At 40.1% G+C, this 116,562-nt stretch overlaps 3 protein-coding genes across 5 annotated transcripts; all 3 read right to left on the bottom strand.

Moving 5' to 3' along the window:
• Positions 1-3,576: 3,576 nt before the first annotated feature.
• Positions 3,577-39,616, bottom strand: RUFY2 (RUN and FYVE domain containing 2). The gene is made up of 18 exons (XM_070944835.1): positions 39,517-39,616; positions 37,132-37,305; positions 34,651-34,768; positions 32,550-32,651; positions 28,978-29,101; positions 28,122-28,183; positions 25,289-25,354; positions 23,397-23,466; positions 21,919-22,020; positions 19,880-19,996; positions 18,443-18,610; positions 16,661-16,758; positions 10,850-10,969; positions 8,766-8,895; positions 7,287-7,381; positions 5,245-5,293; positions 4,552-4,629; positions 3,577-3,760 (listed from the first exon to the last, which is right to left on the bottom strand). The coding sequence occupies exons 1-18, from the start codon at positions 39,614-39,616 to the stop codon at positions 3,617-3,619; spliced, it is 1,917 nt and encodes a 638-aa protein (XP_070800936.1). The 3' UTR covers positions 3,577-3,616.
• Positions 39,617-44,331: 4,715 nt separating this feature from the next.
• On the bottom strand, positions 44,332-72,147 carry DNA2 (DNA replication helicase/nuclease 2). Its single transcript, XM_070944834.1, has 21 exons — positions 72,053-72,147; positions 70,682-70,852; positions 69,457-69,640; positions 68,160-68,302; positions 66,917-67,039; positions 65,836-66,049; positions 65,157-65,274; positions 63,588-63,750; positions 63,216-63,401; positions 62,822-63,052; positions 62,302-62,418; positions 62,099-62,208; positions 58,622-58,731; positions 54,488-54,712; positions 52,408-52,601; positions 52,233-52,322; positions 51,953-52,142; positions 50,636-50,725; positions 47,953-48,135; positions 46,601-46,747; positions 44,332-44,388 (listed from the first exon to the last, which is right to left on the bottom strand). The coding sequence occupies exons 1-21, from the start codon at positions 72,145-72,147 to the stop codon at positions 44,332-44,334; spliced, it is 3,141 nt and encodes a 1,046-aa protein (XP_070800935.1).
• A 7,067-nt stretch (positions 72,148-79,214) lies between these two features.
• On the bottom strand, positions 79,215-98,671 carry SLC25A16 (solute carrier family 25 member 16). Of its 3 annotated transcripts, none has more exons than XM_070945632.1 (9): positions 98,542-98,671; positions 95,468-95,560; positions 93,721-93,854; positions 92,345-92,408; positions 89,267-89,388; positions 86,003-86,069; positions 83,903-84,065; positions 82,062-82,130; positions 79,215-79,477 (listed from the first exon to the last, which is right to left on the bottom strand). In XM_070945632.1, exons 1-9 carry the CDS (start codon positions 98,633-98,635, stop codon positions 79,321-79,323), a joined length of 963 nt encoding a protein of 320 aa, XP_070801733.1. In that variant the 5' UTR covers positions 98,636-98,671; the 3' UTR covers positions 79,215-79,320. The 3 variants fall into 3 exon arrangements, with proteins under 3 accessions (XP_070801733.1, XP_070801734.1, XP_070801735.1); XM_070945634.1 differs by having other exon boundaries at positions 79,427-79,477; positions 82,066-82,130; XM_070945633.1 differs by lacking the exon at positions 95,468-95,560.
• Positions 98,672-116,562: the final 17,891 nt, after the last annotated feature.

The following is a 116,562-nucleotide window of genomic DNA, read 5'->3' as shown; positions in this document are numbered from 1 at the left end:
GATTTCTTATGTAGCATTAGCATGACTCATAACAAAACCTACAAGTCCCTTAATGAGATTACTTTTTGTAAACATTAGTGCTATACACCTTTTGGTCACATGGGACCAATATAGCTGTGATAAATGTTTCGCAAATTTACTGGGAAGATTTTTTTTATTTATTTAATGGAAATATGTGGGTATCAACTGCTATTACACAAGCAGTTAACATAACAACAAAGTGAATGATTTGAGCACCAGAACAAGCTGAAAATTGTTGAATATTTTTTCCAATGTTTACAAACACTTGTATTTTAAATTAATCAAATTTTATTTATGGTCATTGACCAAAATTTCATGTAAAATGCCAAACATCAAACGCATAATAAAGTAAAATGCTAAAAGACAAAAACTTTCTGACATGGAACAGTATCAGAATTATTAGATATAATTATATAGTTACCCATTTCACCAATTGTGACTGAACACTACTTTCTTTTGAGATTTCTAAGAATTTAGTAGCTGATAACCGTAGTATAATACATTCCACGATACAATTGGAATAAATTACAAGAAAGGGTGATATTAATTCAGAGCATCATGTATGCCACAATAGTATGTGTGATGGTGAGTGAATGACACCCTCCAAGCAATTCTTTAAGGGAAGAAAAGGTTGCTAGGCCTCCTTTCCAGAAACCTTGATGATGACGGCATTAAGCCTAGAAAGTCTAAAACAACTACCTGTAAAGGACAGTTGAGAATGTGGTATAAATAACATTCTTTTCTAAAGGCTAAGCTTAAACACTAGTAAGAAATTATGTTCCCCTCTGTAAGTCTAGACCCAGAATGCATGTCTTTTTGATGTCTTTTAAGGACTCTTGGAATCTTTAAGGATTTCCAGATATTGGATTGAGAAGCTGTAGTAGTCAACCTTGAAGCTGTGCTTTTTAAAAACAATTTTTAAAAAACCTTTCAAAATATTACAAAATATGCAGTCAATTTAAAATCTTGGTGTATTTCCACCACAGAAATTTACAGCTTGTTCTTAGACAATGTTTGTACATAAGAAATGGATAATGAAATGGAATTTGATGAAGATTCTAAGCTCATATTTCTTCAAAGGCTGGATGGTTTTGATCAAATGTATCACCTGAAATTGAAGAGGAGCTGATTTTACAGCCAATAAAATTACTCATTTGGAATCAGTTCCCCAAATATTTCAGAGCCTGTCTGCAATTATTAAGTATATATTTGTCTTTTCTCAGAATTGTACCTTTCTTGCAAACCCATGTAAGAACATACTTAAAGAACAGTTAGTGACAAGTGTCATGTCCAAAGCATTATTTGGGAATTGAATCACTTCACAGCCCTGCTGATTAAGCAATAAAGTTCAACCATCCCACAGCTGATGGGGGGGAGAGGGAGAATAATAAACGATCATGTGTTAAAGTTAATAACTCATGAGCTAGTAATTATTAGAACATTTATTTTAAAAATCAGTTGTATGGTAGTTAAGGCTTACTTTGACATTTTGATACAAGAATTTCAGAATTATCAAGTTGGAAACGACCTTTCTCCCTTAAGAGTCGTCCTCACTGAATGCTTCAGTAAAGTAGAATTTCTCAGCTTCAGCAGCTAGGATGTGTGGCCTTCAACTCCCAGAATTCCCCAGCCAGTACTAAGAATCCAGTCTCTCATAACTGAGAATTCATCAATTCATGTGGTTGCCTGGTTCTATCCCAACAGCTTTTTATAGACAGGGAGTTCCCCAGTAATTTCTTGTACTATCTCAAACCTATAAAAAGTTATCTATGTTTTAGATAGTATCCCTTGAATACTGAAAACTAATTAAAATTACAGAACAGCACATCACTGCACCAAATTTTATTGACCTCAGTAGTTATATTTGCCTTTCATGGATCCTGTACTGATCTTATATTGCAACTCCATATTTTTTAATACATCTGGAAGGCACCCAGTTGTGAAAGAGGAATCAAAAAGGGGTGGTTGGTTTAGATCAATCCAATGGAAAAACGCATTGTAGCTTTTCAATAGGCAAGGCTTTCACGTTAAAAACTGTTCTCAACATCTATTAGAAACAACCCACCGTTACAACAAGACTACCATTTTTTAAAATTACACCCTCCATTTTTCAAGTAAAATTGTTAATTACATAACAGTGGTTTTCCAAAAAGTTGATTTAAACAAAGAATCTTTTCTTCACTTTCCTACAAGACAAATAAAAGCAACCCTATCTTGGCCTGTTCTGTTAACAATTCATTTGGCAATTGGCTATTTTGTAATTTATATTCCTTATAGATCATTTTGAATAACTTTACATTAAAAAGAAGTGCAAATAGAGTGTGCGTTAAGTATAAAAGCTCTATCTATACAAAAAATCCAGCTAGGCTTGTCTCTAAAATGAGTTTTTGGAGACAATTTTTAAGATACATTCTTTTCGCAAGTCTACCCCAACCAATCTTATACAATAGATGGAGAACTCATCTAAAGTTGCTACTCTGCCAATCTTTTTATGTGGCATTGCTTGTCTGACAACCATGGTGTAGGAAAGAGACATCTCTCAAGTGTGCCTACTACTCTTCCTTGATATTATTTTGCAACTATTGTAAATGCTGCATGTTAACCAGTTTTGTTTTTTTTTTAATTTGATTTATATGCCACCCTTCTCCGGAGACTCAGGGCGGCTTACAATGCGTTAAGCAACAGTTGGGGAAGTTAACCATGGATTTTGATTCCAGAGGTTTAACACGATAAGAGACCCTTCTCTCCCTAACCTTTCTCATCTGAATCTCCGAATGGAAATCATTCAGCCCTAAGCAGTCTGTTCTAGATCAGGGATCTCCAACCTTGGCAACTTTAAGACTTGTAGACTTCAACTCCCAGAATTCCTCAAGCAGCTTTGCTGGCTGAAGAATTCTGGGAGTTGAAGTCTACAAGTCTTAAAATTGCCAAGATTGGAGACCCCTTGTTCTAGATGGATCCTCAACATGAATTTCCCCATGAGAAGCATATCCTTCCATCTTGCTAAACTAGATCCTCTAACTCCTACCTACTACATTCACTATAAAGCTGCATAAACCGTTGCCCAGAAGCTGGAATCAGAGGCCAACTTGTGTACAAACACCGGAAAAAGTAACCGAGTTCTGCCACCTGAACAAATATATATTTGTTTATAATTTGCCTAATTCAACTTTGCCCACACGTAAGCAACAATGCTTTTTCAGTGGAAGTGTCAGGGAGGACACCAAACTATACAAATAGTGCAGTAGATGTAAACGTTATCCAGCTCCAATTTCAGCTTCTCGGCTTCCCCTGTTCTCAGCATAAAGCTTTCATTACAAGGTCAGTCCTGCACCACATACTAGAATAGCCCTCTGACAACAGAAAACAACAGAAACAGAACTGCAAAGCAGATGCATTTCAATCATTGCCTCAGCACAACTGTACAAAACAAGACTTTGATTCTGGTATTGCAAGAACAATGGCACAAAGACGTAGTTTCCATTATTTTGACATTAAGGGCATTAAGCCGGAATTGCAGTAATATATATATAAGCAGCCAACACGACAGCACTCATCCTCCTAGCGAGAATGTTTTATAACTTCTGCAGAAGACTTAGGGCATATTGGAGGAACATCTTTGTATGAGTAGTGCATGACAGGAGTCACAGACGCGAACCGGCTTTGGTGAAGATGGCAAAGGCAACTCGTTGTCAGAGCAGGCATTGCAGAAAATTTCCCCACAGTTTCTACAATGATGCTAAATAAAATAAAAAAGATTTTTATGCCAATATAATTTGTCTACTAAGCAATAAGTAACCAATGATAACTTCGGTCTACCAGCCTAGATACCTATTTTTGTGAGTTAAAAATAAATGTTCTCTACCAAACCTTAAAAGATATTTTATTTGGAAAATCATTACAGGAATTATCCCAATTTATTGACTGCTACGTACAGAACTGGTAAAATAGCTACCCTAAAATTTCTACAGCATATTTTCAGAGAAAACTGAGCCAGCCAAATGGCTGATAAAAATGTCCAAGCGCAGGGGTGTCAAACTTGATTTCATTGAGGGCAGCATCAGGGTTGTGTTTGGCCTCGGGGGGCCAGGGGGGGCGTGGCTAGCTCAACATCACTCGTGTCGGGGCACTTGTGGTGGCCCAATGCTCTGCCAGCAAAAACGGGCTCCCAAGCTCCGTGTTTGGCTGCGACGGCTTCCTGCAACCCTCTGCCAGCAAAAATGGAGCCCAGGAGGGCCATGGGCGGCCCTCCCTAGCTCCATTTTTGCTGGCAGAGGCACCACAGGCCAGTCCTTTGCTGTTTCTAGGACAGCCCCTCAGGCCAGATTTAAGCACCCTGCGGGCCAGATCTGGCCCCGGGCTTTGAGTTTGACACCCTTGATCTAGTGAGTGAAAATATGTTTTTATTCATAGCAACTGATAAAATTTACTGCACGTAATGAGCAGTACATCTTCTGGCACTTGATACATTGCCAGGTTTTAATCATTTTTAATTAATAAAAGACAAGACGACTTTTAATATAAACTCACCTTCCTCTTGGAAAGAGAAAATTCTTTTTCACATAATTTGCAGTGAGTAGCTTCTTTGTCCTTCAACCAGACCAGGCCCTAGTGAGGAGAAAAGACGCTGTCTGAACCGAACCACTCAGGTGCAAAACTATTGTTTTGTTACACGCCATTCAGGATTTACCAAAGGGCAACATTTGCAGAGTAAGCCTTTCCTAAGCAGATCAGAAATCTTTCAGTAGAAATTGTATTCTTTAAAACCAGAGTTTAAGTTCAGAGAAAGGGAATGGACTTCACTGCAAAAGTTATGTGTGAATTTGTTGATCCTCATCTGAAATATACTGAAATAGCATTTTAAAAAAATAAAGCTAGGAACAGAATAAAGATATACCAAAACATTTAAAAATTGAAATAGGTGTTCCCATCTTAACTGAAAGTTAAGATATTCTTTTAGAAAAATTGAAACACCAGTGTAAGCCTCCCGATGCTTCTGGAGTAGCACAGGAACATTTCTGGTAACATCAGACCAACATATCTCAAATTGAAAATATTTTGTACACGCTGGAATAGAACCCAAATGCACAATGACAATAGTCATATAACAATTTATGCTCCAATTTACAAAGGAACCTGTAAGTTTAAGGCAGAAAAGCTAATACTTTAAATTAATGAAAGAACCAACTCGGGTTATTGGTTACCACCCCAAATATTACTAACCTGAAGTGTTTTGTTTGCTTCTTTTATGTCTTCTATTTTAAGCTTTGATCTAAAGAGAAGACATGATTTAGAAATTACGGGCAATAAAAGTAAGGGGCACATACATCAGTACTTTTAGAGATTCTAGTCTGGAATCAAAAGGTGCAGAAGCTCACCCCTTTTCCTACTCAATGTGTACCTGCGGATAATAAATTCACTAAAACCTTTGCCATTTCTGGAATTAACTTAAGTTGTGTATTACTATGGAGGTTATCAGGCCCTATGAGTTCCACCCTGATCCCAATTTGCAAGCTAAATTAGCGTGAACTGCACGCTTTATAAGGAGAAGATGAACAGGTATTATTGATAAGACACTTTGGAATAATTTCTCCCAAATAGCCCAGAAAGAGACTTTTTCATAACTAGCCAAAATCATCTCTTTAAGAAGGCCTTCCTTATTTCTGGATAGGTGTCCTCACTGTGAGACTCCTATTTATTTGTACGGTTCTGTTTATATTAAACTACCTCATGTCCACCAGAGGCGGCCTTCAAATATTGAAAATAAAAGGGTAATTTATATACCCCAAAATTTAAACTCTTGGAGGTTTACAATACTCATGGCAATGGGAATGCTGCTGGGAAGAAGGGTGACGCTAATGTTTGAAGAGACAAAGATTCTGAGCCTGTGGATGGTATCAAAGAGAAAAGCTACGACGAGGACACTTCCTATTAACAAACTGGAAACATCATTCTTAGCAACTCGGGAATACAGTGCAAGAAACTGGCTGCACTGAGCAACAACTGCTGTTTTAGACATAAAGTTGGATGCTGCCACGCTGACAATCCAAAGGAAAAATGACTATATTTAAACAATAACATTTCCTAACTAGAAAACTGGCTATGTGAAAATGGTGACTAAAAAAAATTGACTCTTCTGATCAATAAAAAAAAGCTCAGAATATTTCGGGGGGGAACGACAAACATGCTTTTCTTTTCTTGGGAAATCTAACAAAAGAGATTCTGGATTTTGTAAGTGATGTATTTCTCTTGAGACCATAACACCTAATATAGTTACCACACATAATTGTTCACTTTTATCCGATGTCAATTACAAGGTACCCTGAAACCCAGAATTCCTTTAAGTGACCTAATTGATTGGTAGTTTGATTTGAAGTGAAATAAAGAACCTGGCTTTGCTTTCAGAATTTGTATATTTGTATTATTCCTATAATATTTGATAAATTTATTTCTTTATCCGTTTTGTTATTTAAATAAGTACTTGTTCGTTTTTTGTGATGACAAACTGCTGGAAGTTCTGGTCACTTTAAATATTTAAATTGTAATTTAGGATTCAGACACACGAAAGAATTCAAAATGAAAGCTCAGTAACATCAAGATATGAAATAAAAGTATCTCATTGTCTGTTTTAGAGCCCAATCTTAACTGTGGGACCATTCAGAAGTCAATCCCACTTAGCCTAGATATCTTGCAAGTAGAAAAAAAAGCTAAGCGAAGATGGTTTGGTTGTTTTCAAAGTAATTTTTCTTTCGAGCATCTTATTTTTACTGTTTCTTTATAATATGTATCAATAAACTAATTCATTTCAGTTCTGAAATTCTGAGGCTGAATTCTTTATTACTTGAATACCACACACTAGTATTCTTCTTAGGGTTAGATGGGCTGTAAAGGCCATTAAAGGCTTATCTTGAATAAAATTCATAGAAGGACCAATAATACCTGGAAAACATACTTCCTTCTCCCACACAAGTAGGTGTATATGTGGCATCTACTGCCCATGGAAGCTTCTGAAGATCTGGATACCTAGCAAGTTGACTTGGCTGTTAATTTTCACAACAGTCTGAATACATGTCATGTGCCAATGGAGCAGGAGTGGGCAACTATGCTGGCTCAGGAATCTGGGAATCCACAGGTCATAAAGTTGCCCACTCCTGCAAAAGAATATGAAATGCTTAAATTATAAATGATTCCTAATTAGTCCATTCCACATTGGGATACCTGGATAATTATGCCTCTTCCCTTTAAAAGAAAAAAAGGAAAATTACTCGCTCAGTTTGCCGGCTAATTCTTGGAGAGCTTCTTCTTGATCATGACAAAGATTTCTCAACTGCTTGTTTTTTCCCTGTAACTTTACGAATTCCTTAAATAGAAACAAACATAATTAATTGATACACAAAGTACAACAATAATTGACATTGAGAAATGTACATCAGGCATTTCTTTGGTTCAAATAGGCGCTCAACGAAAACTGGATTATCACATATTGATACCCACAAACTATTATTCAGAGGCAAGTGAAGGAATAAGGATTCATTTTATGTCAGAACAGGATAGATCATGTTTTTCAACCTTAACAAGTTTAAGATGTGTGGACTTCAACTCCCAGAATTCCTCAGCCAGCATGCTGACTGCAAAATTCTGGGAACGGAAGTTCACACATCTTAAATTTGCCAAGGTTGAAAAGCATTCGGATAGAGGAAAACAGGAAAAGCATCTGAACTGAGGCACAATTGTTTCTAAGGAGTGATGTGAAACAATATATCTTCAGCCAGCACCCTGAGACTTCAAATCCAGGAAAAAAGCAAGTGATTTCTCTTCATTCCAAGACAGAATGATTCTGACTTATCAAATGCTTGGATGGATGGACGGACGGACGGATGGGTGGATGCAGGGGTGAAATGCTACCGGTTCACTGGAACCGTTAGTAAAAAAATTCTTAAAAAAGTAAAAAAAAAAAAAAAAAAGTTCCGACAATCAGCTGTGCGACAATCAGCTGTGCCATGCGATTTATATTGACTAGAAAGCGGGGAATACTGCTTTCTAGCGAATCTAAATTGCACAGCACAACTGTTCCTCCCCCCCTCACTGTTCTACTTTGCCGAGTCAGAAAGGCTTCTTAGCGCCTGTGATGTGCATGTGAGCACATTTGTTTTTAATGGCCCCCTGCATGATGCCAATATATGAAAATTAAGAATCCCACATTAATTCTGTAAAATATCTAAAAGTAAAAGGAAATGCTAGTAAGCACTGATTGTTAATGTGAAGGTTGATAGGCTTAGAAAAGTATACTATGTCTGAATATTCCCATTTGATGAAACCGATTTCATTTCCACCTCTGGGTGAAACAAAGGCCCTGACTTCTAAACAAAGTTTATCAGCTCGCCTTACAAATGGCCATTTAGTGAATATTAGGCATTTTTAATATATTTCGGAGCTACTGATCAGGATCAGGATTCCCTCTTTTCCCCCACCCCCACCCATGTATAAGTGGTTGAAAATAACATTTTTGCTTGCCCCCACAAAGACCCAGTTTTCCACATTTTCCAGTCTGCAGCCTCTATCAAGGGAAGCTTCAGGCAAAAAAATTCTGCCAGCTCTCACCCTGGAAGTCTCCCACAGCCCACCTGCTTGTGGCCCTTTACCCAGATCCCCTCACAACCACCTCATGAAGCGTGCGAAGGCCCTTTCTGGTCTACCCTGTCCCTGTACTGTTTTTAATCAAGATTCATGTTTTGAGAAATTACTTTTTTAAGCGTAATGATTTGCTGAGTCTCTGTTTGTAGAAAACAAGTGGTTTCTTTTTCCTTTTTAAGGTCCTCTTCCATGGTTTGTCTCCATTCTCTTTCTATTTTCAAATCTGTCTCCAACTGACACCTAAAAATATAGAATATTTTAAAAATTCATTCAAGCTGGAAGAATGTTTTCAAAGCATTAGCTTCATTTTAATTAATGTAATCTTTTAATTAGTTCCAGAAACCACATGATAAATATTTAATCTCCTTTAAATCATAGCATTAATCTAATTATAGGTACTTGATATGCTCAATAGACCTCAGTCTGGTTGAGACGTGACAGCCCTCTCCCAATACTTCTCAGGCTATCCCAGGGAAGAAGCTGTGGATTTAGTCTCTGTAAGGCCCAAAAGTACGACAGGAACCAGGAGTGGGAGTTTTATAGAGCAAGACCCAAACTTGAAATAAGAAGGACTTTCTTGGCCATGACAGTTATGAAACGGTGGAACACCCTGATTCCTGGAATCATAGTGCTCCATCCCCAGAGGTTTTCAAACCAACACTAGGCAACAATTTGCCTGGGATGGTCCGAAATCCTTGTTCTGAGGAGAGGTTGAACTAGAAGATCCCCAAAAATCCTTTCTGACTTCACCATTTAATCATTCTATGACTATTCAACTCAAGATACATTATCAATGTACTATAGGAGAGCCAGTCTGATGTAGTAATGAAGGTGCTGGCCTAGAAACCAGCAGATAGTGAATTCTAGTCCCCTTTAAGCATGAAAGCCAGCCAAGTGACTTTGGGCCACTCTCTCTCCCCCTCAGCCTAACTCACTTCACAGGTTATTGATTAGGAAAATTAGGAAAATTAATAAAGGAGGGACAAAAATGAATAAATAATTCACTTAGAAATCATGGTGTTTCTTGGGGAATTTGTTTGAGAAAGAAAAGTGTTAAAAGGCAATGGTTGAAATACATGTATGGATATATTTATTTATTTATTAGAGTGGTGCCTCACCTTTATTTTGTTTAATTCAAGACAAGAGGGTATAATTTTTGTCAAGAGTATGAATATTGATGGACTGAAATAGATCAGTCAATTTATTTTATTTTTATTTATTTTATTTTATTTCCAATTTATATACCGCCCTTCTCCCTGAGGACTCAGGGCAGTGTACAGCCAGAATTAAGAACATGAAATACAAATATTAAAAAACAATTAAAATATATATAAATATGGCCCAAAAATTAAAAATCACAAACCAATTAAAACATTTAAAAATTTGTTCTTAAGCCAGCCCGGCTTGCTGGAAAAAATGGGTTTTAAGGGCACGACAGAAGGCACTGAGGTCTTGGATTCTCCTTATTCTCCCAGTTGCCTCCTGGGGGCAACTGAGTCAATGGGGACTGAATGGAGACATGGTAACAAGGTCAGCCAATGAAGGCTGTTTGGAAACAGAAACTTAAGCTAGAAGTCTGGGTGTGGCTTAGGCAACTGAGTCTGTGCAGAAGCTTAACTGCCCTGTATAGAGGAGGCTCTCTTTGTATTAAGCTCTGTGTTCAGCTCTGAAGTGAAACAAGCCTGGGCTTGTCTGCTCTGCTGAAATGAAACTAACTGTTCTCTCCTGCCTTGTGTTTTGCTTGTAACTGCTACTACGTTGAAGAAGAATCTATATTGGTATTGTACATTTATCTTCATGTTTTATTATGTATATAAAGAAGTTAATGAATCCTGCTGCATCAGTTTGCCTGTGTGTGCTTTCTGGATTTGATTTCTGCAACAAAATCTTACAATCTTTCCAACAACAGCCCTGAGAGGTGGGCTGGGTGAGAGAGGCCAACCTAGAAACATTCTAAGAGATGATTAGAACTCACCATCTCCTGTTCCTAATCCTGCGCCTTAATAATTTCCATGAAATAATATATTAAAAGTCTACACAAATTTCTGCAAAGAAAAATACTGCGTACCCAGGACAAGGTATTGTTCTAAATGGGTAATATAGTAAAAGTATACACTGACATTATATAAATATTAAAATGTTTATAATAAAATATTAAAAGTACTCTAGTTTCCCCAAAATCAATGTTACTTACACTTGGTTTTCCTTTTGGGCAATTTCTTTCTGAAGACTTTCAGATTTATTCATATAATCTTGTTTAACTTTCTTGTCCTCACTGTCTGCTTCCATGTGAGCCTTCTCTGCTTGCTGCAATCTGGTGTAATTCAAATCAACTTTGGGTAAAACTGAAGCTAGAATTTGGATGTAAAGGATGAAGACAAATAAAAGGAAAAAAATGGGGAAATAGAACATTTCTAAATGAAAACAAAGTTTGGGGATAAACTCACTAACTCAAATGAGAGACCCAGACAATGCCTACAAATTCAAATTAAGCATCTCACTATCACCACAAAACATCCATAAATTTCTCCATTTTTTTTTTATTTGGGATCCATGATAAACAGGCGCCATCATGGCAGAATGATACATATTTTAGGTTTCATACATACAGAGTGCTGAGCATTTAAGCTCTTACGGATATGATTTCTTTTTTGAAAAGGAAAAACCAAACTTCAAATAGCCCAGCCAACTGGCTTCACAAAAGAAAAAAAGGGCACAGGGACGTCCTCAAAGGCAATGAAAAGAACCATAATGGTGGCCCTGTCTATATGGTTGCAGCCACCATCTTGACTTTTTTTGACTTTCATCTACTGATTGCAGAACTCTGCATGGTTTAATTTAGGACCCAAATAGTGTATTTGAGACCCAACACAATACGTGCCAAGGAAAGTCGCTGGCTGTCTAATACAGTATTTCTCAACCTTGGCAAGATAAAGATGAGTGGACTTCAATTCCCAGAATTCCTCAGCCACAATTCCTTGCAGGGGAATTCTGGGAGTTGAAGTCCACACATCTTCAAGATGAGAAACACTGGCCTAATGCGGCTTGTCTGGCATCAGTTCTGTGGTCATTAACACTGGTCTAATGTAATATCTATGGTATTATGTAAATAGTTGGATTCCCACCCAGGGTTGAGAACAGAGAAGAAAACAGATATATACTGCCTGGCAGAGCAATCCACCTAGACTTTTCCTGTCACTTCTCTTCTGATCTCATATACAAGTTGCTCCAAAATTTCTTTCTAAGGAAAAGGGAAGCGGATGATCTCCCCATCTTCCCATGGATCATCTACATTCCAAGGATAATCAAAGTGTCAAGTGACTCTGTGCACTGAGCTTTTTTAGGCATGACCAGGGGTTGGCTGCTGGGGGTTCACAGGGGTTCGGGAGAACCGCTAGCTAAGATTCTGTGCAGTTTGGAGAACCCCCAAATCCCACTCCTGGCTGGCCCCGCCCACCCCATCCTGCCCCTCCCAGGAGTCCCCACGCGGCCTGTTTTGGATGCAGATAAATGCGGAGGCTCGGGGAGGGCGAATAACGGGCCTACCGGAAGTTCGGGAAGGCCGGAAACGAGTTCGTTTCTGGCCTCCAGAGGGACTCCGGAGTCTGGGGAGGCTGTTTTCGCCCTCCTGGAGGCTCGAGGAAAGTCTCTGGAGCCCGGGGAGGGCATAACACCTTCCCGCCATGGTGCAGGAGGCCAACTAGGCCATGCCCACCATGGCCACGCCCACACAGCAACCATGCAGAGAACCCCTTGCTAAAATTTTTGAAGCCCACCGCATGGCATGGCACTAGCCTCACTTTGGGGGGGGGGGGAATCTTGCTTTTGAAAACACTGCCTATGCCTAGAGAAGTTTGTAGAAACCATCCAGTAAACCTTTAGTAAAGAAGGTTGAAAGGGGATTTATCTTGAGCTCTAATGCAAGGGTGTCTGTTAGAAGGGGTGGGGGTGGAGTTAGTTAAAATATCCAAATGCCAGCAGCCACTTGTGCCATCAATGTCCCCCCCCCAAACCATGCATTCTGTGTAAAAAGGGGGCAGGGCTTCTGTTGCATGGCTGTGGCTGCCATCTTGACTTTTCTGACCCATCCACCCCAACACTCCTGCTCTATTGCTAATATGTTCCTAAAGCTCCATCTGTAAAGATGATTCCCCCTCAGCTTTAAAGGCAGAGGCGTGGGAGAAAGCCCCTTTCCAAAAAAACTAATTGTAAAAGCCTTTCTACCCAGGCAGACATCCAAGCACAAATGAATAATTTCCATTCCATGATTGAATGCTATCAACTATAAATAAAAAGTATTTCCATAGTCCCCCTTTCTTTTGTACCACAAAGGAGATGCACACATACATTCCACTGAAAGAGGTTTTTATGCTTCACCAATGTCCACCAGTTAATTTTCATTACACTACTTCTTCGGTTCAAAGCATGGTGGATTTCCAATTTAATTCCTCGTTTTAAAGCAAAATATAATTCTCCCAGCACAATTGTGGGGCACATCTACACATCTTAAAAACAACATTGTGCAAAGATTAATATATTCAAAGATCATCCGGAAGACCATGTTTAATTCTTGTCCTTATCAAAACACCAAGAAAAGATCTATGTAAACAGAGGATAAATTACAATCTGTAAGATCTTTTCTGAACCTTTTTCCCCCCTACCAGCTTCACTGTCATAAAAATAGTGCTAGCTGAATTTGAAGTCAGTCTCTGTTTATCATTTGCTAGATAATAACACTGTGATTTTGAAAAGATCAATTCCAACGAGAAAATGCTAAATTAAGATTTCTATGGTCACTTCCTTTCAGAAAAACAAAGCAGGAAATCGGTGTCAGAAACATGGTCTGATGAGAATACTACACTGACATCCGAAGTAAACCAAATACATGGACAATAGACTCAAATCCAGGCGTCATAACTCAAAGCTCATTTTCCTTGTGTAAAGCACTGCTGACTGTTTGCTCCATTATGAATTGCTTTGCAAGAACCGTGGCTTCAAAATGATATATCTTTAACCAGCTTGTACTGGGGCTGCCCTTCACGACTGGAGCATTTCACCAAAGTCATAGCAATAGTCCTAGTCTGCGTTAACAATTCTTTGTCACTTCAGATGTGAAATGGATAAAAATCAAAGGCAAAGGCAATAAAAACATCCAAAAATGTGGGATAAAGGAGAAAAGAAAAAGAAAGAGGAAAAACGATGTCAATAAAAGAATACTCCTGCTTACTAACGTTTTAATACATAATCATGTTTTTGTTCAATAGACTGGATTGAAAAAGAAAACAACGATGAGACTATGGATGTGTACATTTTTAAGCAATTAGAAAATCAACCGTTTTTTAACATACTTCTAGGATTGTGATTTGACAACTGCACTAGTGTGCAAATTCACAGGCCAGGAATTGAGGAAAAAAAGGAATAAGCGTTTTTGTGTATCCTGTTCTAGACCTCCTCCCCAGGGGTGAAATCCAGCAGGTTCTGACAGGTTCTGGAGAACCGGTAGCAGAAATTTAGAGTAGTTTGGAGAACCAGTAGCGGAAATTTTGTGTAGTTTGGAGAACCGGCAAATATCACCTCTGGCTGGTCCCATAGTGGGGTGGGAATGGAGATTTTGCAATACCCTTCCCCTGGAGTGGGGTGGAAATGGAGATTTTGCAGTATCCTTCCCCTGCCACGCCCACCAAGCCAGGCCCATAGAACCGGTAGTAAAAAATTTTGAATTTCACCACTGCTCCTCACTTTGCTTCTCCCAGGAATATGAATGGCTAAGCAAACTGGAAAGCTCACTCTGATATGTTTAGCATTACACTTAAATCAGAACACGAGTGTCCTCAAGGATGTGTTGTAATCAAAGCCCTATTCCTTTTTCTGTGCAAGACAGTGAAAAAGATGTAGGGCAGAGGTGTACAACCTTGGCAACTTTGTGGATTTCAACTCCATGGCTGGCTGGGGAATTCAGGGAGTTGGACACCCCTCGTGTAAGGTTATTGATCAAGGCTGATAATTTTTTTGAAACCCAAGCCTGCAGACACCTCCAACCAGGATAAATGATTTATTTCACCATAAGTCTCAATTTGCTCTTGGCTTCTTAAGGAAGAAATAAGATGGGCTTAGATTTAAGGCTGAATCAACCATGGCTAGAAACATCGTGAGTTCTCTACTAGAAATTTCTGCTAACAAGTGAAACCAAGTCAGAAATAAAGAGTAACACTCCCTCAGAATACTGCCATGGTAAGTAAAGGTAAAGATAAAGGTTCCCCTCACATATATGTGCTAGTTGTTCTCGACTCTAGGGGGCGGTGCTCATCTCTGTTTCAAAGCCGAAAAGCCAGCGCTGTCCAAAGACGTCTCCGTGGTCATGTGGTCGGCATGACTCAACGCCAAAGGCACACAGAACGCTGTTACCTTCCCACCAAAGGTGGACCCTATTTTTCTACTTGCATTTTTTACGTGCTTTCGAACTGCTAGGTTGGCAGAAGCTGGGACAAGTAACGGGAGCTCACCCCATTACGCGGCACTAGGGATTCGAACCATGGTACCAATTCTCTAACTTTAATATCTACAGCCTCAACTCTAGGGTTATTTTACAAGCACTTAAGCTCTTATGTACATCTTGCCTTATATTTAATCTCTTTTCATGGAACTAATATCAACAAAAATATAACCTGCTTCTGAAATGACTCCATTTTACATGCAACCTGCTGCATAGATGAGGAAACCAGTTAACCAAAAAAAAAAAAAGTCTTTGAAAATTTGAATTCTATAGCCATCAGCCAATCACAAAATATAGCAGGTCATGTGCAAGCTGAGCCTCCCAGGATTTTCTGACGGCCTGATAGCTGCTGGTATCGGAAGGCTGTGCAGGCCACATCTAGCCAAAAAAAGAAAAGAAAAAAAAAGGGGGGGGGACAGAGCCCCTGGATTGGACTGAAAACATTCCCTGTGGCTTTGCTACCTTTTAACTCATCCTTCAATGCATCATCAGGCTACAATTGCATTTAAAAGGAGATCTAAGTCTTATCCTCTACTGCCTCAGAGTTTGCTGCTCCCAGCACAGTATATATTTAGGTCAAAGGGAGCTTGGAAGAATTGCTAACAATATGGTAAAGTCAAAAGGGAGGAACGCTTTGGAAGAGCTAACTGTAATCTGCCTAATGGGCTATAATGAGCCTTGGTGGCGCAGTGGTTAGAGTGCAGTACCGCAGGCCACTTCTGCTGACTACCGGCTGCCTGCAATTTGGCAGTTCAAATCTCACTAGGCTCAAGGTTGACTCAGCCTTCCATCCTTCTGAGGTGGGTAAAATGAGGACCCAGATTGTTGAAGGCGATAGGCTGACTCTGTAAACTGCTTAGAGAGGGATGTAAAGCACTATAAAGCAGTATATAAATCTAAGTGCTATTGCTATAATGTGATTTAGAGCAGAAAGGAAGAGTGGATTCCTGCAACTCGGGGAGGCGTCTTCTGTGTTTCACAGAAGTATGTGAAAGCAGATCAGTTTGAATTATGGCTGTTCTTGCATGAATATGTATTTAAAGTTAAGAGCAAGTTAAATGTGAAAAATTATGTCCTATTCCTTTTGGCTCAATATGCAGGTAACTGGGTTTAAAATCTGCCAAATTAACATGTAGTGCTAAGCCAAGGTCTGTGCCATGTTACTTAACATAAGTTGGATCAAACCCAGTTTCTACTTTCCTTCCATCACCACCATCAGTTAGCCAGACAAACTTTTGAAGTGTTTATTTTGATTTTTTTTTTTTGCAGATGCTCAGCTCGTCAATGCATATGAAATAGAGATCGTGGTTTTTAAAACAAGATCTTAAGCCATGGATTATGAATCTGGGCATTAAACTGAGCATGAAAAATAAGTGGTGATTATATAAAAAATACAATTAAAATTTGCCAAGGTTTGTACCTGAGAGGAAGATATAAGCCCAGGGCTTCTCTTGCACTAACATGGGCAAGAGAAAATGAGTAAGAAAAAAACTTTAAAAACTCATGTTGTACCTTTGTTCCAGATGCTTCATAGTTGCGGTAATCTCACTAGTTTTATCCTCCAGGCGACCAATTATTTCATTCTTTTCTTTCATGGCTTCATCTGAAAACTATTATTAGAGATTATTCTATTACAATATGGTAATTGTCATGCAGTATAGCTTTTCTTTCTTCTGCTGCTCTCTTCTCTTGGAACCAACTCTGAATGCTGAAATCTCTGTTGAAAGTAGCAGTAGTATCCAGTGGTGGGATTCAAATAATTTAACAACCGATTCTCTGCCCTAATGACTGGGGTGGTGGGCGTGGCCAGGGGGTGTAACAGGCAGCACTTGGCCTCCTGCACCCCCCTGGGGGCAAAAACGGGCTGTGGGGGGCTGCGCTGCACCCCCCCCCTCCAGCATGCCCTGTTTTGGGCCTAGTAGGCCTCCCTGCAGCCTTTGGGAGCAAAAACGGGCCACGGGGGGGCACACACCCCCGCATCCTGTTTTGGGCCTAGTAGGCCTCCCTGCACTTACCTGGGAGCCAAAACGGGGTGCGTAGGGACTCCTGGAAGGGGTGGGGTGGGGTCAGATATCAATTTAACAACCAGTTCGCCCAAAGCGGCTGAATCCCACCACTGGTAGTGACCCTATAGGCCACGCAGGGGAAAAAAACAACTCCTGCATTTATCAGGACAACTTCAGTCCTGCAAAACTACTGCATGTTTTTCAGTTCCAAAAACACTTCATATACTCAATTGACTTGGAAGGACAAAGAAGAGGGGGAAATGGAGCTGATGTCAGAATCATATCTGTATCTGATTAGATGGCAATAATAAAAAATTAACCTTCAAGATGGGCATTGTTTTATCAATGTGTATGAATAGGGAGGCCAGCGACCAGTGCTTTTTATTTTCCTTTAGTCTTTCTTGAAGGGAGAGTACAGGGAGTCCTAGTTTAACTAACATATTAAGCAATCTATGGAGATTCTCAGTCATCCAGGTTATGGTTGTCCCAAAGGTGCTTTTTTCAAGAGGCAACTGGACTTTCTGATTTTTCTTTGAAGACGTTTCGCTTCTCATCCAAGATTTACAGCTGAAGAAGCTTCTTGGGATGAGAAGCAAGACCAGAGGTGGTATCCAGCTGATTCAGACCGGTTTGCTCGAACCGGTAGCAGAAATCACGGGTGGGCCTGCCCCCCCGCCTTAGTTCCAAGTCATGCTATTTAGGCACGTTTTTGAGGCCGGGCACATGCGCGGAAGACACACGTGGCAGCAAAGCGCATGTGCGGAAGGCCAGGCGCGTGCGTGGATGGGGCACATGCGCTCACATTTGCGAACTGGTAGGGAAAGTAAGTGAATACCACCCCTGAGCGAGACGTTTTTAAAGAAAAACCAGAAAATCCAGTTTGCCTCTTGAAAAAGCATCTTTAGGATATTTGGAATTGGCAACTCCGTTCTAAGCCATGTTGTTGTTAAGTGAACCATCACGTGCCATAAAGGACTTATGATCTCACTATAATCGCACCTGTTTGGCGGACGTATGAAGCAAACTGGTTGTTATAACCGGTGAACCCCACCACTGGATCATTCACATATTTATTGATGGCTGATACTAAACAAGCATGGCTTAGCGTATCATAAAACCATTCCATGACTCTGCCTAAATGGCATTGTCACCCCAGATAGATGCTTTAGGATAACAGCCAACAGTTAACCCTGAAATCCTAGGGGAGGAAATCAAACCCCCAAACACCACCAGACACCACTACATTACACTTATATATTTTGGTTTCAAAATATAAATAATGAACTACCTGCAGTTTTTGATACATTTCTGTATTTATCACTTTGACTTCCTCCAGCTGTTGCCGCAGATTCATAAGAGTGTCTTGCTTCTCATGTATATCTTTCTCCAATAACTTCATTGCAAGTTCTATCTCATGCTTCATACCAACCTGGACCATCAATTCATTCTCTATATCCTACAAAAGGTAAAAACAAACAAGCCTACATCTTCCCAAAATCTTGTGTTTAATTTTAGATTGAACAGTTCTAGCAAAACAGCATGACTGATGATTGACAACTGCACGCAACTACCTAAGTATCGGTCGTTCTTGCAATACAGCTGTAATTGAACCTACCCATTGCAGTCATATGTCATAACAGTCGTAAAATGGGTCAGTCATGTCACCAGAATAATTTTACAACCTTTCTTGCAATAGTTTGTCATGCCCCCGTCAGAGTCTGAATCTGAGACAGAAGATGAACAACTGAGAGAGAGCGGGAAAGTGGCTCCGTTGGCTGTGGAGGAAACTGGGGAAGGGCAAAGTCAGGCTGGGCAGAGCAGGGGAGAGGTAAAACAAGGGAGAGTGGGTTCAGATGAAGACCAAGGCCCACACCCTCCTCATCCTAGGGTGTGCAGAGAAGAAGATAGAAGAGAACAATGGGGGTTGTGTGGCTTATGAGGAAGGAGAGGGCCCAGATTCCCTTCACAAGGCACACCTGGGGATGGAGTTTAAAGGAGAGGCAGGTGGGAGGGGCATTTGTCAGGAACAAACACTGAATTCATCTAGTGTTGAGAGTTGTGGCCTGCATTCCTGGCATTCCTCCTGACTGTTTGAATTAGTGCCATGCTTCTGTGTGCTTAACTTGTCTTGCTGGAATTATTCTTTACTTCTGGGACTCATTATCTCGCCTTGCTGGAGTTATTAATTGCAGTCATTCTGCTTACAGCGTTTGGACTGGGGTATCTGCAGCCAGAAGCTGCTGCAGGTTTGTGGCAGAGTTTTTCTCCAGGCCAGAGAGTAAACGGGACGTTGGGGGCAAAGTTGGTGCCAATAAAGGGACTCATACCAGTTCTCTGGCTGTGTTGCCTTCGTGCCACGCCCCGGGTCATCACACAGTTGTTAAGCAAATAGCCATGGTCATTAAGTCGTGAAGTGAACCAGTGATTTGCTATGGGCACAGTTTTGCTGAAAACTGGAAGTGATAGTTTTTGGCAAACGTGTCATAAAATACAGTCACATTACCGCAGGATACTGCAAACAGCTATATATGCAACTGTGTTGCCAAGCCTCCAAAGTTCAGTCATGTGACCATGGAGGAGGTTCAACTGTCAGAACTTTAAATCTTAGTCATAAGTCCCCTTTTTAGGTCAGTAGTAACTCTGAACGGTCACCAAGGACTACCTCTATGTAACTCCAAGGAATATGTAGAACCAACCACTCACAATTTATATAACACCCACTCACTTGTCTTAACTGTGATTCTTCTCGAAGCTGCCTATGTGCTTCATTGTACATTTCATCCAGGCTCTGTCGGGAATGTTTATATGTCTGAAGTTCTGCTTCGGCATCTACTTTATTCATCTACAAAAAAATAAGGAAAATTATTGTACTTAAAAACTTTGGTATTCAGCAAGAGACCTCTTCCTAGAGCAGGTATGTCCAACCTTGACAACTTAAGATTTGTGGACTTCAGTTACCACAATTCCCTAGCCAGCCATGCTGACTGAGGATTCTAGGAGCTGAAATCAGGGGTAGGTTGTAAATTTTTTTTACTACCGGTTCTGTGGGTGTGGCTTATTTTGTGGGCATGGTTTGGTGGGGGATAATGTGACCAACTTTTTTTTTTTACTTTTAAAAGCATTTTTTCTACAACCTTAAGAGGTTGCAGAAAGAAATGCTTTTAGAAGCCTCTGACGATCCCAGCTGAGCCGCGTGATCATCAGAGGCTTTTTTTTTTAACTTTTAAAAGCATTTTTTCGGCCGAAGAGATTGTAGAAAAAATGCTTTTAAAAGTAAAAAAAAAAAAAAAAGCCTCTGATGAGGTGGGCAGGGTAAGCAAGCGGCGACCGGGCCGGGGACCAGTTCGGGGGCATGGCCAACCAATGTTATTACCGGTTCTCCGAACTACTACAAATTTTCACTACCGGTTTTTGGGAACTGGTGTGAACCGGAAGCAACCCACCACTGGTTGAAATCCACAAGTCTTAAAGTTGCCAAAGATACACACTCTAGGTAGCAAGAACACCTCCTGCATTTTCTTCGTGTTTGTGATGAGCTGGGGACAATGAAAGGGTATTATGTGGAACTATGCATGTGTCAAAAATGATTTAAATCATATATAAACTACCCATTTTAAAAGTATTGTAATATGTATAAATATTATTGAAAAGGCTGAAAAAGGCTCCTTCTATAGTTTGGAATCTGCCGTATTTGTTACTGCTCATAAAATGTTCCTTATGGCAATACTGTTATGAAAACTTCATCTTCGATAAGCCAGTGAAGAACACAAGGTGAAAGTTTTAAGTTTTTTTAAAACGGGGGTTGGCAACAGATTCTCCTTTCAAAACCCCAGCCGTAACTTGAGGTATGAAAAATTTAGCCAGGCCTCATTAATTCAGTGTGTAGTATGCTTATGAATCTGGAGCATCATGCTTCCATATCTCCTATGCACCAGTGGAATAGATGAGAGCAAAATTTGGACCCGTTCTTTGTTGCAGAGAAGTCTGCAAAAATTTAAGAGGTAAAAATGTGTGTCTCGAGCCTTGCAGCACTATAACCCTTTACCAAATGTAGGGCAAAAGTTTCCACCCTGTTTACTTCATTGATGTCATGACATGATAGTTGTTCCTCAATTGCCCCTTTTAATTCTTTTACTGACTCCACTTATACATCTTTGAAATGGCCACAGACTGTCCTTCCTTTGGCCTGCTGTTCTGTTCTTGGAATGGCCCATTTGTTAATTGACCCACTAAAATACCAAGTGATATTCCCACTTCACTGTCTTTTGCCTCAGTTGCATGTCAGTTTTACTTGCCTGTCCTACTTCGTAAGGTCTATTTTTATCCCATTTTTCAGCTGCTTCACCATTTTTCAGTTCTTTTCTTCAAACTCAAACCATCCTGCTGACTTCTGCAGTTTTAAAAAGCTCCCTCTGAATATTTTGTGGGTGGTTACTTTGTCTTTCTAGACATTTTTCTACCCTGCCTACAAAATCTTTCTAATTTTACAGGTTTAATGTTAGTTCAGATTTAAAAAATGTTCCCCTATTTCCTAACTATCTTGACAAGGGGATGTAAATATATTTTGCAATGAGTTTAGCATGAATTAAATGCCCCTTCGTGGCATGGTATATTTACAAGTGACCTTCCAAAAATATCTCCCTGAAGCTGTTAGCTAGATTCTTGAAGTACATAAACTGATTAAATATTACATTTTTATAGAAAATTACATTAAAAATGGCAAATTGTGACATACAAATCATGAATTATTTTAAAATATCATACCTCCAGATGATGTTGTGTTTTCATTAAAATGAGTGTGTTTTCACTTCTTAAGTGATGGTTTTCTTCTTGTAGTTTAATGATGTTGTTTTTAGCTATCGCCAACTAAAAGAAAGATAAAATGCAAAAATTTGAAAAATCCAAAAGTTTTCAAACACCAAAAAAAAAAACCCAAGTCCAGACCCAAAATGCTGCATGAAAACATCACAGTCTCCTAATCACATCACTGGACTACTTCAGCCTACTTATCCAGGGCTTATTCATTCAACCTATTCATTCAACTATTGCCAACAAACAAGGACTCACGGCAGTTGACAGGAAGCAGAAATCCAAAATTTGCAACTGAAGAGATTAATCTCAATTAAAACCCAACATTAACAATAGCTAAGGAATGTTTCATTTGCAGAGCGCCATGACTTTGGGCACTCGTAAAAGGCCGTGTACCAGGCAGAGATGCGGTATCATTTAAAAGAGCTTGCCAAAAGGATTCCTGTAGTAAGCTATTTCCACAATTGCAAAGGAATTTACACACACACACACACAAATCACAGTTATACCAGTGGTAGGTTTCCCCCGGTTCGGACCGGTTCGCAAGAACCGGTAGTAAAGCCAGCAGGAGGCTCTGCCACTGACCCGGACGTCATCAGGAGGCTTCTGTGCATGCGCAGAAGTGTGCAAGTGGCCCTGTTGCAAACTATTAGTAAAGGTAAGCAGAACCCACCCCTGAGTTATACCCCACTGCAGTTCAGGGGTGGGTTCTACTTACCTTTATTACCGATTCGCAATGGGGCTGCATGCGCATGCACAGAAGCTTCTGCACGTGCACAGAAGCCTCCTGATGACGTTCGGGTCAGTGGGCGGAGCCTCCTGACGGTTTTACTACCGGTTCTTGCGAACCGGTCTGAACCGGGGGCAACCCACCACTGCTGCAGTTGTACACAGACTCTCAGCAGCTAGAGAGAATGTTCTCTCAAGCTGCTGAGAGACTGTTCTATGAGTTGATGGATCTGGACTCTCCTTCCATAATTTAGGTCCACTTCCAGGTTGTCCATGAGGCTGTCCAGCTCTTCCATAATTTAGGTCCAACACTTCCAGGTTATCCATGGGGTCAAAAAGATCAAGACAACTCTGGCAGGGCTTCAGTGGCATGGTCATGGCCATCTTGACATTTTGGGCACCATTGCAGATGCTCCTACTTACTGTATATGGCAAAAAAAGTATGTTTGTACAGATGGACCAGGATTTCATGGCTAACTGCAGCTGGGCAAAAAGGAGAACATCAAAGCAACTAGGCCACCATCCTCATGCTGCTCAGATGTTCTGTAACACGCAAGGCATCTCTTGGCCAAGGGAAACATCTTGGCTGAAACAAACCAAAACAAATCCCAAACTAAAATAAAATAAAAACCCCAAACGGAAGTAAAGACTGCTAATTTCAACATATTAATGAAATTAAAGTATATATTGCTGAAAGACAATACCTCTTCGATTAATTTAGTGTTTGACTTCTCTAGTGAATCAACGCGTGTGTGGAGGCTGCCGACTGTACTACTGAAAAGGATAAAAAAAAATAATCTTCAGAATTATTTCTACAATTATGCAGTAGTACAAACTGATTTACAAAACCTCCTAGCAGCAACTCGGTACCCAGAAACAAATGCATCCTGATACCTGATACCACTCCTCAAAATATACAAAGTGTTTTCTATCAGATTTTTTTTAGACTTCTATCTAGCCTATAGCCCTGATGTAGCCCAAAATCAAAAAGGTCTGATCCAGTCTAGCTTTTTGACATCACCCAAAGATGGCTAACTGCCGGTTTATGACAAGTTTAATGATCATTCAAAATAATGATGGCCTTGGAAAGTGTGTGTTATGCCTTATAAAGCACTTCCCACCATTATAAAACATTTGCCTGCCCATAGTCACATGAACTACATTTTGTGCATTTTGCAATCAACTTGCAATCAACTTACAACCAGTTTCAGCATTCAGAATCAGACTAGAGCTGGAGGGGATCTTGGAGGTCTTCTAGTCCAACCCCCTGCTCAAGCAGGAGACCCCATACCATTCTGGACAAGTGACTGTCCAGTCTCTTCTTAAAAACCTCCAGTGATGAAGAACCCACAACCTCTTGAGGGCAAGCTGTTCCACTAGTTACTTGTCCTCAATGTTAGGAAATTTCTCCTTAGTTCCAGGTTGCTTCTCTCCTTGATTAGTTTCCATCCATTGTTTCTTGTCCTTCCCTCTTGTGCTTTAGAAAATAAGCTGATTGCCTTCTCTTTGTGGCAACCTCTCAAATACTGTAGTACTGCTATTATGTCACCCCTAGTCCTTCTCTTCTCCTTTAGACTAACCAAACCCAAATCCTGCAACCTTCTTCATATGTTTTAGTTTCCAGGCCTTTAATCATTTTAGTTGCTCTTCTTTGCATTTTTTCCAAAGTCTCAACAACTTTTTTGTAACCAAAATTGGATGACCAAAATTGGATGCAGTATTCCAGGTGTGACCTAAGGCTTTAAAAAGCGGTACTAATACTTCACTTGATTTTGATTCTATCCATTTATACAACTGAGGATTGTATTACCATATTTTTCGGACTATAAGACGCACTTTTTTCTCTCTCAAAAGGGGACAAAAATGTCTGTGCGTCTTATAGACTGAATATTACCAAAGCCCCGCCCACCCACCAGCCATTTTTTGTCCTCTGCACACCCTGTTTCTGGGCCTTTTTTGGCCCATTTTCAAGGCTTTTTTTGGCCTGTTTTCTAGGCTTTTTTTGCCCATTTTCGGGGCTTTTTCGGCCCGTTTTCAAGGCTTTTTTCAGCCCAATATTGGACTTACAACTGAAATTGTCTCCCAACTGTGATCGTAAGTCAGGGACTAACTCTGATTGTTACATTTAATTTGTTCTCCTCTTATGATCTAGAGAAGACTAATTATTACTATTAGCCTTCTTGATGGGTTCTCGTAAAGAATGTGAGGGAAGGAGGGAGGGAGGGAGGGAGGAAGGAAGGAAGGAAGGAAGGGGGCAAGAGCAAATCACTTCTGAAAAAAATTGCCAAGAAAACTGCAGAGACTAGTCCAGGTAGTTGCCAGGAGACACACATACACACATTCCAGGAAAAAAAATGTGATCATGTGTGCAATGAACTTGAAAAAGGGGCAGGTTTTGATCTTGTGGTAGTAGTCACCATCTTGATTTTTAACCCGCTCCCCATCCATGGATTCAAAAATGCATTTCACAGCCCTTCCCAACATATCTTTTTCTATTCATTATTCAATAAATACTAGTAATTTCAATACTTGATAATTATCAAAGTAATTGTTTTTAAAATAGAAGGCACCGTTCCCTACCACAACTTATGCTTACTTCAATTGCCGGTTTAATTCTTCAACATAATTCTTCTGATCCAATATTGCAGCAACATGGTCGTTTCTAAAAAAAAAAAAAAAATTAGTTTTAGTTTTGAATATTTAATGTTTAGTGAGACATTTGATCTGAGATCTTGAGTGTTGAGAACTGTATGTGAAAAATTTCCATTTACTATTCCAGAAATATGTTGTCTTAATAAATGTTCTCCATAAATTAAAAAAAAACAATATCTGAATTCTTGACTTGGCTTGAAATCTAGAACCTTCTGTGTGATTAGCACTAGTATTAACTGGATAACCATCATCAACAGACTTAGAGTCTGTTAAAAAAAGGTTTCTTTTGATTTTTTTCAAAAAATTGGAAATTGAACATTGCTCTAAGACTGGGATGGGCAACTATGGTCCCTTTACGACCTGTGGACTTCAATTCCCAGAATTCCTGAGCCAGCATGTCTGCAGGTCATAAAGGGGCCATGGCTAGCTCAGGAACTCTCGATGTTGAAGTCCACAGACGATAAAGGGCCCATAGTTGCCCATCTCTCCTTTAAGGATTCACATATGACTTTGATTATCCATTTCCTCAAATTTGTATTCAATATTGATAGGTTGACTGTTCATACATCTGTTCTGCATTTCTGAATTAAACAATCCCCTTTCATTAAACAGGAGACTCTGTTGATTTTTTTCTTAGTTGTTCCATGATTTCTGCTTTGTGCCCTTGAAATCTGTGGCCTCAAAATGTACAACTTTTTTCACAGAGACTAAATGTTATTATTACTATTATTTTCCACACTTGGAGATTTACATAACAAGAGAATGTAGTAAAAGTAAACAAAGATAAAAATACACACACACACACACACACAGAAAACACTTATATGTACAATCAGTAAAATAAACAAGGGTAAATAAGAGTCATCTTCTAGATGGGGACATAAAGTTTTAATAAATCAATACCATATTTTTCAGACTATAAGACGCCCTAAGAAGAGAATGTTTTTGGCCTCCACATGCCCCATTTTCAGCCCTTTTCCAGCCTTTTTTGGCCCATTTTCAAGGCTTTTTTCTGCCCGTTTTTGAGGCTTTTTTCGGCCCATTTTCAAGGCTTTCTTTGGCCCGTTTTTGAGGCTTTTTTTGGCCCATTTTTCCCGAAAAAATGGGCTGAAAAAGGCTAAAAAACAGGCCAAAAAAGCCCCAAAAATAGCCTCGAAAATGACCCTGAAAAAGGCCTGAAAACAGGGCGTGTGGAGGACAAAAAATGGCTGGCGGATGGATGGGGCTTCAGTAATATTCGGTCTATAAGATGCACAGACATTTTTGCCCCCTTTTGGGAGACAAAAAAGTGCGCCTTATAGTCCGAAAAATACGGTAAATTGCTTCTGGACTTTGTGCTTGAGGTGGAAAAATGAAACTTTGACTTTGGGTTTTGCTGATTAGATAGGTTTGTATAGAAGTGACTAGTTTATATTGCTATTTAAAAACAAAATGTTCAGGCTATATGTTATTAATAGAAAGTCAATGCTTTTCTTTCTTTTCCCCTTTCCCCCCTTTGCCTTTTCCTTTTCCCTTTTCCCTTTCCCCCCCTTTATTTTCATTTTTCTATATACATATTTTATATTTTGATAAATACATTTTTAAAAAGTAAAATTTCGCCCTTCGCTAATTTGAAGAGAGTCAGTTCGAGCTCATGGTTATAGTGCTGGACAAGAAGTATGGAAAACTGAGTCCTACCCCAGCTTTAAGCACAAAGCCAGCTGACTGACTTTGGGCCAGTCCCTCTCTTTCAGCCCTAGGAAGGAGGCAATGGTAAACCACCTCAAAACATGCAAGGACTTGAAGGAATTAGAAAAACAAAGCCCACCCAACTTCCAGAAAGCCAGCCCTGAGGGGCCAGATTAACATCTCCATGGCTAGTTCTTGCACAGCATAATCCAGCAATTTCTGGCCTCAGCCCTGTCTCCCCTCCCCCCCCCCCCCCCGGTGAAATCAGGGTAACAAGAGCAATTCATGGATCTGGTTGGAGTAGGTGGTTATATAGGTATGCAATATGTGAGAAGCCTTAGAAGGCTTTGAAAGTTGGAATTAACCCTCATTAGGTACAACATGATATAAAATGGATCATGCGTAAAAATTCCCTTCTTCTGAATATTTCCCCTTATATTCCCCAGGAATATTTTCTGTGAGGGGAAGGAAACTTTTGATTTCCTTGCAGGATGGTGGGTTTTTCAACCATTTAGTTCAACATGATAAAAGTTCTACTAAAACTCACCTTTTTTATATATATATATATATTTATTGCTTACATATGAATATATTGAATACTGTGTAATTGTCCCGGCATTCCACTTACCATAAAACAAAAGTAAAAAACAGAATAACATATACTATTTTAAACAGTGCTACTGTTGATACACTGTTTCCCCCAAAATAAGACATCCCCTGATAATAAGCCCAATCGGGCTTTTGAGCGCATGGCAATAAGGCCAAGCGCTTATTTCAGGGTTCAAAAAAATATAAGACAGGGTCTTATTTTGGGGAAAACACGGTAGTTTCTGACATCATATTCTAGTATGTCAACTTATCTATCATTCTAATACTTACATTCCTATATTGATATTAACAATAATATCTCTTTCCATATCCATCTAACCTGATTCTTTCGCATTCCAATTTCTACCTCGTGTCTCTAACCATTGATAGAATCTATTCCATGCTGAATAGTATTCTGTATCTCCTTCATCTTTTATTTTTAGTATTAGTCTATCCATTTCCGCACCATCTAGTATCTTCCTTATTGTCTCATCCTCTGAAGGGGTGTTTTGGTTACTCACCTTTCTTTATCTTCAGTGTCATCTTCATTCTTTAGGTACATGGAGAAATCAATTACGCCAACCTTTAAAAAAAAAAATCCAATTTTGCAAAATGAAATAAAGGACCAGCTAAGGGATAAGCTTCATTCTCCTGGAATTCCAGATTTGGTATTGATAACATTAATGGATTGGATTATATTGACCAAGGCCATTTTGCAACAACCCATCTCCCCTGCATCTGCTCCCAGGGGTTAAAAACCTCCAGACCCAAATGTGTCTGCAGTGGACCGAACGCATAATGGATCAAGAGCAATGGGCAGGATCCACAAGTGAGCAAAGGTGTGTTAGTTTAATTATAAATATTCTATAGGTCAGGGGTCTCCAACCTTGACAACTTTAAGACTTGTAGACTTCAACTCTCAGAATTCCTCAGCCAGCACAAGTCTTAAAGTTGCCAAGGTTGGAGACCCTTGCTAATACAATACTGATATTTTTTCATTATTCAAATGTTTAAGCCATCTCATCGAGTTTACATATTAAGATCTAAATATAAACCAAAAAACAGATTTCATACACATTTTGAAGAAAGGACATAGAACAACTTTTTTTACAAGGGAAAAAAAATAGCCATCCTATACTTGAAAGATCTTCCAGTCAAAAACCTTTTTATTGTAAAATCTTCCAGTATTCTGCGGAAGCAGAATTACAAGGATCTGCTATATATATTCATAGTGCTTCAAAGAAAATAAATTGTTTGCATGGGAGAAAAACAGTTCCTAAACAGATTGACTGAAATGAATTGTTTGAATTATTTTATTCAAGATTTTCAGATTTGCTCGAAGCCTACATATTCTGTAATATTGTGGCATCTACTTACTTGTGAATCCAAATCTTCTCCTTTTATGCACAAGTTTGCATCAATGACATTTAACCCAACAAGCAATCCAACAATGACGGCACCTTCTTCTTCCATCATCACTGCATGGTATTCATAAAATTCCCTGTAAAAGCATTTTCATATAATTTAAAGGACATTGTCAATTACTGGTCAATTTCATAGCCGACCAATGTCAAAATGACTCAATGTGATAATTCATTCAAAAACAAGCAGGCTTCCTCATGAAAACAGGTGCCATTGTTATGGAATTTGTTTAAAAGTTTTAAATTACGGGCCAAATTTATTTAATTATTTTAAATTTATTTTTTAACTGTAACTTTATGTATAAATGTTTTTATTTTGGCTGTTCACCGCCCTGAGTCCGAAAGGAGAAGGGCGGTATAGAAGTTTGAATAATAAAATGAAATAATAAAATAAATTAAATTAAATAAAAGGATGCAAAGTAGCAAAATTGGGAGTTTAAAACCTGTCTAGGTCCATAGATTAAAATTAGCCCTATTGATTGTCGAAGGCCAAAACAAAGTACCGTATATTTCCTTTATGCCCCTTCTCTTCTACAAAAGCTTGTTGAGATGTAGCTAAATATTTCTTCGACTTTGATGGTATGACAGAATCCTTCACAATTTCTAAAAAAAAACCTGTACGGTCCACAGAGCTCTCATCTAACATCTTTCTTCTGCATTTTTCCCCCCTAATTCCAATGATACACAAATACATATCTCACGATTCTAACCATGTTGACTCTGTCACGGGGGTGAAAGGTAAAATTTGTTACTACCAGTTCTGTGGGCGTGGCTTGGGGGGGTAATGTGACTGGGTGGGCATGGCCAATTTTTTTTTTTTTTAACTTTTCAAAGCATTTTTTCTAATGCTTTAAAAAGTCTCTGCTGATCAGGCAACTCAGCTGGGATCATCAGAGACTTTTCAAAGCATTTCTTTTACCACCTCTTCGGTCAAGAGGTTGCAAAAAAAATGCTTTGAAAAGCCTCTGACGATCCCAGCTGAGCCACGCGATCATCAGAGGCTTTTTTTTTTTTTTACTTTTAAAAGCATTTTTTTTGTCGGAAGAGGTTGTAGAAAAAATGTTTTTAAAAGTAAAAAAAAAAAGCCTCTGATGATTGTGCGGCTCAGCTGGGCATTGGGGGGGGGCAGGGATTTTTGCTACCGGTTCTCCGAACCACCCGCCACCATTGCTACCGGATCAGGTGATCCGGTCTGAACCGGGAGCATTTCAACCCTGCTCTGTCACCAAAGATCAAACAAAGGCAGATCCCTTAAGCTGTATTCAATGTCATCACAAGTAGAAAAAGTAAACCTATTTATTTATTATTTATTTATTTATTTATTTATTTATTTATTTATTAATTAATTAGATTTCTATACCGCCCTACTCCCGAAGGACTCAGGGCGGTGCACAGCCAGACAATAAAAACACATACAATACAAAATTTAAAAAATAGAATAAAATCAAATTAAATAATTTTGGCCCCGACAAATTTAAAACCCCAAACTTTTAAAACCAATTTAAAATTGAATATATAAATACTAAAAGATATTTAAAATTTTAAAAATCTTTTATAAAAGAGGGGGAAAATTAGGCCAGGCCGGCCTGGTGAAATAGTAAGGTCTTTAAGGCGCGGCGGAAGGTGCGCAGATCCGGGATCCTCCGTATCTCTGGGGGGAGCTCGTTCCAGATAGTAGGTGCCCCCACAGAGAAGGCTCTCCCCCTGGGGGCCGCCAGTCGGCATTGTTTGGCTGACGGCACCCGGAGGAGCCCCTCTCTATGGGAGCGTGGGAGGCTATTGGTGGTAGTAGGCGGTCCCGCAAGTACCCGGGTCCTAAGCCATGGAGCGCTTTAAAGGTGGTAACCAAAACCTTGAAGCGCACCCGGAAGACCACCGGGAGCCAGTGCAGCTCGCGCAGGAGAGGTGTTACATGGGAACGCCATGTCGCTCCCATTACCACCCGCGCGGCCGCACTCTGCGCCAGTTGGAGCCTCCGGGTGCTCCTCAAGGGGAGCCCCATGTAGAGAGCGTTGCAATAGTCCAGGCGGGAGGTGACAAGGGCATGAGTGACCGTGCGTAAAGAGTCCCGATCCAGAAAGGGATGCAACTGGCGAATCAGGCGAACCTGATGAAAAATCCTCCCGGTCACGGCCGTCAAGTGCTCTTCTAAAGACGGCCGTGAATCCAGGAGGACGCCCAAGTTGCGAGCCCTCTCCGTGGGGGCCAATGATTCGCCCCCAATAGTCAGTGATGGCGTCAACTGACTATATCGGGACGTCGGAAACCACAGCCACTCAGTCTTGGATGGGTTGAGCCTGAGCCTGTTCCTCCCCATCCAGATCCGTACGGCCTCCAGGCACCGGGACATCACTTCAAGGGCATAATGGTTGCATGTCCCACTATGCAACCAATGGCAGGTGCTTGATCAGCTAGTATCGGTAGCACTTTAGGTACCGTATTTTTTGGACTATAAGATGCACCTAAATTTAGAAGAGAAAACAACAAAAACGTTTTTGGTCTCTACGCACCCTATTTTTGGCCCTTTTTTCTGCCCTTTTCCAGCTTTTTTTGACCCATTTTCAAGGCTTTTTTTGGCCCGTTTTCAAGGCTTTTTGGGCCCATTCTTGAGGCTTTTTTCCACCCGTTTTCAAGGCTTTTTCAAGGGCTTTTCCGGAAAAAATGGGCCCAAAAAAGCCTTGAGAAACGGGCTGAAAAAAGGCCCAAAAACAGGGCGTGAGGAGGCCCAAAACCGGCCAGCGGGTGGGTGGTGCTTCAGCAATATTTGATCTATAAGACACACAAACATTTTCACCCCCTTTTGGGAGATAAAAAAGTACATCTTATAGTCCGAAAAATATGGTAATAATATGTTGAGAAAGCAGCAAACAGCATCAAATATTGAATTTAATATTTGCACAAGGATGGAGAAGACTCTCTACGCATCAGGGGCTTTGTGCAAGGAGAGTAACATGAATAATATTCCTTGTCTAGAATTTTTTTAAAAAACAGAGAAAACTGCTTTTTTTAAAGAAAAAAAATGCCTAGTTCTGCAAGTATGAAATTAAATAGTGTGCAACTGCATTTTGTACACTTTATGCCCTAGGTATGCACCTTTTCCAACAGCTGGCAGCATGATGTAAATTTGCAGATTACATTAAACAGCAAAAAAGAAAGAATACATTATTGCCATTGTTGTGGTAAGTGCTGCCTGGGAACGTCACAGGCATTGCATTGTTGACTTCTGGTTTATACTACACTACTATCAAAACCTGAATAATCATTAGAACATCCCCTTTCATTTTTGTTCTACCAAAACTTTTTAAAATAAAGATGTCAGGTCAATTAATGAGAACATTTTATTGAAATTTATAATTCAGAAGTGAAACGCTAGAAGCTGCTACAAGCAATGTAATGTCAGCTGTTTTATTTAGCTAAGAAAATAAATATTTTTGCTAAGTTTGAATTACAATGCAACACGATCGATGTGCACAAGTCTGTTCACAATCAAAGCACTGATTTTTAATAAGAATCTGGATAAGGGCTCACCCGAGGAGATCTTTCCGAAGGATGAGACATCGGAGATAGTCAGCCATCTTTTTCTGCATAAGTGCCAAACGTAACCAAGCCCGAGCACGTCCTAAGGAAGTCCTGGTTTAAAAACAGGAACAGTTCAGAGACACATTATTAGGCAGAGCTGTCATTTGACTCATTTCTAACCCTGGTCAACAGGCCTTCCAATAAAGAGACAGGGATTAAGCCATTTTCCATCTTTATTTGGAACAGTGTTCTTAACCATTCTATATTCAACTTTAGCCAATTTATACCTTCAACAAAAAGTTGTTTTTATAAAAAGAACAACCTTCTGATTTAAACATTTACTTGACAAAACTCTTAAGACACAAAATAAATGCCCTCTTCTGTATTTGTCTTGGGCAAATACCATCCCATTTTGGTCTTTTCCGAGGAAGAAGGGATTAATGAATACCCTGAAGTTTCTGCAATGGGCAATTGGTGTAAGATCAAAGGCCGGGTCATTCCATCTAAGGGTGAATCATTGAGACTTGGAGGGGCACATCCAAAGGAGACTATACTCCATAGGACTCTATTCTACTGAAAGTGTCAACTCGCAAAGCATCCCTGGCCTGCTCTCAAGTTGCCATAGGCAAGGGGGATGAGAAACCCACAAAGCAGCACAGCAGCCATAAACAGAAGCACATTCCAGACATCTCTCTCTCAAGGCTGTCTCCCAGGGTTACCCACAGCAGCCAGAGGGGAGTAAGCTCTACAACCTGCGAAATTGCTCCGTTGGCTAATGTATTGATGACACACCCTGGCGGGGGGGAGGGAAACAGGGTCATGATTGGGACGTAAATTACGTGGGGTCAGAGTTGGCTTCACCTGGAATGTGCTGACATGAAGCTCCTAATAAATAACTGGATTTTTTTTGAAGCTTGGCTCGAGGCTTATGATTTAATTAGGGCATCCCTCGGAACCCTAACAGCAAGCTTCAAAAAGATTAAGTCTACTCTTGTAAGGCACTAAGAGTGTCTTGTATGACATGGGTACCCATAATAATTCTTTATTTCAGCTTCTGGTTTTAAAAATAGCACTTTTGAATCACATCACATTTAATATTCTAGTTATTTTATTAAAATCTTCCCCCAATTAATTTGTGATAAGAACAATTTTTCATGTGTTGTAGACCTACTTTGGTAACCAGATATTCCTGCCAGCTCCATATTTCACCCCATGGCTGAACCACTTCAAAGTCACTTTTTCTCAACACAATTTTAGCATAATCCATCACGAATGTGGTTCCATACATGATCAGGGCTGAGATCCACCACAAAAAGACAAGTAGACTTGCTGCCAGCATTGTCATTCTCTTGCAGCACTAATCAAAGATGGAGTTCACTGGTTTCCACTTCATCTTGCACCCCTCCTTCCCATTTACAACCTGTGAGATGACTATTTGGGGCAACTTGAGCGCTGATGGGATCTGCCATTTCAAGCACCTGTCTGGCTTGCCTCGGTGTTAGGGAGTGATGGATGATTGCTTCCCCATCAGGCAATGCCAGATGAAACATGCACCATAATCCCCCTTTAAAACAGGAATGATCCAGTGTCTGGCCTTAATATCAGAGTAGAATAGGGCTCGGGAATCAGAATAGCAAATTTTACACAACCCAACTTTTCTGCTGGGTCAGAGATTAATGGATTGTACTTTAACACAAATATTCCCACTGTCAGGTCTCCTTTTGAGTATTGGTAGTTGAAAAGGAATACAGCTCAATGGGAGAATAGACCTCTGGATGAATAAGATCCCAGCTTCAATTTTTGGCACTCTATGGTATTAATTGGAAAACCTTGCCTCAGAAACCTGAAAAACCTACTGCCAGTTTAGGCAATAAATGGGCAAATAATCTGAATCTGGTAGAATTTCTATCTCACCTTCTTTGCATCAGATAAAACCCCATGTCTCCCTTTCTTACAATTTTGAATAACAACATTATTTCACCTAAAGAATATTCTATAAGGTTAAGGAAAAATTACATACATTTTAACTGTGGAAAATGGATTCTTGCTCACTTCATTCTCATGATTTATGTACGGAAAGCAGAGAAAATATTTCAGTATAACAACTTACTTCAGACCAGGTAAATCTCTAACGCTAGCAGCAATCTCCTCAGCTTCTGGATACAATTTCTCTACAAGTTCCAGAGGGCCCCATATTGTTTTATTATAACTTAGAAAAGATTTCTTTACTAGAAGAGAAAAATAAACACATTTTGATTTTTTACACTCTATTTTACTTTCTTGGAACATTTAATATATTTGTTCCCTAGGCAGAGGGGTGGGTGCTGGGGATTCGCAGGAGTTCAGGAGAACCTCTAGCTAAGATTTTATGCTGTTTGGAGAACCCCCAAATCCTACTCCTGGCTGGCCTTGCCCACCCTGCCCCGCTCCTCCCAGGAAACCCCACGTGGCCCATTTTGGATGCAGGTAAGTGCAGAGCACGTGCAGAGGGAGGGCAAAAAACAGGCTTACCGGAAGTTCGGGAAGGGCCTCCGGAGCCTGGGGAGGGCAAAAACACCCCCCCGCCGTGGTGCAGAAGGCCGACTACATCCACCATGGCCACACCCACCCAGAAACCAAACGAAGAACCCCCTACTAAAATTTTTGAAGCCCACCCCTGCCTAGGCATCTGTGATACTTATTGGATAGACACATACAAATACAGGTGGCCCTCAACTGACTTCAAAATTTCTGTTGCTAAGCAAAACCCTTGTTAGGTAAGTTTTGCCCCATTTTTATGACCTTTCTTGCCTTATTAGTCGAGGTAATCACTGCAGCTTTTAAATTAGAAACACAGTGGTTAAGTGAATTTGGGTTTCCCATGGACTTTGCTTGTCAGAAGATCGCAAAAGCTGATCACATGATCCCAGGACACTGCAACCGTCGTAAATACATGCCAGGTGGCACATGTCTGAAGTTTGACAATGTGACCATGGGATTCTGCAATGGTCATTAAGTGTGAAAAACAGTCATAAGTCACTTTTTTCAGTGCCTTTGTAACTTCAGTCATTAAACAAATGATTGTAAATTGAGGACTACCTGTCTTGGGGATGCTTGTAAACATTAATACTTTCTATTTATAGAGCATCAACAAGTTTAATTTAGGGCCATGTCAGTGATTTTTTTTACAGCCACTGCAGCCAGCCATGAAATTTACAACTGTACCCAATAACAAATGAAGAAAAAGTAAGAAAAAGCAAAGATCACACTTCCAACAAATAATGGGAATTAGCTGGTCAAAACAAATGAACCAAATTCATAAGTCATTCAGAATCCAATGAAGTAAAACTGGCAATGAAGTAAAAATTGCTCTCTTGAATACTGATGAACTCAAAGGAGGAAGTCACAGCTTCCTTCTGAATTGATTTAGAAAATAAAGTTTGCACTAAGTCTGCAGGACAAATGAAAGTAAACATGGGTAGCATGCAGCAATCTGTATCAGTGATTCTTAACTTCAGTAACTCTTAAGATGTGTGGAATTCTGGGAGTTAAGTCCACACATCTTAAATTTGCTGAGATTGAGAAACATTGATATACTCTGTGATTTAAAACCTTGCCATATTTTTTGGAGTATAAGACGCTCCGGAGTATAAGACACAAATTCATTTTTGGGGAGGAAAACAAGAAAAAAAAAATCTGCCTCTGCCTACCAGTACCCATCAGTATTCATCTGGCTAGCGTCCTTGCAGCAAACAGCCTGGTAAGCTTCAGCACTTATTGCAGCCTGATTTAGCACGAACAGCTGATTGGCGGTTGGATTGCCAATCAGCTGTTCCAGGCTGCGGGGATTGCCAGAGCCCATTGCCGCCTCCGCGTGTCACGTTTTTGGCCTCCGCATGTCACGTTTTTGGCCATTGCCCCCTCCATTTTAGACCCATTCCAGGCTGCAGGGATCACCACAGCACATCACCGCCAATCGCTGCCATCCCCACTGCCATCCCTGCCGCCTGGAACCGGCTGAAAATGCGATGCGCAGAGGCCAAAAACAGGGCATGTGGAGGCCGAAACGCAATGTGCAGAGGCTGAAAACGCGATGCATGGAGGCAGTGATCGGCAGTGATCGGCAGCGATGTGCTGTGGCAATCCCCACAGCCTGGAAAGGCTCTAAAATGGGGCATGTGCAGGCTGAAAACGCGACGCACGGATGCTGAAAATCGCCGAAGGGTGGGAGCCGATGGGTGGACGGGGCTTCGGCAACATTCGGTATATAAGACACACTACAATTTTCACCCACTTTTAGGGGAGGGGAAGTGCGTCTTATACTCCGAAAAGTACGGTATTTCTCAATGCAAATAAAGTAGCGGTCAACCCTGGAGCCATTTTCCCCTGGCACCTCCAGGGCTGCCATAGCAGAGATGGGTCAAGCTGTGGGAACATGACATGCCTAATAAATCTATACTTTGAAGAATATGCCTCCCTTGGAGTTTTGATTCTGTTGGGTGTGTTACTTGGAACCCTGACAGTAGCCAGTCGAAGTTGGCCCTCTCAAATGGCCAAATATAGAACAAAAATGGGATGAAAAGACTCAATCACCCCAAAATACCATCTGTACCTTTCAGGCCGTGTTTGAGGCAGTGTTCCATGACAACAAAAAACTGCTGGAGAGGTGGATAATCAGAATCAAGAGTTCGCCCAAAGCTTAGAGCAGATTCAATGAGTCCCTTTATACTCAGTTTAGCCATGTTCAATAGATTTGTTCTTTCAATTGCCAGGGGGTCTTTCACAGCTTAAAAAGAGAGAGAGAGAGAATTGATTAAGGAACATATTTTATTGATTAAGGCACAACAGCTATGTCCAAATCTAAGAAAGTAAAAGGGGAAAAAACATCAAAGCAACAGAGGGCACTGTGCTAAGAAATATGGGGTATTTCCAGCAAAGCCAGCAGTAAGAAGTTGTATCAGCAATGTTGCAGTATTAGCTAAAACCCTATTCCAATTTAGTTCTGACAGCATTTTAACAATGACACATCATGTGACGCTTGTTATTTCCTAGAATAAATCCATTTCACAGTATGGAGAAGCATGGTTATTTTTTTTGTTTGTCTTTTTAGTCGGTTTATGAATTTTAAATGTTGACCTCTCAAAGAAGAGATTTACACTTAAATTGAGTGTTTTATGTTAAGGCTTTAAACTAAAATCAACCGGTTATAATAAAGTATTTACTTTGTGGTTCACAGCTAACCTAATAATTATATTTGTAATGAAGGAAATAGGGCATGTTTATCCACCTACTGAGTTCTTCCCAAGAACTGGGATAGGCAGATATTGTTTGATGGCACTGAAGATATCATCGCAGGATGTAAGCCTGTTCCAAGTGAAGCTGCCTTTCGCAATTGACTGATGGTGTGAATTTGTCAACAAGGATGATGTTTCGGTAATGCTCCAGATGTTTTGGGTTTCTTTTGCCACAGCCATTCTGCTTCTATCCGCAGATCTTTTCTATTTTATGATTTTTTTTTTCCCTCCGATTCATTCTTTTCTATTCTCCTGTCTCTGGATACTGAAACGTTCACTTTTTTCAGACTTTCTATTATTACCTGCTTGTTTACCATTTGCTGCTATCACCAATATGCTTATCATTGTTGTTGCTGAAAATAACCCAGAACAGGAAACTAGGATGGTGGGAATATTCTTTCCCATCCAGGCAGCATTCCTTGGTACCCAGCAGTCCACCAAGTGTGATTTTGGAAGCTCCCGAGGGAAGGATGATTCCTTTGCAACTGGCAATTAAATATGCTGTTTGGGGTTTAAGGCAGGGGTCTCCAACCTTGGCAACTTTATGCCTGGTGGATTTCAACTCCCAGAATTCCCCAGCCAGCTTTGCTCCAACATTGGCAACTTTAAGCCTGGTGGATTTCAACTCCCAGAATTCCCCAGCCAGCAAAACTGGCTGGGGAATTCTGGGAGTTGAAGTCCACCAGGCTTAAAGTTGCCAAGGTTGGAGACCCCTGGTTTAAGGGCCAATCACAACCACCTAAAAGCATAGCCAGCAATAAGCAAATCTCCATCAATTGACCCAATGCTCTCTCAACTCTGTTGGCTCTCACTTGCATCAGATCAGATCAGAATCATTTTCCCTTGGCAGGACACGCGTGCCTGATCTTAAAAACACGGGAGATTTGGGCTCCAGAATTTACGGTCGTGGGGACAAAAAAATAATAATTAAAAAAAAAACAGATCTCCTCCCACCCCCTCTTCAAACCAAAATCCTAACCGCCTTGTTTTTCACGGTGAGTTTTAAGCCGGTAGGAGGGGGCTTCTCATTCTCCTCCAAGGCGCACCGCTCTTTTGGGCAAAGCTTTGGCAACCACACCGCCCAAGCGGCAAAAAAGGCGACTTCTGGAGCTGCGTGGGAGCCGCCCTTCTCCCCAGTTCCCGGCGACGCCTCCGGCTGTGCAAAGCCAAAGGTGGACCGCGATCCATCCCTCTTAAATCCCTGCTTCTCCGGGGAGAACCCCCACGAGGAAAGTCAAGGCAGAAGGGAAGATCCTCTCCCCCCCCCCCCGCGCCCCGGCAGCGCCAGATCCTGCGCCACGCGCGCCCGGGGAGAACCCAACTCCATCCACCCGGCCTCTGGAAAAGCCGCGGGTCGGGATAAAAGGGCAGGGCGCGATGCCTGGACGTTCTCCGAGGACTGCGGGCTTCGACCCTTCTCCCACGCAACCACAGAGTCCCTCAGAGACCCGCGTGGCTGCGAGGAGCTGACGGTGCTGCAGAGCAAATCCGACCGGCTGTTGGCAACCCAGCAATCGCTGGAAAAGGCGGCCTCGGTTGCAGCCCCTCTCCAGCCATTTTGATGGTGGTGGTAGGGGAGGGGGGGGGCTTCAGCCAGCGGAGAAGAGCAGCAGCAGCAGCGCCTCGGGCATGCCGGTCGAGCCACAAGGCTCCCTCGGCCTCCTGTCTCCCAGCCCGGTTTTCCGCCCTTGCGCCTTACTTACCCATGGCCAGCGAGGAGGTGCAGCAGCTGCCCGAGCAGTTCAGCGCGGATCCAGCCTTGGCTGCTTTCACGGCCCTTTTCCAGCCCTCTTCATCGCCCATCTCCGCCTCCTCCTCCTCCTCCCGCTTCCCCCCCAGCCTGGCTGGCTGCGCCTCTCGCGGCCGGAGGACTGAGATGGCGCCGTGCCCAGGACCGACGGCGCTGGAGCCGGCGCGCGAAAAGTCGGGGTCCCGGCCGCACCCGGGTGTCGCTTTAAGGCAGGGCCACCCTCCGGTTTTGGAATATTAGGACAGGGACGGTAAGCACGCTGGTGCACTTATGCACGCCTCTTACAGACCTCTTGGGAATGGGGTGAGGTCACCAGTAGACAGTTTAAGGTTAAAGTTTTGGGGGTTTGAGGAAGAAACTACAGAGTCAGGTAGTGCATTTCCAGGCATTGACCACTCTGTTACTGAAGTCATATTTTCTGCAATTGAGTTTGGAGTGGTTTACCTTGAGTTTGTATCTATTGTTTCCTCGAGTATTGTTGTGGTTGAAGCTGAAGTAGTCCTTGACAGGAAGGGCATTGTGGCAGGTAATTTTATGTACCACGCTTAGGTCAGATTGAAGTCGGCGTAGTTCTAAGTTGTCTAAGTCCAAGATTTGAAGTCTGGTGGCATAAGGTATTTTATTGAGGTTGGAGGAATGGAGGACTCCTCTCGTAAAATATCTCTGGACTCTCTCGATTGTATTTATGTCCGATGTGCAGTGCGGGTTCCAGACAGATGAAGCTGTATTCAAGAATTGGTCTAGCAAATGTTTTGTATGCTCTAGTTCAGGGGGCCCCAACCTTTTGGACCTCAGGGACCACTAAATTCGTAATTTTAAATCCCGCGGACCACTAATATGATCTGCCTAATGACTGGGTGGGCATGGCTAGGTGGTCATGTGACTGGGTGGGCGTGGCCAACTCGATTTCACTCATCTCAAGGGGCTTCTTGCCAGCCTCTTCTCGCCCCTCCCCTCCCAGCCCCTCCTCACCCGGGTTCCTTAGGGCCCCAAGAGGAAGCAGTTGTTGGAGATAAGCAGCCACTACGAGAAAGAGTTGGCAAAACAGCTGGTTCAGTTCAAATTGGATCTGACCAAGAAGGAGGCTCCTGACCAGAAGCACCTCACTGAGGACTAGGAGCATAGGCTTTCCAAGTAGAGGGAAGACCTGTGGGAGTGCAAGGCCAGGCGCTAGCGCCTGGAGGCTTAGCGGGCTGAGATGGTCAGCCAGGTCCAGGCCATGATGCAGTCCCACTGGAACAAGGCCCTCCAGCTCTTCGCTACCAGCGGCGCTTCCCTCCAGCCTTTGCCCAAAGCCCTGCACCAGGAGGCCGAAGCAGACCCCAAGTCAGAATTTCTGCCCCCCTCCGACCCACACAAAAAGACCCAGAAGGGGGAGACTCTGCAGCAACACAAGCATTCATTGCACGTATCCGGCCCAAGGGCCTTAGTTTGAGAACTAAGTTTGATTTAGTGCAATATAAAAAAATGCAAATAATTGTTCTGCGGACTACCAAAATTTTCTCACGGGCCACCAGTGGTCCACGGACCACCAGTTGGTGACCGCTGTTCTAGTTTAGTTTAGTTTAGTTTAGTTTAGTTTAGTTTAGTTTAGTTTAGTTTATTCGATTTGTATACCGCCCTACTCCCGAAGGACTCAGTGCGGTGAACAGCCAAACAATAAAATACATAAATACAAAAAATTTAAAAAACCAGATAAAATCAAATTAAATCATTTTGGCCCGGTAGTTAGTACTACAACATTACCAGAGAAGAAGCTACGCAAGATTAGGTTAACAACTCTTAATGCCTTTTTGGCAATGTTGTTAGAATGGGCTCGGGCACTTAGATCTTTAGAAATGAGTACTCCAAGGTCCTTGACAGAGTGGAAGACGACAGGCAGAAACCAAGCCGCAACTGGTCCTTGTCCTTCTTGCTTTCTTTCAAGGATGCCAAACCAGTATTTTAAAAATAAGTTCCACACGAACCCAATGACACACTTTGTTTAGGAAAAATAAAATAAAATATGCCAAGCGTTTTTGCCAAGACCTTGTCAGGTACACATAGGTCTGTTGAAACCAGTTTGGTCTCTCCTGTATTAATCTCCTACAAAGATTACATGCCCTTTATTTCAGAAAGATTTTATTTTTCAAAAACTTGACTTCTGTCCTTTATTGGGTTTTTTTTTTTTTAATTGCCATACAGAGATGCCACCTTATTCCAATTCTCCTCAGTGGATTCTCAATGGAGTCTACCCACAAAAAGCAATAAAGGAAATGCTCAGGGAGGGGAAAGGGTGTTTGGAAATTGTTCTGGAGTGAAGAGAGTTTGGTTTTGTGAACTGCAACTGTACATGTAGGTACATTAATGTTCTATTGGTGCTTTTCTTATCAATGCAAACAAGACCCCCAAAATACCTGTCAGAATCTCTGCATGATCCCTGCCTACAAAGAACCAGTAACCTGTGCTAGTTCCTGTTTCTCTCTTACTCCAATAAAAATCTTCAGTTTTAGTGTGCTGGGGTGAGGGGGGACATCTTAGATTGAGCAGATGGGTTTTTTTATCTTTATCTTTTATTAGATTTGTATACCGCCCTTCTCCTTTCGGACTCAGGGCGGTGAACAGCCAAAATAAAACATTTGTACACAAAAGTTAAAATAATTTTTAAAAATAATTAAATGAAATTTGGCCCATAATTTAAAACATTTCAATTAAAATCAGTATCAAACGTTAAAACCAACATGGAATCAGGCCAGCCCGGCTAACTGAAAAAAGTAAGTTTTTAGGGCCCGACGAAAAGTCCAGAGATCTGGGATCACTCGTATCTCTGGGGGTAGATAGTTCCAGAGGGTAGGTGCCACCACAGAGAAGGCTCTCCCCCTGGGGGTCGCCAGCCGACATTGTCTGGCTGTCGGCACCCTGAGGAGGCCCTCTCTGTGGGACCGAACCGGCCGGTGGGAGGCAATTGGTGGCAGAAGGCGGTCCCGTAAGTACCCCGGCCCTAAGCCATGGAGCGCTTTAAAGGTGGTCACCAACACCTTGAAGTGCACCCGGAAGTCCACCGGTTTAAAAGGGAAAATAGATTTATATAGACTGAAGTAATAATAAAGTTATTAAATGAAATACAAAGATGGCAGAGAAACCAAACTACGATGGAAACAAAGAAAAGGAAGCTGGTCCTCATAAAAAGCCTGGAATCTCAGCAGGGTGGCGGGCATTTGAATCTCGCAGGGCCTCAACCTGGAGGGCAGGTATTGCTAAAGTGAAGAAGTCCTTCCAGGGTCCTGATATGAAACTTGTAGGGCGCCAACCCTGCAAGATCAAACCAGTTGGGCAGACACTATGGGAGACAGGTGATCCCTCAGATCCTATGGAAGGGCTTTATAGGTAGTGACCAGCGTCTTGAATCATATCTGGAAGCAAACTACAGTAGGAACCAGTGCAGTTCATGCCCATTATTGCTAAATTCTATCAGCTGAACCTTCTGGGTAGTCTTCAAGGGCAGCTCCACATAGAGTGCATTGCAGTAATCAAGCCATGAGGTGACCAAGGCATGAATTACTGTCTGCAGAGTCCCCCAGATCTAGGAAACTATGGTCCTGTCACTTTTGGTATTCAGCCTCCCCCACCAACTGGGATGCTGTCCCTGGAAGGACATCAAAGAGAGAATACAATACAGATATATTTATTAAAAAAAGGATTTAGAAATCACCCACCAAATAACTTGCCAGTCCAACAACTAGTATTTATCTGTTTCAGTCATTTCTTCAACCATTTTAGAGAGGCAAAAAAAAAAAAATGCATCTAGCTACAAAAAAGATTGTATGTTTTAATTCATTAGGAGTGGCTGTTTTTAACTATGTTTGGAAGGCTGCTACAGTTTAATGGCAGATGAGATTTATAATATAAGATATGCCAATAATGCAAATGTATATGTCTATATCATATTAATTTTATTACAGGTATTACAAAAACAGATGAGTATTTAAGAATGTTCCATATATGAGATAAAAAGTATTACAAAAATATACGTAGAAAAGAATTTGATTTTAGTGCAGTTTGAGGCTTAATACAACAATCAATCCAAAGGAAAGTTAAACGTATCATCCAAGAGGTAGCTTTAGTGTAGGATATATTTCCATACACATAAAATTGAATTCGTACACTGCTTCAATAAATGGCATTAGAAATGCAATGAGCTCAAGGTGCAGTTCTATTTCTTCAAAAAATTATGTTAACATTAGAAAAGAGCATTTCAAACATCCTTATTAAAATTGCATCATTGCTGTGCCAAATAAATATTTATCTTAAAATAAATGTTTAACATAGGGGGAAAAAACCATAGTTAAGTGGGGATCAGGCTTTGAAACAATGTCTAGAACGTTTCTTGAATAGTTATGGCATAGAGGAAAACGTACTATAAACAAATCAATTTTAACAGTAGAGGTTTTGGGTCAATTCATGCTTAACTAAAGTGAGAAGTTAAATTTGCATACTTTAAGATTTTTGTATAAAAAGCTAAAGCTACTCACACTTGTGGGCACAAAATCTTCATCAAAGGAATTCAAAATACTCAATTAGATAGATACTATTTTTCAATGTGGGAAAAATACAAATAGATAATACTGTGATAATCCTTTAAGATCTATTTTTAAAATGCCCAAATAGCTATTTAAGGCATCATTAGTGTGTAAAACAGCAAGCTGGAACAATCCAGTTTAGTACCTTCTGGCAGAATTCAGTGTATCAGCTTCATATTAGTGAAGATTTTCTCCTCAGTGTCTGTTTGTCATAAGAGTTTACAATGTAAAACGTGTTCATATGCTCCTAAAGGAATATTGAAAATGTAAGAAACAATTAAGGAAAACATGTTTTTAGTTCAAGTACTATGAAAATTGTGTCCGGTTTTAATGCTTAACCTATGTAATATTTAGGTATCTGGCTTACACCATTCTATTTTTTGAATCATTACATATACAGGTAATCCACACTAACTGACCATTCCTTCAGTGATCATTCAAAGTTATGGTGTCCCTGCAGTCATGTAACTGTGATTCAGGCACTTGGAAACCAGTGTGCATTTATGATAGTCACAGCAACCCATCATCATTATTTGCAGCCTTCACAACTGGCTTCTAACAAGCAAAATCAATAGGGAAGCAGGAAGTTGCAAGTCACAGCTACATGATGTCGCACTTAAGAACAGTGGATGATGCACTTAAAGAACACAGCCAGAAAGGACAAAGTGCAATCATAAGCCAGAGGCAGCCACATGTTTCAATTTACAACTATGTCACTTAGCCACAGAGGTGCCAGTCTCAACCGCGGTCAGTAAATGAGGACTACCTATAAAATGAAGCAGAACATGGAGCTAAAGAGGAAGCATCTTCTCAGAACTGTTAAATTCCCATTGAGTTTAAAATGTGTCATTAACTTAGAAAAAGACACATAAGGAACGTAATCTATTGCTGTCAATATGTTTAAGAGACTTAGTCCCATGGAAGAATGCCCTGGCCTGCATACTCCTGTTATCAGCAATTCCAGTGTTTCTATCTCTATTAAGGGTTCAACTTCTACCTAAATCCAGTTTCTATAACATTTAACACGGGGGTCCTGCAACCCCCAGGCTGCGGACTGGCATCGGTCCGCGGCCCACCAGGAACTGGGCCATGCAAGCAATGAAGCCCCATCCACGCACACATGGGATGCAGGCAGTGCGTAAAACCACATCACTGACCCCCTGGTCAGTGGAAAAATCGCCCTCCGTGGAATCAGTCTCCGGTGCCTTAAAAGGTTAAAAGACCCCTTAAAATGGGGTCTCAGATTTAACAGTGAACTTAAGCCTCTGGAAGAATGAGCAGACCATGCTAAATTGCCTCCATAGATGGAAAGATGGATTTCAGTGCAAATACAATCTTCCCGTATCAAAGTCTTCTCTTACGCATGAGTGAGGAGTGCTCCGCTTCCAAATGGGGTTTCCTCAACCAGGGTTAATGCTTCCTTCAAGCCACGAAAGCAAGGAAATGGTATTAGAAGTAGCCAGCAGTTTTTGCCCCAACTGCCATTCCCTGGAGGTAGTTGATGGGAAGAGTGGGGGAAGGTGGGATTAAGCATAGATTTGTGACAGTCAAAATTGGTGCTGCGTTGAAGACAGAAGCTGACATCGTTGGTAAGCCTGCCAGCTGTCCAACCTTTCATCCCATCTCTTACACTAAGTAATACTGGAAGCTCTCTAGTTAATGGGGCATTGTTGGTTCCTTCCACAGGCATTTTGCAAAAGGAAAGCAAGCCATTTCTGTACTAGGTGGATGACTTGGTCAGCAGTAATTCCCCAATAATAATTCCCTATTTGCTCACCAACTGCAGTAGTGTCCTAAGAATAGTGTGCTATAGGGCAGGTGATGAGATAACACCTTATTGCATACATTTGGACCAGGGGTGAAATTTACTTACCTTTCCCTACTGGTTCACAAATGTGAGCGTGCGTGCCTCACAGGGACGTGATGACGTCCAGGCGAGTGGGCGGAGCCTCCCACCGCCAGCGCTACCGGATCGCGCGATCCAGATGAATTTCACCACTGATTTGGAAACTGATTTGGTAGAACATTTTGTTTTTCTCAAGATCAAATTCTCACCACCATCTCCAGAGAGATGATTTAAAAAAAAAAAACATCCTTTTAGCTAATGTTTGTGTCAGGAGATAGCAGACAATATTCAAAACACTTTATCTACTCTGAGATAAAAAAATAAGGGATCAAGGGATAAAATTCCTATACTTTCCAAAAGCTGAGTTCCATTGTTTTTTTTTTAGCGAAATATTTTTAATTTTGCCTAATCAGAACACAATTCACTTCAAATGTTCTGAGAAAAAATTCCAAAAATCTGGTTTCATTTTCTTTAAATGAAAGTGATAAAGAAGCAACATTGTCCTTTCAGACTAGATTTAACAGTTGATTAACATTTTACATTTTTTCATCTTCATTTAGGAGGCCTGAAAAGTCTTCATCTAAGCAGCCCGGCCAAAAAGACAATATATGTAAATGAAAAAAAAAGGATATCATAGCTTCATTCTTCAGATGATGAAGTAATTTCTTTAGAGGAGGGTAGAGACAAAGGGATGGTACACAGCCCAGCATAACTAACTTATGTTTGGCTCTTGTAATGGCAACATTAAGACGTCTCCAGTCCTTCAGAAGTTCTCCAACCTATTATTTTTTAAAAAGGAAAGTACAAAGAATGCTCACAAGTTCTCCATTACTTTCAAATAGTAATCATTCCTTTGCATTGGTTACACATAGATCTCATTAATGATAATCATTAACTAACCCCAGAAGAATGGTGACCCTCTGCTTCATTTAAAATCAGTATGATTTCTTTCATATAATTTAAAACTGTCTTAAGCACAAATGGCACCCCACTCTTTTAATACATTAGAAATTGTAATCTTTATAGACCTGATCAAAGGTAAGCATTTTTTTTACATATTACCAACTTTTGGTACTAAAGATGATAAGCTTTGTGGGTGAAAAGAAATCAGGAAAATCAATCAATTTTAGTTGGATTGCTCTTGTTTAAAAATGTGGGCAGTTGTTGAAAAACTGTTAGAAAATATTTTGAAAATCATTTTAATTCAAAATAAATATATTCAAATCTGGTCACTTTCTATAATATATTAACCTTTTTTTCCTATTAATTATTGTTATTTGTACAAATGTTCTTCTGGGTAAAAATACCAAGAATGGATGTTTTAAATGATTGTATTCATCATTTTACCATATACATGTGTGCATAAAGAGAGTACATAATTCACTTCTTTTTTTCAGCTTGCTTTTGTTTTTTTTCTTCCTTAACTCTGTATTTTATTTTTTGATCTATCTTATTGTGCCTATTCTTATTAGTTTTATATCAAACTATTATTTATATCTGTTTTATCTCTAAGTTAGAGCACCACTGCAGACGAAAGTGGCATGCTGAATTTTTGGTAGCGGAAATGGGGATTTTGCAGTATCCTTCCCCTGGAGTGGGGTGGGAGTGGAGATTTTGCAGTATCCTTCCCCTGCCACGACCACCAAGCCATGCCTACCAAGCCACACACACAGAACCAGTAGTAAAAAAAATTGGATTTCACCACTGATATGGACTCTTCAAACAAAGAGAGGAAACCTGGGAACCTTAGCTACAAGAAAATATCCAAAATGAAAACCAGTCACTCATATTAAGATCCCATATTAGATTTCTTATAGAAAGAAAAAAAAAAGAATAATCTATACAAATTGCTAGTACATCTTTTCCCTTTATCCTACCGGTTAGCACATGAACCTTATGTTCATAACTTAAGTTAAATGTTGGACAATAAATCTAAAATACTTGGAACTATGAACAGGCATATGATTCTATAGTGTTTACTCACATTTCCATCCACATTGTTTCTTACAAAGGATACTATAATTACACTTTTGTCTCTCCCCTGGTATCTGTCCACAGTATTTACTTCTACATCAGTGAGGTACGAGCCTGCCATCAAATCTGAAATGATCTTCAATTGATGTCTATATGGAGATATGACTCCAATATCTGAAGCCTTACAACCAGCCTAAAAAAATAATCCCAGTGTTAAAACTATGGAATCCCAGATGGCTGTGACAGAATGCCTTCCAACACTCTTCCTTTCAGGAGATTTAGGAAAATAATGTATAGAAATGCCTTAAAAGAATCATATCCAATTTGCAGGGTGGATTTGATTTAAATCGAGTTGATTTAAATCACAATTTAAATCATGATTTAAATCACTAGTAAAAAGGCTTGATTTAAATCAACTCGATTTAAATCTTAATTTTTAAAGAGCAACTGTCATCTCTGCTACTCCTTTGACCCACTGTTGACTCACCGATAGTCCCAGTGTTGCAGAATATACAGCCTCATGCTACATAACTAAGCTCCATTTCATGCTGAATAAACTAAATTATTTATGTATCTTAAATAGAAAACTATCTTACGATAGATTTTTACCCCAATTTTTTTAATAAAATAAATTCGATAAAAATCAAAAAAATCCGATTTAAATCAAAAAAATCTGATTTTTTGATGTTTTTTTAAAAAAATCAGATTTTTATCCACCCTGCCAATTTGTGCTACCCACTGATGGTATAATAGGCTAAATGAACTTCTCCTTCGTCTCCTTTAATGCCCTCTTAATCCGATGTTAACTACTAATTACTTTTGATTTTAGTGCAACTTTATTCTTAGGTATAAAGGTCAGAAGATCAGTCCACCTTCTTCTCTTAAACTGGGGTGAGCAATCTGAGGTCCACAAGAAGAACCCACTTCCTTCTCTGATATTGCTCCCTTATTCCTTGCAACTGAAATTAAGGAAATCAAATGTGTTCTCTGGCTGCAAAAACTATGCCCACTCATCCTAATAACATTAATTATTGGCATATTTTTCTCCCGTACACATTTTAGCTTATTCATCACAGAAATGTATTTTTGTGGATAACTATCCCAAGATCTGGGTTATATAGGAACAGATATAAGTTCTTTGGCTATCATGTGGAATGTGTGTTTTGTATCTCAGATAAGAACACAACACCCTACCCTGCCATTCATGCACACTGACCTGCACAGCTTGGAAAAAAACAAGATTCTGCTGCTTTAAAGAATCCAATCATTAAATTAAATGCAACTCCTGAAGCAGCAGCACCTTGTCTTATTGTATTTTGCAAAATCGGAAGCTGTTCTTCCAAATCATTTTTGAACTCAGTGCAGTGCTTTCTGTTAAGAGCAAAATGCAGTGGAAGCTTTTGCATTTTGCGAACATTATATCCAGGGGGTGGGCTTCAAAAATTTTAGCAAGGGGTTCTCTGCCCGATTGCTGGGTGGGCATGGCCATGGTGGGTGTGGCCTAGTTGGCCTCCTGCACCACAGCGGAGGTGGGGTATTTTTGCCCTCCCCGGGCAGGGGTGAAATCCAGCAGGTTCTGGAGAACCGGTAGCTGAAATTTTGAGTAGTTTGGAGAACCAGGAAATACCACCTCTGGCTGGCTCCAGAGTGGGGTGGGAATGGAGCTTTTGCAATATCCTTCCCCCCAGGAGTGGGGTGGGAATGGAGATTTTCCAGTATCCTTCCCCTGCCACGCCCACCAAGCCACACCATGCCCACCAAGCACCACGCCCACAGAACTGGTAGCAAAAAAATTTGGATTTCATCACTGTTCCTGGGCTCTGGAGGCTTTCCTTGAGCCTCCAGGAAGGCAAAAATGGCCTCCCCAGGCTCCTGAGGCCCTCCGGAGGCTGGTAACAGCCCCGTTTCCAGCCTCCCCAAACTTCCGGTAGGCCCATTTTTCGCCCTCCCTGAGCCTCCGCACGTGCCCTGCACTTACCTTTATCCAAAACGGGTCGCGTGGGAACTCCTGGGAGGGGCGGGCAGAGCTAGCCAGGAGTTCGATTTGAGGGTTCTCCGAACTGCACAGAATCTTAGCTAGAGGTTCTTCCGAACCCTTGTGAACCCCCAGCAGCCCACTCTTAACTATACCCCCAGTTACTAGAATTACACCATACAGTGATTTCTGCTTTAATTCTGGACACATGTCAACATCGATGCATTATGCACGAAACCAGAGGTAAGCCCCTTTTCCCACCTGAAGGCTCCTAAAAGAAGAAGCATTTCAGGTGTTTTATCCACATCTACATATAAATCCTGCTGCCTGGCACCCCTACAAACTTCCCATTTTTAATAGGAAGAAAGAGGGAAAACAGATCTGCTTCCCCACAGGAAAAGAAGGGAAACTGCATTCTTCCTCACCCCAGAAAACAATAACGAATTGCCAGCTTTTTTCTGCAAATGAAATGAATTTTCAACAACTTGTGATTAGAGGAAATTCGAAGCTTGGTCTTCAAGTGTCATGAATTCCAAGGGACAAAACCAACCTGTGGGGCATGAATCACCAATCTCATCACACCCCAAAACATATTGAGGCCAGGCAATTTGAAGGACTGAACTAATAAGTGTAGACTACTAGTATACCTCTTTATTTATCAAGTATCTCAACATAAATGCACAAATAAAATCTCTAGTGTTAACTACAAGAGAAATACCTTCAAAAACATGGATGTGAGGAAGACCACCAGTCTGGCTTCAGTCATGTTACTTATACAACCTTTTTCTGTCTGTTCTGGGGCTTCAACCTGGATTAAAGACCAACATCGTACATCTGAATCCATAGCAATGCAAATCTCAAGCTGTTTATTAGTTTAGGAAGACTATTTTGAGCTATATCAAAAACTGCTGCAGGGTAGATTATATAATTATGCTGAAGGGGACAAATTTTACACTAATGCCAGTCTTATTGGAATTGAACTTTTTTTTTTTTTTTTAAATTTGATTTATATGCCGCCCTTCTCCGGAGAGTCAGGGCGGTTTACAGTGCGCTAAGCAATAGCCTTTATCCTTTTGTATATTTATACAAAGTCAGCTTATTGCCCCCACAACTGGGTCCTCAATTTACCTACCTTAGAAAGGATGGAAGGCTGAGTCAACCTTGAGCCTGGCGAGATTCGAACCTGCAGTAATTGCAGGCAGCTGGTCTTAATAACAGGGTGCTTTAGACCACTGTACTACCAAGGCTCTTTTGGACATTTTCCAAAGCAAATTGCTTTTAATTGAACCGTTTTCAAGGAAGAAAAAGAGAATAAATAATATTTAATTACTACATCAAGGGAAATGGAAAAGGAAAGAAAGACAGGATAGAGCAGTGATGGTTAACCTTTTTGATGCTGAGTGCCCAAAGCGAATGTACACATGCGTGCCCGAACTCCCAAAATGCAATGTGAGGGCCCCCCACGCATGCACCCCCTGCAGATATGCCCCAGCCCCCCCCCTTGCAAATACACCTCCCCCACGCCCCATTTTGGCTTCCAGGTTGGTGCAGGCTTTCCAGGCCCAAAAATGGGGCATGTTTTGGGCCTGAAAAGCCTCCTGCACCAACCTGCCCCCCAACATGTGCATATGTGTCCCCCGCATGCACACCCCACCCCCCGCATGCACAGCAGAGACCCGAAGACCAGCTGGCCAGCGGGAGGCACACACACATGCCATAGGTTCGCCATCACAGGTATAGAGAATAGAAGGAAGAGAACAAAAATAACTGATAAGACTGTTGGGATAAGGGAGAGATTTACACTGGATGAAACAGAGGCCATTTTTATTTTGCTCAAGAACGAAATACCACATAGTGTCAACCCCGAAGCTGACCTGATACATGGTCCCTGCCACTATTTTCCTGATGGAAGTTAAAGGCAATCGTCAGAGACCTCTTTACTATTAATTCTGAACCTTCAATTTCCTGAGAAACAGAACAAAACCCAACATCAAATTGCCTTGGGGAATGAGAAGAGAGGCCCAATAAAAATTACCTTCTCTGTGTTAAGGAAACAAACGGGATTATTTGGATCAAGTGTTTCTTTGAGCCATGTTTCTGAAGAAGACTCTTCCAGTTTTAGTTTTTTTAAGTTAGGCAAGTCAATGATAGCTCGGGACACCTTTTCAGAGCCACATTCCAATTTACCATCATACACCAGCTTGTTGCTCAATGACATAATTTTACTAAAGGGATTTAAAATGGAAAAAAAAAAAAAGAGTTAGATTTTACCTGTCTTGTGGTGAGGCAAAACAACCTGTTTCATGCTTACATACCTGTTCATTCGGTACTGGACAGTTAGACGCACAACAGCATTCTTATTTTGTTCCAGCCTTTTGAATAAACTTTCACTCATGCCAAGTTCTCTGCAATAAAAATTCAGCCAGTGACTTGCACGTAGCATGGCTAACAGTTTAAGTATGCATTCCTACAGCGTGTCACGCTGCCTACCTTGCTTCTGGATTTTGCACAAGTGGAGGCAACTGCTGATGGTCTCCCACCAGCACAAATCGAAGTGAATAGAAAAGGGGGCCAAGGCAGATGGGCTGGCTAATCTGAGAAGCCTCGTCCACTATGCAGAAGTCAAAACGTTTACGAGTGAAGATTGGATGGTTTATTCCCATGCATGTCGTTGCAATGACTGGCTGGAAAAAAAAAAAAAAAAAGAGAAAGTATGATGATGAAAAGCACCTCTTTTCAACCCTAAATCAGAAATGCATTCAAGTTCAAACAATACTAGACTGTGTTCCCTGTACAAGTTATTAAATGCCGTTTTCTTTTTTGGTTTTTTTTTTTTTAATTTGATTTATATGCCGCCCTTCTCCGGAGACTCAGGGCGGCTTACAAGGCGTTAAGCAATAGCCTTCATACTTTTGTATATTTATACAAAGTCAGCTTATTGCCCCCATAATCTGGGTCCTCAGTTTACCTACCTTAGAAAGGATGGAAGGCTGAGTCAACCTTGAGCCTGGTGAGATTTGAACTTGCAGTAATTGCAGACAGCAGATGTAAGTGGATGTTAATTAGTCTGCTGAGCCACCAGAGCTCTTAACTTAATGTCTCTCTGTTGTCAGAATTGCGATGGGGCCGAATATAATTTATTATACCAGCTGCCTATGGGGATTCTCAGTCATCCAGGCAGGGGTGGGCTCCTGGGGGTTCGGCAGGATTCGGGCGATCCTCTAGCTAAGGATCTCCAGGGTTCGGCGAACCCCCAAATGCCACCCCTGGCTGGCCACGCCCACCCTGTCCCTCCCAGGAGTCTCCATGTGGCCCGTTCATCATTTCACGTAAGTGTAGGGGCCGCGCGGAGGGTCTGGGAGGGCCAAAAAATGGGCCTACCAGAGGTTCTGCAAGTCCAGAAATGGGCCTGTTTCCAGCCTCTGGACCCCGGGGGAAGCCATTTTCGCCCTCCCGGAGGCTTGAAGAAAGCCTCTGGAGCCTGGGGAGAGCAAAAATCGCCCCCCCACCCCCAGTGGTGCAGGTGGCCGATTAGGCCACACCCACCATGGCCACGCCCACCCTGCAACAGGGCAGTGAACCTGTTGCTAAAGGATCTGAAGCCCACCCCTGCATCCAAGTCATGGTTGTCTCAAAGGTGCTTTTTTCAAGAGGCAACTGGACTTTCTGGTTTTTCTTCGAAGACGTTTCACTTCTTCATCCAAGAAGCTTCTTCAGCTCATTATTCTAGCTGTTTATATACCTACCTATTTTCCCTTCTAACTTTTAATGAAATTGGTGGCAGGGAAGTAAAGTTGATCAAAGGTGAAGTAGAACAGTAAATCTTTCTCTGCAACCATTTATCTGTCACGGATTATTTACAGAAATTTAAATGGTAAAATGTTTGTTAAGAACATTGGTAATAACATCTGAGAATTCCTTTTTATCTTGTAGAATATATAACAAGCTAGCCAACCTCTGCATTCTTTGGACAACTCATAATTCCCTTAGATTCTTAGGAATATACATTTATTATCTCGCAAACTGATTCTCTCTAAGTGAACAGGTTTCATGTTAAAATTTGCATCATCTAGTGGCAAAGACTCCCAATTACAGAGCCCCAAAGTGGCTTTTGTTATTTGCAGGGATTCCTTTCCAGCACAGCAACTGTGGATTACAACATTACAAATCCTGAGAATTTGAAGGAATGTAGCTTATGAATGGGCGAATCCATCTTCTTTTGCACAGGTGTAAAGCAAGAAAAAGCAGTCCCCAAACCACAAATTTATCAAACTCTTGACCATGGATACTGAGATCTATTCTCTTTTTAAGCAGTAAAATCATGCAGAATGGAGCTATGGCTAAAAATCCCTTTGTAAAAATCATGTATATATAATATGAAAAAAAAAATTAAAGATGCAATTATCTTTGTTGTAAATATGAATGCACCTTTCTTATTCATTTGATTAAAACCTAGTATGATCTCTTAATGAAGACATATGAAATTAAAACAACATAATATCACCAACATAAACTTCCCAATAGGGACACTTTTTAGGAACACTAGACTCCTGAAAGGCATTTTCCTTACCTGACTTTGGTATAGTTCCTCCAACTGAGCCACAGTTTTAATACACTTTGATCTGCAGATCTCTTCTTCTGTAAACCTCTTTATGTCTGGATGAACCTTCTGAGCTCTTCCTAGCCTCAAAAATCCTACTTTGAACTTGGCTAACTTAAGAAGTATATTGTCAACTGCTGTATGGGTAAAACTAGTTAAGAGAACGCTGAAGCCACAAGCATAAAGAATCCGAACCTAAAACATGGGAAAGACAACCAAGGAAAAAGGAATTTTAACCTGTATTATATTTAGTTCCCCTGTGCTGATTCCTCTCCCATCCCACCCGAAGTAATATGAGAGCAGATCAGAAGGCATCAACTCTTACTTTCAGAAAATGTTTTTAAGAAAGTCTACAGAACTATACAGGCCAATCTCACGCAAGTAGTCCACTCTGGACATTTTTCACTAACCACCATGTGCCATGCACATGTTCAAAAGGTATATATATAATATATTTATTTATTTATTTTAGAGAATTTATATAGCCACCTACTTGCTCACAGCAACTCTAGGCGGCTTACAGACAATAAAAACACAAAGTAGAAAAAAAAAGATAAAAAAATAAATAATTAAAAACCCCACCCCCACTCGGTAACAACATACACTCAAATCACCCCTTTAATCGGCTCCATCCCATTCTGGGTTCCTCAGGTTTGCTGGCAAAACCACGTCTTCAGGGCCTTATGAAAGAGTGGGAGCCAGTATAATTTCTGGAGGGATGATGTTCCAGAAGGAGGGAGGCACTATGGAGAAGGTCCTTCTTCTAGATCCCTCCAGATGGACTTCCTTAGGGGATGGGACCAGGGGTGAAATGCTCCCGGTTCAGACTGGATCACCCGATCCGGTAGCGATGGCGGCGGGTGATTCAGAGAACCGGTAGCAAAAATCCCTGCAACCCCCCCCATGCCCAGCTGAGCCGCGCGATCATCAGAGGCTGTTTTTTTTTTACTTTTAAAAGCATTTTTTCTACAACCCCTTCAAAAAAATGCTTTTAAAAGTAAAAAAAAAAAAAAAGCTTCTGATGATCGTGCGGCTCAGTTGGGATCATCAGAGGCTTCTAAAAGCATTTTTTTCTGCAACCTCTTAAGGTTGTAGAAAAAATGCTTTTAAAAGTAAAAAAAAAAAAGTTGGCCATGCCCACCCAGTAACATTACCCCACCACCACCAAGCCACGCCCACAGAACTGGTAGTAACAAATTTTAGATTTCACCCCTGGATGGGACCCATAATATTCCTTGCATCCCTGCTCTAGTGGATCGGGTGGATGTGACCAGCATGAGACAGTCCCTCAGATAATCTGGTTCCGAGCCATGAAGTGCTTAAAAGGTGATAACCAGCATTTTGACTTGCATCTGGAAGTAAATTGGCAATGCAGCTCCCTCAGGAGAGATGACACGTGTCATGTGACAGGAGTCTGAATCTGATGGAAGACGAACAGCTGACAGAGAGCAAGAGAGTGGCTCCGTTGGCTGTAGAGGAAACTGGGGAAAGGCAAAGCCATGTTGGGCAGAGCAGGGGAGAGGTAGAACAAGGGAGAGGGGGTTCAGCCACCCCCTCCTCATCCTAGTGCATGCAGGGAAGAACGGAGAAGAGAGCAACACACGGGTTGCGCAGCTAACGAGGAAGGAGAGGGACCCGATCTTCTTCACAGGGCACACCTGGGGATGGAGTTTAAAGAAAAGGCAAATGGGAGGGGCAGTTGTCATGAACAAACGCTGAGTTCATCTTGTGTTAACTGCTTTATCTGAGTTCCTAGCATCCTCTCAACTGGTTTGATTTACTGCCATGCTACTTCACTTCTGGAACTCCTTATCTTGCTTGCCCTGCCGGATTAATCACTTTAACTTGCCTTGTTCGATTTATAGTTGGAAGTTTTCTGTTTATAACGCTTGGACTGGAGTATTTTCAGCCAGCGGCTGTTACAGTTTTGTGAGAGAATTTTTCTCCAGACCAGAGAGTAAAAGGGACACTGGGGGCAAAGTTGGAGCTAATAAAGGGACTCATACTTATTCTCTGGCTGTGTTGCCTTTGTGCCATGCCCTGGGTCATCACAACATGTGCACACCGAGGTCTGTACAAAACCACGCAGAGTGTTGCATTTTGAACCAACTGGAGCTTCTAGATGTATTTCAAGGGAAGCCCCATGTAGAGCGGGTGGCAATAGTCAAGACAGGAGGTAACTAGGGCATAAGTGACCATATCAACCATGCAGATTTCCTCCACACTGTAGGAAATCTGAGTGGAAAAATGAGGGAACTCTATTCTCATGTCTCTGGCAAGTAAAGGTCTATGCACTATGTATAAGTTCAAGGGTGAGCAACTTTTTGATAGTCAATGGCAGTGTGAGTGCAGTGGGCAGATTACAATGCAAAGTAGATGGCGAGTAGGAGAATGTGATTTAAATACAGGTAATCCTTGTTTAGCAACTGCCTCATTTAGCAACTGTGCACAGTAATAATGAAAAAGTAACTTTTAAGAGTTGAATTGCCCATCCCAATTGTGGTTACTAAATGAGGACTACCTGTATATTAAACCTATTTCAGGTCATATTTCTTTCTTTCCATCTTAAAGTGACAAAACAGTGTCATTAGTTTTCAGCAACTACAGCTCTGCAGGCCAAAAAAAAAAAAACAACCATGAGGAACTGAAGGCCAATCAAGACCCTAAGATTTGACTTCAAGGTTGACTCAGCCTTCCACCCTTTCGAGGTAGGTAAAATGAGGACCCGGATTGTGGGGGCAATAAAATGACTTTGTATAAAAAAGAACACCGCTTGTGGGGGCCGAAAGCCCTACTAAGCAGGTATATACAAAAGTATGAAGGCTGTTGCTTAACGCATTGTAAGCCGCCCTGAGTTTCTGGAGAAGGGCGGCATATAAATCGAACAAACAAACAAACAAACAAACAAACAAACAAATAAATAAATAAATTTGAGTGTTCCAATATTTGAGGGGCTCCTACAAAGATGAAGTGGTCAAACTATTTTCCAAAGCACCAAAAGGCAAGATAAGAAAAAACAGATGGAAACTAATCAAGGAGAGAAGCAACCTAGAACTAAGGAGAAATTCCCTAAAGGGGAGAGCAATCGACCAATGGAACAGCTTGCCTTCAGACATTGTGGGTGCTTCATCATGGGAGGCTTTCAAAAAGCAACTGGACAACCATTTGTCTGAAATGATACAGGGTCTCCTGCTCAGGAGGGGTTGGACTATAAGACCTCTAAGACCCCTTACAACTCTTTTTTTTTTTTTAATTTGATTTATATGCCGCCCTTCTCCAGAGACTCAGGGAGCTACAAAGTCAGCTTATTGCCCCCACAAACTGGGTCCTCAATTTACCTACCTTAGAAAGGATGGAAGGCTGAGTCAACCTTGAACGTGGCAAGATTCTATTATTCTATGATTGCCCATTCTGATGTACATAATGAAGATTACGGAGGGTTGGCACATTTATTCACAATCAGAAGCAACTAGCCTATGTGCTCTGACATATTTTTTTTGGTCACATTGGAGAGGGTTCTGAACTTCCGTACTGGCAAAATGTGAAATAGTTACTGAATTTATACATGCTGCAGGTATACAGATCTGAGATTTTCAATGACTTAACTGTCAAGAATTCATTGCTTCAATAGGTATCATAAATAATGTCCACATTAAGAACATAGTCACATCCTGGTTTGTTTCGTTAAACAATCTTTACATTCTGGAAGTTACAACTTGCGTATCAAAATTATCATATTCACCCTAGCATTAGGTCAAACATTTAAACAAAGGGGCAGTTGCTAATCCTTTTTCAAAGTCAGAGGGCCCAGGGGTGCTATTCAGCAGGTTCTGACAGGTTCTGGAGAACTGGTAGCGGAAATTTTGAGTATTTCGAAGAACCGGCAAATACCACCTCTGGCTGGCCCCCGAGTGGGGTGGGAATGGAGATTTTGCAATATCCTTCTCCCAGGAGTAGGGAGGGAATGGGGATTTTGCAGTAGCCTTCCCCTGCCACGCCCAAGCCACGCCCACCAAGCCACACCACACGCCCACCAAGCCACACCCACAGAACTGGTAGTAAAAATGAATTTCACCACTTTCAGAGGCTTATACAAGACCTTACCAAAGCACAAATCGTTGTAGTCTTTCCAGTTCCGGGCATACCAACAATAAGGGTGTAATCCTTTGAAAGGAGAACTTGCTTCATTGCTTGTTTCTGGGGTTTATTCAATCCTAGGATTTACCAGACAAAGAGAAAAATGGTGAGGAAAAGAAGAAAAAGAAATCTCCCTCTGCCTCTGAGCAATTTTGCCTCCTTGCAGCAAACAGCCTGCTTTACTTTCGTTTTCAGCATAGCTTGATTAGCACAAGGAAAAAAAAATCTGCTCCAGCAATTTACCTCTTTGCAGCAAGCAGCAGAGCCTGCACAAAATAGCTGAGAGCAAATCAGCTGAGAGTCGGGAGGCCGATCCAATCAACTTGTGCTAATTAGGCTGTGCTGAAGCTGAAAGGGGCTGTTTTTTCTTGCTGATTGCTTGCAAGTAGGTAACTGCTGGGAAGCAGAGGTCAAAGGGTGAGGGCCAGTGGGTGGATGGGGCTACATTCAGTGTATAAGATGCACCTAAATTTTCACCCCCTTTTGGGGGGGGGAAGGTGCGTCTTATACTCCGAAAAATACGGTACTTCCATCTAATCCTATAATGTTCCAATGAATACAATACAGGCAGTCCTCAACTTATGAACATAATGGGGACTGGAATTTCTGTTGCTAAGCATGTCAGTTGTTAAGTGAGTCACACCCAATTTTACAACCTTTTTTTTGCCATGATTGTTAAGTCAATCACTGCAGCTGTTAGGCGAGTCATGTAGCCATTAAGCGAAACCAGCTTTTCCCCCATGGACGTTGTTAGATGGAAGCCAGCTGGGAAGGTCACAAATGGCTACTCTAAAGCTGATTGTAAGATGAAAGAGGCAGAAATAAAATTAGATAGGGGAAATATTAGAATATAAATCTTTATAGAATGAATAATAATAATAATAGATGGAAAGATTAGAAGTTTACACATGTTAGGCATTTCTTTATGTATAAGAGCCAAGATGGCGCAGTGGTTAGAGTACAGTACTGCAGCTACTTCAGCTGACTGCTAGTTCAGCAGATCAGCAGATCAAATCTCACCGGCTCAAGGTTGACTCAGCCTTCCATCCTTCCGAGGTGGGTAAAATGAGGACCCAGATTGTTGGGGGCAATATGCTATTTAGTATACTGTCTTTGGTGTAAGCCGCCCAAAGTCCTCGGAGGGTGGGCGGCATAGAAAAATGAATAATAAATAAATAAATAAATAAATGTTTAAATAACGAGGATTACTTAAATTTGATAAATGTGATAGAGATTACTAACATTGTTAGCGTGAATTCGATTAATATGAATGATACCCAGAAACAACTTTGCCTATACATAATAGAGAAATGTTTAGATTGAATAAGAAAGACATAGATGAAAATAAGAGATAATGATGAGGAGTTGGGCATTTTTTGTTTATGCATGTTTAAACAATATAATGAGGATTACTTAAATTTGATCAATGTGATAAGAGATTATTAATATTGTTACTGCGAATTGGATTAATATGAATGATACCCAGAACCAACTCTGTCCACACACAATATGGATGTATATTTAAAAAATAATTAAAAATATAATTTTAGTAAAAAAACAAAACAAATGATTACTCTGTGACTGCTGGGACACTGCAACCACCATAAATACATGCAAGTTGCCAAGTCCCAAACTTTTGATCATGTGACTATGGGGATGCTGTGACTGTTGCAAGAGCCAAGGACCGGGTTGCAAGTTAGTTTTTCAATGCTGAAACTTCAAACAGTCGCTAAACAAATGGTTGTAAGGTGAGGACTAGCTGTATAGCATTCTCCAAAGAAGCGGACAAAAATGTTCTACTAGAACAGGCATCTCTGTGAGGGAAACAGAGAAAGCCATTTACCTCAAAGCGAGCCCCCAATCTTTTTTTCTATTAGCCAAGAACTGAACCTGGAACTAATTCACTGTAGTCACTTCCTTGTGGTAGAAGTAACACTTGTTCTATGCAAAGGCAAATTTGTAAATTAAACCTTGCTTCTATTTATTTTTCTGGCAGTTATATTAGCAATAAATGCTCATTTCAAAAAAAAAAAAAAAGCACACATGGGATGTTCCACTAATAAAAAAGTGCTTGTCAGAGAGAACTAGTTGGAGAAATACCTGTGGGCTTACTTGTAGTTACTTTATAACCGACTACTGAGTCCTGATATTTGCAAAAAAGGTGGAAATGTGAACCATCCTAAAGAAACCAGGGAATAATTGGCTCTTTAGGAGAAATTGTCAAGACTGAACCGCTTTGCTTCTTTCAAACCTTATCGCTAGTCAACTTGCCAATGAACAGGGGAGAGGGAAGGGTGGAATGGAGTGCTGAGAAGTTGTGTGGGGATCGTGAGAGCCTGGAAACCATCAAAGTCACCAGTGCAGGTGCTTGAGAAGGAGGTGGGCTGTTCCCATAACAAAATTGGACAATGTGATCACCCAGAGGTGGGAAGAAAGGGAAGCCATTGTTTAACTAGACAAAGATTTGCACGGGAAAACCAGAGCTGGTTTTGATTCTTCAGTACCAAAATGGTATAACCCCGTGATGGCAAACCTATGGCATGCGTGCCACAGGTGGCATGCAGAGCCATATCTGAGGGCACGCGAGTGTTGTCCTAGCTCAGCTCCAGCCTGCACACACGCGAAGGCCAGCTGATTTTCAGGCCTTTCAGGCCCACTGGAAGTCAGGAAACAGGCCGTTTCCAGCCTCCGGAGGGGTGGGGAAGGCCGTTTTCGTCCTCCCCAGGCTCCAAGAAAGCCTCTGGAGCCTGGGAAGGGCAAAAAAACGGGCCTACTGGGCCCACTGGTAACCTTTTTGCCATCAGGCGCCAAAAGCGGGGGGAGTGCAGAGGGGTCACGTGCGCATGCGCGGGGCGGCATTGAATTATGGGTGTAGGCATGCTCACGCACAACCTCCCCGTTCTCCCCTTGCTTTTGGCACATGACGGCAAAAAGGTTAGCCATCTCTGGTATATCCAATAAAGTTTTATTTTGGGAATTCAAAACTCCCAAAAGTATTTCCTTATTTTGGATTCAGTCGAACAGTTGGCAGAAATTCAAAATGCTTCTTCAGCCCAGAAAATTCTATATACTAATACACTTAAAAATCCAGTACAAAAAATTACCCTTCTTCATATAGTATCTGTAAGAATTATAATTACAAACAGATGAACTTGGAATTTCAAATTTTGCTACCAACTCTCTGAATAGCTTTTCAATATTGTGGCATTGACAATTCTTTTAAGATATGCCTGCTTATGAATATTACTCAATAAAATTATATTGTGGAATGAGCTTATTGCTGAAGGTATACAGATTCTAATATATTTGTGTCACAAGGATTTGCAGTTGAAAGGTATTAATTTAATGCTCTGAAAACTGGACTATTTTTCCCTCTATGAGGGAGATGGGCAGTTTTAAAAAATGATAAGTAAATTATAAGTAATAATCTTTTGTCCCCTGTACCTTTCAGAATGTTTGCAACCGTGTCCTTTGCTTCTGGAGGAAGAACGGAACTCAAGTATTGAACAAACTGTGGCTTGTAGAAGTCTATTATTAAGCTACGAAGCTTTTCACTAAAACAGAAGAGAGGGAAGATGAAATAGTCAACTGTGGAGATATTTCTAAGAGTAATGTTACTTGTGTGGAAATAAAGAACAGAAAAATACCTGGCAGGAGAATTTTCCATTAATTTAGAAAGATTTGCTAAAGGAGCTCCTATGCCAAATTCTCCTTCCTCATGATCTAATCTATATACAGTATCCCCAGGGAGACGAGATAAATTCCTGAAACACATTAAACAGAACCAGTAAAATTCCACAAGAAGTTCAAATACCTCCTGCCCATACAAGATATGCATTTAAATCTGCTGGCCATTTCAACTGTGATATAGTGGCTTCTATAGAAGTCCCATTTCTCACCAGGAACACAACTCTGACATTCAAACATCTCCAGAGAAAAATATTTTACTAAAACTGCATGAAACCCGAAGTATTAGTAGTATTGATACTTAACAAAACAGCTTCAATAAGGCAGACATGCAAGAATCTACATACAGATCTGCCAATGTCACAGTAAATATTGTTTATTAGCGGGCACATGTAATCTTATTTTGCAATTAGAAAATGATGCTTTTTTTAACTCTCAGCAAGTGAAATATAAATGCAAGCAATACAATGCAACCAATACCTATCCAATAAACAGGAAAGTTTGGTTCTCTCAATCTCCTGAATATAGCCAGTAGATAAGCCAAGCAAACTGCTGTCTTCATCACTTAGAACAACTCTGTCCCCAACCATCAAAGTTGTGATTGGCACACGATCATCTCTACGCTGGAACCAATGTAGATACTGTCCATCCGAAACTTCTACTACATTTTCCATTCTGATCATATTTCCAATGCAGTCCCCGTGTTTTTCTCTGCAAACATCAAGAACAAAGAATAAACTGGGTTTGGATTTCTTCCATTAGATAAAAAACTCAGGCTATACCATTTCTTCTGCCTTACTGTAGTGTGTAAAATGAAGTTTACGAATGAGCTTACAAAAATCACTGTTAATACTTGCTTAAGTCTTTGTCTTACCTTTCTGCAGCACGCAGCATCCATATATTTTTACGCCCTTTTTTCCCATCTTTATACTGTGACTCCAAAGTTAGCATTAAATACCAGAGGTGGAAATATTCCAAGTGAGAAGGCTTTAAATGACAGATCTCCTTTTCAGCCCCCGTATCTGGAGGTATTGAGACATCTTTCTGGTGTTCTACGGCCCTGAAACACAACTGAACATGAGTCCACCTCAAAAAAAAAATCTAGATTGTATGATTCCTGCTTTCCTGTTCAACCCTCTGTTACATGGTTCCTTATACCAAACCAAGAATGATTCTTGAAATTGTGGTGTCAGACATTCTGGACTAAGGCACACTTTCATATAATCTCTTTAAAAAAAAAACTTACCTACTGTAAAGTACACAGTTCTGCTTCTGAGAACAATAGCTACATGCTTGGCTATCATTAATCAAAGGAGGTAGAGGGGCAAGCTGTGTTTGCTTTTTTCCTATAGATTTATATGTGCTGTGAATAGAATAGAAGGCCAACTGATTTCTCAGTTTAATCAGTTCTGCAAAAGAGAAAAAGAGAAAATAACTTTAGACACTCTCAATTGTCAAGGTCGTGAAAAAAACATACAGCAAAACTTGGGCGCTTAGTATATTTGAGGACTGGCCCTATAAATTTATTCCTCCATTCACCCGAAAATGAACAAATTATTAAATACAGTTCCACCATAGCTCAAGTCAGCCTTTTTATTAAATGTAGTTCTGCAGGCTAACAGGACAACTTTGAGAGTGCAGATAACACACACACACACACATCTGAAAGTTTGCTGGACTGGTTAAGGGAAGACTTCTGGGCCAGTTCAAAGTCCCCATCATTACCTATTAAGCACAGCCCTGTGATATATGAAGATGACTTGCCGTAACTCAGGGGTGTCAAACTCGATTTCATTGAGGGCCACATCAGGGTTGTGTTTGACCTGGGGGAGGGGCAGGGGGCGTGACCAGCTCGATGTCACTCGTGTTGGTGGCGCCTGTGGTGGCCCGAGCGCTGTGCCAGGAAAAACGTGTTCCTGAGCTCCGATTTTGGCTGCGACGGCCTCCTGCAACCCTCTGCCTGCACAAATGGAGCTCATGAGGCGCCTCCTGAGTTCCATTTTGCTGGCAGAGGGTTGCAGGAGGCCGTCGCAGCCAAAAACGGAGCTCGGCCTCCCAAGCTCCGTTTTCGCTGGCAGAGGCACCACAGGCCAGTCCTCATTTCCTTCTCCAGTGGATCACGTTTTGTCAGAGCTCTCTGCTATGACCTGTCCATCCTGGGTGGCCCTACACGGCATAGCTCATAACTTCATTGAGCTACACAAGCCCCTTCGCCACGACAAGGCAGTAATCCATGAAGGGGTTACTCTGAAACTCAAATACTTTGGCCACCTAATGAGCAGGAAGGACTCACTGGAGAAGAGCCTAATGCTGGGAAAGACTGAGGGTAAAAGAAGAAGAGGACGGCAGAGAACGAGGTGGCTGGATGGAGTCACTGAAGCAATCGGCATGATCTTAAATGGACTCCAGAGGATGGTAGAGGCCAGGAAGGTCTGGAGGAACGTTGTCCATGGGGTTGCGATGGGTCGGACATGACTTTGCAACTAACAACAACAGGGATAGACAGTGAGAATATAACCCAACTTATCTTCTTAAATAAGAAAAACTGTAGGTTGTTCTAGAATGCTTTTAGAGCCCCTTCCAATCATACCATTTAAACTTTAAAAAGTATCTACTCCTCCTTCTCTGCTACATTATATGTGTTTCAAAATGTATTTCCTTTTACATCTAGGTTCAGAGGCTGTTTTGGTTTTTTGCCATAAGATCCACAAACACATACACAAAGGCCATGATGAAAACAGTACAATAGAAAGATGGGGGAGAAAATATTGTAACTATACTCCCACGTAGATATTTTTGCTATCACAAAAGTTACCTCTCCTATCCATACGACTTCCTACTACAGGAATCATATTGCCTGTTTTCAGATATATGAGAAATCCACCTTCAGGATCAACTCGCCTTTCTTGACACAGTAAGGAATACAAAATTACCTAAAAAGATATTTAAAAGAAAACCGAAATTAAGCATAGAAACAAAATGAAGATATTTGCAGCATTTTAGTTTAATGAGAAAGATCATTAAAACTACAGTAATTCAATATTCAATATTTTCTGGTACGTGACCATCCTAAGATCATCAATGCAGAGTAAGTGCTATGTAAATTCTAACCCCAGAAACAATCTCATAGAATTGCATCAGATGATGGCTTGCGGTTGCCTAAATGAAAACATTCCGCCCTCAAAGATATTCTAACCATTATATTAAACAGACTCCGGTAGCTGGCTGTTATAGATGACACAGTCTTCTCCTAACTTGCCAGGAATGTCAAACAAGATATTCCTGGCACCTTTCAACTATGAAGACCAAAAAGGCAATGTCAGGGAATCATGGAAATAAAGTGTCATTCAACCCAGCACAGAAGATTATCTACAAAATGCTTTGCAAGTATGTCCATCAGGATGCTCTTATATATATTGTGTGAATACCTTCAATAATCTTATATTCTTCATGTATTTAAACTGTACATTCCATATATATATTCCAATATGTACCTGACTTCTGTGCTCTACAGAGTTAGACTCTTTTCCACTTTTAAGCTCCAGTGGCATTATTCTGGTCTGAATTTTAGATCTTTCATGAATAGTTACTCCAGCTGTAACATCAATCTTGCCTTTTAAGCCAAACTTGGGGCACCAGATATTCTCCTCAACATCCAGGATTTCTGTAACTTTGACATTATAACAGGACTTACCAGTAGCTCCTAGCCTGTCAAAAAACAATTTGTATATGTTAATTTAAACTGTTAACTATGCATTTCCTGAAAGACACAAGGAAGAACAATTAAAATCCTGCATTCCTGTTCAATTGAAGACTGAAATAGTACTCTTAAGAGAATGCTTCTAAACAACTTAGGCTATTATTTGTCTGTGTTTAGCTTCTGAATTAAAGAACACATCAGCATAAATATTCAGCGCAGCCATGAACAGGACCAGCCTTTTGCGAAGATCACAGCAAAAATTGGATGTTTTCTGGAAAAGATGCAACCAAACTGCTTCTAGCTTTTGATTACTAAATATAGCTCGCCTACATCAGCAAAGCTATGAATAATACAAGCTTGAAGAGGTGTTGTCGCTGGATAGTTCAGATGACACAATAAAAATTTAACAATTTGTATTGAGGGGAGAAGCCAAGGAATTGAAGACATGAATACAAATTTGTGCTGTGGTGATTTGCTACATAATTTATTGAATAAAGCACAATTGGATGCGTTTATGATACACTAAGCCATAAAACATGCAGGCCACATGATGCCTTGTGATATAAAAGCAGACTGCAGGATAGCTACCGTATGTGCAGCTTCCACCAAGACCCTCTCAGGAATTTGGAAAATCAAAATTATTTGCCAAATAATGAAGATATTTGCAAAAATTTAAAACACTCATTATTTATTGTTAAAAATGTTTAATGGGAAATATTTGTGTTAATATCTAAGGGTTTAATATTTTTACATGATTTGATAATCCAATTCTATGAATGCATCCATTTTAATTTTAAATGTGGTAAATATTAAAGCTGGGAAACATTGCATTAAAGCATGTTAAGTTTGTTCATATTCAATTAACAATTACTTACGGTTTTAACTGCACATTATTTTGGCTGTGTTTGTATGTATAGACTTCTGCCCATTTAATAAAAGATGGTAAGTATTCCTCAATCTCATGCATTATATCCTTTTGCTCCAGATTTAACTGATACCTTCAGAAGCGAAAGAAGAATGTTAGAAACTGGACAAGAAAATTTCTTGGGCTTTTTCGTTTAGCAAAAAATCAGCTATAAGAAATTGAAAAGGGTTCAGGATCATAAAATAATTTTATTAATAAAATGGTAACTTAATTCAATGATTGGTTGATTGATTGATTTGTATTCCTCCTTTATTATTTTTATGAATACTTCAAGGCAGAAAACATATCCAAACACACCTTCCTTCCATTTTCCCCACAGTAACCCTCAGTTGCACTGAGAATTACTGGCCCAAAGTCATCCAGCTGGCTTTCATGGCTAAGACAGACTTAAAATCAGTCTAGACCAGGAGTGTCAAACTCATGTCATCACAGTGGTGTCATGTGACGTATCGGGACTTTTTTCCCCTTCACTAAACCGGGTGTGGGCGTGGCCAGCACGTGACGCATCCGGCCCATGGGCTGGGAGTTTGACAGCCCTAATCTAGACCAAACTCGATCTGTGAACCAAGTAGAGTTAATAATAATTTCTGAAGGAACTCAAGGATCAGACCCAAGGTTTTGGGCGACTGCATGGAGACCTGGGTCCATAATGTATTTTTTTTCTTTTATGGCCCTGTAATTCCTTGCTCCAAAGTGGGATTGGGGTGACTAAGTGAAGCTGAGAGTTTACTGGCCAGATACTGTTCCTGATGCCTTTCCGGAGTTCATAGCAGATATTTTCTCTTTGCACCCTGACAGAGAAACATCTATTGTTCCCTAGGTCTTCACCTCTAGGCCACCACGCTGCTCTGGATCCTTCATATAGTCCAGATCAAAAAAGAGGGGAAAATAGGAATGTGAAAATATGAAAAGAATTTTGGCATACATTCTCAATCATGATAACGAGAAGGAAAATGCTTCACTATTGTAAACTGAATTGGTACCTGAATACTAGAAACCTGGTAACTGAAAACATTTTCACAAAGTGAATCTTTGATTCAGAGAGTTCTACTGGTCAACACATGGTCAACAACAGTAGCGATCCACAACAACACTACACAAACTAGTCTCCACTAAGTATTAAAACTAAGAAAATATAGTTCTTAAAAATTATTTATTGATTATTTATTGATATTTATTGATTTAAGCCTTACAGTTCTTTTAGATACTTTGGTCCATGAACAACTGAGAAAGCAATTTCTTTCAGTTTCTCCTGTGTAAAATTTATTCCCGCTTTCTGGAAAATTTCATGTAGAATTGTGCCTACCAGCATTGCACTTGAAGTATGTTCACATTTCTGTAAAACAAAACAACCACTTTCAAAATATTTGCATAAATGTGGCCTACATATCAATTAATCTGCAAAATTCTGTGCTTCCCTTACTATGCTCATACTATTGTCATAGGCCTGTACAATACATACACTATTAGTATGTCACTGAACACAGTAAGAACTTATTTCTGAGCAAAGATAAGTAAGACTATGCTTGAAATAAGTCGAGAAAACTAAGAATAGAAAAACATACAACCTATAGCAAAAAGAATATTAAAAAGCTAAGGAGTGAATGTGCTATCTTAAATTATAAGATTACAAAGACTGTTTCTTAGTTGAGTATTATCCTTCTAAATTTTTCTATTATTCTAATTATAAATCTTTCTGAACATAAATAACAGATAATTGAAGTCTGAATATACATTTTTACCAGTAAAACTATCTAGTCTCCAAGTGCAATAGTGTTGTTTTTGTTATATTTTCAGAACATATAAAGAAAAAACTCTATTTTGTTTCCAGGCAAAGATTAAAAATCTCATGGCTGATGATTGGAGCATAAAGGGCTTCTGCTGGCCCAACCATATTAAAAAATAAACTCCCCTATATTATGATCTTTTCAAACAAATAATATGGGGGCAGCCCTATCACAAAGTTATCAAGATAAAGCAGACTGCCACATGCTTTAATCCAGGAGTGTCAAACAGGCAGCCCGCAGGCCAAATGGGTCACATGCAGGCCACGCCCACCCCAGCTCCACGAATGGGAAAACCGTTGTGAAACGTCATGTGACAGCAATGTGACGCCACAAGTTTGACATCTGTGCTTTAATCCAATAAAATCACAGCTATCATGGCAGATGAAACTGATAAAACACAGGCAAGCACTGCCTCTATTACTGCATTATAAAAGAATCAGGGTCCATCACCTCCAATATACATATGGAAGTAACAAAAGTGTTCAGAAGACCTCTATCCCTAGAGGTTTACTTGTAAAGTAATAATATTTGAAGCATCCATTCAATTAAATGCCATTTGAAACACCAGCAAATGAATACAGCCAATAATCCAGCACCATTTTGGAGCTAAATTAAATTGTGATTTTATTTATGATAAAAATTATTGACGTGACAGCTGTTTTAAACATTTAGAAATCCAATATTATTAATTTTTTTTACTAACCCGGAACTTTTCGCTCAGTACAGCTCTTCTCATGCATTGAATGCTCTTTGATACAGTCGTGCCAGAAAGTAGCACATCTGGATACAGAATTAAATATCCTGCATCTGCATTTATTATCCAGGTACCAGAATTGCACTCTCCTTCTAAGTGAATGATATCTCCAGGCTGGACTGGAACAGAAATCCTTTTAAAAAGATAGATCATTAAAGAGGGCAAATATGTTTGGAAATGGGAAATAAAATAAGGAAAATAAACAATGACTTCTGTAATTGATCTACCTCTCCTCTGTGTATGTGCACATACAGATCCACGCATAAACAGGGAAAAAATAATTTTGTTTTTTCTCCCATGTAATGGTTATGCGGATTTTTGAAGCCCAAATCTGCTAGCCTAACAAAAACTGGATAGTTCATTGGATAAAAAGCATAAATTTACCTGCATTCAAAATTGCTTAGGTTAGAGCCATTTTAATTATGAATAATTATCATAAATAATACAAATAGTAATGTTTTCTATTGTAACACCTACCATTTGGAATTTCATCCCCTCAGAGATCAAAATGGCCTCAACCCTGTTGATCTTTTATAAAACCTAAAGACACATTTTTATCACTGGTATTTTTGATACAAATGTGTGGGTGCAGTCTGTGCAATAGTTAAGTTAATTTGTTGGTGGTGGTTCTGTTTTTTACCTCAACTGTGCTTATAACTGTGCACTGTTTTTAAAATTATATATTTTATTATGTTTTTAATTGTGGTTAGCCACCCAGAATCATGAATTGTAGCTGGGCAACTACATAAATTGAAATAATAAAACAGGGCACAGGTAAGTGGATATAAGGAAAAAAGTGAGGAAAAATTAAATTAAGTATCATAAATACTAGAAGGGTGGTTGAGAGAACTAAACATCATACTTTTCCCAATTTGTTTACGAGTTATGTTCACAAGATGTACTGAATCACAAAACAGTGCTAATCCAGTATGTGAATCCAGCCCTTGTGCTTAGCTTTGGTGCAACACACCCCAAAAATAGTTTATTAGATAATAGGAGGGTTCACCAAGGGTAAGTATGCAATAAGAACAAACCATAAGAAAAGTTTCCATAAAGTATTTTCCTAACCTCTTCCTATTATTCTTATACATTTATCATAAAATTAATTTTTCATAATAGGTATGTAGTTAGAAATCTGCCAGGCAAATGTCCACTCCGTTTGCCCAAGAATTACCAGTCATCCTGAAGGATGCACAGCTCTCTCTCTGAATCGTCAAGCAGAGAAGAAATGATTGTCAGACGCTTCTCAAGTTCTTCATTATCCTGAACATGTACCACACAGTATCTGTTGTTCAAACCTCTTTGGAGTACAGTATCCGGGAAGCCGATCATTTTCTTTGGAAACCTAAAATAATTAGACAATTTTAAAAGTGGGAAGTAATCCTGAAATCAAAATGTTATAAGAAATACTGGCTTACTGCAATGTGTGAATGAAGCCTTACCAACTATATATATATATATATATATATATATATGTGTGTGTGTGTGTGTGTGTGTGTGTGTATGTATATATATATATATATATATATATATATATATATACACACACTATATACTATATACTATATACAGATATATATATATATATATATATGTGTGTGTGTGTGTGTGTGTGTGTATATATATATATATATGTGTGTGTGTGTGTGTGTGTATATATATATATATATATATATACACACTATATACTATAGATAGATAGATAGATAGATAGATAGATAGATAGATAGATAGATAGATACCGACCAACCAAATAAACCACACTGCAGTGCTCTTTCTCTGGCTGTTTTCCCACCACACTATGGATAACCAAAGTAGCAATTATAATAATAATTATTAGGATTATTATGTTTAATATTATTATATTTTTATTAGAAGAGACGTTAAGAGGGAAAAATGAATAAGTTTACTATGCTGAATTGTTCAATATATTATAATTGTAAGATTAGAGAATTAATATCAATATAATGAACGATGTTGTAAATCTTGATGGTTATTGCACAGAGATATTTGTACCCAGGTGACACACTGTTTAAGGGAAGATTTCAGTGCTGTGGCTATGGCTACCCCCTTGCCTTTTTTTTTTCTTCCCTCTCAAAAGGGCTCAGAAGGGATTTCACATAAGGGACCTTGGAGGTCATCTAGTCCAACCCCCTGCTCACGCAGGAGACCTGTACTAAGGATTCGAGCCTCAAATCAAGCCCAGGAGGGAACCATTACATTTCCTATTTTTTCACTTTCAAACATCATCTTTGGCCTTTTTTAATTATTATTATTTTCACCTGATCGGGAAAAATTGGTAACCGTCTTGATGATCTCATGGGGGCCCCCTTCCCTAACTGGAAACAGAAGAACCGAGTTGTCTCTCTGAGCTTACTTATAGGGTACCAATCATGAACTACAGTCCTCTAAACTACGATCAAACCACGTTGCATTTAAGGTTTTAAGCCGGGGTTGGGGGGTCCCTCGCTTCATCCACCCACCCACCCACCCACCCACCCAGGCGCCCTCAAGCCCCTGCTTCAGCCCCGGCAGAGACGACCACCTTTCCGCCAGCGGCTCTTCCACGAAGCTCCTCTCCATCAGCTCCTCCAGCGTGCCTCCGTCCAGCCCCTCCAGGGCTTCCTCCCCTTCCGCCATGCGGGACTCCGGCCGGGAAAACCCGCCAAACCTGCCGCTCGCCTGGGCCGGCCGGGGAGGAGCGCCTTTCTCCGCCTCCGCGCGCGCCTTTTGGAGAGGAAGAGGCGAGGCTGCTGCGGCTCCCTTTGCACAGGCGCTGCCTCGTGGAAGGGACCCCCGCTTGCTCAGAAGGGGCTCCCGCCGGCATCTGAAGGGAAAGTGGCTTTGACCGGCAGTCCCGAATTTCTCTTTCCTTCCCGCCGGTTCTTGAACCAGCTGTGACAACTCAGCTGGAAATATTAAAGCCGGGTTGAGGGGCGGGGGGAATAGAAAAGGAAGCCACAAGATGCGGATTTCTCTGTGTTGATGGCCATTGATTGTATTTGTTCTATTTTTAATCCCACTTTTATTGATTTGATTGCTTATTTGTACCCTATGACTTTCATTAAGTGTTGTACCTTATAATTCTTGGTGAACATCTTTTCTTTTATGTACACTGAGAGCGTATGCACCAAGACAAATTCCTTGTGTGTCCAATCACACTTGGCCAATAAAATTCTATTCTATTCTATTCTATTCTATTCTACCTTATGATTCTTGATGAACGTATCTTTTCTTTTATGTACACTGAGAGCCTACCCACCAAGACAAATTCCTTGTGTGTGCAATCACACTTGACCAATAAAATTCTATTCTATTCTATTCTATTCTACCTTATGATTCTTGATGAACGTATCTTTTCTTTTATGTACACTGAGAGCCTACGCACCAAGACAAATTCCTTGTGTGTGCAATCACACTTGGCCAATAAAAAAATTCTATTCTATTCTATAAAATTGGCTCTTCTATCTCTGTTGAACACCTGAAGCACTGCTCTGTCTTCCTTTCTCACTTTATAATGTTTTTAACAATCTGTAAGCTGTCCAGAGTTAGCTGGGAGTGGAGCAGCACATTAATGTAATATATTGAATTTCTTTGAACACAGGCTATTGGGCTACTTTAAAAAAAAAAGTTTTTATTTTTTAAAAAATATAGACATTCCATCTTCCCTTAAACAGTGTGTCGTCTGGGTACAAATATCTCTGTGCAATAACCATCAAGATTTACAACATCGTTCGTTATATTGATATTCTCTAACAATTATAATATATTGAACAATTGAGCATAGTAAACTTATTCATTTTTCCCTCTTAATGTCTCTTCTAATAAAAATACAATAATATTAAACATAATAATCCTAATAACAATTATAATTGGCTACTTAGGTTATCCATGGTGTATGGTGGGAAAACGTTTTGATTTCACGATTCATTCCCACTTTTAAAAATTCTGGAGGCCTCCAAAACAGCTTTTGTTCATATGGGTTATATTTACTATATTAAAAATAAAGATGGATGCATTTACAGAATATTTATTGAATCCAACTCAATTCAGTTTATTGTGGTCATAAACCAGTACAGATGATAAAACAAAGTTTAAGACAGGATTAAAATACAGTTGTAAAACTAACATTTATTAAGTGAGGTCCAGGATACAACCTATATTAAATTATAATGTAAGATTTATTAAATCATGTAAAATAACTACTAAATCAATTAGATATTAATATTTTAATGAAGAAAACATATTTTTAACAAATTAAAGACAAGAAAAAAATGAGTTTTAAATGTTAACAAATATGTTTAATACCTGGCAAATAATTTTTATTTTGATGACCCCCAGAGCCTTCAGCCACACTTTTAAGAAAAGCTGTACAAGCTTTTTATGTTCTTGCTATTATTCTGTTGTAAGTCCCCAGAATCACTCCGATTATGAGATGTACAGGAAATAAATTTCATAAATAAATATAAAAAAATATGGCTTAAGTTTTACAAACTGACTCAGTCGTGCTTTATTCAATAAATTATGTAAGTAAATTGCTGCAATTTCAGCAAAAGGAAGCTAATTCCACAGAACATAAACAGACCAAGCACTTGTTTTCAGGTATCCAGAAAGTCCCAAGCAAGTGGGGACAGTTGAATTTAATTCCTGAGAAATTGTAAATCCATTTTCAAACTACATCAAATAAGATGTAGGGCAGTGTTTCTTGACTGTGGCCATTTGAAGATGTGTGGACCTAAGCTCCCAGTGCTGGCTGGGGAATTGGAAGTCCACACTTTAAGGCCAAGTCTGAGAAACTCTGATGTAAAGAATATCTTGTACTTCTACAAACTTGGCGCTTCCCTAGAATTGCCCCCAAAGGGTAGCATGATTTTTCATCCACACCTCTTGATTCTCAAAGGCAAATATATAGATACCAATCTATAAGGTTTGGTCATACAATACTTTTTGGCAAATGGATAGCTAGCTACTTTGTGACTTAGTGGGTTACTACGAACTATAGTACAACAGCTGGATTACCATCATTCATTCATTCAGTGGATACATCTAGAAAGCAATTTCCGAAAGAAGGCAGCTATTAGAAGTATACTGCATAGAAACCAGAACTGCATAGAACTACTGTAATTTTTAAAAATAGCTTTGCATTAATGTGTGTATTAGAAGTGTGAAGGTTTGAGGAGAAAATATAAAAGTACGTATTTTTCCTGGATTTTTCTCCCTTCTCCCATACTGAATTTTTTAAAAAATTGGTGGGAATAGTCTGGACAATTTTATTTTAAATTTAAATTTCACAAAGAGGTCAGGATAATTGTATGGTAAATCAAACTTACATATATTGCACTGCATGCTCTTAAAATTGCAAAGTGAACTAAGATCTGTAAAGGGTTCTGTTTTTAACACACACACTACTTTTTTTGTGATTTTAAAATTTCCAAAAATTCCAGAGGCAGGCAGCTAACAAGGATTACAATAAATTCTGCTTCAGAATAGGTCCTCCAAAACAATAGCAAATCAATTCCACACACTTCAAACCAGCAATCAAGCTTGGTTTGAGAGCATCACTTTTTTTACCTACTCATCCGCATGGCAGAGCAAGCTGCAATTAAGCATTTCTAAATGGGCTGGAAAGAAAAGTTCCTCGTTGTTTTTGGTGTGAAAAGGATGCTTCAAATCTGCAGGGATATACTTACAGTACCTCTAATCATATGTGCTCCTAGGACCATGATGGCAAACCTATGGCATGGGTGCCACAGGTGGCACACAGAGCCATGTCAGTGGGCACATGAGCGTTGCCGTAGCTCAGCTCCAGCGTGTATGCGTGCGCCGGCCAGCTGATTTTTGGGCCTTTAGGTCCCACCGGAAGTTGGGAAATGAGCTGTTTCCGGCCTCTGGAGGGCCTCCGGAGGGGTGGGTGGGGAAGGCCATTTTTGCCCTCCCCATGCTTCTAGAAAGCCTCTGGAGCCTAGGGAGGGTGAAAAACAGGCCTACCGGGCCCACTGTGCTATTACGTGCTAAAAGCGGGGGGGGCAGGGTGCATTGAATTATGGGTGTGGGCACACACGTGGGCGACCTCCCCGCGCTCCCCCCACTTTTGGCACATGACAGCAAAAAGCTTAGCCATCCCTGTCCTAGGATCATGCTGCAGCTGGCTGAGAAAAGACAATGCTTTAAGGCAGGTGTCAAACTGAAGGCCCGCAGCTGGATCTGGGGTGCTTAGATCTGGCCCGCGTGGCCACCCTGGAAACAGCTAAGGACTGGCCCACAGTGCCTCTGCAGCAAAAATGGAGCTCAGGAGGGCTGCAGGTCATCCAGGCCAAAAATGCGGCCCTGGGGTCAAGCATAGCCCTCTGGGCTGTTTTCCTTGGCAGAGGGCTGCAGGCGGCCATCCAGGCTGAAAACGGGGCCCGGAGGGGTCGCATGCAGTCCTCCCAGCTCAGTTTTCACTGGCAGAGGGCTAGCAAAACAAACAAAACAAAAGGAGAAATGTTTCCCCTTTTGCATTTGAGCATCCAAGAAGGGACAGGAAAGGAGAAAGGGAAAGAGGAAAGACAAAGATAAAGAAGGGAAGATGGCAAGAGAGCAAGGAAGGAAAAAGAAGGGAAAGAAAGAAAGAAAGAAAGAAAGAAGAGGGAAGGAAAAAGGGGAGGGAGAAGGAGGGAAGTTCTGCCTTAGCACTTGGCCACCAGCAGACGGCAAGGCTCCTCTGGAGGACAAGGACTTGGCGCTCTCCTGGTCTCGCCTTCCTCTGCTGGACACAATGGATCCCCCCAACCCTGCCTGGGCCACCACAGATGTTCCTGACACAAGTGATGTCGAGCTGGTCACGCCCACCCCGGCCATGGCCACCTGATTGTGTGTCCCCCCCCCCAAACATAACCCTGATGCGGCCCTCAATGAAATCAAGTTTTGACACACCTGCTTTAAGGCATTGCTGAGAAGGACTATTAGTGCCCCAAACCTTTTTTAAATCCAAAATTCTGCAGAGCCTCAAGGGTGAATATATGAACAAGATCAACTTCATGCTCAGAAGACCAACTACAGAGTCAGCAGCAAAAAAAGCTAAATACAATCAGGTTGATAAACAGGAGACAACTAGGTAATGCCAAGCTGTATACTAGACTGGAAAGTTGTTAGCATCTTGGAAGCAGGCAATAGCATGCCACTTTGCTTGTTGCTAAAAAGGGTGTACAATCCCATGTAGTTCCTAGTCAAATTAAAGGGAGAATTTACCTTTTGTGAGGTAAGGTTGCTACATATATACACTGCAGCAATTTCTTGGAAAAACTTGTATTGGCTAAATGGCAATATAAATAACGAAAAGATACGGCAATTCAATTTCTATTTATAAATCGGCCCCACTGAGTCACTTCTAGGCAATAAAGGCATTATTGTATTGTAGGGATCCCCATCTTTTTGGTTCTACGGGCTGGCGGTGGCAGTTTCAGAGGTGGGAGGAATGGTTTCACACGTGCAATCTAAATTGCACACATATGCAAATGAAACTTCACAAGCTCGCCCACCACTTCGGCAGCCCAGTTCCCAACAGGCCACGGCCCAATAGTGTTGGCGATCCCTTCTGTATTGTATTTTGATTGCTACTTTCAAAGAGCTATCCTTCCAAATTGCAGCAAAGTACAGAACCAACATTCAGAAGTTACAGAACTGTATATCAGCATCTAAAATTGCCCAGGAAGACCAACATTTAATTGCAGTTCCATTTATCATTCATCAGTATCTTAAATCTGCACAAAGGGAAACCTGTAATTCTAAAGACATATTTATATGCTTGTGATATTCAGTCATATTGTTATTCAAGTCATTTTATTAAAAAAAATAGTACATGTTTCTGCCCAGAAATATATCAAATTACATATTTAAAGATATATGCCTTCAATTATCATTCAAGTCAAACCACAGAATTTAAGACTATATGTCCTAGGTATAGGCCATGAGCAATATTCCCAGTTCACAGCTACTTTTTGGTAACATAGCCATTTTCAATTCATAATCATTATATACTATTTACAATAAATAAATAAAATTGTTTTATATTAAAATTTTGAGAAGGGTGTAATTTTATAATTTTAAGGATGATCATCAGATTTCTACTTATAAAGTCCATGTATCAAATAAATTCTTAAAAGACATTCTCAATTCACTATGGGCAAGAGGAAAATAAAATTGGAGGAATGAAGAGTCTGATGAAGAAGGCTAGTTCAGGAAAACAATTTATCCATGACGTCATCCAGGCAAAAAGGGTAGGATTGATTACTAATATAAGCAAGTTCCCCTGAAAATGAAACATCACCATCCAGATGTGGGCTGTCAACTTGCAATTCATCATCACAGTATAATTTGAAAAGAATGTGACTGAAATCCATGAGTTACATTCTTGTGGCAGGCTCATTTAAAAAGGAAGGAATAAGGTTTAATAACACAGCCCCCAATCAGAGTTGGAAAGTCACACATAAATCACTCAAGGGTAACAGAATGAGCTATCTACTTACAAACTGCATCTATGCAGATACTGAAAACAGGATGCAAAGCAGATGAATTTTAATTCCTGCTTGAAAACTGTTTTAGGACAGTAGACTTTTAGCATTATTTTTGTTTTAATTGTCTTCTCTCTTGTAGATGGATGGACATCTTGATCCATGTGCAATTCACATACACTATTTTATCTGGCCAAACTAAAGACCCCAAAAGACATATACCCTAATTTATTTATATAAGTATTTTATCTAATGCTATAAAGTTGCAAAATCTTTCAGCAATATCCCACATGCTCACAAGCACAGGGAGCAGTGTCTCCTCCTTATCTTTATTTTTAAATTTCAATTGAACTCTGTAATGAAATCCAAACAGTAGCTTCGTGAAGTCAAAAAAATTTCCTTTTGAAAGGAGTTTCTTAATAACTTCATTTATAAAATATGAAAGGTTAAATACTTTAGGCTAAAGACGTGCACAATATTCATTTTAGTGTTACTGAAAACCTCAAGTCCTAATACCCAAGGATCATTAAATTCTTTTTGTACTGTTTTTTTCAAATGTAGGGACAAACTAAAAATGGATTAAGAGCATTATCAGATTCTATCAAAAGGATTGCACTTAATTTCAGAATGTTATATGTTTGAAAGTTTGTGTGTGTGTGTTATAAAACCACCCAATCACCCACCTACTACAACTTTGAGAGAAGTTCAAAAGCTATTTATAATACAGCATGATTCAGAGGAAAAACATCCAATAGTTAACAGGGCTAAACTAAAATATATAAGAACCTAAGCACCACTTTTGATTCTAGTTAAGGAACAGTGTATCATAAAGTATGAGCCATTTTCTAATTATTACAAAAACCTGAAAGTAATGTTACCCAATACACTAATTCATGAATGGGCTCTCAAAAGCAGGCTCTGAATTGAGTTTCTACAGCATTAAATGATACATCATCCCTAACCACATTAGCAAATAAGCATTTTCAATTCAATTACATGGAATGTAATTTGAAGTGTGTCTACAACTTATATTTTAGCTAAGCCATACGGACATCTAAAACAAAATTTCCTAAATTTAAAAAAGTGATCAAATTCTTAAAGTTGGACACAAACATACAATATTTTGGAACCACATAGATTTCAGCTAAGTAAACCGTATATCCATTCTTGCAAAATACATACATAGTAAAGTTTGCCAAGTTTTGTTGAGCTCCTTCAATTGTTTACTGTGTTTTCATATATTAAAGAAATACTAGTGATTTCTCAAATATATTCTAAAACTTACTGTTCAATACATTATAAACTGGGAAAAAAACAGTCTTTAATTGAGGTGTAAAAACTGCCTCATAAATTCATAAGTGGTGAAGGCAACAGCTTGAGAAGGAATACAACGGATGTAATTCAATGATAATCCACGGTACAATCCCCTTCGTATTCCATGGTTTCCATAAACATACTTCAATGTTTGGATCATTGTACTAGAAAGAGAACAGAGTAAATCTTTGTAAAACAAGAGGTTTTCCAACACTTTACTTCAAACAACATTTTAAAAAGCAGGAACTTTTGCAGTACCTAATGGGAAAATATAGAGATCCCCCTACATTTATTCAGATAGAGGGCAGAAGCAATTTATTATATAATCATGCTAAATTATTGCTAATGAGACTTAATTATTTTGCAAGATGTTTCTTTACATATAAAGAAAATACAACCGGCTGTCAAGATTTTTTATTCTTTTATCTGAAAATCCAAATTCCACACTAATGAATATGAAAATCTTCTACACAAGCTCACTGATGTGACTAGGAACAGTTTTAAAGTGAGAGATTGCAGTCTGTTACAATTCTAATTGTAAATTATACCCGTGTTTCCCCGAAAATAAGACCCTGTCTTATATTTTTTTGAACCTTGAAATAAGCGCTTGGCCTTATTGCCATGCGCTCAAAAGCCCAATTAGGCTTATTATCAGGGGATGTCTTATTTTGGGGGAAACAGGGTAGTAGGTAGACTTCCAAGAGATGTACAGTCTTGAGGCAAGACATTTAAATTAACATGGTGCCAAAATATAGAATAAATGCCACATTTTGGAATCTTATCCGTTGCCACTTTGGAAAAGAATTTCAAGAAAATTTGTTTATAGTTTAGCTTTCTCCATATGGCATAGATGCTATGAACTAATGGCTCATTTTCTTTTACACTGTGTTGTTTCTATTGATTTTAGGATACATGTTATAGATGTCTGACCAGAAGGATTTAATTCCTTCAAATGTTTTGTTTCCTTGCCTACAGAGCTTGGAAAAAATAGACTATTTTGCCCTATTTCTTTTTTGTAGTTCTGCTCTTATTATTATTATTTTTTTAGATGAAACTTTATTATAAATATAAGGTCACTTTACATGGGTCAAGCAGTTTACAAAAATAGTATAACTACAAAAAACTGAAATACCGAAACAAATTAAATTTCATATTTTTAAAAATCTTAAAGGAGTAGTTTTCAGTAGTTCATTTTTCATTTCCCATTATTCTTAGCCATTAATCATTACTTAAATACTGCGCCTTTTATTGAAATATTGATCATTTTTGCTTATATTTGTTTAAATCATTTCAGTTAATTTCCAATTTGTCTATCTTGTTGATAACTGACAGAATTATATACCATTCGTAAAATATTTTATATCAATCTTCCCTCAAATTGTACCTTGGAATAAATTGCACGTTTTCATAACAATTCCCATTGTTCCACTGTAATTATTTAAAGTTTTGCATGCATGTTAAGTTTATGTTCTCATTGTTTTTACTGTTTTATTACTTGCTCAACTGAGATTATGTAATCACTGACCATTAAAACATTCCTCTCCTAATAAAATAAATCATTTGAGGCAATTAGCCTACAATTAGGCTGCCCATGGAACAGCTAAATTTTAACTCTACATAAAAAGTGAAATTAGGGCTGCCCAGTATTAATATGCAGTGTGGTTTGCTGACACCACATACTGAAATAATATCCCTTTATCAGGGATAAGTAGCCTGATGGTGTGAGTACCAATGCTCACAGCCTCATGTGTTTTTTTTCTTGATTGACCCTCCTTTTTTTTAAGCAGCTGGCTTGCTGCAAAGCACAGCATCTGTCTGTTTGTGCTTTGAGCTCATATTTATTTGCATCAGTGGTGGGTTGCTACCAGTTCGCCCCAGATCAGGCAAACTGGTAGCGGCGGCGGCTCTGCCCACCTGCCCGGATGCTTCTGTGCATGCACGTCCACGAGCGATGGGTTTTGAAACTCGTCCCTCCCTGATTTGCATTCATGCTTTTAGGCTCAGAAGAGACCCATAGGGTCAACAGAGATTTTGGGGGAAAGGAGCTGCAATTCAACTTCTGATAGAAAAGATTATTGTGGTTGACAATGTTATTGTGACAGCCACTTTATGAGTGTGGACACCAGGGGTGAAATCCAGCAGGTTCTGGAGAACTGGTAGCGGAAATTTTGAGTAGTTCGGAGAACTGGCAAATACCACCTCTGGCTGGTCCCAGAGTAGGGTGGGAGATTTTGCAATATCCTTCCCCAAGAAGTGGGGAGGGAATGGGGATTTTGCACTGTTCTTCCCCTGGAGTGGGGTGGGAATGGAGATTTTGCAGTATCCTTCCCCCACCACGCCCACCAAGCCACACACCCCAAGCCACACCACACCCACTAAGCCACGCCCACAGAACCGGTAGTAAAAAAAATTGAATTTCACCACTGGTAGACACCACACAATCTCAACATTCCCAATCTAATTTCCCTCCAAAGATGTCTGATGCCAGTGCCAGCTTAATATTGCAACTCCTGTCAGATAAAATCCTCTACCTGTACTTCAAAAAAAACAAACTAAAAGGAATCTGACCTACTAGACACAGATTTTTAACCTAAATGCATTCCTCTTACTTGGAAGCTTACTATAAAGCTATATAATAATACACATGAACCAAAGAACAAAAAGACATTGTTAATATTTTAGAGCCAATATGATACAGTGCGTAGATTTTACTTCAGGCATATGTTTAGTCCAAGAGATGAAACCTACCAACATTTTTCAGAATCGGGAAGTACGGCTCCCAACTGCATTCGTCTACGCGTGACATCTAGAGGGTATCTGGGGAAGCGAAAAAGCATTTTCTTTTATTGCAGTTACAAATAAAATAAGTGCAACTATTCGTACTACAAAATAACAAAAGATATTTACACAAGGAACATGCGGAAAATACAAAGCTGCCTTATATTGTGTCAAGTTAGCTGAATTATCTTCTCTGTCTGGCAGCAGAAATTCTCTGCCAAAGCTTACTATCCAACACTTGTTTTTACTTTTTTTTTTTTTTTTTTAAAGCCGTGCTGACATATTTGGGACTGTATCTTTCTGCATATTAAGAATGTAACTCGCTGGAGAACAATGGAACAATGCTTTATGAGAAAAATGAGAGCAGTCCCAATTATTTCATTTTTATTAAGCATATATCTCACATTTCTATCAAAAGCAGTGCTAAAGTGGCTATCTTAATGGACAGAACACTAAACCGCAATTAAAAACGAATTAGGAGAATCCATGAAATAAGGTATAAGGTGTAAGATCTTAGAAAAGGATATGTTCACTGTATTCAAAATAAATCATATGCTTTGGCACGTTTTATTTTGTGGCAGTTTCAGAATACATGTTTACATGTTTAACACTGGAAAATCAGGGACCAGGCTCCGTATTTGAATTGCCAGGAATAATTTCTTCAGGCAGTATCACATGTTTTCATATCAAACTTTACATTTTAAAAAATGGTAAAGAAGATGAAAAACTTTAGCCCTCCAGAATTTTTTTTTTAGTAAAATTTGGCTATCACATAAGAACGACATAGTAGTAATATTAATTCTGGATGGATGCCACCAACCCCCCAAAATTGTATAAATTGGTTGAAGTAAACCCCAAAAGATCTCAATTCAGAAACCAAAAAGCATTTCCTTTCCTTTGATTTCAATAACAGTTAAAAAGACATGCCATTTCACTGATATCAGCAGAATACTAAAGTTAGACATTTGAAAGAATTATAAACACAACTACTATGCAAATTGAATTTGAAAAATTGGGTTTAAATCTGAAAACCAAGAAAAAATGGAGGTTACATGCTAAAGCTGTATGAAAGAGACGTAACTTGTTTTCAGCTGTGTGTGATCTTTTTTTCTTAAATGTTTAATCCTAATCTATTTCTGCTCAATCATGCGCCTCAATAGGTGGTCAGAGCCACTCATAAATTTCATTTTTAAATTTATCTGTGTGTTGTCTTACAAAATGAGAAGTAGCCATGCCAGCTTTAGCAGAGAAGAACCAAGGTATAACTTGAGTTGGCACAATATGCACTATATATCTTCCTCCAGTACTTTTATGTAAACCAAACCGTGTTAAATTATAATTATGATAAATATGTATTTTTACCATAGCTTTCTACTGTAACCATTGGCGTTCTGGTGGCATTCAAGTGTTCCCTGCCAATTTACTAGTTTGACAAATGCAACCCTATCCTGCGTTGTAGCTGTAGTAAGGCTACAATTTTTCAAACTGAATCTGGAATAATAGTTTATTTACACTCAAACCTCATATAAACTGACAAGGAAAACAGCAGATTGGGGGCTTTGTTACACATAAGCAAACTTATCCCTTCCACTGATTTTAGAGAAAAGGCCTCCGGGGCAGAACCTAAGAGCAACAGCTCTTCTACTGAGGATATTGAATTTGGAGTTCTGCTAGTGTAAGCTTTCTTTGCAGACGGAAAGTTAAATGATGTTGTATTTCATGATTTCTAAAGGTGGAAGGAAATAAAATTCCTAATGCAAGTTAGCCTAACATTTCTTCATTAAGTGCAGTAAAATACTAGAATAACTTACGATATTGTTTGTGCTATGGCTCCAGCTATGCCACCACACAGCAAATTTACATGAGTTTTCAAAACTAAGACATCAGGATTATCTAAGCAAGGCCTCCCGAGCAGGGTAGGCGCTTGAGCAAGTCCCACACTCTTTAAGGTACCAAAGGTAAAAAATGAGAAACCTGAAAGGAAAAAATTTATCTTTAATTGAAACATTACCTCAACAACAAACTGCATAGATGCTATAGGCACAATTCAGCCAAAGAATGAGCTCATTTAAATCTACTAACAGTAGTGCATGTGCCAAGCTCTGTTCCATTATATATCGATTAATTTTAAGCCCTAAATTTTAGTTTGATCATCAAATATACCATGACATTGTCTCCATTTTTTCAAACATTTTTATTGATCACTTACAGCTGACAGTCTTGATATATACCTGACATATTCTGGTATATGGACATTAAGTTCTTACAAAAAGGAACTTTTGGTCTACAGAGTACTAAAATATGGCTGCAATAAAAATGATTTTTTAAAAAAAACAAAAACAATTTGAAATAGCATTTATGATTAAAACCAAAGAAACAGAATAGTCTAAGCAACAGTAAACCAAGAGGATTTAAGATGCTTACAGAAATACTGAAAGCATTAACAACTTAGTGCTGAGCTAAACCTCTGGGATTTAATTAGTGTAGATTACTAGCAAAGTTGAAAAAAGAACATATATACACCCCTCAATCATAGGGGATTCAAAGTGCAATCCCAAACCAGAATTTCAACATTTAAACTAATTAAAACATATACAGAGGTAGAACCTAATTGAAAATTAAAATTTTGTTTATTAGATTTGGGTTGTGACTTCTACTGCAACTGACAAAAAATCCAACTAAGAACCCAAGCCATATGCAAGAAAACTATATTGTATTGTGGAAATTCTGAAGACTGTGTGCACAGGCATTAAAAAAAGGAATATGAAGTCCTTTAAGAAAAAAGAAAAGAAAAAGAAAAAATGATATAGTTCCCAGCCAACAGTTTTCAGTCTATCTTTTAGATTAGACAGAATCTTCCCCATTAGTGGAGGGAGAAAGGAGTGAAGGAAATATTTAGAAATCATAGTCAGGATTAAATAATTTTTGACCAAATATAGACACCATATATCAGAATAGCATTACTGAGGCAGACAAAAAGATTAGCCCTATAAATATCTAGAATCATGGATCTCAAAAAGCAAATAACACGTGTCACAACTTTATCATCCGCCAGACAATGTTGGCTGGCGACCCCCAGGGGGAGAGCCTTCTCGTGGCGGCGCCCGCCCTCTGGAACAACCTCCCCCCAGAGATACGCACAATACCAGACCTCCAGACTTTTCGTCGGGCCCTGAAAACTTATTTATTTCACTTAGCCGGGCTGGCTTGATCCCACTGTTTCGGTTAAATTGAATTGATTTTAATTGGGTTGTTTTAAATTGTGGCCAAAAATATTTAATTATTTTTAAACTGTTTTTAAATTTTGTATGTTCTGTTTTTATTCTGGCTGTTCACCGCCCTGAGTCCCGCTGGAGAAGGGCAGTATACAAATTAAAACAAATAAATAAATATCACATAAATGCTGTGATTTACTTATTTATGCAGATGTTGGGACATAAATATATAATGGGAGGCAACTGCAATGATGACACCACAGAGATCATCATTGTAACATCATCCCAGTATGCTGCAGAAACTACTGTCTTCAGTAAGGATAAATAATATGTTAAGAGTATTGCTAAAAATCAAATATAAGCATGCAGTTATTTTAAATGTCATTTTTATTTTTATTTTTAAAAATACAGACATCTGCGATTAGTCAACAGTAGAAAATATTTTAGTATAGGTGACTTTCAATTTATGGAACTGCCTGAATTGAGAGCACATCCAATAAATTTAAAAATATTGGAAAAGACAACGAAAAGGCAAATAAATCATCATGCACTATGACCAAATTTCATTTCTAGCAGTTCATTACTTTAATTGTTCATGTGCAAAAAGTATTTTAAAGGAAGCAAAGAAAAGAGTTTTCAAATCAAAATTAAACCTAAAGAGGTTCAGCAAAAAAGTCATGTTCAAGTTGTACTCACCCGCATATGGAGCCATTCCGACTATTGTTGGCATAAGTCCACGATAAAATCCTTGCATACCACCTTCCTTTGGCAAAAGCCAATAATAGCAAGAAAACACAAAAATATATAAATTTAGGAGAATTATACATATGAACACAGGAAAGTTTTGAGAAGAAAGCTCGAATTTCCATTTTTTCATATACTATATTCCAAGGCTATGCATGTTTTTTGAAAGAGATGTCCTACAATGCAGCTTGAATCACTAAAACAGTCACAACTTTTTTTCACAACTGCCTTGGGCTGTCTGCACATGTATGTGTATGAACAGCCACTTCAAAGTAGCTGTGAAGGCACATGCAAGCACAAAAATGCCACTGAAATCAGAACCTGACCTGACCACCAAAGCAATAATAAACTGGCTACTCAATTTCTGAATTTCTCAATTCACATGGCATTCATTGATTCTATCCTGTATCTTTCAACCCAATTTATTAAGCTACCATATCAATCCTACCATATCAGTACAAGGTTGCAAGATCTTGCTAAAATGAGAAAGATATTGCTTGACTTTTAAGTCTAATTGTATCTATAGTACATATTAAGTTGGATAAATACAGTCTATCCTTCCCTCTCCACCCTGACATGTATGCATACATATGGTTACAACACTCCTCATTTTCACCCATCATGGCCAATGTGAGCTGGAAGCTATGGACATCCAAGGAATCTGTTGGGCAGACCTGGTTAAAAGTAGCCAATTCATATACTTTCACCAGAACATTTTTGACTCAAAACATCTTTCACCCCTCACTATACCAAAACTGATTTAATTCAGGTATCAGAACAGTTTTGTCTATTCACAATCTGACAATAAAATAATAACACTATAATTTGTCTTCTCCTTTCCATTTTTCCTCTTTTCTAATATCTAGAGCACATGGTGTCCAAATTAGATATACACTACAAGTAGTCGATCTATAAACTGGTTGGTCAGCAACTATTGCTGCCATCTTTCACACCCTCCCCAACTCATGTAGGCCTCTCACATACCTCCTTATATGAGGGGGAGGTGAGGGGGAGTGCAAGAGAGATACCATGGGTGGTGGTGATAGCCAACCGCCATGATCTCTCTCTTGCGCTGCCCCCCCACGTGGTGCCTCTTATGCATCCTGACTCTTCCTTAGATCCTCCCTGCACCACATCTGTCTCTCATGCACTCTCCCCACCCAACCCTGGCATCCCCATGCATCCCCTTTGCTCCCTCCCCGCCCAGCAACAGCCACTTACCTACCTTCAAGCCCGAGATTTGCAACTTCCTGCAAGCTTCCTTTCTTTCTGGGAAGCTGGCAGCAAGTTGCCTTGCCTAGCAACTTTGGAATTCCGTTAACAATGGCAATCAGAACTGTAGGGATCCCCCTCACTAAGTGATGTGGTCATGCTTTACGGCCAAATCACTTAGCAACAGGCATTCCAGTCCCAATTGCTGCTATAAATTGAGGATTATCTGTACTATTACTGTTAACTACAATTCAAATAGGAACTGTAAAGTACTAGGTATAGCAGACAGATGGTGTAGATGCAGAGATTCTTAAAATTTTGTGAGTCCTTTTGAATTTTCAACATTTCTACATAGAAACAACCTAAAATACAATTTATTCTCCTAAAACTAGATAAAGAGAACCCAATTAACAGATGAGACAGAATCATTATACTTGTTCATTGATTTATTGAGGAAAATTATCCAGAGCTATGTAGGCAGAGATCTAATTTTTAAAAATAAGCATTAAGCAAAGTTTGGATCCCATAGATTGTGTAAGTAGAACATGTTTTCGGGGAAAAAAATCAAGCAATTCTTAATAATGAATCCCAGTGATGGTTCATCATTCATAATTTTAAGACATACTAACTGCTACAGCATAAAGATTTGGGGGGAAAATAACAATGGTTTTATTTCATTGCTAGTACCACAAATTGTTTTGGCTGAAAAAAATCCTATAATGAAGGACACGTTTATTCAAATCTGGTCAGCATTTTCACAAGGCATTACTTTTTCTAAGGGGTTACCATTATTTAAACAAATGGATACTAATTTGTCAAAAGAGTCCTTGGTCTACTTTTCTTTATAATTACCCTTTTTAACTAAAATGACTTAGCAATGCTGTTGTAATTGTTGTAATTCCGATTTATGAGAGGCACCCCAGTTGTGTGCCTATTCCATATACAGTATATGAAAATAACAGCGCAAGGGAAGAAGAATTCCTTTCCAATCAAGCCTAGGTGGTTTACAGCTCTTTCTTCTCATTTTCCAAAGTGACCTAGGCTTGTGCTAAAGAAGGGATTTTGAGGCAACTCTTTGCCTTCATGACCAACCTGGGCAGTTGTATTTATTAGCCCAGGCTTTGATTTGGAGTCAATCCCACCCTGAGTTGCCCAACTGCTCTGCTGCTGTTCACCAGAGAAATGCATGCTCAGATCCCGAGTTGAAGAAAAAGTTAAGCTGGTTCTCTTTCAGAGCAATGGACTTTTTTTCACAATTGCATTCTTTTTACTTGTTTTGATTTGCCATTTGCTGTTTTTCCAACAGATTTCTTTATATTAGGTATTACTGCTTTATTTTGTAAATTCTGTAAATATCACAGGTAATTTTAAGGACTCCTTTGATTTAGTTTAGTCCAGGGTGGATAAAAATCAATAATTTTTTTTTAAAAATCAAAAAAATCAGATTTTTTTTTTATTTAAATCGGATATTTTTTATTTAAATCAGATTTTTTTGATTTCTATAGAATTTATTTTAATAAAAAACTTTTGGGGTAAAAAATCTATCGTAAGATAGCTTTCTATCTAAGATACATAAATAATTTAGTTTATTCAGCATGAAATGGAGCTTAGTTATGTAGCATGAGGCTGTATATTCTGCAACACTGGGACTATCGGGGAGTCAACCGTGGGTCAAAGGAGTAGCAGAGATGACAGTGGCTCTTTAAAAATTATGATTTAAATCGAGTTGATTTAAATCAAATCCACTCTGGTTTAATCAGTCACTGTTCTCCTTTCATTAAAAATATACACATTTCATCAAGTGCTCATAAACCATCAACTGGGCAGGAGAAACATTAAACAGAGGAGCGACTTTATTATTCTTATTTGCTACCCTTATAAACATACACTGAGCTTGCAATTTCATTTTTCTTGCTCAGTTTTCAATTTTCTGCTGAGAACTATTACAGAACATTAACAGGTATTTGTAAAGCCATAACGTTGAAGAAAAGCAAAGACAATTACCTTGCTGTAAATGGTCTTGAATGCATGAATAATTCCCCTGTACGTATGATCCCCTTTTACTTGGAATGCCAGCCGTGCTCTCACCATATCAAGGGGGTACGTACATATTACTGCTGTTATACCTTCCAAAAATTAATAATAATTAAAAAATCAGCATACACCCAATTCTAAAAAGGCTTTAGAAATTTGATTTTTATTTCTATTTATTGTAGACATAAGAATGATGGAAGCAATACATTAAAATTAAGATAGTCCACATGGATAGTATGCAGAACCTTGAAGGATTAGTTGATTTAGATTGCTCGCAAAATTACACTCCATGTTGCTCAAATCAGACAACCTACAAAAGCATGGTAATTTTAAAAGTTTTCTTTCATAAACATAGTTTTTAAAAAAAGCTAGCATAAGGAAGCAGGGTGAGGGGGAAATAAGTGTTCAGTACTTTTTTTTTGTTTTGCATTTGGAAAGCTTAAATTCTTCTTAAAATGCCTTTAGAAAGTGATGGGGGATAAGGAACATGTTTTAAATCATTGAAATTAAGCTTTCCCCCCTCTGCTTCAACCTTTTTATTTCCTAAAAGGAAACTGAAAGGCAATTATCTACCAATGCAGCGTTACTACTCAGATTTGAATTACACAAGACACAGGAAATCCAAAGTTGAAAGTTCACACCATAAAGTTTTACCTTTGCCATTCCCAAAGGCCGCATTACAATAGACTTTTCAAGGCATTTTTCTCAGATAATTCTTAAACTCAGTGCCTTCCATTCCCTATGTCTGGTCTTGCAAGCACTAATTTCCAACATTTCTCAACTCCTTTAAAGTGCAAAATTACGCTAGCACCACAAATCAAATTCATCACAGAAGGTAGAAAGGTATTTCAATGGACTTTTCATTCTCCATAAAACACTTGGTGCTCATTGGTTCTTACACTGTATTTACAAATATGGAGACATCCCACAAATTTATTATGTGGCATGATATTTACCATTTGTTCTAGATATATTTTGTCATCACTTTATTAGATCAATCGCTGCGGTATTGGCAATTAAACTTTCTTTTGCAATAGCTTCCATTTATTTCCCCCCTCTTGCTTTTTTTCTTATTTCTTTTCCAATCCAGTCCATCCACTTCAATAAGGATAAGCACTGTAACTTTTCATAAAACTATTCTTTTGTATTAGATTTTCACATGCTGTAAAATAGTTACTATCAGATAATTTCCATTCAAAGTATGGAAGTATATTTACAACGTATGTGGTTCATCTGAAAAATGTTCATACCAATATCTATGAGTAGTGTAGACATTTCTCACTTTTAATACAAGAATTTGTATTAAGAGCCTTGGTACTACAGTGGTTTAAAGCACCCTGTTATTAACACAGCTGCCTGCAATTTACTGCTGGTTTGAATCTCTCCAAGGCTCAAGGTTGACTCAGCCTTCCATCCTTTCTAAGGTAGGTTAAATGAGGACCCAGTTTGTGGGGGCAATAAGCTGACTTTGTATAAATATACAAAAGTATGAAGGCTATTGCTTAACGCACTGTAAGCCGCCCTGAGTCTCCGGAGAAGGGCGGCATATAAATCAAATTAAAAAAAAATTTAAAAAAATAAAAATTGTGTACTGGACTGAATAATCACTTGATAGACAAGCTTAGAATAAAAGAGGTATTTCTTCATGCAATACATTAACAATGTGGCAATGAGATATAGGCATGAATCGTGAGCACTATACTTTTAAACAATCAAACTGGGAATCTACGGTAGTTTGATCACTTTAGTAATTATACTAATCATAGGTGAAATCTGCTTAAGGGATAATCTTAACTCAGTTCTGTTTTGTTCTTTGAGCTTCCAAAAGTGTGCAAGTAGCCACTAATGAAAACAATTTCATTTTTTATAAACTACAGGTAGTTCTGGAGTTACGACAACAATTGGGACCAGAATTATTAGGAGCCTTGGTGGTGCAGTGGACTAAAGTGCTGTTAAGTAGCACTTAGCTGCCTGCAATTACTGCGAGTTCAAATCTCACCAGGCTCAAGTTTGACTCAGCCTTCCATTCTTCCGAGGTAGGTAAAATGAGGACCTGGATTGTGGGGGCAATAAGCTGATTTTGTATAAAAAAGAACACTGCTTAGGGGGGGCCAAAAGCCCTACTAAGCAGGTAGATACAAAAGTATGAAGGCTATTGCTTAACGCATTGTAAGCCGCCCTGAGTCTCCGGAGAAGGGCGGCATATAAATCGAACCAATAAATAAATAAATAAATAATTCCCAATGCAGTTGTACAGTGGAACATCAAGTGATTGCATCGCTTATCAATGGCAATCTGAACTGTCCCATCTGCAGTCATAATCACAGGGTTGCTAAGCAGGAACAGGTGGATGTCCCAGACAAGGAGTGCTGGTGTCCTGGGCAGGCACTACAGAGAGCTGGAGGGCAGAGAGGTACAGTAGGGCACATTCCCTATGGAGCATGGGCAGTTGAGAAATGCTACAGAGCATTAGATCCTGGATCTTGTGCTCCAAAGCAAAGCTCCTTGAGAGTAAAGCAGTGGGAGCAATTTGCAGGAGTGGCAGGAAACTGCCCCTAACAGCTTCCCAATGAATTTGCATGTGGGAAGCTGACAGGGAAGGTTTGGTGTTCAGGTGATCAAGGGACATCACAACCATCCTAAGCACCAGGTGGTTAATTGCAATTACATGACCACAAGGATGTGCGACAGTCAGAATTTTGAGGACCGGTCATAAGTTCCACTCATTCTATAGCATCCTAAATTTGAAAGGTCAATGGATTAGTCATAACTTGAAAAATACCTGTCCCCCTCCTAGCTGTAGCAAATGGAAAAAAACCAGAAACTCTCAAGCCCTAATCAGTCTTCAAAACCTTTTACAAAACTCCTTTACCTGTATTTTGGATGTTTCTGGAAACCTTTTTTTTTTTTTTTTTACTTTTTATCTGATTAAAACAAATTTTAAGGCTGGGTTTTAATTAATTAAAAAAAACCTACAATTTTAGAAATTATAGAAAAGGATACATATACACTGAGAGAAAAAGAGAATGAAGAAAAGAAGAGGAATACCTGCTAAGGATCCAGCCATTAACCGGTGAATATGACTAGAAATGCCAAGCCTGTTCTTTATCACCTACAAAATGATTACATTTGAAGTGTGGAAAAAAACTCTTAATATACCAAAGATAAAGTTTATTATTCCTCACCATATTTCATAACAATTTTTTAAATACAGTAATCACACTACACCCAATTATCTTTGTATTAGCTGCTCTAAGGCATGATTTTACTGAAAAGTAAGTGAAGGTCCTGTATACAATATTAAGCAATAAATCATGATTACACACTAACAAATCAATAACAAACCAATCATATTATGGCTTAGTCTTAGCAACATCTGGAAAATATTATGAAATTGTAAGTTTCAATATGAGTGGCTATTAAATGCATGACACATAAATACATGACTGGAAATGAAATCATATTGACTTCATTTAATGTCAATGAAAATTAAAAGCAGATGAAATAAAATATAGTATAGTATAACCTTTATTGTCATTGTACATCATGTATACAACGAAATTGGTTTTAGCCTGACTGGTGCAATCCATGACAAAAAATACAAACAACATAAATAGTATAAAGAATAATCCCTATGCAAGTAATTAGGGGGGAAAAAGAAAAAGAAAGAAAAAACTAGTCATACGTTTCCGTGTGTGCGTGGAGTGATTGTGGTTGTGTTTAAGAGTATGACAGCCCAAGGATAGAAACTATTTTTAAACCTATTTGTACGGCTAGCTATGCTTCGATGTCTTCTGCCTGATGGTAGAAGTGTGAATATGTTTGTGTGCTGTACTTCCTGCTGATTTCTGGAATAATGCCAATTATTCTGTGACCCCACCAAAAGATTGTTCTCCTTTGGTTCATAAATACAAGTCAAGAAATCATGATTTATTTCAAGACAGTAAAGGAGTTTGCTCTTGGGTTTACTTCTTAAAACAAAGGTTCTATGGAAAGGATTCGTCTTCTGTCCCTCCCCACTAAAAGTTGTGATGCTGGGCTAGGATGTCAGCTGAAAACAAGGAGTTCTGAAATATCCTCCCACAGAATTAATGAAATAGAGTTGGCCCACTGCCTGAGGACATCATTTTCTGTGGAAGAATGTTCCTATCTAAATAAACCCATAATCATTGCTCTGCTATTCTTCCTTTGTTTTAATAGAGTTCAGCAAGGTGGAACTCTTGGTAAACTACACAAATACAAAAATATGTATTTATGAGTATTTAGATTAATAATACAGGGTTTTAAAATCTTTTTTAGCAGCAAAAGCAATGGCATTTTCCTTCCCATGTACATAAGGTATCTGGCTGCTTAATTCTGTCAAAAAAAGGTTATAATGATAGATGATACCACATAGATGAAGTAACAAGATATAGGTTATTTACCTTTTTATACTGACCAAATGCTGTAAACTGAATTGCACCGTATGGAAAGATTCGAATCATCATTGCTCCATTTCCTTTATAGTATCCTAAGAAGCCTTCTTTTTTCGGTACAGCGCAAAGTGTAGAAATCACACCTGTTAGCGTTACAGAGCAAATTAGCATGTTACCATTTTCACCTCAGCATTTTAAATTGTTCACTTATGAAAACTATTCCGCAAAATCCTGTCTTATATAACTTGAAAAGAAAAGTAATTTCTATATGGGCTACTGAAATACTTCCTCTTCAATCAATAAGTTTGCACTAAACCCCTTGATGTATTGTTATTTTTAATTAAAGACCAACTTGGCATTCAACAGAAGTTTCATCAAAATTTTGATTATGCAGATAATCTAATTAAAAAGATAGAACAGCAGGGGCAAAATAAATCTCTCATATCCATATTTTAGGAACATTTTGATTTACGGTATTTTTCGGACTATAAGACACACTTCCCCCCCCAAAAAAAGTGGATGGAAATGTCTGTGTCTTATAGAGCGAATGTTGTCAAAGCCCCGCCCATCCACCAGCCCCCACCCTTTTGCCTCTGCCTCCCAGCAATTTGCCTCCTTGCAGCAAACAGCCTGGTCAGCTTCAGCGTAGCCTGATGTAGCACGAGCAGCTGATTGGCGGTTGGATCGGCCTCCAGAATACCGACAATCAGTTGTTCCAGGCTGCGGGGATCACTGCCTACGCGCACCCCATTTTCGGCCTCTGCACACCCCATTTGCAGCCTCCAAGTGTCCTGTTTTCAGCCTCCAGGCACCCCGTTTTTGGCCTCCGCCCATCCCATTTTCAGCCTGTTCTCAGCGGCAGGGATCTCTGCTGCTGCTGACTGCTGCCAATCCCCGCCGCCTGGAACAGGCCAAAAACGGGATGCATGGAGGCCGAAAATGGGGGGGCACAGAAGCAGTGATAGGCAGTGACGGTGATGGGCAGTGGCAATTCCCGCAGCCTGGCATAGCTGATCATCAGTATTCTGGGAAGCCAATCCTACCGCCAATCGCTGCTCATGCTAAATCAGGCTGTGCTGAAGCTGACCAGGCTGTTTGCTGTTTGCTGCAGGAGGCAAATTGCTGGAAGACAGAGGCAGATTTTTTTCCCCCTTGTTCTCCTCCCCAAAAGGTAGGTGCGTCTTATAGTCCGGAGCGTCTTATAGTCCGAAAAATACAGTAATCTTAATTTTAGAATGAATATCCGTTGTGATTTTAATGGCTTATATTTACTGTTATTCCTGAGCTATAGTGAACAATAGCAGCTCTATAATAAAGTACAGGTGGAAAAATGGATGTAAAAGATTACAAAGTACACCCACAAATCATAACTGAACTAAAACAGATCTAAAGCATTAAAAAGACTGAACACTATTATGTATTTCTATTTTATGTGTTTGTTTCACTATTTTCTATCATTTCAAAACTATTGTGTATTCAAAGTTCTAACCAACAATATTTAAAAAATAATTTGTACTTATTCAAAAACCAGAGAAAGAACTTAATAAATTTTGTTCCAATATAGCTTTCAATTTAGAATTTAGCTTTAAAATCTTAAAGGTCTAAACACATTAATAACCAGGCAGTCAACACTCTGGCTTGAAGGGACCAATTGATATACTTGGTTATTGCAATTGAAAAAAATCTATTTTCTTTACCAATTATAAAAATCACACATTATAAGCAATATTAGATCACATAATATGAATTTTCTTACCTAGATGTTTATAATGATGATTGTGAGCTTGCAACAAAATCTTTACTCGATCTAATGGTGCAATGGTTGACTTGGCACAACATCCAGCAACACCTTTCCAACAAGCAAAAATAGCACTATTTACTAACTGCCAGTTAGTTATTTAGCAAGAGTTATTTTTAAACTTTTATCTTTTCAAGGTTCATCCTGCAATAGGTAAGCACTGCTTTCTCAGTCAACAGTTATAATCTCTGCTAAAAAAATACTCATGTTATTTCTCAATTTCTGATGAAATAGAAGCTACACAGAGAAAAGTATGAAATTGTTAAGAACGCATTTAGTGTATCTAAAATCTCAACGGATCTTTCATAGATGATCATAGTTTTCTAAAGATGTCTATGGAGATTCTCATTCATCCAGGCTATGGTTCTGGCAAGAACTGATGAAGCTTCTTGGATGAGAAGTGAAACATTTACAGGGAAAAAACCAAGGAAGTCCAGTTGCCGTTTGAAAAGCACCTTTGGGGAAGTTTTCTAAAGAAATATTAGAGGTTGACTCAGAGTTGTTAAAGAGTTGGGCAGCATACAAATTTAATAAATTATGACTACCAGAAAATATGAGAATTTAACATCTATCATCTTGTATTTAACATTTAAGAGTTTCATTCAGGAAATTCCTAATTCAGGTCTCACCTCAATCTAGTAAATTAGTCATCATCTTTCACATGTTTTTAACAATGTATTTAATCTATAGAAAGTAAATCTGCAGTGCTATTTAAAAAATCATAGCCAAGTTTTGCTAACAAAGCTGTTAGAAGTGAAGAAACAAAGGAAGAGGGGGGACCTTTAACAATCCTATAGCCTTTACTACCGGTAGCTTTATAGTAAAAAAAAATCCTCAATTTACCATCCTGCATTTGTAAAGCAGTTCTTTGGGAACACAGCCACACAGCATTGCTAAACATAGTAAATACTAAAACAGCTATTAGCTGAATCTGCCAGCTGTGTAGAAACTCTTGAGAATCAGTTCCTTAAAGCCATAAAATCCTATAATTCATGAACTTGTATGACCTGACAGTCCTCCCTGAATTACAGTACTCAGGATTTCTACTCATTTTCTTTTGAAAAAAATGTACAAAGATGAATCATCTGTATTTTTGCTGATCTAGACAGGAAGCAACTACCGGAGCTGGAATGTTTTCTAGGATTTCATGTCTGCCCTCATTTTTGTAATGAGATTTTTGAACTTCCTGTGCATCCCTTCAAAGAAAAAAAATAAAATATTGTGGACATATAAGAACCAATTCAGTATAGTGGTTAAGATGCTGGGTAAAAACCAGGGAATTGTAAGTTCTAGGCCTCCATTAGGCATGAAAGACAGCTGGGTGTCTATGGGCCAGATTTTCTCTGTTGGCCAGGACTACCAGACAGGGTTGTTGTTGCAGGAAAATAGAAGACAGGAGTATGTTCGCCACCTTGAGTCATATATGAAAAAGGATAAGATATAAATATATAAAGTAATATGAGAAAGCAAGCTTTTATGGAACTCCTGTGTTTCAAACCACCATATAATACAGCAACAAAATTTTCTTTCTTGCAACATAGAATTATTTCTGGCTAAATGACAGTGCTGTACATTTTTTTTCAAAAATCAATGTTTTGTCTTTTTTACTTTACCCATTATAGGTCCCCCCTTCAAACTCAGTACAAATTATGTAAGGGAGCTAGTTTTATGTTTTCTAAGGCACTAGGCTGAAAAACTGCGAGATGGTGAATTCTAGTCCCCACTTTGAGCACCAACCCAGCTGGGTGACCTTGACCAAGTCTCTTTCGCTCTCTCTCAACCCAAGGGAGGACGCCATGACAAGCCACTTATGAACAACCTTGCCAAGAAAACTGCAGACTTGCCCAGGCAGGGAAGGGACCAAAAAAAGAGAGAAAAGAAACAAAATTTATAATCTATAAACCCATAATCTTTGTAGGATGCTTTTCAGCTTTAGTAACTCCCCAGTACACATCATATTGATATATTTGTTAGCCATTACTAAACCAGCAGAATGACACCTAACTTGAGTCCCTTGGGAGTTGGGCGGCATAGAAATATGATCAATTAAATTAAATTAAATTAAATTGTCCAACAACTATCTGAAACCTTTTAGGAGGCAATGCAGCTTTTTCCTTAGGGATTCTTTCTTTCCCTGCCAACTTTTCCCCAACTGACATTCCTTCCCCATTTTTCGACCTTAGGAAGGAAGGAAAGAGAGGAGAGGAGAGGAGAAAGAAGAAAGGGAAAAGAGCAAGTAGTACAGTGGACTAAAAGCACTGTTATTAACATCTGCTGCTTGCAATTACTGCAAGTTCAAATCTCACCAGGCTCAAGGTTGACTCAGCCTTCCATCCTTTCAAAGGTAGGTGAAATGAGGACCCAGATTGTGGGGGCAATAAGCTGACTTTGTATAAATATACAAAAGTATGAAGGCTATTGCTTAACGCATTGTAAGCCGCCCTGAGTCTAAATATAAATTAAATTTAAATTAAAGCAAAAAAAAAAAGGGAGGGGAAAGAGGAGGAGGTTAGAAGGGGGGAAGAGAAAGGGAAGTAGGAAAGAGAAGGAGAGGAAGAACGAAGGAAGTAGGAGGAGAAAGAGGAAGGAAGAGAAGGGGAGGAGAAGAAGAAAGGTTGGAGTAAAGGGTAAAAGCAGTCCCGAAAAAGTAAAAATGAAAGTTAAAAGAAAAGATGAATGAAAAATGATGGAAACGACTGTACAGGTAAATGTGTTTATGAGAAATAAAAATAAAAAACCTTTTTTTTAAAAAAAGGAAGGAAGGAGGCAGGCAGGAACAGATAACTTAACGTAGGGTTTTTATTCCAAGATACCAATTCCAAACCCCCATTTAGACGAGGCAGATTCTACAGAGCAGCCCTTCCTAAAAAAATAAAGGGGAAAAAAAATATTATTTTTTTAAAGTTTTAAGAGTCCGAAGCCATTTCTGAGCTGGAGACTTTAACGAGGCCATATCCCGGTTCGGCCGCGAAGAGGAAGCGCCCTCCGAGCCCGCACCAGGCTCCCTCCGCCGGCTTCCCCTCCGGACTCACCTCCGGCCACGAAAGAGCGCAGCCAGTAGAAATCTCGCTGGGTCGGCGACGAAGGCAACCGGGCGCCGGGTCCCGCGGCGGCTTCCGTGGCCATGAAGCCGATAATTGGCTGGCTTTTCCGCACACCAAGACTAAGAGGTGGAGGTGGAGGCGGCGGCGGCGGCAGCAGAGCAGCTTCAGCCCATGCTAGAGCCTCCAGCAGCACATGAGGCCGGACAAGCGGGCCGGACCTCTCCGCCCAGCGAGCCCTGGAGGCGGAGCCATTAGCGCCGCCGCCGCCAAGCTTCCTCGGCCCGTGGCGCCCGCTGATGACGTCATGGGCTCGCTGGGTCAACAGCCAACCCTAACAAAGCGGAGTTTCTCAACCGCGGCACCTGGAAGATGGATGGATGGATGGATCCGATGTTAGTTTGAGATTCAAACTCAAGCTGGCGATCATGGGCACGCTGCAGCTTTTTCAGCGCCTATTACAGAAAGTGGTTGGTTGCTGACTTTCCTCTAAGGTAGTGTTTCTCAACCTTGGTCGCTTGAAGATGGGTGGACTTCAACTCCCAGAATCCCCCAGCCAGCGCTGCTGGCTGGGGGATTCTGGGAGTTGAAGTCCACCCATCTTCAAGCGACCAAGGTTGAGAAACACTGCTCTAAGGATTGTTCAACCTCCCAGCTAACCTGGGACTTCCTTGTGGTCTCCCATCCAAGTGAGTCTGTCATCTGCACCTCTATAACGGTCTGGTTTAGTTCTGCAACCCAACAAGACAGACGCAGACTTCAGAGGATAATTAGAACTGCAGGAAAAAAACAATGGCTACCAACCTGCCTTCCATTGAGGACCTGCATACCGCACTAGTCAAAAAGAAGGCTGTGAAAATATTTACAGACCCCTCGCATCCTGGACATAAACTGTTTCAACTCCTACCCTCAAAAGGACGCTATAGAGCACTGCACACTAGAACAACTAGACACAAGAACCGTTTTTTCCCGAACGCCATCACTCTGCTAAACAAATAATTCCCTCAACACTGTCAAACTATTCAGTAAGGATGCATTACTATTAGTCTTTTCATCGTTCCTATCACCCATCTCCTCCCACTTATGACGGCATGACTAAATTTGTTGCTTGTCTCCTTATGATTTACATTGATAGTTTCCTGATTGCTTATTTGTACCCTATGACTATCATTGTGTTGTACCTTACGATTCTTGTATGTATCTTGTCTTTTATGTACACTGAGAGCATATGCACCAAAGACAAATTCCAATCACATTTGGATGTGTGTCCAATCACATTTGGCCAATAAAGAATTCTATCGATCCTATCCTAAGTTGGGATTTCCTTGTGGTCTCCCATCCAAGCATCAGACTGCTAAGACTTTTCAGTTCTTGAGCCCAGACAGAGGCTGCCCCAACTGGAGGCTCTGGATGGATGGATGATTTCACTCTACAGCTGCCCACTCAGACCCAACTCCAAGCGGGGTCATCAGAGTTAAAGACGGTCTGACAGTTAAAACAGGAATAAAACAATTGTGCTGGGGAAAATAAACTATTCATCATTTAGGCAAAACCCAATTTTAATGAATGCTGATCATCCTATCCCAGGTCTTCAAGATGCTCTGACAATCAGGCTGATTCAGAGTTGTGTGGTTCTCTGGGGTGGACAGTTGTTCCAGATCTAACTGGGAAGGGAAGGATGGGTTACCTGATTCTGTTGAGTGGGCTTCAAGAGCATTGCGTGGGCAAAAGGATTCACCATTTTAAACAGCATCAGTAGCGCAGAGTCCCATTTATCATACTGAAAACAGCCTCAAGCTTTCCTCTTACAAGCCCCACCCCTTTTATTGTGACATCACAACTTCTCCAAAGGGAGCAGTTTTGGTTGTGTTCATCACTTTGACAAAACCAGCAGCAGCTGAAAACACCTCAGTTGACCCATCAGTAGGAATAATTCCAAGAGGTTGCCAGTAGGGCAACCGTTTTTTTTGACTCAAGTGGGCTAATTTACAGAATATCCCCAAATCCAAGACCCAGGACGCCCGAGAGAAGGGAATAAAATTTGGGAAAGTTGTGATTGCTTCAGTTCTCCTGGCTCTGCTGAATTGCTACTGTGATCATTCTCCTGATACAGTCCTTTCCCAGCAGGTCTCCCAATCTCTTGCCCCCTCCCCCACCACTTACCTGACTGCTGGGGAGGGGAAGGGAGGGAAGGAAGAAAGGTTTCCGATTCTCCCTGCCAGATTCCCATAAGGAAACTCAGTGCGGAAGCTCTTGGGAAATTTATTGGTTCGATTTATATGCCGCCCTTCTCCGGAGACTCAGGGCGGCTTACAATGCGTTAAGCAATAGCCTTCATAATTTTGTTACTACCTGCTTAGTAGGGCTTTCGGCCCCCCCTAAGCGGTGTTCTTTTTTATACAAAGTCAGTTTATTGCCCCCACAATCCGGGTCCTCATTTTACCTACCTCGGAAGGATGGAAGGCTGAGTCAACCTTGAGCCTGGTGAGATTTGAACTTGCAGTAATCGCAGGCAGCTGGCAGCTAAGTGCTACTTAACAGCACTTTAGTCCGCTACTTAACAGCACTTTAGTCCGCTGCGCCACCAAGGCTCCTTACATTGTAAATTGTACATTGTTCCTGCTCCCACTGCTTTTTCCCCACCCTTGGTCACAGAGGTGGGTTTCAGCAGGTTCTGACCAGTTCTGGAGAACCGGTAGCGGAAATTTTGATAGTTCGAAGAACGTGTAGTAAAAATTCTACTGACCCCACCCCCATCTATTCTCTGCCTCCCAAGTCCCAGCTAATCGGGAGGGAATGGGGATTTTGCAGTAATCTTCCCCTGGACTAGGGAGGGAATGGAGATTTTACAGTATCCTTCCCCTGGAGTGGGGTGGGAATGGAGATTTTACAGTATCCTCTCCTGCCACGCCCACCAAGCCACACCCACCAAGCCATGCCACACCCACCAAGCCACGCCCACAGAATCAGTAATAAAAAAATTTGAAACCCACCACTGCTTGGTCATTCTGTTTGTCTGTTTAGATAAGGAAATATCTCTGAAATGACCAATGAGACACAAGTTGTCTAATGCTCTACTAAATGTATTAGCTTCTTGATAGTTTCCAGTGAAATGAAAATCCCTCAATAATTTATGTCTCTGGCCTTTGGATATATCCATTAGTTTCCCTCTAATTTTAACAAGAATAATTCCTATTTATGCTTCTTTGTGTATTTTGCTTATGGATTTTTATGATGGTTTGAGCGGATCTCTTCTTCACATTCCAAATGGAGAGGAAGGGCTTGCTTTTTAGAAGGAGCCTCTAACTAATTTTTGTCACTTCTGACATCTTCATTTTCTTGGCTCTCTTGGCATTTCTATTCTCAGCTATAATGGTTGATAACTCTTGATAAACTTTGTATTGATAGCTGGGATCAGATGGACTAGATCAGTGGTGGGTTTCACAAATTTTTACTACCGGTTCTGTGGGTGTGGCTTGGTGGGCATGCTTGGTGGGTGTGGCAGGGGAAGGATACTATAAAATCTCCATTCCCACCCCACTCCAGGGGAAGGATAGTGTAAAATCACCATTCCCTCCCCACTCCAGGGGAAGGATACTGCAAAATCTCCATTTCCTCCCAATCAGCTGGGACTTGGGAGGCAGAGAACAGATGGGGGCGGGGCCAGTCAGAATTTTTACTACTGGTTCTCCAAACTACTCAAAATTTCCGCTACCGGTTCTCCAGAACCGGTCAGAACCTGCTGAAACCCATCTCTGGACTAGATAGAAGATATTAGAGTAGACCAAGAACCGTGAATCAGGTACTCATTGAATACAAGAAGACTTTGGAAAGATTGGGAAAGGGCTCTTGAGTAATGACATCAAATATATTGTAAAGAGGAGTTGATATATGTGTGTCAAAGAACTGAGGAAGATGAAGGAAAGAAGTGAGGATGAAGGCAGAGAAGAGTCAAAAAGGTGATAACACTGAAAGCCGAGTCACTGAGTTAAGCAGTCAGCAGCACAGCACAGTTTTTAACCATGTGTGGGATGCTTCCGAAACTAGGGCAGCAGAGAGTGGGGAGCCTGCCAGGGTTCCTCCTGCTGCTGCAGTCACAGGAGACTTCATAGCAAAAACAGCCTGAGCCTGATGTGGCAGAAGCTGAGCTATCACACCAGATTTCTCCCAGCAGAAGCCTGATGGAGGATCTGATACTTGCTGTCAAAGCACAATTGTACTAGATGAGGTGATGCCAGGAATGCTTCTGTAAGCGGGTGTGGCATAAAGGGATCGCGTCTTCCTCATTAGTCAGCAGTTGCCTGTTAGAATAGAATGAATCATAGAAGGATAGAGTTGGAAGGGGCGGACCTTAGACTTAGAGGTTATCTAGTCCAACCCCCTGCTCAAGCAGGGAACCCTTAAAAAACAGTTGGAAGGGACCTTGGAGGTCATCTAATCCAGGGGTGGGTTCTACTTACCTTTACTACCGGTTCACACTGCGCCCGCACGCGCGAATGCGCAGATTACGTCTGATGACGTCCAGACCAGTGGGCGGAGCCTCCTGCTGGTTTTACTACCGGTTCTTGCGAACCGGTCCAAACTGGGGGCAACCCACCACTGATCTAATCCAACCTCCTGCTCAGAGAGGAGACCCTAGACCATTTCAGACAAATGGCTATCCAGTCTTTTTTTATCTTTTACCCTTATTAGCAACTCAAGGTGCCCAATATCCCTAACCCTCCTCTGGCCTCCTCCCATTCCCCCCCACAAACAACAATCCTGCAAGGTGGGCAGGGCTGAGAGGGAGGGGCTGGCCCAGACTCCCCCAGTCCCCCCAGCCTAAAGCAGGACTCGAACTCACAACCTCCCAGCCCTTTTTCCTCACTCACTCACTTCAGACACACAACAGTGTTGGAAATCTCAGGCAGTGATGGTCGCAGTTGCAGAGCAGCAATGCTGCCTGGATGTAACCAGCAAAACACCCCTAATTGCCCCACTTGCAGCTCTCAGCCAGTCTCCCACAAGTGGGGCAGGATCTATCACACTTTGTGTCTATCACACTTTGTGGGATGCTACAGATTGCTGTTTTTATCTGTACTGGCTGTTCCTGTTGTGTTGCCTTCCTACGAAGATAAGGATTTGAGACTCAATTGCAGACCTTGAATTTAAGCTAGAGCCTGGGATGCTGCTGATGCTCCATAGAATCAGAGTTCAGCAAACCTTAAACTCATTTCCAATTGTCAGATGCTGGCAACAGTAGGAAACTGTTAATCTAAATGGCTTCAGGCATTTCAATTGTATTTGATTGCTGGTAGCTCTGAGCAGGAAAAAATAAAAATGAAACATCTTCAGTGTATGTTTCCTTTTGGCCATGTGCTAAAGACAATTTACAACCCCTTTCAGTTTATAGAAAAGGCAGACCCCAAAAACTGCAAATAATAGTAGAAAAGTACAATGCATATTTTATACTTTTGCAAAACATTACTCCTTAGAGATCTATGATTTTTCACTAGCAATCATGGAGTTGCCATGGAGTGTTGATTCCTAGGTAAGGGAATTAAAAAGACTCTTATTAATATGTAAATTTGGATAAGTGCAGGGACAGCATGACTTCATCCTGGATAAAGCAGTAGAAACAGCCAGACCAGAAGAAACCTTCATGCGAAATTGAGGGGGCCTCCAGGAGCAAAATCCATGCATTGTAAATCGATGAAGATTCTCAGTCATCCAGGAAGAGTTTGTCTGGAAGGTGTATGCTTTGTAAGTTAGTTCAGCTTTAGGGTTGGCCCCTTATCTACAGCCTTTGGGCTATAGAAACCCACTGATGTTCTGGCTAAGTCAATAGCTGATAAGTTTCCAGCAGGAGTGACAGGTAGTAAGGTCGCCTATAAATGGTTTAGAAAAACTCAGAAGTAAGAAAATTGCCCAGTGCTGGGTAGTGTGTATTATAAAGGCCCTTGCACATAACAGCTAGCAAAAATGTGTGGAACAAAGCAACTCTCAGCTGATAAAAATAAATTAATATCCTATATGTGGGGGGGTTTATATATTCAGAATGTCAATATGCCAATAAACAGGAACAATCCATGACATATACCAGTGTTTCTCAACCGTGGCTGCTTTAAAATGTGTGGACTTCAACTCCCAGAATTCCCCAGCATTCTGCCTGGGGAATTCTGGGAGTAAAAAGTTCACACACTTTAAAGCGGCCATGGTTGAGAAACACTGATATAAACGATAGCAGCATCTAGAATACCAGTGCTGTTAGTGGAACCTAGTGTTCTTCCTCAGCAGATAACAAAACTACTAAGTTGGTAGCAGGAGGCATTTCTAGGTGAAAATGGTCATGCTTTAAATTGGAAAATGTGCTTCAACTCATTGCAAAACAGCCATGGAAGAGCCTGATTTAGATGTTTCGGTATGAGGAAGAAAAGGTTGCAGTTTCTCCACCTGGTATTTCAAGGGATTCAGTAGCCAAAGGTACATGTTATATCTGTGAAGTATTGGCTTTATACGATCAAGCAATTCATAGTACATTTTTTCATAGAAGAGAATATAGCTCAGGTACAGTCCTTGGTGTTCTCCAAGCTTTTTGCTTGCCTGTAGACATTTTACTACCCAACTACTAAGTAACATCATCATTGCTAGCGGTGTAAGGTTCGTTCCCTGTTTTTATATAGTAACTTGGTCTCCTAGTGTTTTGTAATGTAGTTTTCTCCTTGGTAGTTCCATGATTAGGCTATTGTTTTCTGCTTGATTGTTTGTCTGGTATTAATCCCTGTTTACATGGTTTGGAGAAGATATGTTCTGCTCTTTTTGTTTCCTTCTTACCTTTTTTTTTGGTCTCTTGTATGATGTCTAAATGTGGTTTATTTACCGGTATATGTGGTTATTGGTGGCCAATTTGTTGGTGAAGCTTCTAGGAATCCCCCCCCCTTTTTTTTTTATTTATCTTAGTCTAGGATCCTCATAGTTTCCTATTTTAACTGGCTGAGTGTGTCCTTGTGCTCTGAGATTAAGGGATTTGCATTTATGTCTTCTGACTACTACCTGGTGCTCAGCTAGTCTTCTGTTTAGGTCTCCTACATAATGGCTGCTACAGCCCTTACAATGTGTGTTGCAGATGACTCGTGGTTTTTTTTCCTTCTTGGGCTACTGGATGTTTAGCTATAGCAAGTTGTATCAGCTGCTTCAGCATAGCAATATATATATATATATATATAGCATTTATAACCTAGAATCTAGGCTTCCTCTTGAGAATCCTGGGTTACCTTGGATGAAACCGGTTGCAGATATCTTTGAGATAAGAGAATATTTGCTTCTACTTGTGGTATTCCAAATGCCCAGAAATATCAGACTCTGCTTGAGACTCTGCTTGAGACTATTGCCAAGATAAAATCTTTATTTGCACACATGGGACTCCCAAGTGAGTTTCTTGATGACCTTTGCAAGTCACTCTATGCAAGAATTTTGCACGTAAGTGGGACATAAAGGTCATTTATTTTAACCCTTACAAAACAAGTCTGCTCCTGGTGGTCAAGTTGGCATCCACTTTCAAAAAGTTGCCAAAATGAAGGGGTACCTATTTGCCCCAGTGTTGAACTAGTACTGCTAAATGTGTACTATGACTGTTGTTTTTAAACGTTATTTCTACGGTGGCTGCATGGGAACTATATTGAGGTTTTGCTTGCGTTGTTTTCATGTTTTGATGAAAGTAAACTGCTGTGAGATATCTGAATTTGAGTGGTAATGCAATGAAAAGTTAAGTTGATCAATTAGCCTTTTAGCAATTATAGAAACCCAACTGCCTGCAATTCAGCAAAGCAGCCTAAATTTTATCAGGCTTCCACCGGAGCCTATAAATGATGGCACTGCTGGAAGGAATCAACTCATTAAGGATCTCTTAAAGCAACAATCCTTTTTTAAAGTTGCACAGAAGAAAGTTGGGCATAAATGTATGGTAGTGAATTGCTGTCATATAGGATCTAAAGTGCATTTGAGGGTTTGTTTGTTTTTTTAAGTGCAAGCTGTTGGGCAGTCTGCATATTTGGAAGCTAATCCGAAGGATGTCAAGAAGTGGCTACAGGACCATATAGCCTTAGTTGAAGATTTTGCTTAGATATAGGGTTTCTGATTAAATTAGTTTTTCCACAATAACCAAAGTAGGGTTTACCCAGAATTGTATCCTCCTTATACAACTCTTTAAAATCTCAGGCCCAGGAATGGGGGAGACTTAATGAATAGAATAGAACTATAATTCCCCAGAATTCTCAGCCGAACCTGTTCGGTTTGCAGTCTCACAATATCTGGAGGGCTTCTGTTTGGGAAAGATTGGCCTGAAGTATAGGTAGTTGTCTACTTACAACAGTTTATTTAGTGACTGTTACATGGACGCCACTAAAAAAACCGTTTTTCACACTTACACTTGCATAGTCACATGATAAAAATTCAGATGCTTGACAACTGACTCTCATATATGACCATTGTTGCGTCCTAGGGTGAGCTCTGCCACACATTATTCAGCCATTGGTTTGAGGGCTACTCTCGGGTGGGCCCTTGCGAGAATGAATTCTCCCATGCATAAACTTCCATACAGAGGATGTCTGTGCTTGAGAAAGCCACTTATCCAACTATCTTTAACCATTGTCTGTGTGAACATACCTTTATGCAAAGGCCTAATTCCTGATTGGGCCTGTACCAGAGGATCATGTGCAACACCCCCACAATCATCCAACTGCAGGGGTGAAATCCAGCAGGTTCTGACAGGTTCTGGAGAACTGGTAGCGGAAATTTTGAGCAGTTCAGAGAACCGGTAGCGGAAATTTTGAGTAGTTTGGAGAACCGGCAAATAGCACCTCTGGCTGGTCCCATAGTGGGGTGGGAATGGAGATTTTGCAATACCCTTCCCCTGGAGTGGGGTGGAAATGGAGATTTTGCAGTATCCTTCCCCTGCCACGCCCACCAAGCCAAGCCCACAGAATCGGCAAATACAACCTCTGGCTGGCCCCAGAGTGGGGTGGGAGATTTTGTAATAACCTTCCCCCAGGAGTGGGGAGGGAATGGGGATTTTGCAGTAGCCTTCCCCTGCCACGCTCACAAGCCACACCCACAGAATCGGTAGTAAAAAATTTTTGAATTTCACCACTGTCCAACTGGGTTTGTTTTTCAGGTTTTTTAAAATTTTATTTTGCTAAAAATAAAAACATTCAAAAACATTCAACAACTTTAAGCATTACCCTCAAAATGGGTAGGTAGGCATAGCAATTAAAGTTGTGGGGAAAGGGTAAGGCAATGAGGTTTAAACAATCCTCAGAAATGTTGACTATTATTCAAAAATTGTGTACACACACACACGTGTGTATGTGTGAGTTTTCTTTTGGTCTCATATTGTTACAAAAAGACTAATTCAAGGGTTGACAAAGTATAACAACCACTTATTGCTGCAATATTGCATAGATTCGTTCTATCCATCCATCCTCAGAGTTGACAAATACTCAGTTCTTGATATTTGATATTTTTATTTGTATCTGACCTTTATTATATTTTTACAAATAAAAATAAAGCGCTCCATGGCTTAGGGCCAGGGTACTTATGGGACCGTCTTCTGCCACCAATTGCCTCCCACCGGCCAGTTCGCTCCCACAGAGAGGGCTTCCTCAGGGTGCCGTCGGCCAGACAATGTTGGCTGGCGACCCCCAGGGGGAGAGCCTTCTCTGTGGTGGCACCTACCCTCTGGAACAATCTACCCCCAGAGATACGAGTCTACCCCCAGAGACCTCCAGACTTTTCGTCGGGCTCTTAAAACCTATTTCTTTCAGTTAGCCGGGCTGTCCTGATTTTATGGTGGGTTTTTAAAATTTGAAATTGGTTTTAAATTGAAATATTTTAAATTATGGGCCAAACTTATTTAATTATTTTAAATCTATTTTAACTTTCGTGTACAAATGTTTTATTTTGGCTGTTCACCGCCCTGAGTCCAAAAGGAGAAGGGCGGTATAGAAATCTGATAAAATAAAAATAAATAAATAAAATAAATAACTCCAGTCAGCTAACATATCCAACACTTCTTCCTTCTCCTATTTTCCCCGTAACAACAACCCTGTAAAGCGGATTGAGCTAAGAGAGAATGACTGGCCCAAATGACTGGCTAAGGTGGGACTTGAACTCACAGCCTCTTATTTTCTAGCCTAGTGCTTTAACAATAGAACCAAGAAGAACATGATTTTTATGTACAGAAATTAATCCCAAATCAGATTAATCTTTTTTCATTTATTTATTAAACTTATATGCTTCCCATATCACCCAATGGTGACTCTAGGTGTCCTACAATCATTAAAACACCAATATTATATAAAACATTTGATGTTAAACCAATAATTATATTACATTTGATTAAAATTGACAAAGATGGGGGAGGAAGATAGTAAGATGTACATGGAGGGGGGAGATGGGGTCTTATTTGTTTGTACCCCACCTTTATTATTATATTTACAATAATTCAAAATGGTGAACATATCCAACACACCTTCTGCCTCCTGTTTTCCCTCAACATCAACGCTATGAGGTGGGTTGGCTCTGAGAGAGTGGCTGACCCAGGGTCACCCAACTGGCTTTCCTGCCTAAAGCGGGAACAGAACTCACTTAAGAGGTTAAGGCTCCAGGCTATATTCCTAGCCTGGTGCTTTAACCACTAGACCAAATTTGCTCTCCTTATCGCAGTCTATTAACCACTTCCAGAATGACACTTCCCCAGGGGTGGGCTTCAAAAATTTCAGCAATGGGTTCTCTGCCCGGTTGCTGGGTAGGTGTGGCCATGGTAGGCGTGGTTTAGTCAGCCTCCTGCACCATGGTGGCGGGGGGAGGCAGTTTTCGCCTTCCCCAGGCTCCGGAGGCTTTCCTCAAACCTCTGGGAGGGAAAAAACTGCCTCCCCTGGGCTCCGGAGGCCCTCTGGAGCTTCCAGGAGGCCCGTTTTTCCCCCTCTCCGAGCCTCCGCACGGGCCCTGCACTTACCTTGCATCCAAAACGGGCCGTGTGGAGACTCTGGGGCAGGGCGGGGTGCGAGGGGCCAGCCAGGGGTGGGATTTGGAGGTTCTCTGTACCGGCCATAATGTTATCTACGGGTTCTACCAAACCCAAGCGAACCTGTAGCAGCCCACCTCTGCACTCCCCCTAACTGAGGCTACAGGCCAGAGTCAGATCTTCAGGGCATTTTGGGATGCCAAAAGGGTAGGTACAGATCTCACCTTGTGGGGGATGATGTTCCAGAGGGCAGGAGCCACAGCAGAAAAAGGCTTTTCTCCTGGATCCTCCAGCCAGAATTCCTTGATGGACAGGGTCTACTGGACCCATGCCATGAAGAGCTCTAAAGGTGATAACTAACATCTTGAGTTGGACCCGGAAGTAAACTAGCAACCAGTGCAGCTTGCAGAACAGCATGGACCACCCTAGGGCTCCAAGAACTGTCCATTTGCCATGTCAGTTGTGGCTTCTGAACAATCTTCAAGGATAGCCTCAATCGTATTGATGTCAGCCCCAAACACAATGATAATAGGACCATATGGATCAACTTGTCAGTTCCTGAGCTCCATCTCCATCTGCAGGGTAACCCTAACCAATTCTTACTGAATGTTCTCTGGTGTGTCTAGTACTGCAGATGCATGACCAATTTTTTATTTATTTATTTATTTATATGCCACCCTTCTCCGGAGACTCAGGGCGGCTTACAATGCGTTAAGCAATAGCCTTCATACTTTTGTATATTTATACAAAGTCAGCTTATTGCCCCCACAAACTGGGTCCTCATTTAACCTACCTTAGAAAGGATGGAAGGCTAAGTCAACCTTGAGCCTGGTAAGATTCGAACCTGCAGAAATTGCAGGCAGCTGTGTTAATAACAGGGTGCTTTAAACCACTGTATTACCAAGGCTCCTTGGTAGTACAAGGAGTACAAAATATAAATTTTATATTTATTTTGATGTTTGTATTAATCCTATTTAAGAAAGGAAACTATAAATTTTAAAGGAATTTACTAAAAAACACATAAATGATATAAATTTATTTATTTTCCAATAAAGAAGGGTAATTTGCTTAGAAGCCACATATAATTCTTCCATAACCTATAACAATGATAGTGAACCTTTTCGGCACCAAGTGCCCAAACCTAAACGTGTGTGTGCGTGTGCCACAGCCCCGGAAACTCAATGGCCACCTGGTTGTCTGGTTTCCAGCACATGTATGGACGCCGGCCAGCTGGTCTTCACACGCGCCGGAGCCCTGGAAATTAGAAGACCAGCTGGTGACGGTGCACATGCCCACAGAGAAGGCTCTGCTTGCCACCTCTGGCACGCATGCCATAGGTTTGCCATCATAGACCTATAACCACTGGGGAACTTCAGAAGCAGTAATTAATATGGACCAAAAGAAGGAAATAACATAGTTAAATTGAATAAACAACCAAGAAACACTCTGAAGTAAATCAAGCTACCGGTATGTTTTTTATCCTGTAAAGCCATTTTCTCCAAAGTAGATTTGATTCTAAGTAATAATATTGTGAAAGGCGCCCCATTTTGTCCCCCCAAAAAATGTTCTTTTCAAACTGTGACTAGTTTTGTTTGTAACTTGGGCTTGTGTGAGTATTATTTTGTTACTAGTATTTTCCTTCCTTATCCAAAATGTTCTGAATATAAGCAACTAATTTCCTTTTCCAAATGAAAAAGCTACTGAAGAATATTCATCGCTTAAAGCATAATTTGATCAAGGCACGCTTAGCCCTGCAGATTGTAGTCTTTTTTCTAGCCTACTTATGATTTTGTCTTCTCAGTGACAAACACTATTCTTGATTTAAACATAATCCAGATGCAATGATTGTCTTTATATCTGAATATAACAAAGTTCTAGCCAGAAACTTGTGGCAATCTACTTGATATTTTTTCAGTATGATAATGAATGACTGAATCTCTCCAGACTGATAATGAAGGACTAATGAACATAATTACTATAATGCCTAAGATACTTAAGTGGTTATTTAATTATTACGACACTACACCCATATCATACTGGCTTGCTAATCAGAACATCTTGAGGTGCAATGGAAGTTACCCTATAAAAATGTGCTACAGTTGGTCTGGCAAGACTTATTCTTGACAAATTAAGATAATTTGTTAATTTGATAACTAAACACACTGATTTCAAAAGTATTTATAAATCAGTGACATAACAATTTGTTCTAGATTCGAATCTACCCAACTACTGTCTTAGGCTAACCTTTCCCAGGGGGGTGTCAAACTGGCGGCCCACGGGCTGGATGTGTCACATGCAGTCCACGCCGACCTCATCCCTGCGAAGGGGGAAAAGTCACGAAAAGTCGCATGACGGCAATGGAACGCCAGGAGTTTGACATCTGTGCCTTAAGAGTTCCCCTCTTAAGATTTGTTGAAAATAGGGGTATGTGTTCATTAGCATATTAAGAGAAAGGTAAAAAATGGAAGAAACCACCTTATTGATTTCAAACCTTCTTGTGGACGCTGCTGCATGTACCCTCTAGTTATCTGGCATTTCATTTATTCCCCAGGATGTCATGTAAATCAGTGTGTCTCAACCTTGGCAAATTAAAGATGTGCGCACTTCAACTCTCAGAACTTTGGGAGTTGAAGTCCACAAACCTTAACGTTGGTAAGGTTGAGAAGCACTGACATAAATGTTTAGCGAGACTTTCAGATGCTTAGAATTATTAGGGCCTGCAGAATGAAATTCATTAAAGGGAATAGTATATATATATAGTATAGTTTATTGAATAGCCCGAAGGCCTTTTCAAACAAAACAGAAGAGAAAAAGGGAAAAAGATAAAACAGTTACAAAAATAGCAATCTAAAAATATATGATAGATGACATTAAAATTTTACCATATCGAATTTCAATAGCTAAATTGCCAAGACTAGAAGACTAGATAACCCAAATAGGATAGCTCCTCTCTAACTGAGCTCATCTTTCTTACAATCGATAAAATTTTCCTTGATATAACTGGCTCGTATTGCCGTCAACCTTTTAAGGTATCGAGTGATCGCTCTTACCAGGGGAGGAGAGTCAGCCCTCAACAGAAATGCTAATTTTTGGCTTATATTCCAGTGGGGAAATTTATTTATAATTGGGGACAGATATTGATTTCTAACTTCCTGATAGAGACTACATTCGAATATTATATGCGCCGTGTCCTCCACGACGTTTACCCCACATATGCATATGCGCACTTCAACTCTCAGAACTTTGGGAGTTGAAGCCCACAAACCTTAACGTTGCTAAGGTTGAGAAGCACTGACATAAATGTTTAGCGAGACTTCCAGATGCTTAGAATTATTAGGGCCTGCAGAATGAAATTCATTAAAGGGAATAGTCACCATCAGGGGTGGGTTCTACTTATCTTTACTACCGGTTCGCAACAAGGCCGTGTGCGCTTGTTTTGCTCGCATGTGTGTGCTGCGCATGCACAGAAACTTCTGCACATGCGCAGATTGTCATTTATGATGTCTGGGCAGGTGGGCAGAGCCTCCTGCCAATTTTACTACCGGTTCTATAGAACTGGACAGAACTGGGAGCAACCCACCACTGGTCACCATGTTTGTACCCATGTCAGAGTTCATTCCTGCTTCTTTATTCTACTTTAGAATTCTTAGTGAATACATATCCATTTTTCAGAATAAATGATTTATTCTGCACTGCAGTCAGCAGTGATTTATTGTTAACCTTGTAGTTTACGATAGCCATATGCCAATAATAGTATAGTAAAATTGCAGCAAATTACATATGAGTATCTCGGTACTCATAGTTAATTGGTTCCAGGAGGTGTAATTAGTACCAATTATAAATATCAAACAATTCCCCTAAGGAATAATGTAGTAAGTCACAAGGCAGCCGATACCAACAAGTTCTAGCTTGTGTATTGAGTACCAAACAAACGAGTACCGAGACAAAATTTTCATATCAAAATGTGTCAAGTATCAAATTCAATGAGTTTCAAAGCAGTTAAGTATCAAGGTAACACCGTGCATTAAAAGTCCATAATATGAATTTTTTAAAATGTAAAATAATATATACAGTACCTCTATAGACTCTCTGAAACAATTCTATTGTTGAAAGCTTCAGGAAAGCCAATAACATAGTTGGATCTAATGGTTAAGGCACCAGGCTAGAAATCAGGAGATGGAGTTCTAGTCCTACCTTCAGCTGGATAACTTTGGGCCAATCACTTTCTCTCAGCTCAACCCACCTTGTAGGTTTGGTTAATGTGGGAGAAGTAGGAGTAGGAAGGAATATTAGGTATGAGCGCTGCTTGGAGTTATTTATAAAAATAATAAAGGCAGGCAAGAAAATAGAAACCAGCCTAATATATAAGAGGAATCTTCTTCAGCAGTCTTAGCTCTTCCTACCTCCAGGATTGTGGAGAAAAGGAGGAAGAGGAGGAAGAGGAGAAGGAACTGTAGTATATGCCTCAGTAAAAAGGTTAGGTAGAAATCTACTTGTAATGCAACTGATGATCCCATCAAGGAGAAAATAGGACTAGTTCCATTTTCCATCATCCTGCTATGTGTCCAATCCTATCTAAAGTTGAGTGTCCTTAAAATTTAATGAGGTTTTATGTAGTCAGAAAGCTGCTGCTGCTACATTCCATTTTTTTTTCCTTTGTTGGGATTATTATCAGTTATGTTTTAGCATCTCCTTTTCCTTGTGGAATTTCTTGGGAAATTCCTTGGGGAATTTCTTGGAATACTATTCTAAATCAGTGTTTCTCAACCTTAGCCATTGTTAAGATTTAACTTCAGGTGTGCTGCCTGGTGAATTCTGGGAGTTGAACTCTTAAAACGGCTAAAGTTGAAAAACACTGTTCTAAACGATTAAAATCTATGTTTTTGCAGCTTAAGATACTATTCAGTTACACTGAGCCAATGGTTTCTTTTATGAAGAACACTAGAGTGTACCAAATGTCCATTATACAGATCATTCAAATGCCTCTTGGAATTGGTCAGGGTGCAAAAAGGTAGAGACCAACCATACCCTTAATCAAAATTAAATTAATCTTTTTCCTTAGGATTTCTGTTTCCATATCTACAGACCCCTCACATCCTGGACATAAATTGTTTCAACTTCTACCCTCAAAAAGACGCTATAGGGCACTGCACACCAAGACAACTAGATACAAGGACAGTTTTTTCCCCCCGAATGCCATCACTTTGCTTAACAACTAATTCCCACAACACTGTCAAATCATTTACTAAAACTGTATTACTATTATTCTTCTTCTCTTCCTTACTAGTATCTATCTCTTCCCACTTATTATTATAACCATGTTGCTTGTATCTTTCAATTTATATTGTTTTTACTTGTTTCTTAGTATGATTTGATAGCTTATTAGTAACCTTGACTATCACTAAGTGTTGTATCTTTCTATTCTCGATGAATGTATTTTATTCTCCTTATGTACACTGAGAGCAAATACACCAAAGACAAATTCCTTGTGTATCCAATCACACTTGGCCAATAAAGAATTCTATTCTATTCTATTCTATTCTATTCTATTCTATTCTATTCTATTCTATTCTATTCTATTCTATTCTATTCTATTCTATTAACAGGCAGAAATCGAAGCTCAGGTGGGTGAATGTATTTTATTTTTCTTAGTTACACTGAGAGCAAATACACCAAAGAGAAATTCCTTGTGTGTCCAATCACACTTGGCCAATAAAGAATTCTATTCTATTCTATTCTATTCTATTCTATTCTATTCTATTCTATTCTATTCTATTCTATTCTATTCTATTCTATTCTATTCTATTCTATTCTATTCTATTAACAGGCAGAAATCCAAGCTCAGGTGGGTGAATGTATTTTATTTTTCTTAGTTACACTGAGAGCAAATACACCAAAGAGAAATTCCTTGTGCGTCCAATCACACTTGGCCAATAAAGAATTCTATTCTATTCTATTCTATTCTATTCTATTCTATTCTATTCTATTCTATTCTATTCTATTCTATTCTATTCACAGGCAGAAATCCAAGCTCAGGTGGGGTGCAAGTCTGAGGACTGAAAAAATATTAACACACACCGACAACACATCCCCGCTTCTGTCACAAGGGAGGCTGTCTGACTTTTCCGTGACGAAATCCGCCGCTTAGTCCATTTCGGAATAATCATGCTTTGAGCTTTGCTGACCGACTGACCCCCCCCCCCCCCACAGGACTGGGCGAAAATAAGCAATCCCGCTCCGCAAATTGGGGATCCAGCTCGCGTTTTACTTTCCGCTCCAGGGCTCCGGCCGGCCGGAGAGAGAGAGCGAGAGAGCGAGCGAGAGAGAGAGAGCGCAAAGCGCCGCGCGCCGGAGTAGCCTCCCTCCCAGCGGGTCTGGCCGGGGAAGTTGCGAACTCTGCGGGGCGAGAGAGAGCACGTTTTCATTGCCCCCTTTGCTCGGGGTCGGGGGTGGGTGGGTGGGTTTTGTCTTTACCTTGGAGGGCTTTTTTTTTTTCCTCCCCCCGCCCCTCTCCTCTCCTCCTCTCCTCTCCTGTCCCCCAAAATACAAGTCGGCTGGGTGAGCCATGGAAGAAGTTCCCTTGCTTTGCTGCGGTGGCGGATTGCAAAGCCATGCCTCGTAGCCGCTTCCTGAAAACGCAGCAAAACTGGTACGTATCAGCGGATCGAGCCCCCGGGGGGGGAAGCCGATCCTGCGGGGAAGAAGGAGGAGGAGGAGGAGGAGGTGGGGGTGCCGAAGCCCTTTTCCCACGTGAAACTTGCTAGCGAGTTTTGGGGGCGCTTAAAAGAGACCCTTTCCTCCCCGCACCCCCCCCGCACCCATAAATCGGATCGCCTTTCCTTGCAACTTTTAAAAAGTTGGCCCTACCCAACAAACACCATCTAAATAAATTAATCTTTGGCAGCGTTTGTTTCGTATTGGTCCTTCAGTTAGTACATTTGTACTTATTCCCCTTAGTCTTAACCTAATAGTTTGTTGTGCAAATGTGTTTTTATATGTGTTTTAATAAA

This window comes from Pituophis catenifer, unplaced genomic scaffold (genome assembly GCF_029215685.1).
Source record: "Pituophis catenifer annectens isolate HBS135680 unplaced genomic scaffold, rPitCat1.0.hap2 SCAF_6, whole genome shotgun sequence".
Lineage (NCBI taxonomy): Eukaryota > Metazoa > Chordata > Lepidosauria > Squamata > Colubridae > Pituophis > Pituophis catenifer.
The sequence above is the reverse complement of the archived record's forward strand: the minus strand, read 5'-3'. Positions and strand labels throughout refer to the sequence as shown.

Coding starts and splice junctions, on each gene's coding strand:
- RUFY2 (XM_070944835.1), bottom strand. CDS start 39,616: ATGGGCGATGAAGAGGGCTGGAAAAGGGCCGTGAAAGCAGCCAAGGCT. Junction 28,184..28,977: donor GAGAAGATTTGGATTCACAA/GTAAGTAGATGC, acceptor TTTTTTTTAAAG/GTTGGCGTAATTGATTTCTC. Junction 19,997..21,918: donor AAACACAACATCATCTGGAG/GTATGATATTTT, acceptor ATTTTTTTGTAG/ATGAATAAAGTAGATGCCGA.
- DNA2 (XM_070944834.1), bottom strand. CDS start 72,147: ATGGCGGAAGGGGAGGAAGCCCTGGAGGGGCTGGACGGAGGCACGCTG. Junction 48,136..50,635: donor TCACATCCATGTTTTTGAAG/GTATTTCTCTTG, acceptor TTATTTTTTTAG/GCTGGTTGTAAGGCTTCAGA. Junction 44,389..46,600: donor ATCTGAAGAATGAAGCTATG/ATATCCTTTTTT, acceptor ATTGTTTCTTAC/ATTTTCAATATTCCTTTAGG.
- SLC25A16 (XM_070945632.1), bottom strand. CDS start 98,635: ATGGCCACGGAAGCCGCCGCGGGACCCGGCGCCCGGTTGCCTTCGTCG. Junction 93,855..95,467: donor TCATCATTATAAACATCTAG/GTAAGAAAATTC, acceptor TAACGCTAACAG/GTGTGATTTCTACACTTTGC. Junction 86,070..89,266: donor TCAAGACCATTTACAGCAAG/GTAATTGTCTTT, acceptor CTTTTGCCAAAG/GAAGGTGGTATGCAAGGATT.